Source organism: Macrosteles quadrilineatus, unplaced genomic scaffold (genome assembly GCF_028750875.1).
Source record: "Macrosteles quadrilineatus isolate MER2022 unplaced genomic scaffold, UCM_ALF_1.0 Scaffold_44__1_contigs__length_1017569, whole genome shotgun sequence".
Lineage (NCBI taxonomy): Eukaryota > Metazoa > Arthropoda > Insecta > Hemiptera > Cicadellidae > Macrosteles > Macrosteles quadrilineatus.
Window position 1 is genome coordinate 261,404 of NW_026542637.1, and position 144,179 is coordinate 405,582.

At 34.5% G+C, this 144,179-nt stretch overlaps 6 protein-coding genes across 8 annotated transcripts in view; 4 read left to right on the top strand and 2 right to left on the bottom strand.

Annotated features, from left to right (window-relative positions):
* Nucleotides 1-20,387: 20,387 nt before the first annotated feature.
* Nucleotides 20,388-24,850, bottom strand: LOC129005909 (uncharacterized). The gene is made up of 5 exons (XM_054434949.1): nt 24,836-24,850; nt 24,236-24,296; nt 23,291-23,376; nt 21,450-21,579; nt 20,388-20,741 (listed from the first exon to the last, which is right to left on the bottom strand). Exons 1-5 carry the CDS (start codon nt 24,848-24,850, stop codon nt 20,668-20,670), a joined length of 366 nt encoding a protein of 121 aa, XP_054290924.1. The 3' UTR covers nt 20,388-20,667.
* A 7,044-nt stretch (nt 24,851-31,894) lies between these two features.
* LOC129005910 (uncharacterized) lies at nt 31,895-35,851 on the top strand. The gene is made up of 2 exons (XM_054434950.1): nt 31,895-32,798; nt 33,330-35,851. The coding sequence occupies exons 1-2, from the start codon at nt 31,895-31,897 to the stop codon at nt 35,849-35,851; spliced, it is 3,426 nt and encodes a 1,141-aa protein (XP_054290925.1).
* A 25,886-nt stretch (nt 35,852-61,737) lies between these two features.
* LOC129005918 (DNA-directed RNA polymerase I subunit RPA2-like) lies at nt 61,738-108,183 on the bottom strand. Of its 3 annotated transcripts, none has more exons than XM_054434959.1 (7): nt 108,117-108,183; nt 101,164-101,298; nt 100,200-100,394; nt 65,554-65,614; nt 64,641-64,726; nt 62,800-62,929; nt 61,738-62,091 (listed from the first exon to the last, which is right to left on the bottom strand). In XM_054434959.1, exons 2-7 carry the CDS (start codon nt 101,251-101,253, stop codon nt 62,018-62,020), a joined length of 636 nt encoding a protein of 211 aa, XP_054290934.1. In that variant the 5' UTR covers nt 101,254-101,298; nt 108,117-108,183; the 3' UTR covers nt 61,738-62,017. The 3 variants fall into 3 exon arrangements, with proteins under 3 accessions (XP_054290934.1, XP_054290932.1, XP_054290933.1); XM_054434957.1 differs by lacking the exon at nt 108,117-108,183 and adding an exon at nt 104,646-104,854; XM_054434958.1 differs by lacking the exons at nt 62,800-62,929; nt 108,117-108,183 and adding an exon at nt 104,646-104,854.
* An 18,708-nt stretch (nt 108,184-126,891) lies between these two features.
* Nucleotides 126,892-130,545, top strand: LOC129005923 (mitochondrial 2-oxoglutarate/malate carrier protein-like). The gene is made up of 6 exons (XM_054434963.1): nt 126,892-126,993; nt 127,136-127,372; nt 128,383-128,470; nt 129,219-129,432; nt 129,558-129,657; nt 130,335-130,545. Exons 1-6 carry the CDS (start codon nt 126,929-126,931, stop codon nt 130,543-130,545), a joined length of 915 nt encoding a protein of 304 aa, XP_054290938.1. The 5' UTR covers nt 126,892-126,928.
* A 1,100-nt stretch (nt 130,546-131,645) lies between these two features.
* Nucleotides 131,646-140,768, top strand: LOC129005914 (mitochondrial 2-oxoglutarate/malate carrier protein-like). Its single transcript, XM_054434953.1, has 5 exons — nt 131,646-131,881; nt 132,417-132,504; nt 132,778-132,991; nt 139,902-140,001; nt 140,503-140,768. The coding sequence occupies exons 1-5, from the start codon at nt 131,646-131,648 to the stop codon at nt 140,711-140,713; spliced, it is 849 nt and encodes a 282-aa protein (XP_054290928.1). The 3' UTR covers nt 140,714-140,768.
* A 713-nt stretch (nt 140,769-141,481) lies between these two features.
* The window catches only part of LOC129005911 (mitochondrial 2-oxoglutarate/malate carrier protein-like), a 4,317-nt gene continuing 1,619 nt past the window's right edge, over nt 141,482-144,179 (top strand). The window contains exons 1-4 of the mRNA XM_054434951.1: nt 141,482-141,546; nt 141,975-142,211; nt 143,569-143,653; nt 143,776-143,989. Coding sequence (XP_054290926.1) covers nt 141,482-141,546; nt 141,975-142,211; nt 143,569-143,653; nt 143,776-143,989 — 601 coding nt within the window. The remainder of the gene's footprint in view (nt 141,547-141,974; nt 142,212-143,568; nt 143,654-143,775; nt 143,990-144,179) is intronic.

A 144,179-nucleotide genomic window follows, 5' to 3' on the forward strand; every position in this document is an offset into this window, starting at 1 on the left:
TCTTTGATGCATCTATGATGCATCTTTGATGCATCTATGATGCATCTTTGATTCATCTATGTTGCATCTATGTTCCATCTATGATGCATCTATGCGCCATCTATGATGCATCTTTGATCCATATATGATGCATCTATGTTCCATTTTTGATGCATCTATGCACTATCTATGATGCGATTCGTCTATGATGCATCTATGATGCATCAATGATCCATCTTTGATGCATCTATGATGCATCTATGATTCATCTATGATGCATCAATGATCCATCTTTGATGCATCTATGATGCATCAATGATCCATCCTTTGATGCATCTATGATGCATCTATGATTCATCTATGATGCATTAATGATCCATCTTTGATGCATCTATGATGCATCAATGATCCATCTTTGATTCATCTATGATGCATCAATGATCCATCTTTGATGCATCTATGATGCATCTATGATTCATCTATGATGCATCAATGATCCATCTTTGATGCATCTATGATGCATCAATGATCCATCCTTTGATGCATCTATGATGCATCTATGATGCATCTATGATGCATCTATGATTCATCTATGATGCATCAATGATGCATCAATGATCCATCTTTGATGCATCTATGATGCATCAATGATCCATCTTTGATGCATCTATGATGCATCTATGATTCATCTATGATGCATCAATGATCCATCTATGATGCATCTATGATTCATCTATGATGGATCAATGATCCATCTATGATGCATCTATGTTCCATCTATGATGCATCTATGTTCCATCCATCTATGATGCATCATAGATGCATCATAGATTCATCATAGATACATCATAGATGCTTCATAGATGGAACATAGATGCGTCATAGATGGAATGCATCACAGATGGAACATAGATGCATCATAGATGGAACATAGATGCATCATAGATGGATCATTGATCCATCATAGATGAATCATAGATGCATCATAGATGGATCATTGATGCATCATAGATGAATCATAGATGCATCATAGATGCATCAAAGATGCATCAAAGATGCATCATAGATGCATCAAAGATGCATCATTGATGCATCAAAGATGCATCATTGATGCATCATAGATGCATCAAAGATGGATCATTGATGCATCATAGATGAATCATAGATGCATCATAGATGCATCAAAGATGGATCATTGATGCATCATAGATGAATCATAGATGCATCATAGATGCATCAAAGGATGGATCATTGATGCATCATAGATGCATCAAAGATGGATCATTGATGCATCATAGATGAATCATAGATGCATCATAGATGCATCAAAGATGGATCATTGATGCATCATAGATGCATCATAGACGAATCGCATCATAGATAGTGCATAGATGCATCAAAAATGGAACATAGATGCATCATATATGGATCAAAGATGCATCATAGATGAATCATAGATGCATCATGATGAATCATAGATGCATTATATATGCATCAAAGATGGATCATTGATGCATCATAGATGCATCAAAGATGGATCATTGATGAATCATAGATGAATCATAGATGCATCATAGATGCATCAAAGGATGGATCATAGATGAATCATAGATGCATCAAAGATGGATCATTGATGCATCATAGATGAATCATAGATGCATTATAGATGCATCAAAGATGGATCATTGATGCATCAATGATCCATCTTTGATGCATCTATGATGCATCTATGATCCATCTTTGATGCATCTATGATGCATCAATGATCCATCTATGATGCATCTATGATGCATCTTTGATGCATCTAAGATGCATCTTTGATTCATCTATGTTCCATCTATGATGCATCTTTGATGCATCTATGTTCCATCTATGATGCATCTATGCGCCATCTATGATGCATCTTTGATCCATATATGATGCATCTATGTTCCATTTTTGATGCATCTATGCACTATCTATGATGCGATTCGTCTATGATGCATCTATGATGCATCAATGATCCATCTTTGATGCATCTATGATTCATCTATGATGCATCAATGATCCATCTTTGATGCATCTATGATGCATCAATGATCCATCCTTTGATGCATCTATGATGCATCTATGATTCATCTATGATGCATCAATGATCCATCTTTGATGCATCTATGATGCATCAATGATCCATCTTTGATGCATCTATGATTCATCTATGATGCATCTATGATTCATCTATGATGCATCAATGATCCATCTATGATGCATCAATGATCCATCTATGATGCATCTATGATTCATCTATGATGCATCAATGATCCATCTTTGATGCATCTATGATGCATCTATGATTCATCTATGATGCATCAATGATCCATCTTTGATGCATCTATGATGCATCTATGATTCATCTATGATGCATCAATGATTCATCTATGATGCATCAATGATCCATCCTTTGATGCATCTATGATGCATCTATGATCCATCTTTGATGCATCAATGATCCATCTATGATGCATCTATGATGCATCAATGATCCATCTTTGATGCATCTATGATTACTGCTGTTAAAGTACTACTGTAGAACCAAATAAAGACCAAGGAATCAAACAAAATGGATAGGCTACTATAGGCACAACAAATGTTTCCAGAGAGATTTTGTTATAGAATTAGCATTTTAGAATTTGGAGGATGACATTATCTCTATGTGTTTTATCTAAGTGAATTTGTTTATATTCAAAGAAATTTGTATATATTTAATTAATAGTCATGAAGATTATTATTAAACATGTTCCTTAGTTGTAAAATGATTTAGTTTGTATTATAAACACACCGCATGAACAGTCCTTTGCAATTTTTATTTTAATCAGAGCAGACATCAAAATGCATTGCAGGTATGTATACATATTATAATATACAAAAATGTTCAACGATAATTCAAGGTAGGGTAACCCACGAGACTAATAATTTGTACAAAATAATTACTAGAATATATAGTATATAGGGACTATTGCCCCTACAAGCCACTAGTATATTTCTAAAGATATAAAATATGGCTAGATTTACCTAAATAATGATAATACAAAATAACGGCTTGCAATACTCCTTAGAGTAGGATGCATGCTACCAGACACTAAAAGTATAATATATTATACCTTATTTTTCTTTTTCTTTCTTCACGCTTAAACAGATTTTTCTATAGATTACTAAATATAAATAATGATACTTTATCTAAGTATTACTATCTATTTTTCTATAGATTTCTATAGATGCTACCAGACACTAAAAATGTATTTTATACCTCTTTTTTCTTTTTCTTTCTTCACGCTTAAACAGATTTTTCTATAGATTACTTCTTTGTTTAATAGTGTCCCAATGGCGATAGCAAAAGCCCAGATAAAGATTTTGGCAAGTGTAAAAAATTACTAGAATAAAATCTAAGAAGTAGCTCAGGTTTTAGTTTGTACTAATCTCACAACAGCAGTCTGCTATCCTCAGATAAAGCGAATTATTCCTGTTTTTTTTTTTTTTTAGAAAAAGCTTAGTACTTTGGTAGTTTATATCTGTGTTATCAAAAGCCAAACATTTTCTAAATATTATGAGTCTTCGCAACTTATGACTAGGTTACGTTTGTTGATTATTTACATGTATCTGTCTATATCCTACAGTTGCCTCACATACACAACCCTCCATGTCTCTCCCCCACCAAGGCTCGTTACCCTAATGTCCCCAGTTGCACGAGAGGATGTCCGCTCATGTATCTTGTTAACAACTCTTGATCATAATTACTTAATTAACCTTCTGTGTAGAGGAACCTTAATTTTGTATGCAATGATACTATAAAGTAAGGCAAAATGAGGTGCAACCCACCTGCTTAGGCTTATTCTACATTATTTTACAAAAAATCCTGACATTTGGGCTGTTGTATATTTAATCTTTTTGATCTTGGTGTCATAGATGCATCATAGATGAATCATAGATGCATCATAGATGAATCATAGATGCATCAAAGATGGATCATTGATGCATCATAGATGAATCAAAGATGGATCATTGATGCATCATAGATGCATCAAAGATGGATCATTGATGCATCATAGATGAATCATAGATGCATCATAGATGCATCAAAGGATGGATCATTGATGCATCATAGATGCATCATAGATGGATCATTGATGCATCATAGATGAATCATAGATGCATCATAGATGCATCAAAGATGGATCATTGATGCATCATAGATACATCAAAGATGGATCATTGATGCATCATAGATGCATCAAAGATGGATCATTGATGCATCATAGATGAATCATAGATGCATCATAGATGCATCAAAGGATGGATCATCGATGCATCATAGATGAATCAAAGATGGATCATTGATGAATCATAGATGCATCAAAGATGGATCATTGATGCATCAATGATCCATCTTTGATGCATCTATGATGCATCTATGATCCATCTTTGATGCATCTATGATGCATCAATGATCCATCTTTGATGCATCTATGATGCATCAATGATCCATCTTTGATGCATCTATGATGCATCTTTGATGCATCTATGATGCATCTTTGATTCATCTATGTTCCATCTATGATGCATCTTTGATGCATCTATGTTCCATCTATGATGCATCTATGCGCCATCTATGATGCATCTTTGATCCATATATGATGCATCTATGTTCCATTTTTGATGCATCTATGCACTATCTATGATGCGATTCGTCTATGATGCATCTATGATGCATCAATGATCCATCTTTGATGCATCTATGATGCATCTATGATTCATCTATGATGCATCAATGATCCATCTTTGATGCATCTATGATGCATCAATGATCCATCCTTTGATGCATCTATGATGCATCTATGATTCATCTATGATGCATCAATGATCCATCTTTGATGCATCTATGATGCATCAATGATCCATCTTTGATTCATCTTTGATGCATCAATGATCCATCTTTGATGCATCTATGATGCATCAATGATCCATCTTTGATGCATCTATGATTCATCTATGATGCATCTATGATTCATCTATGATGCATCTTTGATGCATCCATGATGCATCAATGATCCATCTTTGATGCATCTATGATGCATCTTTGATGCATCTATGATGCATCTTTGATTCATCTATGTTGCATCTATGTTCCATCTATGATGCATCTATGCGCCATCTATGATGCATCTTTGATCCATATATGATGCATCTATGTTCCATTTTTGATGCATCTATGCACTATCTATGATGCGATTCGTCTATGATGCATCTATGATGCATCAATGATCCATCTTTGATGCATCTATGATGCATCTATGATTCATCTATGATGCATCAATGATCCATCTTTGATGCATCTATGATGCATCAATGATCCATCCTTTGATGCATCTATGATGCATCTATGATTCATCTATGATGCATTAATGATCCATCTTTGATGCATCTATGATGCATCAATGATCCATCTTTGATTCATCTATGATGCATCAATGATCCATCTTTGATGCATCTATGATGCATCTATGATGCATCTATGATTCATCTATGATGCATCAATGATCCATCTTTGATGCATCTATGATGCATCAATGATCCATCCTTTGATGCATCTATGATGCATCTATGATTCATCTATGATGCATCAATGATCCATCTTTGATGCATCTATGATGCATCAATGATCCATCTTTGATGCATCTATGATGCATCAATGATCCATCTTTGATGCATCTATGATGCATGTATGATTCATCTATGATGCATCAATGATCCATCTATGATGCATCTATGATTCATCTATGATGGATCAATGATCCATCTATGATGCATCTATGTTCCATCTATGATGCATCTATGTTCCATCTGTGATGCATTCCATCTATGACGCATCTATGTTCCATCTATGAAGCATCTATGATGTATCTATGATGAATCTATGATGCATCTATGATGCATCATAGATGGATGGAACATAGATGCATCATAGATGGAACATAGATGCATCATAGATGGATAATTGATCCATCATAGATGAATCATAGATGCATCATAGATGGATCATTGATGCATCATAGATGAATCATAGATGCATCATAGATGAATCATAGATGCATCATAGATGCATCAAAGATGGATCATTGATGCATCATAGATGAATCATAGATGCATCATAGATGCATCAAAGGATGGATCATTGATGCATCATAGATGCATCAAAGATGGATCATTGATGCATCATAGATGAATCATAGATGCATCATAGATGCATCATAGATGCATCAAAGATGGATCATTGATGCATCATAGATGAATCAAAGATGGATCATTGATGCATCATAGATGCATCAAAGATGGATCATTAATGCATCATAGATGAATCATAGATGCATCATAGATGCATCAAAGGATGGATCATTGATGCATCATAGATGCATCAAAGATGGATCATTGATGCATCATAGATGAATCATAGATGCATCATAGATGCATCAAAGATGGATCATTGATGCATCATAGATGCATCATAGACGAATCGCATCATAGATAGTGCATAGATGCATCAAAAATGGAACATAGATGCATCATATATGGATCAAAGATGCATCATAGATGGCGCATAGATGCATCATAGATGGAACATAGATGCATCAAAGATGCATCATAGATGGAACATAGATGAATCAAAGATGCATCATAGATGCATCAAAGATGCATCATAGATGCATCAAAGATGGATCATTGATGCATCATAGATGCATCATAGATGGATCATAGATGCATCATAGATGCATCATAGATTCATCATAGATACATCATAGATGCTTCATAGATGGAACATAGATGCGTCATAGATGGAATGCATCATAGATGGAACATAGATGCATCATAGATGGAACATAGATGCATCATAGATGGATCATTGATCCATCATAGATGAATCATAGATGCATCATAGATGGATCATTGATGCATCATAGATGAATCATAGATGCATCATAGATGCATCAAAGATGGATCATTGATGCATCATAGATGCATCAAAGATGGATCATTGATGCATCATAGATGAATCATAGATGCATCATAGATGCATCAAAGGATGGATCATTGATGAATCATAGATGCATCAAAGATGGATCATTGATGCATCATAGATGAATCATAGATGCATCATAGATGCATCATAGATGCATCATAGATGCATCAAAGATGGATCATTGATGCATCATAGATGAATCAAAGATGGATCATTGATGCATCATAGATGCATCAAAGATGGATCATTAATGCATCATAGATGAATCATAGATGCATCATAGATACATCAAAGGATGGATCATTGATGCATCATAGATGCATCAAAGATGGATCATTGATGCATCATAGATGAATCATAGATGCATCATAGATGCATCAAAGATGGATCATTGATGCATCATAGATGCATCATAGACGAATCGCATCATAGATAGTGCATAGATGCATCAAAAATGGAACATAGATGCATCATATATGGATCAAAGATGCATCATAGATGGCGCATAGATGCATCATAGATGGAACATAGATGCAACATAGATGAATCAAAGATGCATCATAGCTGCATCAAAGATGCATCAAAGATGCATCAAAGATGGATCATTGATGCATCATAGATGAATCATAGATGCATCATAGATGCATCAAAGATGGATCATTGATGCATCATAGATGCATCAAAGATGGATCATTGATGCATCATAGATGAATCATAGATGCATCATAGATGCATCAAAGATGGATCATTGATGCATCATAGATGCATCAAATATGGATCATTGATGCATCATAGATGAATCATAGATGCATCATAGATGAATCATAGATGCATCATAGATGCATCAAAGATGGATCATTGATGCATCATAGATGCATCAAAGATGGATCATTGATGCATCATAGATGAATCATAGATGCATCATGATGAATCATATATGCATTATATATGCATCAAAGATGGATCATTGATGAATCATAGATGAATCATAGATGCATCATAGATGCATCAAAGGATGGATCATTGATGCATCATAGATGCATCAAAGATGGATCATTGATGCATCATAGATGAATCATAGATGCATCAAAGATGGATCATTGATGCATCATAGATGAATCATAGATGCATTATAGATGCATCAAAGATGGATCATTGATGCATCAATGATCCATCTTTGATGCATCTATGATGCATCTATGATCCATCTTTGTTGCATCTATGATGCATCAATGATCCATCTTTGATGCATCTATGATGCATCTTTGATGCATCTATGATGCATCTTTGATTCATCTATGTTCCATCTATGATGCATCTTTGATGCATCTATGTTCCATCTATGATGCATCTATGCGCCATCTATGATGCATCTTTGATCCATATATGATGCATCTATGTTCCATTTTTGATGCATCTATGCACTATCTATGATGCGATTCGTCTATGATGCATCTATGATGCATCAATGATCCATCTTTGATGCATCTATGATGCATCTATGATTCATCTATGATGCATCAATGATCCATCTTTGATGCATCTATGATGCATCAATGATCCATCCTTTGATGCATCTATGATGCATCTATGATTCATCTATGATGCATCAATGATCCATCTTTGATGCATCTATGATGCATCAATGATCCATCTTTGATGCATCTATGATTCATCTATGATTCATCTATGATGCATCAATGATCCATCTATGATGCATCAATGATCCATCTATGATGCATCTATGATTCATCTATGATGCATCAATGATCCATCTTTGATGCATCTATGATGCATCTATGATTCATCTATGATGCATCAATGATCCATCTTTGATGCATCTATGATGCATCTATGATTCATCTATGATGCATCAATGATTCATCTATGATGCATCAATGATCCATCCTTTGATGCATCTATGATGCATCTATGATCCATCTTTGATGCATCAATGATCCATCTATGATGCATCTATGATGCATCAATGATCCATCTTTGATGCATCTATGATTACTGCTGTTAAAGTACTACTGTAGAACCAAATAAAGACCAAGGAATCAAACAAAATGGATAGGCTACTATAGGCACAACAAATGTTTCCAGAGAGATTTTGTTATAGAATTAGCATTTTAGAATTTGGAGGATGACATTATCTCTATGTGTTTTATCTAAGTGAATTTGTTTATATTCAAAGAAATTTGTATATATTTAATTAATAGTCATGAAGATTATTATTAAACATGTTCCTTAGTTGTAAAATGATTTAGTTTGTATTATAAACACACCGCATGAACAGTCCTTTGCAATTTTTATTTTAATCAGAGCAGACATCAAAATGCGATGCAGGTATGTATACATATTATAATATACAAAAATGTTCAACGATAATTCAAGGTAGGGTAACCCACGAGACTAATAATTTGTACAAAATAATTACTAGAATATATAGTATATAGGGACTATTGCCCCTACAAGCCACTAGTATATTTCTAAAGATATAAAATATGGCTAGATTTACCTAAATAATGATAATACAAAATAACGGCTTGCAATACTCCTTAGAGTAGGATGCATGCTACCAGACACTAAAAGTATAATATATTATACCTTATTTTTCTTTTTCTTTCTTCACGCTTAAACAGATTTTTCTATAGATTACTAAATATAAATAATGATACTTTATCTAAGTATTACTATCTATTTTTCTATAGATTTCTATAGATGCTACCAGACACTAAAAATGTATTTTATACCTCTTTTTTCTTTTTCTTTCTTCACGCTTAAACAGATTTTTCTATAGATTACTTCTTTGTTTAATAGTGTCCCAATGGCGATAGCAAAAGCCCAGATAAAGATTTTGGCAAGTGTAAAAAATTACTAGAATAAAATCTAAGAAGTAGCTCAGGTTTTAGTTTGTACTAATCTCACAACAGCAGTCTGCTATCCTCAGATAAAGCGAATTATTCCTGTTTTTTTTTTTTTTAGAAAAAGCTTAGTACTTTGGTAGTTTATATCTGTGTTATCAAAAGCCAAACATTTTCTAAATATTATGAGTCTTCGCAACTTATGACTAGGTTACGTTTGTTGATTATTTACATGTATCTGTCTATATCCTACAGTTGCCTCACATACACAACCCTCCATGTCTCTCCCCCACCAAGGCTCGTTACCCTAATGTCCCCAGTTGCACGAGAGGATGTCCGCTCATGTATCTTGTTAACAACTCTTGATCATAATTACTTAATTAACCTTCTGTGTAGAGGAACCTTAATTTTGTATGCAATGATACTATAAAGTAAGGCAAAATGAGGTGCAACCCACCTGCTTAGGCTTATTCTACATTATTTTACAAAAAATCCTGACATTTGGGCTGTTGTATATTTAATCTTTTTGATCTTGGTGTCGTGTTATAGGAAGTTATAAATGAAAAATAAAAATGTTCTTGGTATTTTTTCATTAAATATGAATTTTTTTAGTAATTTAAAACACAAAAATGTAAATGGCAGCAATTTTTAAATTTTGAATTGGACTAAGATAATCTATTTTCTTACATGGGGTTTTTACTTTAACATGCATACCAAGTTTCATAAATGCCAGTCTAAACAATTCAAAGATAAAATAATGTTAAGTAAAAAATTCAAAATGTCAGATATCTGTTTAAAAATGCGATTTGGAAAAGAAAATATTCTGTATTTTCACAATTGTTCTCCCTACGTAGATTATGACCTGTCTTTTTGTAGCTACAATATTGTTATTTTAACACTATAATAAATATTGTCTATGGCAAAAGCCGCACAAATCTTTCTGCCAAATACAAACTCAGCCCCGATTTACACGTAGCTGCCCAGACCAATGCGATATTTACACTTCCACTGCGCTGGTTAAAGTCAACTCACCTACATTCAACCTTTATATGCTCACCCCTGACGGAAATATAGAAAATACCATTTCACTCAAAGTATCTTCAATTGATAACTCTAAATTAAATAAATAAATGCTGTATTATTTCACAATTGAGTGGGAATTCAGAGTAAATTAAAAACTTGACCAATTGTAGGTGATATAGTACATTTACCACAACTTTTAAAGTGAATCTGACACATACTTTCTCCCATAAGCTTGTCAAATCAATACCGGCATTTTTTCTAAAATCATTTTTTTTGCTATTTTATGTGATTTTTATGGGAAAATAACATAAATTACAATATCTTTGGAACCGTAATTTTTACAGAAACGGGAGTCGTACCAATTTGTTTAGAATTTGAAGGGCTACAACATACTAAATCTTAATCAAAATTTTTCGGACCATTTTGGACAAAATCCGATTTTCCTTTATTTGATGGGTTTTTATGGGAAAATCAACATAAAAAATAAAAATGCCAATTAAATGAAAAACGCCTGGAGATACCATGGATTAGAACTTACACACAAAATTTCATCGAAATTGGACCACAGGTGTAGTCCATAGCTCTGTACACATCCAGTGACATCGCTTCGAAAACCACTTTTTGGGCCCAGGGGTAGGTACCCAAAACGGATATATCCACTCAAACTCGAAAATATAGACAAAAACAATACTTTCTCCATATACTAGGGGGAAAAGATAATAAATATTTAAAGCCACACACACATACATTTCTACAGTATTAAATCTGTTGAACTTTTAAACAATGCTATTACTTAGATCTAAACTTGACTTTGTCTTTAATAATTTCGATGCTAGGTAACTTTAGTAAATATTCTAAATTAAATACATACTTCAAAATTTGCGATATCTAAAATGCAATCTCCATTTTATTCAACCTCGCGATTTAAGTAGAAGGAACACCACGTTTGAATCAAACAGTTGGGAAATGTTACAATATAAGGATTAATAACTACTATCATTGTTTTGTTTTAAATTGATCTCGTATATTACGTTATTTTAGCAAGTTACAAATATAAAAATAAATACCCCCGCCGCAGCAAACCTGCAGACTTAGCGAATTTCCATTTGCCTCATTAGATTTACACTAAAATGTCTCCTTAAATATATCACATTTATTCCCTATTTAAATAGTTTAACGAGTACTTAGGTTTGCTGCAACAGGGAGGGTAAAAAAGTACTTTTTGAATGTAACATGTTAATAGGTACTGTAGTTTAGTAAGAAATCAATGTATTATCCAAGTTTGATCAAAATATGTTCATAAATGGGCAAACTATAACAGTTGACTTATTCTCCATAAGAATAACATGGGAATTTTAAAATTACAATTTTTTTAGCTTTCTCCGTAACCCTTAGGCACATAATAGCGCTTCAATATACTAAATTATTTGTTTCTTTAAGCTCTACATAATGGTTTGGAAAGAAGTTGTGAAATTTTGTGTTTTTTATGGTCAAAAATGGTTAAACCCTATTTTTAACCCCATAAAACTCCCCATTAACCCCCGTTCCCATAGTCCGATCATACTGGTTCGCGAACTCATTCAAGTTTATCCTGCTTTACACCTTTAAACGAAATTTCATCAAAATCGGACAAAAATTATTAAAGGTATCGCGTTCACGGACATATATAAATCTATATATACATATAAAAAATTTTTACGAATGGTGTTTTTGGCCTCTGGGGACATCAAAATGAAAAAGTAAATCGGTCCCGGGTCTAGGTCTTACCATGCCACCTACGGTAAAAGCTTAATAATCAGAAAACTTCACTACTCTTGGTACAAAGTTTTAACCTCACAACCATGCCAATGCGGAGTTTACAATAAACTGTTACACTAAATATTATATAGAACTTATTGAAGGAAAAGGCTAACTTATTTATTCAGTTTTCGTAGCCATATGGTATTTTGTAGCAACTTCGTGCACCTGTTTATAGTTTCAAAATATTTTACTATTAAAATAAAATTTGTACTCAAATCTGCAACCCTTTTAAAAATTACTTGTAATCACATGACACTTGTAAAAATATTAAGCATGACCTTTTTTTATTAGTCAATCGTGTATTCTAAAATTTGATTTATTTTGCTGATATTTAATTTTTGTAGCTCACAGACAGGTATTTTCTAGAACTCCTACAATACATTTTCGTTCATGCACCCTTAGAATTATACTACAACACTACTGTAAACATCCATGTACAGGGAGCGGCAGAAATATCTGACGGTTTTCAAGCGAGTACAGTCCGGCAGCCGAGTGGAGGGGGGTGGTGGGGAGCGGCTCATTCTCAAGGCCAAGTGTGACAATTTTAGTCGCCATGGAGCAGTGGACCAGTATACATCGCGCGTTTGCCGTTGAGGCGTTTTTTAAAAATGGCGATTCTGTTGTTGGTACGCAACGTAAGTTTCGGAGGCATTTTAATGTGGCTCGTGGGGAACCTATCCCATCCCGAAACACCATCAAATTGTGGGTGGATACCTTTAGATCACAGGATCAACTGCAAAACGTAGGCCTACAGGCCGTCCAAGGCCAGAGAGGACGCCTGAGAACGTGGAGCGAGTGCGACAAGCTGTGCTAACGAGCCCGCATCGCCCGGAGCGTAGACAAGCTGCTGCTCTTGGCATGTCTGATCGCTATATTCGACGAATATTGCACTCAGGCCTTAACTTTCACCCGACAGCGATCAGACATGCCAAAACCAGCAGCTTGTCTACGCTCCGGGCGATGCGGGCTCGTTAGCACAGCTTGTCGCACTCGCTCCACGTTCTCAGGCGTCCTCACTGGCCTTGGACGGCCTGTAGGCCTACGTTTTGCAGTTGATCCTGTGATCTAAAGGTATCCACCCACAATTTGATGGTGTTTCGGGATGGGATAGGTTCCCCACGAGCCACATTAAAATGCCTCCGAAACTTACGTTGCGTACCAACAACAGAATCGCCATTTTTAAAAAACGCCTCAACGGCAAACGCGCGATGTATACTGGTCCACTGCTCCATGGCGACTAAAATTGTCACACTTGGCCTTGAGAACGAGCCGCTCCCCACCACCCCCCTCCACTCGGCTGCCGGACTGTACTCGCTTGAAAACCGTCAGATATTTCTGCCGCTCCCTGTATATTGTATTATATTATTTTTAAAGCCAACAAATAAATTTGAAAATGAACCCCAAGTTTAATTTAATTCTTAACAGATATTTGCTGAAACTCCATTGTAAAAGCAAAGTAAGATCATGAAACAGACAGATATTAAGTTTAGACTATTTGTGGTACGGCCTGTTACTAAATTTAAATTTCAAGCAGGCTCTCTAAAGCAGACAGCAGTCATTGTTTTCCTATTATACATAGCAAGCAAGGCAGTAACCACCTTCCCCTTTACATTCAGGCTCACCCTCTCTCGTGTTTTGTCTACTTCGTTTGAGGTTTAAACAGCGTCAACTCATTGTTTGGTAGTTAAACTTCGGCTTTTGTTTTTACCCTCCTAATGTTTTAAGTATTCTACTTCTTCACTTAAGAGTTAAAAACTAAAGGCCGATCGTATTTTGAATTACAATATGCAACAAAATATGAACAGAAACGGTATTGAACATGAAGAAATTATATCACTATCCGAATCTTATTCAAATAACAGTAACAAAAGGCTTAAAACTTTTGATGCTTCCAGTCAAATCGTTAGGGGAGCGAGCTGGCGTAGTGGTTAGAGCGCGGGACTTCAGTCCCTGAGGTCCCGGGTTCGATCCCCGCCAAGTCACCAATGGATTTTAGCTAAGTGGTAATGCCGCAACCCCTAGGTCTAGCCTGAAGTAATGTGAAAAACAATCCCAGGCTCGTGCCTAGCGTTCTTAGGACAAAAAAGTCAAATAGTTATAAAACCATGTTTATTTAGTTTCGTCCCATTATCGTAACTTATGATCCATTGTACAGAAATACTGAAAATACAGGAGACGTTTAATGATAATGAACCTTATTACACATGTATTATCTATGTTTTATGTGCAGTTATAATTTAATCCCAATTACACAAAACGTTTTACAATGGGTGATAACTGTAATGAAACCCAAAGACATGAACTGGGTAGCTGAGTAATAGTTATCACATAACAATCAAAAGGTTGTCGGTTCGATCTTGTGAAAAGACAGTAGATTATATTTTGGATTCAAAACTGTACCCAGCTGTTTCTAATCACCGTGATTTAGATAAATGATCCTAGCTAATGAAGAAGGCCAATCTTAGTCAATAACAAAGCTACACAGATCATCTCACTCCATTCTACACTCAACCTTAAAATATATTTGGGTTAGAATACGCACCTAGGGGGCTTGCCCATATAAATTCAGTATATAAGGTAAGTAAATGAGTACCCTGTAAAATATATATTTATTGGGTTAACATAGCTAACTACGATCTTTTTCAACACTTTTTTATGTGTTATCTTCTGAGGGGACTAGCAGAACAAGAAGAACTAAATTGATCAAATATAAACATTTTAACGGATAGAAACGTATCTATACATTTTTCTACAACTAATGTATAAAAATAAAAAAAGATTAATTTAATTTTGACACATGGTATAACCTACATGTACATACATGTATAACCTAATGCAGGTATCCGTATATAATAGAATACAGTTCTTAGATACAATACAGTAGATTTGTATGGAAATCGCGCCATGTAGAAGCAACTGTATAATACGACGTGATACTCTGAAACAGTCACCTATCTAACACATACACCTGATTTTAAAACATAATTTTATTCTATGAACAAGTTAAGATAATCATAAAAATCAATACAAACTAATACAGACCTAGGTTTATGGGAAATAAGTAATGCTAAACAGTGATATGCGGACTATAAATAGATAGAAAACCTAAACTATAAGCCTATTGAAAAGTGTAAACTAAATTTATGGGACAAAACCGATCAAATATTGTTATCATGCGATTATTAATCTCAAGTTGTAATTTATAGAGTTATATGCAGAAATAGTGTAAAATATTACAATTAAAAGTATTCTGAATTTGTGAAACTAAAGTCTGAACCTATACAGTAAAGTTAGCTAAATTCAGTATTTTGTAAACAGTACAGTTAGTGAGTTGATTTTAGCTGGCTGGTAGTCTTTTTTCAGTTCAATGTCAGATACTATTATTCCTGAATAGTATTTATATTTATTGTTAATATTTTTAAAGCCTTCGTGTTGTATTTCAATACTTCATTATAATGAACTTAATGTATCACGTTTGATTGTTCATAATTGACCTTGTCGTTTTGTTTGCCCTAATGTGTAGTATAAGAGTGATTTTCTTTAAAGTAATATGTATGTATGAGTTTCCTAGGCAGGTACCACGAAATAGATGCGCAGCCTCCTAAAAATATTGGGCAAGTAGATTTATCATAACATTTTGATATCTTAGTTAAATGTCGAGAAACTTTTACACTAACATATATTATAAATATTTATTCCCTAATAAAATTAGTTTAAATTTTTTGCAAAAAATAAAATTTATCCTACAAGGACAAGTTATGAAAAGGCCAAATCTACACTGAGATGGAAACATATTTTCGTGATTTACACCACAATAAGTGAACATTAGATGAAAACGCATATTTAACTCCTAATGCAAACTCCTAAAGTCTTAATGACCAATAAAACAAGTCAGGAGCCTATGCAGTATGCACCTTTAAAGTATAAAAAGAGTTTAATCTCATTTAGTTCTGTTATCATCATAAAAATTATACCTATAAGAATAACCTAGTGGTAAGTTAAAGAGATAATTTCAATCTCTTAACACTTTTTGATTGTGACAATAATTCTTTCCTCACTCGATTCCATGCTTAAAATCTTTCTTTTAAATTACTCCATTTCACGAAAACATATAATACTGTAGGTACAAAACAGTATTTTTTACTAAGATATTAGGTATGATTTAAATTTATAAACAATATAATTTGTAGAATTTACCCAGAAAAGATTTGTTTTAAACTCAGTAAAACTATTTAGCTACGTAAGATTTAGGGAAAAAATAACCTTCATATGTATAGAAAAACATCACTATTGTCCATTTTATCACTTGTTATTATAGCACACATTTTACAACTTTAATTCTCAAGTGCAATAAATTGTGTATCAATTTGGAAAACAAAAATAGTATCACTATTGTTTCCCATTGTATTGTTATTGGAATATTTAATTGTAATCATGCAAAATAGTAACATTAATAAGTTATTCTATTGATTGACATTATGATACATAAAAATCATTATCATAAACATAAAGCAGCCCTAAAGTTAATATCTTCACGATAGTAAATGGTAACTAATAACAACTACTCGTATAACTGCTAAATTCCAACAAAATAATGCCAAAACCGTCATCCTTGTTGCTTTTCTTACAATAAAACTTAAATATAGAGGCAGTTTTAGCTTAACTGGTATTTTTTAGAAATTAATCGTGCATACTTTTGACAGTAAGAAAAAAAAAACACGTGTTTATACCAACTGCAAATAAAAAATAAACTACCCTGGAAGTAAAGTTGTCAAACGTCATCCAATATTTGCTTTCCAAGAAAAATCCCACACCAGACAATCCTGTTTTTTACAACTGAGTACATGTAAAGGGTAAACTGTGAGTTAATTTAGGCACGTTTTTTCGTAAAAAAAAAAACATATTCAATGTCATATAAAAATAAAATTTATTTAGTTTACCGGTGAGGTAAACATTATCACAAAAATTATTATCATTATAATAATCATATTTATTTTATTTAACTGTAAATTCCAATAAGTAATCGTAAACATTGATGTATGGTTTTTTTCATAAAGCTATGGAACTTATGCATTTCCACCATTGAATTTAAACCCGAAATTCTTAAATCTTTTTTAATAATTGAAAACAACGTATTAGTATATAGACCAATCTTTGATTCTGAAGAATATGAAAGTTGTAATTAGCCTAATGCTTTCAAAGATACGCAAAAGAAAAACTACTTCCACTTTTTATTTAGAATATAAAACGATAAAGTTTTCTAGGAATGCCGAGTTTAGTCCCTTTCCGTGTAATATCCAGCATTATAATTTATTTGTTTACATTTATAAAAACACTTATGAAATAGAAATACACCGTTTAGGTCATCATTGCAATATAAATTGCCTAGTTCGTAACTAAATCTTATTTATTTAGCTAGATCAAGCTAATCCCTTTTACTAAAAGTACACGCTTCCTAAGCCGTGGTAAATTGATGGTTAAAGAGTGATGATTATCGTTTTCAGATTTCTTTAGAATTTACCCATCCCTAGTTATTTATTGCCAAAATAAGGGTTAAGTGCTGCAACGCGTCCTTTTTTGTTTATAATTGGGGTAGTTCCTTTCTCCATTCACGGGAGACTTTTTAGTTTTCACATTATGACGTAGACAGGACACTTTACATAAACTTTGTATTATGAATAAACTAAAAAAATATCGTCTTAAATATAAGGTTAAAACATATAGATGGATGACCAATAAATTGTATGCAAGAAAAACATTTTCTGAAATATTATTCATTAGGGAGGTTTATGAATCAAATTGTATTTTAAGCATGTTTCCATTAACTAAAACTATACATTGTTTATACTGTAGAATGAAAAATATTTTATTATTAAGGTATTTTAATGATTATTCATATCAGATTTTCATCTAATCTATAATAGTGTAGGGTTAAAATTTAAGGGAGTTGAAATTCTGGTGAACTCGTATGTTTGACACATAAAGAACATGTTTGATTTGAGTCAACATTTGCGTTTTACCACGCTCAGCAAAATTCAGCAATTACTTCTGTTGCAAGATTCCGTTTTTCATCAAAAAAGGCTTAAATACATTCTGGCATATTTCCAATCAATTTGTCTCTCATGTTTGATTGATTATGCTCAAGAACTATGACTCATTGTTAAAGTAGCTACTTGTTACCGATTTCCTTCCTAATAGAGACTGTTGGGACAGAACTTACAGAAGAGATGTTAGGTTTAAATCAATTTGTAACCAAGAAGATAAAGCTTAAAGTTATTATAATGTAAAAAAAACTTGTAAAAATGATTAGGCTCATAAAGCATCCTGATATTAAAATCCTTAATCGAGTTTTCCATAAATATTCATAACTGAATTCTAAAACCACAAAAAAAACTACCAAACTAAAAAAAGTAATACCCATTGAAACCTCCAAATTATAATTTAGCAAGAGCCTGATTAGACTTTAAATGCAATTAAAATCCATGTTTCTAGCATCTTAGCTGTTGGAGATAATATGAGACAAAATTACTTACGTAGTTCTGGTCCCAGCTCAACGAAACGTGACGACTTAGTACATGTTTCAGTTTCAAAACCCCTTCTTTACATTCAGGTACTTGCAGAATTGGTTAGTTGTTTAGCAAAAATGATTTAAACATAAAAAAAACAGGCATGTTCTGACGTATTTGATCGCAATTGCCATACTTTGTTTACCCTTGAGGATGATCAAGTCTACAAGTAAGTTACCTGAAACAAACGATGATGTTTCAACCCCGAAGCATTACTAAATTGGCATACTTTGTTGAGCTGTGACAAGAATTACGTAAGATATTTAGTCTTACTGTATGTTATTAGTTATCATTTGTTGCATACATCTCAATATCTCTATAACCCAATCTAGCCACACACACACCCCTTCCATAACGCTCCATGTCACTCCCCCACCAAGGCAAAACAATTCTTGAAAATTTGGTTCTCGTTCTAAGTTATGCATTTGAAAATGTATATAGATTTTCATAAAAACACTGTAACATGAAACATAAAATAAAATTAAACTAAATATATAAATCACTACGACTACGATACGAAGAATATTGTTTATATTTCTATATCAACTAATAATATCCAAGAACTTTCTCATTAACATACTAAATTTTCCTTTATCAAAAATAATTATCTAATTAATTAATATATACCTTCATGAATTATATTTCCTCAATTTACATTTTTAAATTACATACAAATCACCTGTACATCCACTACTGAACCGATATGCCCTCCACAGGAGTCGTACCAACTACTGCAAGGCGAATTTCCGTCAAGGAAATTGCAAGGCGTAATTTCTGGCGTACAAGGCTTAATTTGATCATAAATAAAAAAAAAACACACACTTTACTTTATACAAAACAAGCTGCTGTGATAAAAGACTAAACGAATCGATTGTGCATATAACTATAAGTTGATTACTACAGTTATAAGTTTTATCTTTATTATTATTATTATTTCTGAAAATAATTCATACAAAAAAAAATTATAAACATATATATATTAGAAATGTTTCCTAAAAGTGTGTATTAGACACCGAGGGTCTATTCTTATCACCCAAATGTATGAAATTTGTATGTTTGAACTGGGTTATTTTAGTTAACAATAAAACCTTTAACCGATAACAATTGCTGAGGCTTTAATGTGGTTTTCATTTTACATACATCTATAAATGTACAAAAAACGTAATTCCTGGAAGATGAGACATTTTAAACACTTAAAGGTGGAATATTACCACTTAACAAAAACTTTATTAATACTCTGATTCAGTGTAGAAAGGAAAACATTTGATTTATTAGGTCTCAATAAGTTGTGGATTTTATATTGTAGGTCATAATTGTAGAGGATGATCAATATGCAACCAAATATCTCAAAACCATCCATAGTATAGGCCTACAGATAAGGTCACGGTTCAGCTTCGTGTTCTTCCATTTCCTTGTAGAAGCTGTAGACCACGACAACCACATATATACTTGTAACTGAAATCAAATTTGAACAACATTGTTAGCAATACACACAATTCAAAACCTAGAGTATTCTGTTCACATTCAAGGTAAGCTAAGTAAAGGTTTGAAGTATAATTCAATTAGCTAAACAAAAGATGCAATAAGCAATTTAGACACTTCGTTATTTCTAAAGCCTTTAGATTATCAGCCATAATATATATATATGGATTACCATTATTAGGTTAACATTATTAACCTAATTTTAGTTATTTAAAGCTTGGGGAAGTATTCAACAAAATCTTTAAAACTGGTTAGGCTAGCCTTATAGACCGAAAATACTCCAAAGATTTTTTTGTATAAATCCACAAACAAAATTTGAAGGGCAAATCCTTAATCAAAAGGCTTAATATTTCAAAATAAGGGTATTTTAAAAACAATATTGAAGGCAGAGATTATTGGAGAATTAATTACGATTGTTCATGAATCTGTGTCCCGAAAATCTTTATCTTTGAACAAAGCATGATTTTTTATATTCATAAACGTTAACATTTTTTTCTAAATCTTTCACGCAACATCCTAAATCAAACACCTGATACAATTTCAAAACCTTATAACATTTTCCCTTTACATTTTCCTAAATGTTGAGTAGCTTTTAAGATGAAAAATATATGATCGATATGTATGCCTATGATACTATCTATCGATACTGAATGAAAGGGATATTTTTTTATTGATACTCACATATTTCACTACACAAGATAATACGAAAGCTGAAGGATGCGTAGAAGAGCAGAACAATCAACATGATAATTTTACTGGCAATCAATGTTGCATGTAGAAAGACGTAAAAGTGTACGGTTGTTCTGTCGTACTGGAAATATTTCAGATGTATTAAAATAATATTTATGCAAACACTTTAACCCAGGTAAAAAATTTGGTTTGTACTTCATAAATTCGTGTAACTTCATATTTATACTGTAAGTTTTCTTGTTAAATAATTTCATACGTCTAACGGGGTCAAAAATAAATATAAGAACATTTATATGATGCAATGAATGTAACAATAAATACAGGGTGTTCAAAAAAGGTGGGGACATATTTTACGTAGTGATTCCTTGGGTCAAAATAAAGAGAAAATCAAGAACAACAATTTTTTCCAAAATCGCTTTGTTAACCAGATTTCTGCCATTTTATATTTTTTACATAAACATTTTTATTTTGGAATTTTTTCAACCGATCTTTATGAAACTTGGTATTTATGTTAAGGTAGAAGAGACCCTTGTTAGGAATAGAATTTATCTTGATTCGACTTAAAATTTAAAAATGGCCATTTTAATTTTTTAAACTTAAATTACAAAAAATGGCTAAGTTTATGAAAAAATTTCAAGAATACTTTTATAAATTATATTGGAGATATTGGCAATTAATAATGAAATGTATAATTAAATTTACATAAATAAAAAAAAAATTATTTATTGGCCTTGTTGAACTTGTAAATTAAATTATACATTTCATTAAGAATACTTTTATTTAGCATTTTTAATTCACAATCAAACGATCTCAAGTTCAAGAAGATCGAATAAGAAATAGCTGAAATATTAGAATTTTTAGTTGTAAAATGGGGCAAAACTGACTAGCTTAGCCTTTTTCTACCCCATTTTACAACTAAAAATCGTAATATTTTAGCTATTTCTTCTTCGATCTTCTTAAAATTGGTATCGTTTGATAGGGAATTAAATATTCTAAATAAAAGTATCATTGAAACCTTTTTATAACACCAGCCATTTTTCAGTAATTAAAGTTTAAAAAATTTAAATGGCCACCATTTTAAATTTTAAGTCCAATAAAGATGAATTTTTCCTAACCAAACTTGGAGAGTCGTAGATATAACACCCTGTTTCGTCACTACCTACAATTTTGTACAATTAATCAAACAACTATGGATATGCATCGCCCATTTCTCGACGTACTCGCTCAATAATGTTTACGTCCAATAATGTTTACGTCCAATAATGTTTACGTCCAATAATGTTTACGTCCAATAATGTTTACGTCATTGACTGATGTTGAAGGACGTCCACGACTAGGGACATCGTCAATGCTTTCACGGCCTTCACGAAACCGTTTGTGCCACTCATAAACTCGACTTTTCTTCATCGCCTCTTCAACAATAAAGCATGAATTAACAATTCAATAGTTTCACTAGGTGGTTTTTCTTTTAGGTGAAGCACAGAACTTAATGTTCTCACACTGTTAATGAAATGTCATCTTTCAATGCAGGTACAACGTAGACTTGCAGGCACACGAAAAGTGCTTACGGCTCGTCACCTGTACATCCACTACCGAACCGATACGCCCTCCACAGGAGTCGTATCAACTACTGCAAGGCGAATTTCCCGCTGGCGATCGCACTAAATGTCTACAGAAATTTATTCCAAAATTTTGTTTACTGTGATATGTAAAAACGCAAGCAGTGTATTTTTTGAGAGTCCACATTAGGTGGTACTGCAGGTGAGCAGCAGAACTAACGAAAACAGGTATTGAGTAACAAATGACAAATGAGTAACTAAGACATTTCTTACCGTATACACGCCATATAGTAGTCCTATGGCCACAAATACTTTCAAGCACCCAAAGATAATGCTGCACCAGGTATCATCGGCGGTTGCTGAAAATTTAGAATGAGTCAAATGTAATAAATATTTAGTAAAATGACCTATCTAATTGTTAGCTTAGTTATAAACTCAACGTTCTTGTAAATATCATTATTTATTACAAGTTTTGCCTTTATATTGTATAATATGAATAAATAAATAAATAAATAAATAAATAAATAAATAAATAAATAAATAAATAAATAAATAAATAAATAAATAAATAAATAAATAAATAAAACACGTTAAAATTAGCATAAATATAAAGTTATTTACAACCCCAAACGAAGGCTACGAAGGTTCATAACATCAAAACTGTTATAAATGCACTAATTATATGTTTTATTAAATAAGGTGAAATCACTTCAAGAGCGATACAGTTTACGCAAACGGCTGTAACAGAATTTATTAAACTATTTGTCGTCTAACTAAAGAATTTTAACTTCAAAGAAAAATGTACACATGATGTCATCGAATCATGCAGATTATGCTATACGATATCATTGACTATTGGATACAGAAGAAGATATCCCATTCATATGGATCAGCTGTCGCCAATTTTTTACTAAAAAAGAATGTAGTTGTGTGAGCCATTCACAGATTGCGCTAGTGTCTAAAAATCTATTTTGTACCTTATTTTTTGTTACTGACATAGTTGCTGGGTCACAACAGTTGCTATAGCTCATAATAAGTCATTCCATCAGTTTTACTTGGTAAAAACCATCATGTAATCGGCAGAAGTCAGTGTTGTATTAATAGTCAAAGACGATATCAAGAATAGTTCGCACAACACGTAAGTTGAAACGTTATGTGTTATGGTGACAAAAGTTAAGTAGTGGTACATATTTTAAATATATCAATAAAATTACTCACAATCTCTTACACACCCTGGTTCTGCTGTTAACTGATCATTTAGGTTAACAATTGCAATCACCTGAAAACGTTTAAATGTAAGTTTTACGACAATAATGTAATAATGTAATCATGCACAATAGTAACATTAATAAGTTACGTATTCTATTGATTGACATTATAATACATTAAAATCATTATTATAAAATAAGGCAGCCCTAAAGTTAATATCTTCACGATAGTAAATGGTAGCTAATAACAACTACTCGTATAATTGCTAAATTCCAACGAAATAATGCCAAAACCGTTATCCTTGTTGCTTTTCTTGCAATAAAACTTAAATCTTGAGGTAATTGTAACTTAACTAGTATTTTTTTACAAATTGAACGTGCATACTTTTGAGAGTAAAAAAAAACACCTGTTTATACCAACTGCACATAAAATAAACGACCCTGAAAGTAAAGTTGTCAAACGTCATCCTGTATTTGCTTTCCAAGAATAATCCCACACCAGACAATCCTGTTTTTTACAACTGAGGGTAAACTGTGAGTTAATTTAGGCACGTTTTTTCGTAAAGAAACATATTCAATGTCATAAAAAAAAATCATTTATTTACTTTACCAGTGAGGTAAACATTATCACAAAAATTATTGTCATAATAAAAATTATATTTATTTTATTTTACTGTTAATTCCAATAAGTAATTGTAAACATTGATGTATGGTTTTTTTCATTAAGCTATGGAACTTATGCATTTCCACCATTGAATTTAAACCCGAAATTCTTAAATCTTTTTTAATAATTGAAAACAACGTATTAGTATATAGACCAATCTTTGATTCTGAAGAATATGAAAGTTGTAATTAGCCTAATGCTTTCAAAGATACGCAAAAGAAAAACTACTTCCACTTTTTATTTAGAATATAAAACGATAAAGTTTTCTAGGAATGCCGAGTTTGATCCTGTTCCGTGTAATATCCAGCATTATAATTTATTTGTTTACATTTATAAAAACACTTATGAAATAGAAATACACCGTTTAGGTCATCATTGCAATATAAATTGCCTAGTTCGTAACTAAATCTTATTTATTTAGCTAGATCAAGCTAACCCCTTTTACTAAAAGTATACGCTTCCTAAGCCGTGGTAAATTGATGGTTAAAGAGTGATGATTATCGTTTTCAGATTTCTTTAGAATTTACCCATCCCTAGTTATTTATTGCCAAAATAAGGGTTAAGTGCTGCAACGCGTCCTTTTTTTGTTTATACTTGGGGTAGTTCATTTCTCCATTCACCGGAAACTATTTAGTTTTCACATTATGACGTAGACAGGACACTTTACATGAACTTTGTATTATGAATAAACTTTTATTAAAAAATATTTTCTATAAGGTTAAATTTTATAGATCGATTTACCAATAAATTGTAGGCAAGAATAATATTATTTTTGAAATATTACGAGAAAATATTATTCATAAATATTATTTATGAAATAAATTGTAATTTAAGCATGTTTCCATCATCGAAAACTATATAATCGTTTATAAGATATTGTGGACACCCTGTACTCTTAAGTTATTTTAATAATTATTCGTATTAGATTTCCATCTAATCTATAAAATTGTACGGTTAAAATCGAAGGAAGTTGAATTTTTAGCGAATATAATTTTTCTCTCATGTTTGATTGATTATGATCTAGGACTATGACCTATAGGTAAAGTGGCTACTTGTAATACTGGTTTTCTTTTACATAGAGAATGTTGGGACAGAACTTACAGAAGAGATGTTGGGTTTAACACAATATGTAAACAAGAAGATAAAATGTAAAGTTATTATAATGTTTACAAAAATCGTAACAGGTACAAATATAATCCAATAATGTATAATGATAAGGCTCATGAAGCATCCTGACTTTGCTCCTTAATCAAGTTTCCCATAAAATTCATACCTGAATTTTAAAACAACAAAAAAACTACAAAAAAACGAATACCGTTAATTTTTAATATAGAATCATACTTTTTTAAATTAATATATTACGGGTTCGAAGGATCATTTTAAAAATAATAGTTTCATTTTACTACGGTGTCATTTGTAAGAGGCATGCTAACCCAAACACTATTGATTTTCTGTATAAATAATAGAAAATATGCAGTACTACTGTAAACTACACACAAAAACCACATTCTTGATAACCAGCCGTGACGTTGCAATTATAATATTGAATTTATAAATAAGTTTTTAATTGGAACAATATTTGTGGAGTCAATGTTATTTGGGCGAATAGATGATAAGCTTCACTGTACATATCAGGCTTGTTCCACCCATCAGAATTTCCACCAGTATCTTTTAGCTTTGGAGGTTCGAACTATAAAGGATTTCAAGTTTGTTACAAAAAGATTTATGCATAGGGACAAAAAACACTAAAAACTCTTTATTTTCTACAAACAAGATCAATGACTTATAGAGTTTTGAAATATTGTGCAAGGCAAACCTTTGAACACTAACTAGGGAAGGGGCTTCAACATTTAAAATAACTAGACCATGAAAGGCTGTTGGAATAATATAAATTGACGAAAATTTTGATTATCTGTAAAATTAACGGCCCATGCTGTTAACTGTCCATGCGTCTGTTAATGTTTGCTTCGTTTATTTATTCGGTCATATTTCCCCAATGCCAACTCCAGAGGAGGTCATCATTTGGATGCATTGTTCTATTCAGTATTAGAGATGTAGACAGACATAGTTTTGTATTGTCTTAACAAAAGACAAACATTTGTCCTTCTCAGGTCAATAACTAGCAACATGAAAGACGAAAAAACTATTCGAGAATTTTCAATGATCAGCAAATAATTTGTAAAACTGTACTATTTCCTCACAATGTGTACAGAATATATACCTTAATGAACAATAATCATATAATGAAACTCATTCCGTCCGATTTATTCCTCATTAAGTACTGTATTGTATTATTAAGATTATAACCTTTAATTTGTTATATGCAATTTAGTCTGAGTACTATAGTTGGCTCAAAGAATATGACTCTTTAACAGTACTTTATTATACACATTACCAGTAAGCCCGGTCTTGGCATAGTAGCGCCAATGTCAAGTATGTCATCATTACTGAGTCCAATTATATTCTCATTGTGCCTTTTGGCTTCCTACATTGCTAAGGCGTGACTAAAGCTCATATTTAAGCTGTAGAAGTAAATTTGGCTAAAAAAACTCCGGGTGTACAGCAATAAAATTATATTTACGTTGCTGTTTATGTGAAATAAAAAACTTACTAGAATTTATCGACATAGACATTTGCTCCAATACATTTATGATATCAGGACAATTTGATGTGAAGTAAGGTCACACATTTATGTCCAAAACAAAGAAAAAATTATAACTTTGTTTTTCAAAGGAGGACATTTGTTTATGTTGATAATACTACATAAGTACTAGAAATAAATACTAGAAAGTGTGATAAAGTAAACACTTTCTATTGAAACGTATTTTTTAAGTGAATAGGTAAAAAATAAATTGTAAATTAATAAGTAACGTGCATGGACAAGTAAGTGTTTAAAAACGAAAAATTATATTTATGAATGATTTTTTGTGATTAAAAAAGCGTGCTAAATTGCTTGAAAAATGTACAAAGAGTGTGTAGTATAATTTCACATTAAATACATATTACAACGAAATGAAAAGTTCTTGGTTCCAGATTACTCATCCAAGACATTTAAGAAGTTTAAATAGGTGTTATTTCAACATTTAAATAAACTACTGTCTTAGCAAAACGCCTGCATAACTTATTTTACAAATCGCACGGAAAACATCTTATTTGTAGAAACCTAACATACAAAGTGTCTCACTTACAGCAACAATTAACCTTGAAAAACTATTAATAAAAAAACCAAATTAAATATTTCTTTGCAATACTTCCTTTAAAACTGAAATAAAATCATCATAATACAATCCCATTTAATGCAGCCTCTATGGGGTGGTCACGTTCACTGTAGGGGTTGTTTATTACATTGGTTTATTCAGATTAAGCGGGTTGAGATGTAAGCCATGTGGACTGAATGAGAAGTCTACATTTGGTGAGTGACTTTACGATTATTTATCTCCTGTGCAACGGACACTTGGACAGTGGCTAGTGAATCGTCGTGGGACAGCCAGGACCTACGGATCTATTTGTATCGTTGTATATTGTAATATTTTGTGCTTTGTATGTTGTCTGTTATAGGTGTTCCGGTGGCCACCGTCATTATGTACCATTTTGTAGATTTAAGATGGATCCTGTTTGAGGGATTATTATTGATTATTGATTAAGGGTTACTTATTAATTATTGCTGAATATTGATTTTGAATATTGAATTTTTATGATTATGGTAAATTGATTATTATTGATTATTGAGTGCCGATTATTGATTATTGATTTCAGATTAATAATTCGGATTATCTCTGAATATTGATTATTGATTCTTGACTATTGATTACGGATTATTGATTAGAAAATTTAATTATTAAGTACTGTTCTCATATTGCTTTTGAAACTGATGTTGATTTAAATTACATTTGCTCATTTAACTGTATAAACTTCAACTTGATTTGTTATCAGGGCATTCGTATCTTGAGATAAATAGAGCTTATCAGACACATTTGGATTTTTATTTGATAGTCCAGTTAGTTTCTATTTGGGTCTAATTAGTATAGCAAATCTCTATAGCTACTATAGTTCTTAAGTATTTTGGGTAAGTTGGTGACAAATAAAATTTAGGTATTTATCGATTAGGTAAATGGTTAGGGCAACTCAAGTCAATGTAGAGTATGGTCAATTGACATCACAGGTGTTAGGTTTACCCTGCTTACCACAACTATAGGCAACACTACTGGGAGATTGGTTCCTTGTGACAATCGACAGTCAACTTGCCCATATCACAAGGTGGCGCCCTTTCAATTAAATACTATCCATCGTAGTGTAACACCTCACTGGCCTAAGACACATCGCACCCCGCCCATTGAGCTAGTCTGGAGCAAACTTGCTGGCAGTTGGTCAAATTAGTCAAACTGTTACAAAGGAGAATCAGGAAAATCACAAACAAAGAGATCTGCAAAACGGCATACCACGCTCTCTTCTACTCACACATTAGATATGGCATAATTGCATGGGGCTCTGCCAATGAAACCGACCTGAAAAAAATACTAGTACAACAGAAAAAAGCCATCAGAATCCTGGAACAAGTTGATCGGGAAGAACACTGTAAACCTCTCTTTGTCAAAAACCAGATCCTCACCTTAACATCCTTATATCTTTACGAAACCATCCTCTTTATCAAATCAAACCCACCTCAACTCAGAATAAACTGTCACGAACACAACCTCAGAGTAAAATCAAACTTCAATCTAAACCAACACAGACTAACGAAAACCAGCAAAACACCAAATTACATGGGAATAAAACTATACAACATCTTACCCAACAAACTAAAAGACATAAACTTGCTCTCTAACTGCAAAAAACAGCTGAAACAATACCTCTTAAATCGACCTTATTACACAATTACAGAATATCTAGAAGAACATAAATTTCCTACAAAATAACACTCATAATACAAATCACACATTCACCCACACTACAACACTACACACAATCAAGAAGCTAGCAAGAAGAAAGATGAAAAAGAATTGACAATTCCCCGGTCTCCAAGGACTGCGGCGAAGACTTCGATGGTATTTGATTGCGATTTGATCACATATTGATGGATCATTGATGCATCTATGATGCATCTATGATTCATTTATGATGCATCAATGATCCATCTTTGATGCATCTATGATGCATCAATGATCCATCTATGATGCATCTATGATGCATAAATGATCCATCTTTGATGCATCTATGATGCATCTATGATGCATCAAAGATGGATCATTGATGCATCATAGATGCATCAAAGATGGATCATTGATGCATCATAGATGAATCATAGATGCATCATAGATGCATCAAAGATGGATCATTGATGCATCATAGATGAATCATAGATGCATCAAAGATGGATCATTGATGCATCATAGATGAATCAAAGATGGATCATTGATGCATCATAGACGAATCGCATCATAGATAGTGCATAGATGCATCAAAAATGGAACATAGATGCATCATATATGGATCAAAGATGCATCATAGATGGCGCATAGATGCATCATAGATGGAACATAGATGCATCAAAGATGCATCATAGATGGAACATAGATGAATCAAAGATGGATCATTGATGCATCATAGATGAATCATAGATGCATCATAGATGCATCAAAGATGGATCATTGATGCATCATAGATGAATCATAGATGCATCGTAGATGCTTTAAAAGATGGATCATTGATGCATCATAGATGCATCAAAGATGGATCATTGATGCATCATAGATGAATCATAGATGCATCATAGATGCATCAATGAATGATCCATCTTTGATGCATCTATGATGCATCAATGATCCATCTTTGATGCATCTATGATTCATCTATGATGCATCAATGATCCATCTTTGATGCATCAATGATCCATCTTTGATCATTGATGATCCTACTCCCACTCCTGAAGATATTTAAGATGATAAAATTACTTCACTGCAAGAAAAAATTTCTGATTATTTTGTTGAGATTCAGTCAAACTGTAGTTTGTTACTTCCACCAGTTAAACTTGAAGAGTCACGCCTAAATGACTCTACTTCCGAGGTAGGCCCTACTACTCCTACAGTTAATCTGACTGTGAAATTGCCGCAAATCAAACTGCCAACATTCTCTGGCAATCCTGAGCAATGGGTCTCATTTCATGGCCTGTTTGAAAGTACTTTACATAATAATAAAACAATTTCTAATGTTGAGAAATTCTCATATCTCATAAGCTGTCTTTCAGATGAACCTTTGAACTTAGTTAAGTCTATACCACTAAATAGTGCTAATTATGTAATTGCTTGGCAAACCCTGCTTAAGAGGTACCACAATACAAGGCTCTTGATTTCATTACATTCTACTAACATCTTGGACCTACCGCAGCTTACTAAGCCTAATGTTACACAACTTAGGAATTTTATTTCAATTTTTAATGGAAATCAGCAAGCTCTTAAAGCACTTGGCCATAACATAACTGATGACAACCTGATCTTAAGTACACATATTTTGAGAAAGCTTGATTCCGCTATGCGTTCAGATTTTGAACAAAAACGAGATGACTCAAAACAGGTTCCTTCTGTCACAGAAATAATAAACTTTCTGGAAAATGAGTGTTCTTACAGAGAGGCGGCTAACTTAGGCTCGACCTCACATGCTAATTCTTCCCTTCAGTTAAAAAACTATGGAAGTAGTAAGAACATGCCTTATCTAGGTAGGCAAACCGCTAGTCCCAAGCCAAGCAAAGTTGTAATGCTTTCTTCTAATGACAATGAACAAGCTCATACTTGTGCTTACTGCAATGGAGCATCGCATAACATTTTTCGCTGTGATGTTTTTGGTGCCTTATCACCACACGATAGGTTCAACTTCATTAAGAACAATAGCCTATGTGTTAATTGTTTAGGACGACATTTCTTAGGCTCATGTAAGTCATCCAGTTCGTGTCGAGTTTGTTTTAAGCGACACCATACGCTACTGCATTTTTACAAAACGGACCAGCCTATAATGAAAAAATCTGTTAAGCCCTCGAATAAGACTCAGGCCAATTCCACAACACAATTGAAGGCTCCTGTACCGCAAGGATTTGAATCAAATACACTCTCTGCTCATGTAGACACTGGTGCTGCCAGCCACAACTGTACTGTACTTCTTGCCACTGCATTGGTAAAAATTTCTACCTCGAATGGTCATAATATTATTGTCCGAGCTGTGCTTGATAGTGCATCACAAACGAGTATAATATCTGAACACTGTGCCAGTATGATTCACATTCAGCGTTCGTCTGTTGGCGTTCACGAGATAAAGGGCATTGCCTCAGCTCGAATAAAGCCTAAGGGACTTTCCTTTGTAAATATTTCTTCGCTTAACGGGAAAACACTTGCTACGGCACATCCTGTCCTCATACTTGATAGAATTACCAATGATATGCCTAGTGTCAAGATATCTTCTGAAATAAAGGCTCAAATCAAAGAATACGCACTTGCCGATCCCAACTTCGACACTCCTGGACATTTGCTCATCGGTGCGGATCTGTTTGCTCAAACTATTATTGGATCTGCCACCAGTCTTGGTGATCGTATGCCATACACTATAAACACTATTTTTGGATATGTTGTCCTTGGGAACGTGCCTACTTCACAAGACGGCCAAACCTTCAGTGGATTGACGACTTTACTTTCCATCAATGATCTTACACTTCATGAAACACTTCAGCGATTTTGGGCATTGGAAGAACCACCTGCTTGTTCTAAGCTATCCCCAGAGGAAATGGAATGTGAAGATCATTTTTTGAAAACTCACTCTCGTGACGAGACGGGAAGATATGTTTGTTGTTTACCGTTCAAAGAAAATCCAGTAAAACTAGGAAATTCTTCTACAGTTGCTTTACAAACTTTCAAATCGCTTGAACGTAAGTTTCAATCGCAACCTGATTTCAAAGAAAAGTACATTGAATTTATGAATGACTACGAATCCTCTGGTCAAATGAAACCCTCAAACTTATTTGATCTAAATAACCAATATCATTGCTTCTTACCACACCACGGTGTCTTTAAGGATGGAAAGATACGTGTTGTATTTAATGCGTCCTCTCAAACTTCAACTGGTGTAACACTTAACAGTCTACAGCATCAAGGACCCAAGTTACATAATTAAATAACAGACATAATTCTACGTTTTCGTCAAAATAGGATCGCCTTTGCTTGTGATATCAAACAGATGTTCCGTATGATCTCTATTCATGAACAAGACCAACGTTTTCAACTCATCTATTGGAGAGAAGAAATGTCACAGCCGCTTCGAGTTTTTCAGTTGACAACCGTTACTTATGGTATGACTTCTTCGCCATTTTTGGCTAATCGAGTAATACAACAATTAATTCATGATGAAGGAAAGAATCATGAACTTGCTGCTCATGCACTTAAACGACAAATTTACGTAGACGATGCGCTACTAGGCAGCGATACTGTTGAAGAAGCTGCAAAATTACAGCAAGATGTAATAAACCTTTTACGAAAAGGAGGCTTTGAACTTCGCAAATGGGCGTCTAACAATAGCCAAATATTGAAAAATTTACCCCCTCAACACTGCTTATCAACTGACTCACCTTGTGTTAGTATTCTTGGACTGAAGTGGAATCCACACTCAGACACATTCTCATATGCAATTTCTGAAGCTCCATTGATTTTTACCAAAAGAGCAATTTTGTCTTCCATCGCTAAGATTTATGATGTAACAGGCATGCTTACCCCTGTTATTTTTTGGGCTAAGGCTCTCATGCAGCATATATGGTCACTAGGCCTAGATTGGGATAATACTCTTCCTAGTGATATTATCGACAGATGGTCAACTTTTGTCAACGAACTTCCTGAGATTGAAAATTTGGAGATTGGCAGGTACATATCTCTGAGTGATGCGGTTAATATTCAGTTGCATGGATTTTCAGATGCAAGTGAACTCGGTTTTGCTGGATGTGTTTATCTACGAACTGAGAACCCGCAAGGCAGTATATATGTCAACTTATTAATAGCCAAGTCACGTGTGGCACCCCTGAAACGTATCACGATTCCTCGCCTTGAACTGTGCGGAGCACATATTTTAGCCAAACTGTTACACTACTGTGTTGATCAACTCTCAGATCGCTACAAGATAGATTCTGTTACCGCTTGGAGTGACTCCACTGTGGCTCTTTCATGGATTCACACCCCTTCTCATCGTTTGAAGTTATATGTTGCAAATCGTGTTGCACAGATTCAAGAATTGACCCCTTCCTGCATATGGAAACACATTTCTACTCTTGAAAACCCCGCTGATGTTGCCTCTAGAGGATTAACCCCATCTCTTCTTATTCATAACAAGCTCTGGTGGTCTGGACCCACATGGCTTAAGAGTTCATCTGATTCATGGCCTCAACCATCGAGTCATCTTCCCGAAGAGGAACTCCCAGAAATTAAAACCACAACACTAAATCTTCTTACGATAGCTGAAGATCAAGATCTGAAGTTTATCAATAAATTCTCTTCATGGACTAAACTACTTCATGTCATGGGCTACGTTTTACGTTTTATTTCCTGCTTGAAAACTAAGCAAAGGATTACTCATTCTCTCACACTTGAAGAGTTAGAAGTATCGAACAAACGGATTTGTTGGCTTGTTCAAAGAGAGAGTTTCTCTGAGGATATTAATTCCCTGTCAAAGAAGAATGTGTGTTCTTCTCGCATTCAACGCCTTTCACCGTTTATGGATGATGAAGGTTTGTTAAGAGTTGGAGGACGACTGAAACATTCTGAGTTGCCGTACAGCGCCAAGCATCAAATTATCTTACCAAAGGATCATTTTGTTGTAAATTTGATAATTGATTATCATCATCGCATCTTTCTTCACTGTGGACCAACACAACTCCAAGCTGTTCTTCGTGAGAAATATTGGATACTTTCTGCTCGTAGTATCATACGCTCCAGGATTTTTAAACGCCTGAGATGTTTCAGAATGAAACCTAAGCCAAACACACCATTGATGGGAGACTTACCTTCCCCAAGAGTGGTAGCAACCCGACCTTTTAATGTTACTGGAGTCGACTATGCCGGACCATTTACAGTGAAATTGTATGTCCTAAAAAGGCTTCAGCCTATTAAAGTTTATCTTTGTCTATTTGTCTGCTTTGCAACGAAAGCCGTACACTTAGAAGTTGTGTCGGATTTGTCCTCAGAAGCTTATATAGCAGCTCTTACACGTTTTATTTCCAGACGTGGTTCAGTGAAGGAAATTCATAGTGATTGTGGAACCAACTTTGTCGGAGCAGCTGCTGCACTTCACAAATGTTTTAACAACCTCCTTTGCAATCCAGTAACTCACCGTTTTGCTGAAGAAAACAACATTTCTTTCAAATTTCTGCCTCCACACGCGCCTCATCAAGGTGGCTTGTGGGAACGAGCTGTTAGGAGTGCTAAGCATCACCTTCATAGAGTAATCGGTGGCCAAATCCTGACTTATGAAGAATTCATAACTCTCGTGTCACGTGTCGAAGCAATATTAAATTCAAGACCGCTTACCCCTCTCTCTGGAGATCCGAATGACTTAGAGTCTCTAACCCCAGGACACTTTTTAACTGGTGGACCTCTGAAATCCATGGTTGAACCTCAATATGATGAAACTTCTTGTAACCGCTTGAGGAGATGGCAATTAGTTCAGGCATTCTCTCAACACATCTGGACTCGATGGTCCCAAGAGTATCTGCATACTCTACAGCATCACTCTAAGTGGACGAGTAAAACAGAGAACCTCAAGATTGGTGACCTTGTTGTTATTCATGAGCCTAACACTCCTCCCCTACAATGGAAACTTGCAAGAATCACCGCAGTATCTCCAGGAGCAGACGGAATTGTACGAGTGGTCCATCTACGCACCGCTACAGGGAACTTCAGTCGGCCAACCGTCAAAGTTTCCCTTCTTCCTACCAATTAATTCCTAAGCATTCCCTTTCACCCCCTTTCAATTTATTTTCATTTGTCTTTTCCCATTTTTCAGTTTTTTCATTGAACCAGGTTGGTTCAAGGGGGGCGATATGTTGGATATTTTAGGTTTCATGATTTTTAAATCGAGTCCATATTTATATTCTTCCGTTTCAAACAAAACCTAGCCCAAGTAATTTTCCGCTATTCAGCCGCTAACGAAGGTATGCGGCCTTTGCCCTCAACACTGATATCTTTCCAAACGACGCAGTCCACTGTCGTCCGCCGCTGAACTATCACCATATTTACTATCGTATATCCGCATCATCTTTTCAACATCCCGCAATTTTTACCTTTTTTTTCTTTAAATTAATCAGTCTGTACAGTGCTAATAGAAGTGACAATAGTTTTGTTTTTATCCCAAGAAGAAATTATTTTTTGTTTATTTAACGGACAATTGTAATAGTGCAAGTAGGTCAACGTGTACATGGACAGTCCTCGTCGACGCCGCCATTGCCCAGTGCTTCAAGTCAGGTGGGGTACCCCAAACCAAACATCTCTTCAGCTTCACTAAGGTCTGTGACAGCAATTCAACATTGTTTAGCACTTTAAAAATTAGCCTAATTAAGACTGATTAATTTCATTCTATGTACATATTTTTCTTATTATACCAAACAATGATTGTCATGCAAATCACCTGTTTAAGAGTTTTGCTGGTATTGCTAACATAAGAGACACGGCGTCGATTGCACAATAAATTCCGTTTGCAACGATTATATAATTGTTTTAAGATAACCCTCCGGAAATTGCCAGATTTTTAGAATTGATTAAACGCTATTTTACCAAAAATTACAAAATAGTTAATCAGCTCTTCGTTTTGAAGTGCACTTTTGATGACGGTAATTTATGTTAATTGTGTAAGTATCTTTTGCGGATATTTTTCATCACGAATAGTAAAAACCCAAATTTTTGGAGGAAGATCTTTGCAAAGATTACGTAAATAACATAATTTAGCCGGTTTGAAATAATGGATATTAATTAATTGTAAAGCTGACCAGTACAAAAATATTTATTATAAAGTGTTAAGCAATATTTCAAATAAGAGGAACTATAAAACTCGGGTGTAAAGTATTAACAATTCAATGTAACAAAACATAATCACGTAGTAGGCTAGTATGCAAAAATAACCTGAATTGTTTTGTGGTTTTTGCGATTTTTAAGGTAAATTAACTTAAATATAAAAGCTAACATTGTTTGAAATTAACAGTAATACAATAGAACAACTATAACACATAATAATTGTTCAGAAATCAAGAATATCTTTTTACAAAATGCAGGGTTACATAACTGGAAAACGTCAGTACAACTACAACTAAAATATTGTTGTTGTTTGTTGTGTTGTAAATATTGTCGGAACAAATGTATCTATCTGAAAACAAACTGAAAATTGAAGCTAATAGAATATGTTGTACATTTTCCACTCACGTGCTCAAAACAACGCCCGTGGAAAACGGTAGATTCTGGGGGAAAACTGACTTGAGACTTGGGGCGGGGACAATAGCAATCCCTCAATCAATTTGGTCCTCTCAACGGCAACTGTTGACTTAAGCTAAGGGACTGAGCATTTCATACATTACCTCCCCCAAAAAGCGCCCCTAACCGCTCCCCACAGGAGTATAGGGAGTCCCTCGGCACTAGATTTACAAGTCAAATCGTCAACTCGCAAAGAAACCGCAGGTGACGTTTAAATCGCTTCGTAACGTTTCGAGAGTTATTTCGAATCGTACCTTTCAGTATGTAAATGGCATTGTAGGAATTCAAGAAATTGTCGGAAGGGAGCGTATTTAAAAAGGAGACGACGAGGTGGTTTAAATCTTTGCAAAAGCATTGACAACAAAGTTTTACCGTCGGAATTAATTTGCCATAAAGCAGGATTCACATAAAAATCCAATCAAAATCAAAATCAAAATGTCCGCAATAAACCTTTGAACAACATTAACTCACCATCACCAACAATGAACTTCAAACAAAGAAAAATCCAATATTGCTATCTACCAAATATTTTATTATTAACATTTCCATTACTAAGATCAGAGGATTATTAAGTTGAGAAGTTACAAAAATGTGATGACAAAAAGCAAAAGTAACTAACAAGTATGAAATATAATTATAGCTGTAAAAATGTTTTTTGTATACTGTTTTTGCTTGATAGAACGGGAATATTTTTGTATATAAGCGCGTGGAAAATAAAAAAAACATAGTTTAAACTATGACAAATGTGACGTTTTTTAACAATATTTTTCATTGAAAGAAAACCATAAAAAAATTACAACTTGATAAGAAAATGTCCAAAACAAAGTGTCTTATCAATATTTAATAGTAACAGTTTTATGTTACTACAGTTTTATAAAACTTTGAGTGAATATGACATAAACATGACCCAAAGAGTAAATCACGAAATTTATTTCTTATTTTTATATCTTATTGTAACCTATGTATGTGAATTGGCAGTATAATTTTAAAACAACAGCAAAGTTACCAACGGTTTTTGGAAGGTTTGGGTTTGGGGGTTGTAAGGGTTTTTGCCTCCACATATCACCTGACCACAGGTGTTCGGGTAACCAAGCTGTTAGGCTAATTGCTTGAATGATGTAAAAACACCCTTCCTGCAGCTGATTAAATAGCCTCTCATCGTGTAGACGTCTGAGAAAGTAATTTGTGGTTGGGTTGACAACCTAAAAGCATTCATTAATTAATTTTGGTTACAGGAATTGATGGAAGTTGTTGATACGTTTTTTAAATGAATATTGATTAGGTTTTCAGGTTGAGAGATCTTCATTTATTAGTCTTTACAGGATCTTTGAAACATGTGGTCATTGATGAAAAAAATGTATTACATTTTCTACAATATATTTAAGAAGGTACAGAAGCTAAACAATCATTTCTTAAAATTGAAAATATTCAATGTTCAACCCAAAACAATCAGAAACAATAATAGCAAAATGGCTGAAAGACCATCAAAGAGTAGTAGATATGGTCGAAGGTTCTCTTCAATACACATATGAATAAAAAAATGTTACTAGGTTAATATTTCTAAGAACAGTAGAACAATTTACATCTAAGTTTGGATCAAAGTCTAATAATTTAAATGAATGTAAACTACGTCATGATGGTCCCTTGGTTAAAATGTAAGAAAAACTTACTTTTAGTAAGTTATCTAATAAACTATTTTTTTGTTCTGTAGAGAGTGTCTTGCAAGTTTAACTACGAACCAAAAAGATAAAAAATGATGATCGAATGTTTATAAGTTACCACCAACTCATGTCCCAAGTGAGCTAGCAGCTCTATTGGCATCGTTAGACGAGTAGACGATCTTTAGCAGCACAATACCAGCTTCAATTCGCTGCTTTTGATTGACAATTGTAACTTCCGCAGGGAGTTCAACAATGCCTATCGCCGGCGGCAACTTGAGTAGGTACTCCACACAATAAGACCAATACCAATACACCCGCGGGATACCACGCCCTTATTTTCTACGTTTACAAACCAATGCAGGCCTTTAGGAGAGTACAAGAGTAGGAAAAGCAGCTCTTGCGGCCACCAATCAGAGAGCAGCATTTCATCCCCACCCTTCCCCCTAGGCCATGCCCCCTTTTGTCCCACGTGGTCGCCCTCTGGTGTCCCACGTGGTCTAACCTCACTTTTGTTTTCGCGCCAAACATCTAACCTCACTTTACGTATTGCATACGTAGGTTCCCGCCAAACGAAAAAAACTTCACCTTCCCGCCAAGAAACATAACCTCACTTTCGTGCTAAACGAAAAAACTTCTCCTTCCCGCCAAGTAACATAACCTCACATTTATTTTCGCGCCAGACGAAAAAATCACCTTCCTGCCAAGTAATATAACCTCACTTTCGCGCCAAACGAAAAAATCACCTTCCCGCCAAGTGACTTTCGCGCTAAACGAAAAAAACCTTACTTCTTCTCCGCCGATTCCCGCCAAACAACGTATTGCGTAGGTTCCCGCCAAGTTACATAACCTCACTTTTATTTTCCCGCCAAACAAAAAAAACCTCACCTTCTCGCCAAACGAAAAAAACTTCATGTCCCTAGCAAATAGTATATAGAAAACTTGTTGTGCACCCTTTAGGACAGGGTTTGGGACTGTCCGAGTGTCTGAAGGACACCCCCAGGTTCAGGTATTATATCGTATTGTACTTGTATCCAGAGGAACTGGCTTAGTATTATACCATATAATACCCCCCTCCCTTATTTTGAGGGTGCACTTGGAATTGAAAACGCAGTTATAATGTTACAAATATTTATTCTACAAGCAAGACACATTACTAATTTATAAAGAATTGAGTGAAGTGTTAAAAACTACTGAGCACTACTACTACTGATCAACATGCTAAAAACTAATGTTTATAAATAAGCACATTTGGGGAATTCCCCACCATCCCCGTACATTTAACACTATACAATTTAGAGTTTGTGAAACATTCTAGATCTTCGTCTGTGAGGAGGCTGGTGAACCTCGAGGGTAAAAATGTCACCCTCTCCTCGCCGGCAGATGTGGTGACGTGTAGTACGATCACCATGGTTCCGAATCTCGTGTTGATTCGTCTAGCAGATTGAATTTTCGCCGGCTCGGTCAGATCTTTGATGGGGACTTTCAAAGGGGAAGAGAGCACCTCGCAAGACGACAGCTTTGTAGAAAGATCCATCTAAAACCATATAATATTGTCGTAATAATATTGTATGGATAGTCGAGTGGTTATAGTGTTTGCTTTTAAATCTGGAGGTTGCTGGTTTGATCCCCGGTTGATCCCTAAAAACTATGGGAACTATGATAGTAAAGAGGACCTATGCTGTTATTTTTACATTACAGGATCATTGATGCATCATAGATGCATCAAAGATGGATCATTGATGCATCAAAGATGGATCATTGATGCATCTATGATTCATCTATGATGCATCAATGATCCATCTTTGATGCATCTATGATGCATCTATGATTCATCTATGATGCATCAATGATCCATCTTTGATGCATCTTTGATCCATCTTTGATGCATCTATGATGCATCAATGATCCATCTTTGATGCATCTATGATGCATCTATGATTTACTATGATGCATCAATGATCCATCCTTTGATGCATCTATGATGCATCTATGATTCATCTATGATGCATCAATGATCCATCTTTGATGTATCTATGATGCATCAATGATCCATCTTTGATGCATCTATGATGCATCAATGATCCATCTTTGATGCATCAATGATCCATCTTTGATGCATCTATGATGCATCTATGATTTACTATGATGCAACAATGATCCATCCTTTGATGCATCTATGATGCATCTATGATTCATCTATGATGCATCAATGATCCATCTTTGATGGATCATTGATGCATCATAGATGAATCATAGATGCATTATAGATGCATCAAAGATGGATCATTGATGCATCAATGATCCATCTTTGATGCATCTATGATGCATCTATGATGCATCAATGATCCATCTATGATGCATCTATGATCCATCTATGATGCATCTATGATGCATCTTTGATGCATCTATGATGCATCTTTGATTCATCTATGTTCCATCTATGATGCATCTTTGATGCATCTATGTTCCATCTATGATGCATCTATGCGCCATCTATGATGCATCTTTGATCCATATATGATGCATCTATGTTCCATTTTTGATGCATCTATGCACTATCTATGATGCGATTCGTCTATGATGCATCTATGATGCATCAATGATCCATCTTTGATGCATCTATGATGCATCTATGATTCATCTATGATGCACCAATGATCCATCTTTGATGCATCTATGATGCATCAATGATCCATCCTTTGATGCATCTATGATGCATCTATGATTCATCTATGATGCATCAATGATCCATCTTTGATGCATCTATGATGCATCAATGATCCATCTTTGATTCATCTATGATGCATCAATGATCCATCTTTGATGCATCTATGATGCATCAATGATCCATCTTTGATGCATCTATGATTCATCTATGATGCATCTATGATTCATCTATGATGCATCAATGATCCATCTATGATGCATCAATGATCCATCTATGATGCATCTATGATTCATCTATGATGCATCAATGATCCATCTTTGATGCATCTATGATGCATCTATGATTCATCTATGATGCATCAATGATCCATCTTTGATGCATCTATGATGCATCTATGATTCATCTATGATGCATCAATGATTCATCTATGATGCATCAATGATCCATCCTTTGATGCATCTATGATGCATCTATGATCCATCTTTGATGCATCAATGATCCATCTATGATGCATCTATGATGCATCAATGATCCATCTTTGATGCATCTATGATTACTGCTGTTAAAGTACTACTGTAGAACCAAATAAAGACCAAGGAATCAAACAAAATGGATAGGCTACTATAGGCACAACAAATGTTTCCAGAGAGATTTTGTTATAGAATTAGCATTTTAGAATTTGGAGGATGACATTATCTCTATGTGTTTTATCTAAGTGAATTTGTTTATATTCAAAGAAATTTGTATATATTTAATTAATAGTCATGAAGATTATTATTAAACATGTTCCTTAGTTGTAAAATGATTTAGTTTGTATTATAAACACACCGCATGAACAGTCCTTTGCAATTTTTATTTTAATCAGAGCAGACATCAAAATGCGATGCAGGTATGTATACATATTATAATATACAAAAATGTTCAACGATAATTCAAGGTAGGGTAACCCACGAGACTAATAATTTGTACAAAATAATTACTAGAATATATAGTATATAGGGACTATTGCCCCTACAAGCCACTAGTATATTTCTAAAGATATAAAATATGGCTAGATTTACCTAAATAATGATAATACAAAATAACGGCTTGCAATACTCCTTAGAGTAGGATGCATGCTACCAGACACTAAAAGTATAATATATTATACCTTATTTTTCTTTTTCTTTCTTCACGCTTAAACAGATTTTTCTATAGATTACTAAATATAAATAATGATACTTTATCTAAGTATTACTATCTATTTTTCTATAGATTTCTATAGATGCTACCAGACACTAAAAATGTATTTTATACCTCTTTTTTCTTTTTCTTTCTTCACGCTTAAACAGATTTTTCTATAGATTACTTCTTTGTTTAATAGTGTCCCAATGGCGATAGCAAAAGCCCAGATAAAGATTTTGGCAAGTGTAAAAAATTACTAGAATAAAATCTAAGAAGTAGCTCAGGTTTTAGTTTGTACTAATCTCACAACAGCAGTCTGCTATCCTCAGATAAAGCGAATTATTCCTGTTTTTTTTTTTTTTTTTAGAAAAAGCTTAGTACTTTGGTAGTTTATATCTGTGTTATCAAAAGCCAAACATTTTCTAAATATTATGAGTCTTCGCAACTTATGACTAGGTTACGTTTGTTGATTATTTACATGTATCTGTCTATATCCTACAGTTGCCTCACATACACAACCCTCCATGTCTCTCCCCCACCAAGGCTCGTTACCCTAATGTCCCCAGTTGCACGAGAGGATGTCCGCTCATGTATCTTGTTAACAACTCTTGATCATAATTACTTAATTAACCTTCTGTGTAGAGGAACCTTAATTTTGTATGCAATGATACTATAAAGTAAGGCAAAATGAGGTGCAACCCACCTGCTTAGGCTTATTCTACATTATTTTACAAAAAATCCTGACATTTGGGCTGTTGTATATTTAATCTTTTTGATCTTGGTGTCATAGATGCATCATAGATGAATCATAGATGCATCATAGATGAATCATAGATGCATCAAAGATGGATCATTGATGCATCATAGATGAATCAAAGATGGATCATTGATGCATCATAGATGCATCAAAGATGGATCATTGATGCATCATAGATGAATCATAGATGCATCATAGATGCATCAAAGGATGGATCATTGATGCATCATAGATGCATCATAGATGGATCATTGATGCATCATAGATGAATCATAGATGCATCATAGATGCATCAAAGATGGATCATTGATGCATCATAGATACATCAAAGATGGATCATTGATGCATCATAGATGCATCAAAGATGGATCATTGATGCATCATAGATGAATCATAGATGCATCATAGATGCATCAAAGGATGGATCATCGATGCATCATAGATGAATCAAAGATGGATCATTGATGAATCATAGATGCATCAAAGATGGATCATTGATGCATCAATGATCCATCTTTGATGCATCTATGATGCATCTATGATCCATCTTTGATGCATCTATGATGCATCAATGATCCATCTTTGATGCATCTATGATGCATCTTTGATGCATCTATGATGCATCTTTGATTCATCTATGTTCCATCTATGATGCATCTTTGATGCATCTATGTTCCATCTATGATGCATCTATGCGCCATCTATGATGCATCTTTGATCCATATATGATGCATCTATGTTCCATTTTTGATGCATCTATGCACTATCTATGATGCGATTCGTCTATGATGCATCTATGATGCATCAATGATCCATCTTTGATGCATCTATGATGCATCTATGATTCATCTATGATGCATCAATGATCCATCTTTGATGCATCTATGATGCATCAATGATCCATCCTTTGATGCATCTATGATGCATCTATGATTCATCTATGATGCATCAATGATCCATCTTTGATGCATCTATGATGCATCAATGATCCATCTTTGATGCATCTATGATGCATCAATGATCCATCTTTGATGCATCTATGATGCATCAATGATCCATCTTTGATTCATCTTTGATGCATCAATGATCCATCTTTGATGCATCTATGATGCATCAATGATCCATCTTTGATGCATCTATGATGCATCAATGATCCATCTTTGATTCATCTTTGATGCATCAATGATCCATCTTTGATGCATCTATGATGCATCAATGATCCATCTTTGATGCATCTATGATTCATCTATGATGCATCTATGATTCATCTATGATGCATCTTTGAGGCATCTATGATGCATCAATGATCCATCTTTGATGCATCTATGATGCATCTTTGATGCATCTATGATGCATCTTTGATTCATCTATGTTGCATCTATGTTCCATCTATGATGCATCTATGCGCCATCTATGATGCATCTTTGATCCATATATGATGCATCTATGTTCCATTTTTGATGCATCTATGCACTATCTATGATGCGATTCGTCTATGATGCATCTATGATGCATCAATGATCCATCTTTGATGCATCTATGATGCATCTATGATTCATCTATGATGCATCAATGATCCATCTTTGATGCATCTATGATGCATCAATGATCCATCCTTTGATGCATCTATGATGCATCTATGATTCATCTATGATGCATTAATGATCCATCTTTGATGCATCTATGATGCATCAATGATCCATCTTTGATTCATCTATGATGCATCAATGATCCATCTTTGATGCATCTATGATGCATCTATGATGCATCTATGATGCATCTATGATTCATCTATGATGCATCAATGATCCATCTTTGATGCATCTATGATGCATCAATGATCCATCCTTTGATGCATCTATGATGCATCTATGATTCATCTATGATGCATCAATGATCCATCTTTGATGCATCTATGATGCATCAATGATCCATCTTTGATGCATCTATGATGCATCAATGATCCATCTTTGATGCATCTATGATTCATCTATGATGCATCAATGATCCATCTATGATGCATCTATGATTCATCTATGATGGATCAATGATCCATCTATGATGCATCTATGTTCCATCTATGATGCATCTATGTTCCATCCATCTATGATGCATCATAGATGCATCATAGATTCATCATAGATACATCATAGATACATCATAGATGCTTCATAGATGGAACATAGATGCGTCATAGATGGAATGCATCACAGATGGAACATAGATGCATCATAGATGGAACATAGATGCATCATAGATGGATCATTGATCCATCATAGATGAATCATAGATGCATCATAGATGGATCATTGATGCATCATAGATGAATCATAGATGCATCATAGATGCATCAAAGATGGATCATTGATGCATCATAGATGCATCAAAGATGGATCATTGATGCATCATAGATGCATCAAAGATGGATCATTGATGCATCATAGATGAATCATAGATGCATCATAGATGCATCAAAGGATGGATCATTAATGCATCATAGATGAATCATAGATGCATCATAGATGCATCAAAGGATGGATCATTGATGCATCATAGATGCATCAAAGATGGATCATTGATGCATCATAGATGAATCATAGATGCATCATAGATGCATCAAAGATGGATCATTGATGCATCATAGATGCATCATAGACGAATCGCATCATAGATAGTGCATAGATGCATCAAAAATGGAACATAGATGCATCATATATGGATCAAAGATGCATCATAGATGAATCATAGATGCATCATGATGAATCATAGATGCATTATATATGCATCAAAGATGGATCATTGATGCATCATAGATGCATCAAAGATGGATCATTGATGAATCATAGATGAATCATAGATGCATCATAGATGCATCAAAGGATGGATCATTGATGCATCATAGATGCATCAAAGATGGATCATTGATGCATCATAGATGAATCATAGATGCATCAAAGATGGATCATTGATGCATCATAGATGAATCATAGATGCATTATAGATGCATCAAAGATGGATCATTGATGCATCATAGATGAATCATAGATGCATCATAGATGCATCAAAGGATGGATCATTGATGCATCATAGATGCATCATAGATGGATCATTGATGCATCATAGATGAATCATAGATGCATCATAGATGCATCAAAGATGGATCATTGATGCATCATAGATACATCAAAGATGGATCATTGATGCATCATAGATGCATCAAAGATGGATCATTGATGCATCATAGATGAATCATAGATGCATCATAGATGCATCAAAGGATGGATCATCGATGCATCATAGATGAATCAAAGATGGATCATTGATGAATCATAGATGCATCAAAGATGGATCATTGATGCATCAATGATCCATCTTTGATGCATCTATGATGCATCTATGATCCATCTTTGATGCATCTATGATGCATCAATGATCCATCTTTGATGCATCTATGATGCATCTTTGATGCATCTATGATGCATCTTTGATTCATCTATGTTCCATCTATGATGCATCTTTGATGCATCTATGTTCCATCTATGATGCATCTATGCGCCATCTATGATGCATCTTTGATCCATATATGATGCATCTATGTTCCATTTTTGATGCATCTATGCACTATCTATGATGCGATTCGTCTATGATGCATCTATGATGCATCAATGATCCATCTTTGATGCATCTATGATGCATCTATGATTCATCTATGATGCATCAATGATCCATCTTTGATGCATCTATGATGCATCAATGATCCATCCTTTGATGCATCTATGATGCATCTATGATTCATCTATGATGCATCAATGATCCATCTTTGATGCATCTATGATGCATCAATGATCCATCTTTGATGCATCTATGATGCATCAATGATCCATCTTTGATGCATCTATGATGCATCAATGATCCATCTTTGATTCATCTTTGATGCATCAATGATCCATCTTTGATGCATCTATGATGCATCAATGATCCATCTTTGATGCATCTATGATGCATCAATGATCCATCTTTGATTCATCTTTGATGCATCAATGATCCATCTTTGATGCATCTATGATGCATCAATGATCCATCTTTGATGCATCTATGATTCATCTATGATGCATCTATGATTCATCTATGATGCATCTTTGAGGCATCTATGATGCATCAATGATCCATCTTTGATGCATCTATGATGCATCTTTGATGCATCTATGATGCATCTTTGATTCATCTATGTTGCATCTATGTTCCATCTATGATGCATCTATGCGCCATCTATGATGCATCTTTGATCCATATATGATGCATCTATGTTCCATTTTTGATGCATCTATGCACTATCTATGATGCGATTCGTCTATGATGCATCTATGATGCATCAATGATCCATCTTTGATGCATCTATGATGCATCTATGATTCATCTATGATGCATCAATGATCCATCTTTGATGCATCTATGATGCATCAATGATCCATCCTTTGATGCATCTATGATGCATCTATGATTCATCTATGATGCATTAATGATCCATCTTTGATGCATCTATGATGCATCAATGATCCATCTTTGATTCATCTATGATGCATCAATGATCCATCTTTGATGCATCTATGATGCATCTATGATGCATCTATGATGCATCTATGATTCATCTATGATGCATCAATGATCCATCTTTGATGCATCTATGATGCATCAATGATCCATCCTTTGATGCATCTATGATGCATCTATGATTCATCTATGATGCATCAATGATCCATCTTTGATGCATCTATGATGCATCAATGATCCATCTTTGATGCATCTATGATGCATCAATGATCCATCTTTGATGCATCTATGATTCATCTATGATGCATCAATGATCCATCTATGATGCATCTATGATTCATCTATGATGGATCAATGATCCATCTATGATGCATCTATGTTCCATCTATGATGCATCTATGTTCCATCCATCTATGATGCATCATAGATGCATCATAGATTCATCATAGATACATCATAGATACATCATAGATGCTTCATAGATGGAACATAGATGCGTCATAGATGGAATGCATCACAGATGGAACATAGATGCATCATAGATGGAACATAGATGCATCATAGATGGATCATTGATCCATCATAGATGAATCATAGATGCATCATAGATGGATCATTGATGCATCATAGATGAATCATAGATGCATCATAGATGCATCAAAGATGGATCATTGATGCATCATAGATGCATCAAAGATGGATCATTGATGCATCATAGATGCATCAAAGATGGATCATTGATGCATCATAGATGAATCATAGATGCATCATAGATGCATCAAAGGATGGATCATTAATGCATCATAGATGAATCATAGATGCATCATAGATGCATCAAAGGATGGATCATTGATGCATCATAGATGCATCAAAGATGGATCATTGATGCATCATAGATGAATCATAGATGCATCATAGATGCATCAAAGATGGATCATTGATGCATCATAGATGCATCATAGACGAATCGCATCATAGATAGTGCATAGATGCATCAAAAATGGAACATAGATGCATCATATATGGATCAAAGATGCATCATAGATGAATCATAGATGCATCATGATGAATCATAGATGCATTATATATGCATCAAAGATGGATCATTGATGCATCATAGATGCATCAAAGATGGATCATTGATGAATCATAGATGAATCATAGATGCATCATAGATGCATCAAAGGATGGATCATTGATGCATCATAGATGCATCAAAGATGGATCATTGATGCATCATAGATGAATCATAGATGCATCAAAGATGGATCATTGATGCATCATAGATGAATCATAGATGCATTATAGATGCATCAAAGATGGATCATTGATGCATCAATGATCCATCTTTGATGCATCTATGATGCATCTATGATCCATCTTTGATGCATCTATGATGCATCAATGATCCATCTATGATGCATCTATGATGCATCTTTGATTCATCTATGTTCCATCTATGATGCATCTTTGATGCATCTATGTTCCATCTATGATGCATCTATGCGCCATCTATGATGCATCTTTGATCCATATATGATGCATCTATGTTCCATTTTTGATGCATCTATGCACTATCTATGATGCGATTCGTCTATGATGCATCTATGATGCATCAATGATCCATCTTTGATGCATCTATGATGCATCTATGATTCATCTATGATGCATCAATGATCCATCTTTGATGCATCTATGATGCATCAATGATCCATCCTTTGATGCATCTATGATGCATCTATGATTCATCTATGATGCATCAATGATCCATCTTTGATGCATCTATGATGCATCAATGATCCATCTTTGATTCATCTATGATGCATCAATGATCCATCTTTGATGCATCTATGATGCATCAATGATCCATCTTTGATGCATCTATGATTCATCTATGATGCATCAATGATCCATCTATGATGCATCAATGATCCATCTATGATGCATCTATGATTCATCTATGATGCATCAATGATCCATCTTTGATGCATCTATGATGCATCTATGATTCATCTATGATGCATCAATGATCCATCTTTGATGCATCTATGATGCATCTATGATTCATCTATGATGCATCAATGATTCATCTATGATGCATCAATGATCCATCCTTTGATGCATCTATGATGCATCTATGATCCATCTTTGATGCATCAATGATCCATCTATGATGCATCTATGATGCATCAATGATCCATCTTTGATGCATCTATGATTACTGCTGTTAAAGTACTACTGTAGAACCAAATAAAGACCAAGGAATCAAACAAAATGGATAGGCTACTATAGGCACAACAAATGTTTCCAGAGAGATTTTGTTATAGAATTAGCATTTTAGAATTTGGAGGATGACATTATCTCTATGTGTTTTATCTAAGTGAATTTGTTTATATTCAAAGAAATTTGTATATATTTAATTAATAGTCATGAAGATTATTATTAAACATGTTCCTTAGTTGTAAAATGATTTAGTTTGTATTATAAACACACCGCATGAACAGTCCTTTGCAATTTTTATTTTAATCAGAGCAGACATCAAAATGCATTGCAGGTATGTATACATATTATAATATACAAAAATGTTCAACGATAATTCAAGGTAGGGTAACCCACGAGACTAATAATTTGTACAAAATAATTACTAGAATATATAGTATATAGGGACTATTGCCCCTACAAGCCACTAGTATATTTCTAAAGATATAAAATATGGCTAGATTTACCTAAATAATGATAATACAAAATAACGGCTTGCAATACTCCTTAGAGTAGGATGCATGCTACCAGACACTAAAAGTATAATATATTATACCTTATTTTTCTTTTTCTTTCTTCACGCTTAAACAGATTTTTCTATAGATTACTAAATATAAATAATGATACTTTATCTAAGTATTACTATCTATTTTTCTATAGATTTCTATAGATGCTACCAGACACTAAAAATGTATTTTATACCTCTTTTTTCTTTTTCTTTCTTCACGCTTAAACAGATTTTTCTATAGATTACTTCTTTGTTTAATAGTGTCCCAATGGCGATAGCAAAAGCCCAGATAAAGATTTTGGCAAGTGTAAAAAATTACTAGAATAAAATCTAAGAAGTAGCTCAGGTTTTAGTTTGTACTAATCTCACAACAGCAGTCTGCTATCCTCAGATAAAGCGAATTATTCCTGTTTTTTTTTTTTTTTTAGAAAAAGCTTAGTACTTTGGTAGTTTATATCTGTGTTATCAAAAGCCAAACATTTTCTAAATATTATGAGTCTTCGCAACTTATGACTAGGTTACGTTTGTTGATTATTTACATGTATCTGTCTATATCCTACAGTTGCCTCACATACACAACCCTCCATGTCTCTCCCCCACCAAGGCTCGTTACCCTAATGTCCCCAGTTGCACGAGAGGATGTCCGCTCATGTATCTTGTTAACAACTCTTGATCATAATTACTTAATTAACCTTCTGTGTAGAGGAACCTTAATTTTGTATGCAATGATACTATAAAGTAAGGCAAAATGAGGTGCAACCCACCTGCTTAGGCTTATTCTACATTATTTTACAAAAAATCCTGACATTTGGGCTGTTGTATATTTAATCTTTTTGATCTTGGTGTCGTGTTATAGGAAGTTATAAATGAAAAATAAAAATGTTCTTGGTATTTTTTCATTAAATATGAATTTTTTTAGTAATTTAAAACACAAAAATGTAAATGGCAGCAATTTTTAAATTTTGAATTGGACTAAGATAATCTATTTTCTTACATGGGGTTTTTACTTTAACATGCATACCAAGTTTCATAAATGCCAGTCTAAACAATTCAAAGATAAAATAATGTTAAGTAAAAAATTCAAAATGTCAGATATCTGTTTAAAAATGCGATTTGGAAAAGAAAATATTCTGTATTTTCACAATTGTTCTCCCTACGTAGATTATGACCTGTCTTTTTGTAGCTACAATATTGTTATTTTAACACTATAATAAATATTGTCTATGGCAAAAGCCGCACAAATCTTTCTGCCAAATACAAACTCAGCCCCGATTTACACGTAGCTGCCCAGACCAATGCGATATTTACACTTCCACTGCGCTGGTTAAAGTCAACTCACCTACATTCAACCTTTATATGCTCACCCCTGACGGAAATATAGAAAATACCATTTCACTCAAAGTATCTTCAATTGATAACTCTAAATTAAATAAATAAATGCTGTATTATTTCACAATTGAGTGGGAATTCAGAGTAAATTAAAAACTTGACCAATTGTAGGTGATATAGTACATTTACCACAACTTTTAAAGTGAATCTGACACATACTTTCTCCCATAAGCTTGTCAAATCAATACCGGCATTTTTTCTAAAATCATTTTTTTTGCTATTTTATGTGATTTTTATGGGAAAATAACATAAATTACAATATCTTTGGAACCGTAATTTTTACAGAAACGGGAGTCGTACCAATTTGTTTAGAATTTGAAGGGCTACAACATACTAAATCTTAATCAAAATTTTTCGGACCATTTTGGACAAAATCCGATTTTCCTTTATTTGATGGGTTTTTATGGGAAAATCAACATAAAAAATAAAAATGCCAATTAAATGAAAAACGCCTGGAGATACCATGGATTAGAACTTACACACAAAATTTCATCGAAATTGGACCACAGGTGTAGTCCATAGCTCTGTACACATCCAGTGACATCGCTTCGAAAACCACTTTTTGGGCCCAGGGGTAGGTACCCAAAACGGATATATCCACTCAAACTCGAAAATATAGACAAAAACAATACTTTCTCCATATACTAGGGGGAAAAGATAATAAATATTTAAAGCCACACACACATACATTTCTACAGTATTAAATCTGTTGAACTTTTAAACAATGCTATTACTTAGATCTAAACTTGACTTTGTCTTTAATAATTTCGATGCTAGGTAACTTTAGTAAATATTCTAAATTAAATACATACTTCAAAATTTGCGATATCTAAAATGCAATCTCCATTTTATTCAACCTCGCGATTTAAGTAGAAGGAACACCACGTTTGAATCAAACAGTTGGGAAATGTTACAATATAAGGATTAATAACTACTATCATTGTTTTGTTTTAAATTGATCTCGTATATTACGTTATTTTAGCAAGTTACAAATATAAAAATAAATACCCCCGCCGCAGCAAACCTGCAGACTTAGCGAATTTCCATTTGCCTCATTAGATTTACACTAAAATGTCTCCTTAAATATATCACATTTATTCCCTATTTAAATAGTTTAACGAGTACTTAGGTTTGCTGCAACAGGGAGGGTAAAAAAGTACTTTTTGAATGTAACATGTTAATAGGTACTGTAGTTTAGTAAGAAATCAATGTATTATCCAAGTTTGATCAAAATATGTTCATAAATGGGCAAACTATAACAGTTGACTTATTCTCCATAAGAATAACATGGGAATTTTAAAATTACAATTTTTTTAGCTTTCTCCGTAACCCTTAGGCACATAATAGCGCTTCAATATACTAAATTATTTGTTTCTTTAAGCTCTACATAATGGTTTGGAAAGAAGTTGTGAAATTTTGTGTTTTTTATGGTCAAAAATGGTTAAACCCTATTTTTAACCCCATAAGACTCCCCATTAACCCCCGTTCCCATAGTCCGATCATACTGGTTCGCGAACTCATTCAAGTTTATCCTGCTTTACACCTTTAAACGAAATTTCATCAAAATCGGACAAAAATTATTAAAGGTATCGCGTTCACGGACATATATAAATCTATATATACATATAAAAAATTTTTACGAATGGTGTTTTTGGCCTCTGGGGACATCAAAATGAAAAAGTAAATCGGTCCCGGGTCTAGGTCTTACCATGCCACCTACGGTAAAAGCTTAATAATCAGAAAACTTCACTACTCTTGGTACAAAGTTTTAACCTCACAACCATGCCAATGCGGAGTTTACAATAAACTGTTACACTAAATATTATATAGAACTTATTGAAGGAAAAGGCTAACTTATTTATTCAGTTTTCGTAGCCATATGGTATTTTGTAGCAACTTCGTGCACCTGTTTATAGTTTCAAAATATTTTACTATTAAAATAAAATTTGTACTCAAATCTGCAACCCTTTTAAAAATTACTTGTAATCACATGACACTTGTAAAAATATTAAGCATGACCTTTTTTTATTAGTCAATCGTGTATTCTAAAATTTGATTTATTTTGCTGATATTTAATTTTTGTAGCTCACAGACAGGTATTTTCTAGAACTCCTACAATACATTTTCGTTCATGCACCCTTAGAATTATACTACAACACTACTGTAAACATCCATGTACAGGGAGCGGCAGAAATATCTGACGGTTTTCAAGCGAGTACAGTCCGGCAGCCGAGTGGAGGGGGGTGGTGGGGAGCGGCTCATTCTCAAGGCCAAGTGTGACAATTTTAGTCGCCATGGAGCAGTGGACCAGTATACATCGCGCGTTTGCCGTTGAGGCGTTTTTTAAAAATGGCGATTCTGTTGTTGGTACGCAACGTAAGTTTCGGAGGCATTTTAATGTGGCTCGTGGGGAACCTATCCCATCCCGAAACACCATCAAATTGTGGGTGGATACCTTTAGATCACAGGATCAACTGCAAAACGTAGGCCTACAGGCCGTCCAAGGCCAGAGAGGACGCCTGAGAACGTGGAGCGAGTGCGACAAGCTGTGCTAACGAGCCCGCATCGCCCGGAGCGTAGACAAGCTGCTGCTCTTGGCATGTCTGATCGCTATATTCGACGAATATTGCACTCAGGCCTTAACTTTCACCCGACAGCGATCAGACATGCCAAAACCAGCAGCTTGTCTACGCTCCGGGCGATGCGGGCTCGTTAGCACAGCTTGTCGCACTCGCTCCACGTTCTCAGGCGTCCTCACTGGCCTTGGACGGCCTGTAGGCCTACGTTTTGCAGTTGATCCTGTGATCTAAAGGTATCCACCCACAATTTGATGGTGTTTCGGGATGGGATAGGTTCCCCACGAGCCACATTAAAATGCCTCCGAAACTTACGTTGCGTACCAACAACAGAATCGCCATTTTTAAAAAACGCCTCAACGGCAAACGCGCGATGTATACTGGTCCACTGCTCCATGGCGACTAAAATTGTCACACTTGGCCTTGAGAACGAGCCGCTCCCCACCACCCCCCTCCACTCGGCTGCCGGACTGTACTCGCTTGAAAACCGTCAGATATTTCTGCCGCTCCCTGTATATTGTATTATATTATTTTTAAAGCCAACAAATAAATTTGAAAATGAACCCCAAGTTTAATTTAATTCTTAACAGATATTTGCTGAAACTCCATTGTAAAAGCAAAGTAAGATCATGAAACAGACAGATATTAAGTTTAGACTATTTGTGGTACGGCCTGTTACTAAATTTAAATTTCAAGCAGGCTCTCTAAAGCAGACAGCAGTCATTGTTTTCCTATTATACATAGCAAGCAAGGCAGTAACCACCTTCCCCTTTACATTCAGGCTCACCCTCTCTCGTGTTTTGTCTACTTCGTTTGAGGTTTAAACAGCGTCAACTCATTGTTTGGTAGTTAAACTTCGGCTTTTGTTTTTACCCTCCTAATGTTTTAAGTATTCTACTTCTTCACTTAAGAGTTAAAAACTAAAGGCCGATCGTATTTTGAATTACAATATGCAACAAAATATGAACAGAAACGGTATTGAACATGAAGAAATTATATCACTATCCGAATCTTATTCAAATAACAGTAACAAAAGGCTTAAAACTTTTGATGCTTCCAGTCAAATCGTTAGGGGAGCGAGCTGGCGTAGTGGTTAGAGCGCGGGACTTCAGTCCCTGAGGTCCCGGGTTCGATCCCCGCCAAGTCACCAATGGATTTTAGCTAAGTGGTAATGCCGCAACCCCTAGGTCTAGCCTGAAGTAATGTGAAAAACAATCCCAGGCTCGTGCCTAGCGTTCTTAGGACAAAAAAGTCAAATAGTTATAAAACCATGTTTATTTAGTTTCGTCCCATTATCGTAACTTATGATCCATTGTACAGAAATACTGAAAATACAGGAGACGTTTAATGATAATGAACCTTATTACACATGTATTATCTATGTTTTATGTGCAGTTATAATTTAATCCCAATTACACAAAACGTTTTACAATGGGTGATAACTGTAATGAAACCCAAAGACATGAACTGGGTAGCTGAGTAATAGTTATCACATAACAATCAAAAGGTTGTCGGTTCGATCTTGTGAAAAGACAGTAGATTATATTTTGGATTCAAAACTGTACCCAGCTGTTTCTAATCACCGTGATTTAGATAAATGATCCTAGCTAATGAAGAAGGCCAATCTTAGTCAATAACAAAGCTACACAGATCATCTCACTCCATTCTACACTCAACCTTAAAATATATTTGGGTTAGAATACGCACCTAGGGGGCTTGCCCATATAAATTCAGTATATAAGGTAAGTAAATGAGTACCCTGTAAAATATATATTTATTGGGTTAACATAGCTAACTACGATCTTTTTCAACACTTTTTTATGTGTTATCTTCTGAGGGGACTAGCAGAACAAGAAGAACTAAATTGATCAAATATAAACATTTTAACGGATAGAAACGTATCTATACATTTTTCTACAACTAATGTATAAAAATAAAAAAAGATTAATTTAATTTTGACACATGGTATAACCTACATGTACATACATGTATAACCTAATGCAGGTATCCGTATATAATAGAATACAGTTCTTAGATACAATACAGTAGATTTGTATGGAAATCGCGCCATGTAGAAGCAACTGTATAATACGACGTGATACTCTGAAACAGTCACCTATCTAACACATACACCTGATTTTAAAACATAATTTTATTCTATGAACAAGTTAAGATAATCATAAAAATCAATACAAACTAATACAGACCTAGGTTTATGGGAAATAAGTAATGCTAAACAGTGATATGCGGACTATAAATAGATAGAAAACCTAAACTATAAGCCTATTGAAAAGTGTAAACTAAATTTATGGGACAAAACCGATCAAATATTGTTATCATGCGATTATTAATCTCAAGTTGTAATTTATAGAGTTATATGCAGAAATAGTGTAAAATATTACAATTAAAAGTATTCTGAATTTGTGAAACTAAAGTCTGAACCTATACAGTATAGTTAGCTAAATTCAGTATTTTGTAAACAGTACAGTTAGTGAGTTGATTTTAGCTGGCTGGTAGTCTTTTTTCAGTTCAATGTCAGATACTATTATTCCTGAATAGTATTTATATTTATTGTTAATATTTTTAAAGCCTTCGTGTTGTATTTCAATACTTCATTATAATGAACTTAATGTATCACGTTTGATTGTTCATAATTGACCTTGTCGTTTTGTTTGCCCTAATGTGTAGTATAAGAGTGATTTTCTTTAAAGTAATATGTATGTATGAGTTTCCTAGGCAGGTACCACGAAATAGATGCGCAGCCTCCTAAAAATATTGGGCAAGTAGATTTATCATAACATTTTGATATCTTAGTTAAATGTCGAGAAACTTTTACACTAACATATATTATAAATATTTATTCCCTAATAAAATTAGTTTAAATTTTTTGCAAAAAATAAAATTTATCCTACAAGGACAAGTTATGAAAAGGCCAAATCTACACTGAGATGGAAACATATTTTCGTGATTTACACCACAATAAGTGAACATTAGATGAAAACGCATATTTAACTCCTAATGCAAACTCCTAAAGTCTTAATGACCAATAAAACAAGTCAGGAGCCTATGCAGTATGCACCTTTAAAGTATAAAAAGAGTTTAATCTCATTTAGTTCTGTTATCATCATAAAAATTATACCTATAAGAATAACCTAGTGGTAAGTTAAAGAGATAATTTCAATCTCTTAACACTTTTTGATTGTGACAATAATTCTTTCCTCACTCGATTCCATGCTTAAAATCTTTCTTTTAAATTACTCCATTTCACGAAAACATATAATACTGTAGGTACAAAACAGTATTTTTTACTAAGATATTAGGTATGATTTAAATTTATAAACAATATAATTTGTAGAATTTACCCAGAAAAGATTTGTTTTAAACTCAGTAAAACTATTTAGCTACGTAAGATTTAGGGAAAAAATAACCTTCATATGTATAGAAAAACATCACTATTGTCCATTTTATCACTTGTTATTATAGCACACATTTTACAACTTTAATTCTCAAGTGCAATAAATTGTGTATCAATTTGGAAAACAAAAATAGTATCACTATTGTTTCCCATTGTATTGTTATTGGAATATTTAATTGTAATCATGCAAAATAGTAACATTAATAAGTTATTCTATTGATTGACATTATGATACATAAAAATCATTATCATAAACATAAAGCAGCCCTAAAGTTAATATCTTCACGATAGTAAATGGTAACTAATAACAACTACTCGTATAACTGCTAAATTCCAACAAAATAATGCCAAAACCGTCATCCTTGTTGCTTTTCTTACAATAAAACTTAAATATAGAGGCAGTTTTAGCTTAACTGGTATTTTTTAGAAATTAATCGTGCATACTTTTGACAGTAAGAAAAAAAAAACACGTGTTTATACCAACTGCAAATAAAAAATAAACTACCCTGGAAGTAAAGTTGTCAAACGTCATCCAATATTTGCTTTCCAAGAAAAATCCCACACCAGACAATCCTGTTTTTTACAACTGAGTACATGTAAAGGGTAAACTGTGAGTTAATTTAGGCACGTTTTTTCGTAAAAAAAAAAACATATTCAATGTCATATAAAAATAAAATTTATTTAGTTTACCGGTGAGGTAAACATTATCACAAAAATTATTATCATTATAATAATCATATTTATTTTATTTAACTGTAAATTCCAATAAGTAATCGTAAACATTGATGTATGGTTTTTTTCATAAAGCTATGGAACTTATGCATTTCCACCATTGAATTTAAACCCGAAATTCTTAAATCTTTTTTAATAATTGAAAACAACGTATTAGTATATAGACCAATCTTTGATTCTGAAGAATATGAAAGTTGTAATTAGCCTAATGCTTTCAAAGATACGCAAAAGAAAAACTACTTCCACTTTTTATTTAGAATATAAAACGATAAAGTTTTCTAGGAATGCCGAGTTTAGTCCCTTTCCGTGTAATATCCAGCATTATAATTTATTTGTTTACATTTATAAAAACACTTATGAAATAGAAATACACCGTTTAGGTCATCATTGCAATATAAATTGCCTAGTTCGTAACTAAATCTTATTTATTTAGCTAGATCAAGCTAATCCCTTTTACTAAAAGTACACGCTTCCTAAGCCGTGGTAAATTGATGGTTAAAGAGTGATGATTATCGTTTTCAGATTTCTTTAGAATTTACCCATCCCTAGTTATTTATTGCCAAAATAAGGGTTAAGTGCTGCAACGCGTCCTTTTTTGTTTATAATTGGGGTAGTTCCTTTCTCCATTCACGGGAGACTTTTTAGTTTTCACATTATGACGTAGACAGGACACTTTACATAAACTTTGTATTATGAATAAACTAAAAAAATATCGTCTTAAATATAAGGTTAAAACATATAGATGGATGACCAATAAATTGTATGCAAGAAAAACATTTTCTGAAATATTATTCATTAGGGAGGTTTATGAATCAAATTGTATTTTAAGCATGTTTCCATTAACTAAAACTATACATTGTTTATACTGTAGAATGAAAAATATTTTATTATTAAGGTATTTTAATGATTATTCATATCAGATTTTCATCTAATCTATAATAGTGTAGGGTTAAAATTTAAGGGAGTTGAAATTCTGGTGAACTCGTATGTTTGACACATAAAGAACATGTTTGATTTGAGTCAACATTTGCGTTTTACCACGCTCAGCAAAATTCAGCAATTACTTCTGTTGCAAGATTCCGTTTTTCATCAAAAAAGGCTTAAATACATTCTGGCATATTTCCAATCAATTTGTCTCTCATGTTTGATTGATTATGCTCAAGAACTATGACTCATTGTTAAAGTAGCTACTTGTTACCGATTTCCTTCCTAATAGAGACTGTTGGGACAGAACTTACAGAAGAGATGTTAGGTTTAAATCAATTTGTAACCAAGAAGATAAAGCTTAAAGTTATTATAATGTAAAAAAAACTTGTAAAAATGATTAGGCTCATAAAGCATCCTGATATTAAAATCCTTAATCGAGTTTTCCATAAATATTCATAACTGAATTCTAAAACCACAAAAAAAACTACCAAACTAAAAAAAGTAATACCCATTGAAACCTCCAAATTATAATTTAGCAAGAGCCTGATTAGACTTTAAATGCAATTAAAATCCATGTTTCTAGCATCTTAGCTGTTGGAGATAATATGAGACAAAATTACTTACGTAGTTCTGGTCCCAGCTCAACGAAACGTGACGACTTAGTACATGTTTCAGTTTCAAAACCCCTTCTTTACATTCAGGTACTTGCAGAATTGGTTAGTTGTTTAGCAAAAATGATTTAAACATAAAAAAAAACAGGCATGTTCTGACGTATTTGATCGCAATTGCCATACTTTGTTTACCCTTGAGGATGATCAAGTCTACAAGTAAGTTACCTGAAACAAACGATGATGTTTCAACCCCGAAGCATTACTAAATTGGCATACTTTGTTGAGCTGTGACAAGAATTACGTAAGATATTTAGTCTTACTGTATGTTATTAGTTATCATTTGTTGCATACATCTCAATATCTCTATAACCCAATCTAGCCACACACACACCCCTTCCATAACGCTCCATGTCACTCCCCCACCAAGGCAAAACAATTCTTGAAAATTTGGTTCTCGTTCTAAGTTATGCATTTGAAAATGTATATAGATTTTCATAAAAACACTGTAACATGAAACATAAAATAAAATTAAACTAAATATATAAATCACTACGACTACGATGCGAAGAATATTGTTTATATTTCTATATCAACTAATAATATCCAAGAACTTTCTCATTAACATACTAAATTTTCCTTTATCAAAAATAATTATCTAATTAATTAATATATACCTTCATGAATTATATTTCCTCAATTTACATTTTTAAATTACATACAAATCACCTGTACATCCACTACTGAACCGATATGCCCTCCACAGGAGTCGTACCAACTACTGCAAGGCGAATTTCCGTCAAGGAAATTGCAAGGCGTAATTTCTGGCGTACAAGGCTTAATTTGATCATAAATAAAAAAAAAACACACACTTTACTTTATACAAAACAAGCTGCTGTGATAAAAGACTAAACGAATCGATTGTGCATATAACTATAAGTTGATTACTACAGTTATAAGTTTTATCTTTATTATTATTATTATTTCTGAAAATAATTCATACAAAAAAAAATTATAAACATATATATATTAGAAATGTTTCCTAAAAGTGTGTATTAGACACCGAGGGTCTATTCTTATCACCCAAATGTATGAAATTTGTATGTTTGAACTGGGTTATTTTAGTTAACAATAAAACCTTTAACCGATAACAATTGCTGAGGCTTTAATGTGGTTTTCATTTTACATACATCTATAAATGTACAAAAAACGTAATTCCTGGAAGATGAGACATTTTAAACACTTAAAGGTGGAATATTACCACTTAACAAAAACTTTATTAATACTCTGATTCAGTGTAGAAAGGAAAACATTTGATTTATTAGGTCTCAATAAGTTGTGGATTTTATATTGTAGGTCATAATTGTAGAGGATGATCAATATGCAACCAAATATCTCAAAACCATCCATAGTATAGGCCTACAGATAAGGTCACGGTTCAGCTTCGTGTTCTTCCATTTCCTTGTAGAAGCTGTAGACCACGACAACCACATATATACTTGTAACTGAAATCAAATTTGAACAACATTGTTAGCAATACACACAATTCAAAACCTAGAGTATTCTGTTCACATTCAAGGTAAGCTAAGTAAAGGTTTGAAGTATAATTCAATTAGCTAAACAAAAGATGCAATAAGCAATTTAGACACTTCGTTATTTCTAAAGCCTTTAGATTATCAGCCATAATATATATATATGGATTACCATTATTAGGTTAACATTATTAACCTAATTTTAGTTATTTAAAGCTTGGGGAAGTATTCAACAAAATCTTTAAAACTGGTTAGGCTAGCCTTATAGACCGAAAATACTCCAAAGATTTTTTTGTATAAATCCACAAACAAAATTTGAAGGGCAAATCCTTAATCAAAAGGCTTAATATTTCAAAATAAGGGTATTTTAAAAACAATATTGAAGGCAGAGATTATTGGAGAATTAATTACGATTGTTCATGAATCTGTGTCCCGAAAATCTTTATCTTTGAACAAAGCATGATTTTTTATATTCATAAACGTTAACATTTTTTTCTAAATCTTTCACGCAACATCCTAAATCAAACACCTGATACAATTTCAAAACCTTATAACATTTTCCCTTTACATTTTCCTAAATGTTGAGTAGCTTTTAAGATGAAAAATATATGATCGATATGTATGCCTATGATACTATCTATCGATACTGAATGAAAGGGATATTTTTTTATTGATACTCACATATTTCACTACACAAGATAATACGAAAGCTGAAGGATGCGTAGAAGAGCAGAACAATCAACATGATAATTTTACTGGCAATCAATGTTGCATGTAGAAAGACGTAAAAGTGTACGGTTGTTCTGTCGTACTGGAAATATTTCAGATGTATTAAAATAATATTTATGCAAACACTTTAACCCAGGTAAAAAATTTGGTTTGTACTTCATAAATTCGTGTAACTTCATATTTATACTGTAAGTTTTCTTGTTAAATAATTTCATACGTCTAACGGGGTCAAAAATAAATATAAGAACATTTATATGATGCAATGAATGTAACAATAAATACAGGGTGTTCAAAAAAGGTGGGGACATATTTTACGTAGTGATTCCTTGGGTCAAAATAAAGAGAAAATCAAGAACAACAATTTTTTCCAAAATCGCTTTGTTAACCAGATTTCTGCCATTTTATATTTTTTACATAAACATTTTTATTTTGGAATTTTTTCAACCGATCTTTATGAAACTTGGTATTTATGTTAAGGTAGAAGAGACCCTTGTTAGGAATAGAATTTATCTTGATTCGACTTAAAATTTAAAAATGGCCATTTTAATTTTTTAAACTTAAATTACAAAAAATGGCTAAGTTTATGAAAAAATTTCAAGAATACTTTTATAAATTATATTGGAGATATTGGCAATTAATAATGAAATGTATAATTAAATTTACATAAATAAAAAAAAAATTATTTATTGGCCTTGTTGAACTTGTAAATTAAATTATACATTTCATTAAGAATACTTTTATTTAGCATTTTTAATTCACAATCAAACGATCTCAAGTTCAAGAAGATCGAATAAGAAATAGCTGAAATATTAGAATTTTTAGTTGTAAAATGGGGCAAAACTGACTAGCTTAGCCTTTTTCTACCCCATTTTACAACTAAAAATCGTAATATTTTAGCTATTTCTTCTTCGATCTTCTTAAAATTGGTATCGTTTGATAGGGAATTAAATATTCTAAATAAAAGTATCATTGAAACCTTTTTATAACACCAGCCATTTTTCAGTAATTAAAGTTTAAAAAATTTAAATGGCCACCATTTTAAATTTTAAGTCCAATAAAGATGAATTTTTCCTAACCAAACTTGGAGAGTCGTAGATATAACACCCTGTTTCGTCACTACCTACAATTTTGTACAATTAATCAAACAACTATGGATATGCATCGCCCATTTCTCGACGTACTCGCTCAATAATGTTTACGTCCAATAATGTTTACGTCCAATAATGTTTACGTCCAATAATGTTTACGTCCAATAATGTTTACGTCATTGACTGATGTTGAAGGACGTCCACGACTAGGGACATCGTCAATGCTTTCACGGCCTTCACGAAACCGTTTGTGCCACTCATAAACTCGACTTTTCTTCATCGCCTCTTCAACAATAAAGCATGAATTAACAATTCAATAGTTTCACTAGGTGGTTTTTCTTTTAGGTGAAGCACAGAACTTAATGTTCTCACACTGTTAATGAAATGTCATCTTTCAATGCAGGTACAACGTAGACTTGCAGGCACACGAAAAGTGCTTACGGCTCGTCACCTGTACATCCACTACCGAACCGATACGCCCTCCACAGGAGTCGTATCAACTACTGCAAGGCGAATTTCCCGCTGGCGATCGCACTAAATGTCTACAGAAATTTATTCCAAAATTTTGTTTACTGTGATATGTAAAAACGCAAGCAGTGTATTTTTTGAGAGTCCACATTAGGTGGTACTGCAGGTGAGCAGCAGAACTAACGAAAACAGGTATTGAGTAACAAATGACAAATGAGTAACTAAGACATTTCTTACCGTATACACGCCATATAGTAGTCCTATGGCCACAAATACTTTCAAGCACCCAAAGATAATGCTGCACCAGGTATCATCGGCGGTTGCTGAAAATTTAGAATGAGTCAAATGTAATAAATATTTAGTAAAATGACCTATCTAATTGTTAGCTTAGTTATAAACTCAACGTTCTTGTAAATATCATTATTTATTACAAGTTTTGCCTTTATATTGTATAATATGAATAAATAAATAAATAAATAAATAAATAAATAAATAAATAAATAAATAAATAAATAAAACACGTTAAAATTAGCATAAATATAAAGTTATTTACAACCCCAAACGAAGGCTACGAAGGTTCATAACATCAAAACTGTTATAAATGCACTAATTATATGTTTTATTAAATAAGGTGAAATCACTTCAAGAGCGATACAGTTTACGCAAACGGCTGTAACAGAATTTATTAAACTATTTGTCGTCTAACTAAAGAATTTTAACTTCAAAGAAAAATGTACACATGATGTCATCGAATCATGCAGATTATGCTATACGATATCATTGACTATTGGATACAGAAGAAGATATCCCATTCATATGGATCAGCTGTCGCCAATTTTTTACTAAAAAAGAATGTAGTTGTGTGAGCCATTCACAGATTGCGCTAGTGTCTAAAAATCTATTTTGTACCTTATTTTTTGTTACTGACATAGTTGCTGGGTCACAACAGTTGCTATAGCTCATAATAAGTCATTCCATCAGTTTTACTTGGTAAAAACCATCATGTAATCGGCAGAAGTCAGTGTTGTATTAATAGTCAAAGACGATATCAAGAATAGTTCGCACAACACGTAAGTTGAAACGTTATGTGTTATGGTGACAAAAGTTAAGTAGTGGTACATATTTTAAATATATCAATAAAATTACTCACAATCTCTTACACACCCTGGTTCTGCTGTTAACTGATCATTTAGGTTAACAATTGCAATCACCTGAAAACGTTTAAATGTAAGTTTTACGACAATAATGTAATAATGTAATCATGCACAATAGTAACATTAATAAGTTACGTATTCTATTGATTGACATTATAATACATTAAAATCATTATTATAAAATAAGGCAGCCCTAAAGTTAATATCTTCACGATAGTAAATGGTAGCTAATAACAACTACTCGTATAATTGCTAAATTCCAACGAAATAATGCCAAAACCGTTATCCTTGTTGCTTTTCTTGCAATAAAACTTAAATCTTGAGGTAATTGTAACTTAACTAGTATTTTTTTACAAATTGAACGTGCATACTTTTGAGAGTAAAAAAAAACACCTGTTTATACCAACTGCACATAAAATAAACGACCCTGAAAGTAAAGTTGTCAAACGTCATCCTGTATTTGCTTTCCAAGAATAATCCCACACCAGACAATCCTGTTTTTTACAACTGAGGGTAAACTGTGAGTTAATTTAGGCACGTTTTTTCGTAAAGAAACATATTCAATGTCATAAAAAAAAATCATTTATTTACTTTACCAGTGAGGTAAACATTATCACAAAAATTATTGTCATAATAAAAATTATATTTATTTTATTTTACTGTTAATTCCAATAAGTAATTGTAAACATTGATGTATGGTTTTTTTCATTAAGCTATGGAACTTATGCATTTCCACCATTGAATTTAAACCCGAAATTCTTAAATCTTTTTTAATAATTGAAAACAACGTATTAGTATATAGACCAATCTTTGATTCTGAAGAATATGAAAGTTGTAATTAGCCTAATGCTTTCAAAGATACGCAAAAGAAAAACTACTTCCACTTTTTATTTAGAATATAAAACGATAAAGTTTTCTAGGAATGCCGAGTTTGATCCTGTTCCGTGTAATATCCAGCATTATAATTTATTTGTTTACATTTATAAAAACACTTATGAAATAGAAATACACCGTTTAGGTCATCATTGCAATATAAATTGCCTAGTTCGTAACTAAATCTTATTTATTTAGCTAGATCAAGCTAACCCCTTTTACTAAAAGTATACGCTTCCTAAGCCGTGGTAAATTGATGGTTAAAGAGTGATGATTATCGTTTTCAGATTTCTTTAGAATTTACCCATCCCTAGTTATTTATTGCCAAAATAAGGGTTAAGTGCTGCAACGCGTCCTTTTTTTGTTTATACTTGGGGTAGTTCATTTCTCCATTCACCGGAAACTATTTAGTTTTCACATTATGACGTAGACAGGACACTTTACATGAACTTTGTATTATGAATAAACTTTTATTAAAAAATATTTTCTATAAGGTTAAATTTTATAGATCGATTTACCAATAAATTGTAGGCAAGAATAATATTATTTTTGAAATATTACGAGAAAATATTATTCATAAATATTATTTATGAAATAAATTGTAATTTAAGCATGTTTCCATCATCGAAAACTATATAATCGTTTATAAGATATTGTGGACACCCTGTACTCTTAAGTTATTTTAATAATTATTCGTATTAGATTTCCATCTAATCTATAAAATTGTACGGTTAAAATCGAAGGAAGTTGAATTTTTAGCGAATATAATTTTTCTCTCATGTTTGATTGATTATGATCTAGGACTATGACCTATAGGTAAAGTGGCTACTTGTAATACTGGTTTTCTTTTACATAGAGAATGTTGGGACAGAACTTACAGAAGAGATGTTGGGTTTAACACAATATGTAAACAAGAAGATAAAATGTAAAGTTATTATAATGTTTACAAAAATCGTAACAGGTACAAATATAATCCAATAATGTATAATGATAAGGCTCATGAAGCATCCTGACTTTGCTCCTTAATCAAGTTTCCCATAAAATTCATACCTGAATTTTAAAACAACAAAAAAACTACAAAAAAACGAATACCGTTAATTTTTAATATAGAATCATACTTTTTTAAATTAATATATTACGGGTTCGAAGGATCATTTTAAAAATAATAGTTTCATTTTACTACGGTGTCATTTGTAAGAGGCATGCTAACCCAAACACTATTGATTTTCTGTATAAATAATAGAAAATATGCAGTACTACTGTAAACTACACACAAAAACCACATTCTTGATAACCAGCCGTGACGTTGCAATTATAATATTGAATTTATAAATAAGTTTTTAATTGGAACAATATTTGTGGAGTCAATGTTATTTGGGCGAATAGATGATAAGCTTCACTGTACATATCAGGCTTGTTCCACCCATCAGAATTTCCACCAGTATCTTTTAGCTTTGGAGGTTCGAACTATAAAGGATTTCAAGTTTGTTACAAAAAGATTTATGCATAGGGACAAAAAACACTAAAAACTCTTTATTTTCTACAAACAAGATCAATGACTTATAGAGTTTTGAAATATTGTGCAAGGCAAACCTTTGAACACTAACTAGGGAAGGGGCTTCAACATTTAAAATAACTAGACCATGAAAGGCTGTTGGAATAATATAAATTGACGAAAATTTTGATTATCTGTAAAATTAACGGCCCATGCTGTTAACTGTCCATGCGTCTGTTAATGTTTGCTTCGTTTATTTATTCGGTCATATTTCCCCAATGCCAACTCCAGAGGAGGTCATCATTTGGATGCATTGTTCTATTCAGTATTAGAGATGTAGACAGACATAGTTTTGTATTGTCTTAACAAAAGACAAACATTTGTCCTTCTCAGGTCAATAACTAGCAACATGAAAGACGAAAAAACTATTCGAGAATTTTCAATGATCAGCAAATAATTTGTAAAACTGTACTATTTCCTCACAATGTGTACAGAATATATACCTTAATGAACAATAATCATATAATGAAACTCATTCCGTCCGATTTATTCCTCATTAAGTACTGTATTGTATTATTAAGATTATAACCTTTAATTTGTTATATGCAATTTAGTCTGAGTACTATAGTTGGCTCAAAGAATATGACTCTTTAACAGTACTTTATTATACACATTACCAGTAAGCCCGGTCTTGGCATAGTAGCGCCAATGTCAAGTATGTCATCATTACTGAGTCCAATTATATTCTCATTGTGCCTTTTGGCTTCCTACATTGCTAAGGCGTGACTAAAGCTCATATTTAAGCTGTAGAAGTAAATTTGGCTAAAAAAACTCCGGGTGTACAGCAATAAAATTATATTTACGTTGCTGTTTATGTGAAATAAAAAACTTACTAGAATTTATCGACATAGACATTTGCTCCAATACATTTATGATATCAGGACAATTTGATGTGAAGTAAGGTCACACATTTATGTCCAAAACAAAGAAAAAATTATAACTTTGTTTTTCAAAGGAGGACATTTGTTTATGTTGATAATACTACATAAGTACTAGAAATAAATACTAGAAAGTGTGATAAAGTAAACACTTTCTATTGAAACGTATTTTTTAAGTGAATAGGTAAAAAATAAATTGTAAATTAATAAGTAACGTGCATGGACAAGTAAGTGTTTAAAAACGAAAAATTATATTTATGAATGATTTTTTGTGATTAAAAAAGCGTGCTAAATTGCTTGAAAAATGTACAAAGAGTGTGTAGTATAATTTCACATTAAATACATATTACAACGAAATGAAAAGTTCTTGGTTCCAGATTACTCATCCAAGACATTTAAGAAGTTTAAATAGGTGTTATTTCCAATTAAAATAGCGTTAAATAGTAATAAACTACTGTCTTAGCAAAACGCCTGCATAACTTATTTTACAAATCGCACGGAAAACATCTTATTTGTAGAAACCTAACATACAAAGTGTCTCACTTACAGCAACAATTAACCTTGAAAAACTATTAATAAAAAAACCAAATTAAATATTTCTTTGCAATACTTCCTTTAAAACTGAAATAAAATCATCATAATACAATCCCATTTAATGCAGCCTCTATGGGGTGGTCACGTTCACTGTAGGGGTTGTTTATTACATTGGTTTATTCAGATTAAGCGGGTTGAGATGTAAGCCATGTGGACTGAATGAGAAGTCTACATTTGGTGAGTGACTTTACGATTATTTATCTCCTGTGCAACGGACACTTGGACAGTGGCTAGTGAATCGTCGTGGGACAGCCAGGACCTACGGATCTATTTGTATCGTTGTATATTGTAATATTTTGTGCTTTGTATGTTGTCTGTTATAGGTGTTCCGGTGGCCACCGTCATTATGTACCATTTTGTAGATTTAAGATGGATCCTGTTTGAGGGATTATTATTGATTATTGATTAAGGGTTACTTATTAATTATTGCTGAATATTGATTTTGAATATTGAATTTTTATGATTATGGTAAATTGATTATTATTGATTATTGAGTGCCGATTATTGATTATTGATTTCAGATTAATAATTCGGATTATCTCTGAATATTGATTATTGATTCTTGACTATTGATTACGGATTATTGATTAGAAAATTTAATTATTAAGTACTGTTCTCATATTGCTTTTGAAACTGATGTTGATTTAAATTACATTTGCTCATTTAACTGTATAAACTTCAACTTGATTTGTTATCAGGGCATTCGTATCTTGAGATAAATAGAGCTTATCAGACACATTTGGATTTTTATTTGATAGTCCAGTTAGTTTCTATTTGGGTCTAATTAGTATAGCAAATCTCTATAGCTACTATAGTTCTTAAGTATTTTGGGTAAGTTGGTGACAAATAAAATTTAGGTATTTATCGATTAGGTAAATGGTTAGGGCAACTCAAGTCAATGTAGAGTATGGTCAATTGACATCACAGGTGTTAGGTTTACCCTGCTTACCACAACTATAGGCAACACTACTGGGAGATTGGTTCCTTGTGACAATCGACAGTCAACTTGCCCATATCACAAGGTGGCGCCCTTTCAATTAAATACTATCCATCGTAGTGTAACACCTCACTGGCCTAAGACACATCGCACCCCGCCCATTGAGCTAGTCTGGAGCAAACTTGCTGGCAGTTGGTCAAATTAGTCAAACTGTTACAAAGGAGAATCAGGAAAATCACAAACAAAGAGATCTGCAAAACGGCATACCACGCTCTCTTCTACTCACACATTAGATATGGCATAATTGCATGGGGCTCTGCCAATGAAACCGACCTGAAAAAAATACTAGTACAACAGAAAAAAGCCATCAGAATCCTGGAACAAGTTGATCGGGAAGAACACTGTAAACCTCTCTTTGTCAAAAACCAGATCCTCACCTTAACATCCTTATATCTTTACGAAACCATCCTCTTTATCAAATCAAACCCACCTCAACTCAGAATAAACTGTCACGAACACAACCTCAGAGTAAAATCAAACTTCAATCTAAACCAACACAGACTAACGAAAACCAGCAAAACACCAAATTACATGGGAATAAAACTATACAACATCTTACCCAACAAACTAAAAGACATAAACTTGCTCTCTAACTGCAAAAAACAGCTGAAACAATACCTCTTAAATCGACCTTATTACACAATTACAGAATATCTAGAAGAACATAAATTTCCTACAAAATAACACTCATAATACAAATCACACATTCACCCACACTACAACACTACACACAATCAAGAAGCTAGCAAGAAGAAAGATGAAAAAGAATTGACAATTCCCCGGTCTCCAAGGACTGCGGCGAAGACTTCGATGGTATTTGATTGCGATTTGATCACATATTGATGGATCATTGATGCATCTATGATGCATCTATGATTCATTTATGATGCATCAATGATCCATCTTTGATGCATCTATGATGCATCAATGATCCATCTATGATGCATCTATGATGCATAAATGATCCATCTTTGATGCATCTATGATGCATCTATGATGCATCAAAGATGGATCATTGATGCATCATAGATGCATCAAAGATGGATCATTGATGCATCATAGATGAATCATAGATGCATCATAGATGCATCAAAGATGGATCATTGATGCATCATAGATGAATCATAGATGCATCAAAGATGGATCATTGATGCATCATAGATGAATCAAAGATGGATCATTGATGCATCATAGACGAATCGCATCATAGATAGTGCATAGATGCATCAAAAATGGAACATAGATGCATCATATATGGATCAAAGATGCATCATAGATGGCGCATAGATGCATCATAGATGGAACATAGATGCATCAAAGATGCATCATAGATGGAACATAGATGAATCAAAGATGGATCATTGATGCATCATAGATGAATCATAGATGCATCATAGATGCATCAAAGATGGATCATTGATGCATCATAGATGAATCATAGATGCATCGTAGATGCTTTAAAAGATGGATCATTGATGCATCATAGATGCATCAAAGATGGATCATTGATGCATCATAGATGAATCATAGATGCATCATAGATGCATCAATGAATGATCCATCTTTGATGCATCTATGATGCATCAATGATCCATCTTTGATGCATCTATGATTCATCTATGATGCATCAATGATCCATCTTTGATGCATCAATGATCCATCTTTGATCATTGATGATCCTACTCCCACTCCTGAAGATATTTAAGATGATAAAATTACTTCACTGCAAGAAAAAATTTCTGATTATTTTGTTGAGATTCAGTCAAACTGTAGTTTGTTACTTCCACCAGTTAAACTTGAAGAGTCACGCCTAAATGACTCTACTTCCGAGGTAGGCCCTACTACTCCTACAGTTAATCTGACTGTGAAATTGCCGCAAATCAAACTGCCAACATTCTCTGGCAATCCTGAGCAATGGGTCTCATTTCATGGCCTGTTTGAAAGTACTTTACATAATAATAAAACAATTTCTAATGTTGAGAAATTCTCATATCTCATAAGCTGTCTTTCAGATGAACCTTTGAACTTAGTTAAGTCTATACCACTAAATAGTGCTAATTATGTAATTGCTTGGCAAACCCTGCTTAAGAGGTACCACAATACAAGGCTCTTGATTTCATTACATTCTACTAACATCTTGGACCTACCGCAGCTTACTAAGCCTAATGTTACACAACTTAGGAATTTTATTTCAATTTTTAATGGAAATCAGCAAGCTCTTAAAGCACTTGGCCATAACATAACTGATGACAACCTGATCTTAAGTACACATATTTTGAGAAAGCTTGATTCCGCTATGCGTTCAGATTTTGAACAAAAACGAGATGACTCAAAACAGGTTCCTTCTGTCACAGAAATAATAAACTTTCTGGAAAATGAGTGTTCTTACAGAGAGGCGGCTAACTTAGGCTCGACCTCACATGCTAATTCTTCCCTTCAGTTAAAAAACTATGGAAGTAGTAAGAACATGCCTTATCTAGGTAGGCAAACCGCTAGTCCCAAGCCAAGCAAAGTTGTAATGCTTTCTTCTAATGACAATGAACAAGCTCATACTTGTGCTTACTGCAATGGAGCATCGCATAACATTTTTCGCTGTGATGTTTTTGGTGCCTTATCACCACACGATAGGTTCAACTTCATTAAGAACAATAGCCTATGTGTTAATTGTTTAGGACGACATTTCTTAGGCTCATGTAAGTCATCCAGTTCGTGTCGAGTTTGTTTTAAGCGACACCATACGCTACTGCATTTTTACAAAACGGACCAGCCTATAATGAAAAAATCTGTTAAGCCCTCGAATAAGACTCAGGCCAATTCCACAACACAATTGAAGGCTCCTGTACCGCAAGGATTTGAATCAAATACACTCTCTGCTCATGTAGACACTGGTGCTGCCAGCCACAACTGTACTGTACTTCTTGCCACTGCATTGGTAAAAATTTCTACCTCGAATGGTCATAATATTATTGTCCGAGCTGTGCTTGATAGTGCATCACAAACGAGTATAATATCTGAACACTGTGCCAGTATGATTCACATTCAGCGTTCGTCTGTTGGCGTTCACGAGATAAAGGGCATTGCCTCAGCTCGAATAAAGCCTAAGGGACTTTCCTTTGTAAATATTTCTTCGCTTAACGGGAAAACACTTGCTACGGCACATCCTGTCCTCATACTTGATAGAATTACCAATGATATGCCTAGTGTCAAGATATCTTCTGAAATAAAGGCTCAAATCAAAGAATACGCACTTGCCGATCCCAACTTCGACACTCCTGGACATTTGCTCATCGGTGCGGATCTGTTTGCTCAAACTATTATTGGATCTGCCACCAGTCTTGGTGATCGTATGCCATACACTATAAACACTATTTTTGGATATGTTGTCCTTGGGAACGTGCCTACTTCACAAGACGGCCAAACCTTCAGTGGATTGACGACTTTACTTTCCATCAATGATCTTACACTTCATGAAACACTTCAGCGATTTTGGGCATTGGAAGAACCACCTGCTTGTTCTAAGCTATCCCCAGAGGAAATGGAATGTGAAGATCATTTTTTGAAAACTCACTCTCGTGACGAGACGGGAAGATATGTTTGTTGTTTACCGTTCAAAGAAAATCCAGTAAAACTAGGAAATTCTTCTACAGTTGCTTTACAAACTTTCAAATCGCTTGAACGTAAGTTTCAATCGCAACCTGATTTCAAAGAAAAGTACATTGAATTTATGAATGACTACGAATCCTCTGGTCAAATGAAACCCTCAAACTTATTTGATCTAAATAACCAATATCATTGCTTCTTACCACACCACGGTGTCTTTAAGGATGGAAAGATACGTGTTGTATTTAATGCGTCCTCTCAAACTTCAACTGGTGTAACACTTAACAGTCTACAGCATCAAGGACCCAAGTTACATAATTAAATAACAGACATAATTCTACGTTTTCGTCAAAATAGGATCGCCTTTGCTTGTGATATCAAACAGATGTTCCGTATGATCTCTATTCATGAACAAGACCAACGTTTTCAACTCATCTATTGGAGAGAAGAAATGTCACAGCCGCTTCGAGTTTTTCAGTTGACAACCGTTACTTATGGTATGACTTCTTCGCCATTTTTGGCTAATCGAGTAATACAACAATTAATTCATGATGAAGGAAAGAATCATGAACTTGCTGCTCATGCACTTAAACGACAAATTTACGTAGACGATGCGCTACTAGGCAGCGATACTGTTGAAGAAGCTGCAAAATTACAGCAAGATGTAATAAACCTTTTACGAAAAGGAGGCTTTGAACTTCGCAAATGGGCGTCTAACAATAGCCAAATATTGAAAAATTTACCCCCTCAACACTGCTTATCAACTGACTCACCTTGTGTTAGTATTCTTGGACTGAAGTGGAATCCACACTCAGACACATTCTCATATGCAATTTCTGAAGCTCCATTGATTTTTACCAAAAGAGCAATTTTGTCTTCCATCGCTAAGATTTATGATGTAACAGGCATGCTTACCCCTGTTATTTTTTGGGCTAAGGCTCTCATGCAGCATATATGGTCACTAGGCCTAGATTGGGATAATACTCTTCCTAGTGATATTATCGACAGATGGTCAACTTTTGTCAACGAACTTCCTGAGATTGAAAATTTGGAGATTGGCAGGTACATATCTCTGAGTGATGCGGTTAATATTCAGTTGCATGGATTTTCAGATGCAAGTGAACTCGGTTTTGCTGGATGTGTTTATCTACGAACTGAGAACCCGCAAGGCAGTATATATGTCAACTTATTAATAGCCAAGTCACGTGTGGCACCCCTGAAACGTATCACGATTCCTCGCCTTGAACTGTGCGGAGCACATATTTTAGCCAAACTGTTACACTACTGTGTTGATCAACTCTCAGATCGCTACAAGATAGATTCTGTTACCGCTTGGAGTGACTCCACTGTGGCTCTTTCATGGATTCACACCCCTTCTCATCGTTTGAAGTTATATGTTGCAAATCGTGTTGCACAGATTCAAGAATTGACCCCTTCCTGCATATGGAAACACATTTCTACTCTTGAAAACCCCGCTGATGTTGCCTCTAGAGGATTAACCCCATCTCTTCTTATTCATAACAAGCTCTGGTGGTCTGGACCCACATGGCTTAAGAGTTCATCTGATTCATGGCCTCAACCATCGAGTCATCTTCCCGAAGAGGAACTCCCAGAAATTAAAACCACAACACTAAATCTTCTTACGATAGCTGAAGATCAAGATCTGAAGTTTATCAATAAATTCTCTTCATGGACTAAACTACTTCATGTCATGGGCTACGTTTTACGTTTTATTTCCTGCTTGAAAACTAAGCAAAGGATTACTCATTCTCTCACACTTGAAGAGTTAGAAGTATCGAACAAACGGATTTGTTGGCTTGTTCAAAGAGAGAGTTTCTCTGAGGATATTAATTCCCTGTCAAAGAAGAATGTGTGTTCTTCTCGCATTCAACGCCTTTCACCGTTTATGGATGATGAAGGTTTGTTAAGAGTTGGAGGACGACTGAAACATTCTGAGTTGCCGTACAGCGCCAAGCATCAAATTATCTTACCAAAGGATCATTTTGTTGTAAATTTGATAATTGATTATCATCATCGCATCTTTCTTCACTGTGGACCAACACAACTCCAAGCTGTTCTTCGTGAGAAATATTGGATACTTTCTGCTCGTAGTATCATACGCTCCAGGATTTTTAAACGCCTGAGATGTTTCAGAATGAAACCTAAGCCAAACACACCATTGATGGGAGACTTACCTTCCCCAAGAGTGGTAGCAACCCGACCTTTTAATGTTACTGGAGTCGACTATGCCGGACCATTTACAGTGAAATTGTATGTCCTAAAAAGGCTTCAGCCTATTAAAGTTTATCTTTGTCTATTTGTCTGCTTTGCAACGAAAGCCGTACACTTAGAAGTTGTGTCGGATTTGTCCTCAGAAGCTTATATAGCAGCTCTTACACGTTTTATTTCCAGACGTGGTTCAGTGAAGGAAATTCATAGTGATTGTGGAACCAACTTTGTCGGAGCAGCTGCTGCACTTCACAAATGTTTTAACAACCTCCTTTGCAATCCAGTAACTCACCGTTTTGCTGAAGAAAACAACATTTCTTTCAAATTTCTGCCTCCACACGCGCCTCATCAAGGTGGCTTGTGGGAACGAGCTGTTAGGAGTGCTAAGCATCACCTTCATAGAGTAATCGGTGGCCAAATCCTGACTTATGAAGAATTCATAACTCTCGTGTCACGTGTCGAAGCAATATTAAATTCAAGACCGCTTACCCCTCTCTCTGGAGATCCGAATGACTTAGAGTCTCTAACCCCAGGACACTTTTTAACTGGTGGACCTCTGAAATCCATGGTTGAACCTCAATATGATGAAACTTCTTGTAACCGCTTGAGGAGATGGCAATTAGTTCAGGCATTCTCTCAACACATCTGGACTCGATGGTCCCAAGAGTATCTGCATACTCTACAGCATCACTCTAAGTGGACGAGTAAAACAGAGAACCTCAAGATTGGTGACCTTGTTGTTATTCATGAGCCTAACACTCCTCCCCTACAATGGAAACTTGCAAGAATCACCGCAGTATCTCCAGGAGCAGACGGAATTGTACGAGTGGTCCATCTACGCACCGCTACAGGGAACTTCAGTCGGCCAACCGTCAAAGTTTCCCTTCTTCCTACCAATTAATTCCTAAGCATTCCCTTTCACCCCCTTTCAATTTATTTTCATTTGTCTTTTCCCATTTTTCAGTTTTTTCATTGAACCAGGTTGGTTCAAGGGGGGCGATATGTTGGATATTTTAGGTTTCATGATTTTTAAATCGAGTCCATATTTATATTCTTCCGTTTCAAACAAAACCTAGCCCAAGTAATTTTCCGCTATTCAGCCGCTAACGAAGGTATGCGGCCTTTGCCCTCAACACTGATATCTTTCCAAACGACGCAGTCCACTGTCGTCCGCCGCTGAACTATCACCATATTTACTATCGTATATCCGCATCATCTTTTCAACATCCCGCAATTTTTACCTTTTTTTTCTTTAAATTAATCAGTCTGTACAGTGCTAATAGAAGTGACAATAGTTTTGTTTTTATCCCAAGAAGAAATTATTTTTTGTTTATTTAACGGACAATTGTAATAGTGCAAGTAGGTCAACGTGTACATGGACAGTCCTCGTCGACGCCGCCATTGCCCAGTGCTTCAAGTCAGGTGGGGTACCCCAAACCAAACATCTCTTCAGCTTCACTAAGGTCTGTGACAGCAATTCAACATTGTTTAGCACTTTAAAAATTAGCCTAATTAAGACTGATTAATTTCATTCTATGTACATATTTTTCTTATTATACCAAACAATGATTGTCATGCAAATCACCTGTTTAAGAGTTTTGCTGGTATTGCTAACATAAGAGACACGGCGTCGATTGCACAATAAATTCCGTTTGCAACGATTATATAATTGTTTTAAGATAACCCTCCGGAAATTGCCAGATTTTTAGAATTGATTAAACGCTATTTTACCAAAAATTACAAAATAGTTAATCAGCTCTTCGTTTTGAAGTGCACTTTTGATGACGGTAATTTATGTTAATTGTGTAAGTATCTTTTGCGGATATTTTTCATCACGAATAGTAAAAACCCAAATTTTTGGAGGAAGATCTTTGCAAAGATTACGTAAATAACATAATTTAGCCGGTTTGAAATAATGGATATTAATTAATTGTAAAGCTGACCAGTACAAAAATATTTATTATAAAGTGTTAAGCAATATTTCAAATAAGAGGAACTATAAAACTCGGGTGTAAAGTATTAACAATTCAATGTAACAAAACATAATCACGTAGTAGGCTAGTATGCAAAAATAACCTGAATTGTTTTGTGGTTTTTGCGATTTTTAAGGTAAATTAACTTAAATATAAAAGCTAACATTGTTTGAAATTAACAGTAATACAATAGAACAACTATAACACATAATAATTGTTCAGAAATCAAGAATATCTTTTTACAAAATGCAGGGTTACATAACTGGAAAACGTCAGTACAACTACAACTAAAATATTGTTGTTGTTTGTTGTGTTGTAAATATTGTCGGAACAAATGTATCTATCTGAAAACAAACTGAAAATTGAAGCTAATAGAATATGTTGTACATTTTCCACTCACGTGCTCAAAACAACGCCCGTGGAAAACGGTAGATTCTGGGGGAAAACTGACTTGAGACTTGGGGCGGGGACAATAGCAATCCCTCAATCAATTTGGTCCTCTCAACGGCAACTGTTGACTTAAGCTAAGGGACTGAGCATTTCATACATTACCTCCCCCAAAAAGCGCCCCTAACCGCTCCCCACAGGAGTATAGGGAGTCCCTCGGCACTAGATTTACAAGTCAAATCGTCAACTCGCAAAGAAACCGCAGGTGACGTTTAAATCGCTTCGTAACGTTTCGAGAGTTATTTCGAATCGTACCTTTCAGTATGTAAATGGCATTGTAGGAATTCAAGAAATTGTCGGAAGGGAGCGTATTTAAAAAGGAGACGACGAGGTGGTTTAAATCTTTGCAAAAGCATTGACAACAAAGTTTTACCGTCGGAATTAATTTGCCATAAAGCAGGATTCACATAAAAATCCAATCAAAATCAAAATCAAAATGTCCGCAATAAACCTTTGAACAACATTAACTCACCATCACCAACAATGAACTTCAAACAAAGAAAAATCCAATATTGCTATCTACCAAATATTTTATTATTAACATTTCCATTACTAAGATCAGAGGATTATTAAGTTGAGAAGTTACAAAAATGTGATGACAAAAAGCAAAAGTAACTAACAAGTATGAAATATAATTATAGCTGTAAAAATGTTTTTTGTATACTGTTTTTGCTTGATAGAACGGGAATATTTTTGTATATAAGCGCGTGGAAAATAAAAAAAACATAGTTTAAACTATGACAAATGTGACGTTTTTTAACAATATTTTTCATTGAAAGAAAACCATAAAAAAATTACAACTTGATAAGAAAATGTCCAAAACAAAGTGTCTTATCAATATTTAATAGTAACAGTTTTATGTTACTACAGTTTTATAAAACTTTGAGTGAATATGACATAAACATGACCCAAAGAGTAAATCACGAAATTTATTTCTTATTTTTATATCTTATTGTAACCTATGTATGTGAATTGGCAGTATAATTTTAAAACAACAGCAAAGTTACCAACGGTTTTTGGAAGGTTTGGGTTTGGGGGTTGTAAGGGTTTTTGCCTCCACATATCACCTGACCACAGGTGTTCGGGTAACCAAGCTGTTAGGCTAATTGCTTGAATGATGTAAAAACACCCTTCCTGCAGCTGATTAAATAGCCTCTCATCGTGTAGACGTCTGAGAAAGTAATTTGTGGTTGGGTTGACAACCTAAAAGCATTCATTAATTAATTTTGGTTACAGGAATTGATGGAAGTTGTTGATACGTTTTTTAAATGAATATTGATTAGGTTTTCAGGTTGAGAGATCTTCATTTATTAGTCTTTACAGGATCTTTGAAACATGTGGTCATTGATGAAAAAAATGTATTACATTTTCTACAATATATTTAAGAAGGTACAGAAGCTAAACAATCATTTCTTAAAATTGAAAATATTCAATGTTCAACCCAAAACAATCAGAAACAATAATAGCAAAATGGCTGAAAGACCATCAAAGAGTAGTAGATATGGTCGAAGGTTCTCTTCAATACACATATGAATAAAAAAATGTTACTAGGTTAATATTTCTAAGAACAGTAGAACAATTTACATCTAAGTTTGGATCAAAGTCTAATAATTTAAATGAATGTAAACTACGTCATGATGGTCCCTTGGTTAAAATGTAAGAAAAACTTACTTTTAGTAAGTTATCTAATAAACTATTTTTTTGTTCTGTAGAGAGTGTCTTGCAAGTTTAACTACGAACCAAAAAGATAAAAAATGATGATCGAATGTTTATAAGTTACCACCAACTCATGTCCCAAGTGAGCTAGCAGCTCTATTGGCATCGTTAGACGAGTAGACGATCTTTAGCAGCACAATACCAGCTTCAATTCGCTGCTTTTGATTGACAATTGTAACTTCCGCAGGGAGTTCAACAATGCCTATCGCCGGCGGCAACTTGAGTAGGTACTCCACACAATAAGACCAATACCAATACACCCGCGGGATACCACGCCCTTATTTTCTACGTTTACAAACCAATGCAGGCCTTTAGGAGAGTACAAGAGTAGGAAAAGCAGCTCTTGCGGCCACCAATCAGAGAGCAGCATTTCATCCCCACCCTTCCCCCTAGGCCATGCCCCCTTTTGTCCCACGTGGTCGCCCTCTGGTGTCCCACGTGGTCTAACCTCACTTTTGTTTTCGCGCCAAACATCTAACCTCACTTTACGTATTGCATACGTAGGTTCCCGCCAAACGAAAAAAACTTCACCTTCCCGCCAAGAAACATAACCTCACTTTCGTGCTAAACGAAAAAACTTCTCCTTCCCGCCAAGTAACATAACCTCACATTTATTTTCGCGCCAGACGAAAAAATCACCTTCCTGCCAAGTAATATAACCTCACTTTCGCGCCAAACGAAAAAATCACCTTCCCGCCAAGTGACTTTCGCGCTAAACGAAAAAAACCTTACTTCTTCTCCGCCGATTCCCGCCAAACAACGTATTGCGTAGGTTCCCGCCAAGTTACATAACCTCACTTTTATTTTCCCGCCAAACAAAAAAAACCTCACCTTCTCGCCAAACGAAAAAAACTTCATGTCCCTAGCAAATAGTATATAGAAAACTTGTTGTGCACCCTTTAGGACAGGGTTTGGGACTGTCCGAGTGTCTGAAGGACACCCCCAGGTTCAGGTATTATATCGTATTGTACTTGTATCCAGAGGAACTGGCTTAGTATTATACCATATAATACCCCCCTCCCTTATTTTGAGGGTGCACTTGGAATTGAAAACGCAGTTATAATGTTACAAATATTTATTCTACAAGCAAGACACATTACTAATTTATAAAGAATTGAGTGAAGTGTTAAAAACTACTGAGCACTACTACTACTGATCAACATGCTAAAAACTAATGTTTATAAATAAGCACATTTGGGGAATTCCCCACCATCCCCGTACATTTAACACTATACAATTTAGAGTTTGTGAAACATTCTAGATCTTCGTCTGTGAGGAGGCTGGTGAACCTCGAGGGTAAAAATGTCACCCTCTCCTCGCCGGCAGATGTGGTGACGTGTAGTACGATCACCATGGTTCCGAATCTCGTGTTGATTCGTCTAGCAGATTGAATTTTCGCCGGCTCGGTCAGATCTTTGATGGGGACTTTCAAAGGGGAAGAGAGCACCTCGCAAGACGACAGCTTTGTAGAAAGATCCATCTAAAACCATATAATATTGTCGTAATAATATTGTATGGATAGTCGAGTGGTTATAGTGTTTGCTTTTAAATCTGGAGGTTGCTGGTTTGATCCCCGGTTGATCCCTAAAAACTATGGGAACTATGATAGTAAAGAGGACCTATGCTGTTATTTTTACATTACAGGATCATTGATGCATCATAGATGCATCAAAGATGGATCATTGATGCATCAAAGATGGATCATTGATGCATCATAGATGAATCATAGATGCATCATAGATGCATCAAAGGATGGATCATTGATGCATCATAGATGCATCAAAGATGGATCATTGATGCATCATAAATGAATCATAGATGCATCATAGATGAATCATAGATGCATCATAGATGCATCAAAGGATGGATCTTTGATGCATCATAGATGCATCAAAGATGGATCATTGATGCATCATAGATGAATCATAGATGCATCATAGATGCATCAAAGGATGGATCATTGATGCATCATAGATGCATCAAAGATGGATCATTGATGCATCATAGATGAATCATAGATGCATCATAGATGCATCAAAGAAGGATCTATGATGCATCAATGATCCATCCTTTGATGCATCTATGATGCATCTATGAATGATCCATCTTTGATGCATCTATGATGCATCAATGATCCATCTTTGATGTATCTATGATGCATCAATGATCCATCTTTGATGCATCTATGATCCATCTTTGATGCATCTATGATTCATCTATGATGCATCAATGATCCATCTTTGATGCATCTATGATGCATCTATGATTCATCTATGATGCATCAATGATCCATCTTTGATGCATCTATGATGCATCTATGATTCATCTATGATGCATCAATGATCCATCTTTGATGCATCTATGATGCATCTATGATTCATCTATGATGCATCAATGATCCATCTTTGATGCATCAATGATGCATCAATGATCCATCCTTTGATGCATCTATGATGCATCTATGATTCATCTATGATGCATCAATGATCCATCTTTGATGCATCTATGATGCATCAATGATCCATCTTTGATGCATCTATGATTCATCAATGATCCATCTTTGATGCATCTATGATGCATCAATGATCCATCCTTTGATGCATCTATGATGCATCTATGATTCATCTATGATGCATCAATGATCCATCTTTGATGCATCTTTGATCCATCTTTGATGCATCTATGATGCATCAATGATCCATCTTTGATGCATCTATGATGCATCTATGATTTACTATGATGCATCAATGATCCATCCTTTGATGCATCTATGATGCATCTATGATTCATCTATGATGCATCAATGATCCATCTTTGATGTATCTATGATGCATCAATGATCCATCTTTGATGCATCTATGATGCATCAATGATCCATCTTTGATGCATCAATGATCCATCTTTGATGCATCAATGATCCATCTTTGATGCATCTATGATGCATCTATGATTTACTATGATGCATCAATGATCCATCCTTTGATGCATCTATGATGCATCTATGATTCATCTATGATGCATCAATGATCCATCTTTGATGTATCTATGATGCATCAATGATCCATCTTTGATGCATCTATGATGCATCAATGATCCATCTTTGATGCATCAATGATCCATCTTTGATGCATCTATGATGCATCTATGATTCATCTATGATGCATCAATGATCCATCTTTGATGCATCTATGATGCATCTATGATTCATCTATGATGCATCAATGATCCATCTTTGATGCATCTATGATGCATCAATGATCCATCTTTGATGCATCTATGATGCATCAATGATTCATCTTTGATGCATCTATGATGCATCAATGATTCATCTATGATGCATCTATGATGCATCTATGATTCATCTATGATGCATCAATGATCCATCTTTGATGCATCTATGATGCATCAATGATCCATCTATGATGCATCAATGATCCATCTTTGATGCATCTATGATGCATCAATGATCCATCCTTTGATGCATCTATGATGCATCTATGATTCATCTATGATGCATCAATGATCCATCTTTGATGCATCTATGATGCATCTTTGATTTATCTATGTTCCATCTATGATGCATCTTTGATGCATCTATGTTCCATCTATGATGCATCTATGCGCCATCTATGATGCATCTTTGATCCATATATGATGCATCTATGTTCCATTTTTGATGCATCTATGCACTATCTATGATGCGATTCGTCTATGATGCATCAATGATCCATCTTTGATGCATCTATGATGCATCTATGATTCATCTATGATGCATCAATGATCCATCTTTGATGCATCTATGATGCATCAATGATCCATCTTTGATGCATCTATGATGCATCAATGATCCATCCTTTGATGCATCTATGATGCATCTATGATTCATCTATGATGCATCAATGATCCATCTTTGATGCATCTATGATGCATCTATGATCCATCTTTGATGCATCTTTGATGCATCAATGATCCATCTTTGATGCATCTTTGATGCATCAATGATCCATCTTTGATGCATCTATGATGCATCTATGATTCATCTATGATGCATCAATGATCCATCTTTGATGCATCTATGATGCATCAATGATTCATCTATGATGCATCAATGATCCATCTTTGATGCATCTATGATGCATCTATGATTCATCTCTGATGCATCAATGATCCATCTTTGATGCATCTATGATGCATCAATGATCCATCCTTTTTTTGAATCATAGATGCATCAAAGATGGATCATTGATGCATCATAGATGCATCAAAGATGGATCATTGATGCATCATAGATGAATCATAGATGCATCATAGATGCATCAAAGATGGATCATTGATGCATCATAGATGCATCATAGATGCATCATAGATGCATCAAAGATGGATCATTGATGCATCATAGATGCATCAAAGATGGATCATTCATAGATGCATCATAGATGCATCAAAGGATGGATCATTGATGCATCATAGATCCATCTTTGATGCATCTATGATGCATCAATGATCCATCTTTGATGCATCTATGATGCATCTATGATTCATTTATGATGCATTAATGATCCATCTTTGATGCATCTATGATGCATCAATGATCCATCCTTTGATGCATCTATGATGCATCTATGATTCATCTATGATGCATCAATGATCCATCTTTGATGCATCTATGATGCATCAATGATCCTGTAATGTAAAAATAACAGCATAGGTCCTCTTTACTATCATAGTTCCCATAGTTTTTAGGGATCAACCGGGGATCAAACCAGCAACCTCCAGATTTAAAAGCAAACACTATAACCACTCGACTATCCATACAATATTATTACGACAATATTATATGGTTTTAGATGGATCTTTCTACAAAGCTGTCGTCTTGCGAGGTGCTCTCTTCCCCTTTGAAAGTCCCCATCAAAGATCTGACTGAGCCGGCGAAAATTCAATCTGCTAGACGAATCAACACGAGATTCGGAACCATGGTGATTGTACTACACGTCACCACATCTGCCGGCGAGGAGAGAGTGACATTTTTACCCTCGAGGTTCACCAGCCTCCTCACAGACGAAGATCTAGAATGTTTCACAAACTCTAAATTGTATAGTGTTAAATGTACGGGGATGGTGGGGAATTCCCCAAATGTGCTTATTGATCATTGATGCATCATAGATGAATCATAGATGCATCATAGATGCATCAAAGATGGATCATTGATGCATCATAGATGCATCAAAGATGGATCATTGATGCATCATAGATGCATCAAAGATGGATCATTGATGCATCATAGATGAATCATAGATGCATCAAAGATGCATCAAAGGATGGATCATTGATGCATCATAGATGCATCAAAGATGGATCATTGATGCATCATAGATGCATCAAAGATGGATCATTGATGCATCATAGATGAATCATAGATGCATCAAAGGATGGATCATTGATGCATCATAGATGCATCAAAGATGGATCATTGATGCATCATAGATGCATCAAAGATGGATCATTGATGCATCATAGATGCATCAAAGATGGATCATTGATGCATCATAGACGAATCGCATCATAGATAGTGCATAGATGCATCAAAAATGGAACATAGATGCATCATATATGGATCAAAGATGCATCATAGATGGCGCATAGATGCATCATAGATGGAACATAGATGCATCAAAGATGCATCATAGATGGAACATAGATGAATCAAAGATGCATCATAGATGCATCATAGATGCATCAAAGATGGATCATTGATGCATCATAGATGCATCAAAGATGGATCATTGATGCATCATAGATGAATCATAGATGCATCATAGATGCATCAAAGGATGGATCATTGATGCATCATAGTAAATCATAGATGCATCATAGATGCATCAAAGATGGATCATTGATGCATCATAGATGAATCATAGATGCATCAAAGATGGATCATTGATGCATCAAAGATGGATCATTGATGCATCAAAGATGGATCATTGATGCATCATAGATGAATCATAGATGCATCATAGATGCATCAAAGATGGATCATTGATGCATCATAGATGCATCAAAGATGGATCATTGATGCATCATAGATGAATCATAGATGCATCATAGATGCATCAAATGATGGATCATTGATGCATCATAGATGCATCAAAGATGGATCATTGATGCATCATAGATGAATCATAGATGCATCATAGATGCATCAAAGGATGGATCATTGATGCATCATAGATGCATCAAAGATGGATCATTGATGAATCATAGATGCATCATAGATGCATCAAAGATGGATCATTGATGCATCATAGATGAATCATAGATGCATCATAGATGCATCAAAGGATGGATCATCGATGCATCATAGATGCATCAAAGATGGATCATTGATGCATCATAGATGAATCATAGATGCATCATAGATGCATCAAAGATGGATCATTGATGCATCATAGATGCATCAAAGATGGATCATAGATGAATCATAGATGCATCAAAGATGGATCATTGATGCATCATAGATGCATCAAAGATGGATCATTGATGCATCAAAGATGGATCATTGATGCATCATAGATGAATCATAGATGCATCATAGATGCATCAAAGATGGATCATTGATGCATCATAGATGAATCATAGATGCATCATACATGCATCAAAGGATGGATCATTGATGCATCATAGATGCATCAAAGATGGATCATTGATGCATCATAGATGCATCATAGATGCATCAAAGGATGGATCATTGATGCATCATAGATGCATCAAAGATGGATCATTGATGAATCATAGATGCATCATAGATGCATCAAAGATGGATCATTGATGCATCATAGATGCATCAAAGATGGATCATTGATGCATCATAGATGAATCATAGATGCATCATAGATGCATCAAAGGATGGATCATCGATGCATCATAGATGCATCAAAGATGGATCATTGATGCATCATAGATGAATCATAGATGCATCATAGATGCATCAAAGATGGATCATTGATGCATCATAGATGCATCAAAGATGGATCATTGATGCATCATAGATGCATCAAAGATGGATCATTGATGCATCATAGATGCATCAAAGATGGATCATTCATAGATGCATCATAGATGCATCAAAGGATGGATCATTGATGCATCATAGATCCTTCTTTGATGCATCTATGATGCATCTATGATTCATCTATGATGCATCTATGATTCATTTATGATGCATCAATGATCCATCTTTGATGCATCTATGATGCATCAATGATCCATCCTTTGATGCATCTATGATGCATCTATTATTCATCTATGATGCATCAATGATCCATCTTTGATGCATCAATGATCCATCTTTGATGCATCTATGATGCATCAATGATCCTGTAATGTAAAAATAACAGCATAGGTCCTCTTTACTATCATAGTTCCCATAGTTTTTAGGGATCAACCGGGGATCAAACCAGCAACCTCCAGATTTAAAAGCAAACACTATAACCACTCGACTATCCATACAATATTATTACGACAATATTATATGGTTTTAGATGGATCTTTCTACAAAGCTGTCGTCTTGCGAGGTGCTCTCTTCCCCTTTGAAAGTCCCCATCAAAGATCTGACCGAGCCGGCGAAAATTCAATCTGCTAGACGAATCAACACGAGATTCGGAACCATGGTGATCGTACTACACGTCACCACATCTGCCGGCGAGGAGAGGGTGACATTTTTACCCTCGAGGTTCACCAGCCTCCTCACAGACGAAGATCTAGAATGTTTCACAAACTCTAAATTGTATAGTGTTAAATGTACGGGGATGGTGGGGAATTCCCCAAATGTGCTTATTTATAAACATTAGTTTTTAGCATGTTGTTCAGTAGTAGTAGTGCTCAGTAGTTTTTAACACTTCACTCAATTCTTTATAAATTAGTAATGTGTCTTGCTTGTAGAATAAATATTTGTAACATTATAACTGCGTTTTCAATTCCAAGTGCACCCTCAAAATAAGGGAGGGGGGTATTATATGGTATAATACTAAGCCAGTTCCTCTGGATACAAGTACAATACGATATAATACCTGAACCTGGGGGTGTCCTTCAGACACTCGGACAGTCCCAAACCCTGTCCTAAAGGGTGCACAACAAGTTTTCTATATACTATTTGCTAGGGACATGAAGTTTTTTTCGTTTGGCGAGAAGGTGAGGTTTTTTTTGTTTGGCGGGAAAATAAAAGTGAGGTTATGTAACTTGGCGGGAACCTACGCAATACGTTGTTTGGCGGGAATCGGCGGAGAAGAAGTAAGGTTTTTTTCGTTTAGCGCGAAAGTCACTTGGCGGGAAGGTGATTTTTTCGTTTGGCGCGAAAGTGAGGTTATATTACTTGGCAGGAAGGTGATTTTTTCGTCTGGCGCGAAAATAAATGTGAGGTTATGTTACTTGGCGGGAAGGAGAAGTTTTTTCGTTTAGCACGAAAGTGAGGTTATGTTTCTTGGCGGGAAGGTGAAGTTTTTTTCGTTTGGCGGGAACCTACGTATGCAATACGTAAAGTGAGGTTAGATGTTTGGCGCGAAAACAAAAGTGAGGTTAGACCACGTGGGACACCAGAGGGCGACCACGTGGGACAAAAGGGGGCATAGCCTAGGGGGAAGGGTGGGGATGAAATGCTGCTCTCTGATTGGTGGCCGCAAGAGCTGCTTTTCCTACTCTTGTACTCTCCTAAAGGCCTGCATTGGTTTGTAAACGTAGAAAATAAGGGCGTGGTATCCCGCGGGTGTATTGGTATTGGTCTTATTGTGTGGAGTACCTACTCAAGTTGCCGCCGGCGATAGGCATTGTTGAACTCCCTGCGGAAGTTACAATTGTCAATCAAAAGCAGCGAATTGAAGCTGGTATTGTGCTGCTAAAGATCGTCTACTCGTCTAACGATGCCAATAGAGCTGCTAGCTCACTTGGGACATGAGTTGGTGGTAACTTATAAACATTCGATCATCATTTTTTATCTTTTTGGTTCGTAGTTAAACTTGCAAGACACTCTCTACAGAACAAAAAAATAGTTTATTAGATAACTTACTAAAAGTAAGTTTTTCTTACATTTTAACCAAGGGACCATCATGACGTAGTTTACATTCATTTAAATTATTAGACTTTGATCCAAACTTAGATGTAAATTGTTCTACTGTTCTTAGAAATATTAACCTAGTAACATTTTTTTATTCATATGTGTATTGAAGAGAACCTTCGACCATATCTACTACTCTTTGATGGTCTTTCAGCCATTTTGCTATTATTGTTTCTGATTGTTTTGGGTTGAACATTGAATATTTTCAATTTTAAGAAATGATTGTTTAGCTTCTGTACCTTCTTAAATATATTGTAGAAAATGTAATACATTTTTTTCATCAATGACCACATGTTTCAAAGATCCTGTAAAGACTAATAAATGAAGATCTCTCAACCTGAAAACCTAATCAATATTCATTTAAAAAACGTATCAACAACTTCCATCAATTCCTGTAACCAAAATTAATTAATGAATGCTTTTAGGTTGTCAACCCAACCACAAATTACTTTCTCAGACGTCTACACGATGAGAGGCTATTTAATCAGCTGCAGGAAGGGTGTTTTTACATCATTCAAGCAATTAGCCTAACAGCTTGGTTACCCGAACACCTGTGGTCAGGTGATATGTGGAGGCAAAAACCCTTACAACCCCCAAACCCAAACCTTCCAAAAACCGTTGGTAACTTTGCTGTTGTTTTAAAATTATACTGCCAATTCACATACATAGGTTACAATAAGATATAAAAATAAGAAATAAATTTCGTGATTTACTCTTTGGGTCATGTTTATGTCATATTCACTCAAAGTTTTATAAAACTGTAGTAACATAAAACTGTTACTATTAAATATTGATAAGACACTTTGTTTTGGACATTTTCTTATCAAGTTGTAATTTTTTTATGGTTTTCTTTCAATGAAAAATATTGTTAAAAAACGTCACATTTGTCATAGTTTAAACTATGTTTTTTTTATTTTCCACGCGCTTATATACAAAAATATTCCCGTTCTATCAAGCAAAAACAGTATACAAAAAACATTTTTACAGCTATAATTATACAGGGTGATTGATATAAGTGTGCCAGCCGTTTTATTCGAAAACTATAAGAGATATCAAAAAAAGTTAAATAGTAAGTGCCTTGGATTTTTTATTAAAAAAATTATAGTCAAGCCAAAAAAATTATTTTAGCCGCCATTTTTCCAATATGGCCACCAACTTTGATTTTTCTTATGGGACACCCTGTATTTTATGATGTATTCTGGTAGAAAAAGTAATTTTAAGACGATTTTATTCTTGTGGTTTTTTTCATAAACCTAACCGTTGCAAAGATAATAATGGTTTAAGTTGTGGAATTTTGAATGGTTTTCGAGCAAAACAGCTGCCATGCTTGCTTAGGCCTTTATCGAAACTCTTTCTCATGCAGAAATTTCAAGAACTTTAACCATTATTATCTTTGAAACGGTTAGGTTTACGAAAAAAATTACAAGAATAAAATCGTCTCAAAATTACTTTTTCTACCAGAATACATCATAAAATACAGGGTGTTCCGTAAGAAAAATCAAAGTTGGCGGCCATATTGGAAAAATGGCGGCTAAAATTTTTTTTTTGTTTTTTTAATAAAAAATCCAAGGCACTTACCATTTAACTTTTTTTTATATCTCTTATAGTTTTCGAATAAAACGGCTGGCACACTTATATCAATCACCCTGTATTTCATACTTGTTAGTTACTTTTGCTTTTTGTCATCACATTTTTGTAACTTCTCAACTTAATAATCCTCTGATCTTAGTAATGGAAATGTTAATAATAAAATATTTGGTAGATAGCAATATTGGATTTTTCTTTGTTTGAAGTTCATTGTTGGTGATGGTGAGTTAATGTTGTTCAAAGGTTTATTGCGGACATTTTGATTTTGATTTTGATTGGATTTTTATGTGAATCCTGCTTTATGGCAAATTAATTCCGACGGTAAAACTTTGTTGTCAATGCTTTTGCAAAGATTTAAACCACCTCGTCGTCTCCTTTTTAAATACGCTCCCTTCCGACAATTTCTTGAATTCCTACAATGCCATTTACATACTGAAAGGTACGATTCGAAATAACTCTCGAAACGTTACGAAGCGATTTAAACGTCACCTGCGGTTTCTTTGCGAGTTGACGATTTGACTTGTAAATCTAGTGCCGAGGGACTCCCTATACTCCTGTGGGGAGCGGTTAGGGGCGCTTTTTGGGGGAGGTAATGTATGAAATGCTCAGTCCCTTAGCTTAAGTCAACAGTTGCCGTTGAGAGGACCAAATTGATTGAGGGATTGCTATTGTCCCCGCCCCAAGTCTCAAGTCAGTTTTCCCCCAGAATCTACCGTTTTCCACGGGCGTTGTTTTGAGCACGTGAGTGGAAAATGTACAACATATTCTATTAGCTTCAATTTTCAGTTTGTTTTCAGATAGATACATTTGTTCCGACAATATTTACAACACAACAAACAACAACAATATTTTAGTTGTAGTTGTACTGACGTTTTCCAGTTATGTAACCCTGCATTTTGTAAAAAGATATTCTTGATTTCTGAACAATTATTATGTGTTATAGTTGTTCTATTGTATTACTGTTAATTTCAAACAATGTTAGCTTTTATATTTAAGTTAATTTACCTTAAAAATCGCAAAAACCACAAAACAATTCAGGTTATTTTTGCATACTAGCCTACTACGTGATTATGTTTTGTTACATTGAATTGTTAATACTTTACACCCGAGTTTTATAGTTCCTCTTATTTGAAATATTGCTTAACACTTTATAATAAATATTTTTGTACTGGTCAGCTTTACAATTAATTAATATCCATTATTTCAAACCGGCTAAATTATGTTATTTACGTAATCTTTGCAAAGATCTTCCTCCAAAAATTTGGGTTTTTACTATTCGTGATGAAAAATATCCGCAAAAGATACTTACACAATTAACATAAATTACCGTCATCAAAAGTGCACTTCAAAACGAAGAGCTGATTAACTATTTTGTAATTTTTGGTAAAATAGCGTTTAATCAATTCTAAAAATCTGGCAATTTCCGGAGGGTTATCTTAAAACAATTATATAATCGTTGCAAACGGAATTTATTGTGCAATCGACGCCGTGTCTCTTATGTTAGCAATACCAGCAAAACTCTTAAACAGGTGATTTGCATGACAATCATTGTTTGGTATAATAAGAAAAATATGTACATAGAATGAAATTAATCAGTCTTAATTAGGCTAATTTTTAAAGTGCTAAACAATGTTGAATTGCTGTCACAGACCTTAGTGAAGCTGAAGAGATGTTTGGTTTGGGGTACCCCACCTGACTTGAAGCACTGGGCAATGGCGGCGTCGACGAGGACTGTCCATGTACACGTTGACCTACTTGCACTATTACAATTGTCCGTTAAATAAACAAAAAATAATTTCTTCTTGGGATAAAAACAAAACTATTGTCACTTCTATTAGCACTGTACAGACTGATTAATTTAAAGAAAAAAAAGGTAAAAATTGCGGGATGTTGAAAAGATGATGCGGATATACGATAGTAAATATGGTGATAGTTCAGCGGCGGACGACAGTGGACTGCGTCGTTTGGAAAGATATCAGTGTTGAGGGCAAAGGCCGCATACCTTCGTTAGCGGCTGAATAGCGGAAAATTACTTGGGCTAGGTTTTGTTTGAAACGGAAGAATATAAATATGGACTCGATTTAAAAATCATGAAACCTAAAATATCCAACATATCGCCCCCCTTGAACCAACCTGGTTCAATGAAAAAACTGAAAAATGGGAAAAGACAAATGAAAATAAATTGAAAGGGGGTGAAAGGGAATGCTTAGGAATTAATTGGTAGGAAGAAGGGAAACTTTGACGGTTGGCCGACTGAAGTTCCCTGTAGCGGTGCGTAGATGGACCACTCGTACAATTCCGTCTGCTCCTGGAGATACTGCGGTGATTCTTGCAAGTTTCCATTGTAGGGGAGGAGTGTTAGGCTCATGAATAACAACAAGGTCACCAATCTTGAGGTTCTCTGTTTTACTCGTCCACTTAGAGTGATGCTGTAGAGTATGCAGATACTCTTGGGACCATCGAGTCCAGATGTGTTGAGAGAATGCCTGAACTAATTGCCATCTCCTCAAGCGGTTACAAGAAGTTTCATCATATTGAGGTTCAACCATGGATTTCAGAGGTCCACCAGTTAAAAAGTGTCCTGGGGTTAGAGACTCTAAGTCATTCGGATCTCCAGAGAGAGGGGTAAGCGGTCTTGAATTTAATATTGCTTCGACACGTGACACGAGAGTTATGAATTCTTCATAAGTCAGGATTTGGCCACCGATTACTCTATGAAGGTGATGCTTAGCACTCCTAACAGCTCGTTCCCACAAGCCACCTTGATGAGGCGCGTGTGGAGGCAGAAATTTGAAAGAAATGTTGTTTTCTTCAGCAAAACGGTGAGTTACTGGATTGCAAAGGAGGTTGTTAAAACATTTGTGAAGTGCAGCAGCTGCTCCGACAAAGTTGGTTCCACAATCACTATGAATTTCCTTCACTGAACCACGTCTGGAAATAAAACGTGTAAGAGCTGCTATATAAGCTTCTGAGGACAAATCCGACACAACTTCTAAGTGTACGGCTTTCGTTGCAAAGCAGACAAATAGACAAAGATAAACTTTAATAGGCTGAAGCCTTTTTAGGACATACAATTTCACTGTAAATGGTCCGGCATAGTCGACTCCAGTAACATTAAAAGGTCGGGTTGCTACCACTCTTGGGGAAGGTAAGTCTCCCATCAATGGTGTGTTTGGCTTAGGTTTCATTCTGAAACATCTCAGGCGTTTAAAAATCCTGGAGCGTATGATACTACGAGCAGAAAGTATCCAATATTTCTCACGAAGAACAGCTTGGAGTTGTGTTGGTCCACAGTGAAGAAAGATGCGATGATGATAATCAATTATCAAATTTACAACAAAATGATCCTTTGGTAAGATAATTTGATGCTTGGCGCTGTACGGCAACTCAGAATGTTTCAGTCGTCCTCCAACTCTTAACAAACCTTCATCATCCATAAACGGTGAAAGGCGTTGAATGCGAGAAGAACACACATTCTTCTTTGACAGGGAATTAATATCCTCAGAGAAACTCTCTCTTTGAACAAGCCAACAAATCCGTTTGTTCGATACTTCTAACTCTTCAAGTGTGAGAGAATGAGTAATCCTTTGCTTAGTTTTCAAGCAGGAAATAAAACGTAAAACGTAGCCCATGACATGAAGTAGTTTAGTCCATGAAGAGAATTTATTGATAAACTTCAGATCTTGATCTTCAGCTATCGTAAGAAGATTTAGTGTTGTGGTTTTAATTTCTGGGAGTTCCTCTTCGGGAAGATGACTCGATGGTTGAGGCCATGAATCAGATGAACTCTTAAGCCATGTGGGTCCAGACCACCAGAGCTTGTTATGAATAAGAAGAGATGGGGTTAATCCTCTAGAGGCAACATCAGCGGGGTTTTCAAGAGTAGAAATGTGTTTCCATATGCAGGAAGGGGTCAATTCTTGAATCTGTGCAACACGATTTGCAACATATAACTTCAAACGATGAGAAGGGGTGTGAATCCATGAAAGAGCCACAGTGGAGTCACTCCAAGCGGTAACAGAATCTATCTTGTAGCGATCTGAGAGTTGATCAACACAGTAGTGTAACAGTTTGGCTAAAATATGTGCTCCGCACAGTTCAAGGCGAGGAATCGTGATACGTTTCAGGGGTGCCACACGTGACTTGGCTATTAATAAGTTGACATATATACTGCCTTGCGGGTTCTCAGTTCGTAGATAAACACATCCAGCAAAACCGAGTTCACTTGCATCTGAAAATCCATGCAACTGAATATTAACCGCATCACTCAGAGATATGTACCTGCCAATCTCCAAATTTTCAATCTCAGGAAGTTCGTTGACAAAAGTTGACCATCTGTCGATAATATCACTAGGAAGAGTATTATCCCAATCTAGGCCTAGTGACCATATATGCTGCATGAGAGCCTTAGCCCAAAAAATAACAGGGGTAAGCATGCCTGTTACATCATAAATCTTAGCGATGGAAGACAAAATTGCTCTTTTGGTAAAAATCAATGGAGCTTCAGAAATTGCATATGAGAATGTGTCTGAGTGTGGATTCCACTTCAGTCCAAGAATACTAACACAAGGTGAGTCAGTTGATAAGCAGTGTTGAGGGGGTAAATTTTCCAATATTTGGCTATTGTTAGACGCCCATTTGCGAAGTTCAAAGCCTCCTTTTCGTAAAAGGTTTATTACATCTTGCTGTAATTTTGCAGCTTCTTCAACAGTATCGCTGCCTAGTAGCGCATCGTCTACGTAAATTTGTCGTTTAAGTGCATGAGCAGCAAGTTCATGATTCTTTCCTTCATCATGAATTAATTGTTGTATTACTCGATTAGCCAAAAATGGCGAAGAAGTCATACCATAAGTAACGGTTGTCAACTGAAAAACTCGAAGCGGCTGTGACATTTCTTCTCTCCAATAGATGAGTTGAAAACGTTGGTCTTGTTCATGAATAGAGATCATACGGAACATCTGTTTGATATCACAAGCAAAGGCGATCCTATTTTGACGAAAACGTAGAATTATGTCTGTTATTTAATTATGTAACTTGGGTCCTTGATGCTGTAGACTGTTAAGTGTTACACCAGTTGAAGTTTGAGAGGACGCATTAAATACAACACGTATCTTTCCATCCTTAAAGACACCGTGGTGTGGTAAGAAGCAATGATATTGGTTATTTAGATCAAATAAGTTTGAGGGTTTCATTTGACCAGAGGATTCGTAGTCATTCATAAATTCAATGTACTTTTCTTTGAAATCAGGTTGCGATTGAAACTTACGTTCAAGCGATTTGAAGTTTGTAAAGCAACTGTAGAAGAATTTCCTAGTTTTACTGGATTTTCTTTGAACGGTAAACAACAAACATATCTTCCCGTCTCGTCACGAGAGTGAGTTTTCAAAAAATGATCTTCACATTCCATTTCCTCTGGGGATAGCTTAGAACAAGCAGGTGGTTCTTCCAATGCCCAAAATCGCTGAAGTGTTTCATGAAGTGTAAGATCATTGATGGAAAGTAAAGTCGTCAATCCACTGAAGGTTTGGCCGTCTTGTGAAGTAGGCACGTTCCCAAGGACAACATATCCAAAAATAGTGTTTATAGTGTATGGCATACGATCACCAAGACTGGTGGCAGATCCAATAATAGTTTGAGCAAACAGATCCGCACCGATGAGCAAATGTCCAGGAGTGTCGAAGTTGGGATCGGCAAGTGCGTATTCTTTGATTTGAGCCTTTATTTCAGAAGATATCTTGACACTAGGCATATCATTGGTAATTCTATCAAGTATGAGGACAGGATGTGCCGTAGCAAGTGTTTTCCCGTTAAGCGAAGAAATATTTACAAAGGAAAGTCCCTTAGGCTTTATTCGAGCTGAGGCAATGCCCTTTATCTCGTGAACGCCAACAGACGAACGCTGAATGTGAATCATACTGGCACAGTGTTCAGATATTATACTCGTTTGTGATGCACTATCAAGCACAGCTCGGACAATAATATTATGACCATTCGAGGTAGAAATTTTTACCAATGCAGTGGCAAGAAGTACAGTACAGTTGTGGCTGGCAGCACCAGTGTCTACATGAGTGTATTTGATTCAAATCCTTGCGGTACAGGAGCCTTCAATTGTGTTGTGGAATTGGCCTGAGTCTTATTCGAGGGCTTAACAGATTTTTTCATTATAGGCTGGTCCGTTTTGTAAAAATGCAGTAGCGTATGGTGTCGCTTAAAACAAACTCAACACGAACTGGATGACTTACATGAGCCTAAGAAATGTCGTCCTAAACAATTAACACATAGGCTATTGTTCTTAATGAAGTTGAACCTATCGTGTGGTGATAAGGCACCAAAAACATCACAGCGAAAAATGTTATGCGATGCTCCATTGCAGTAAGCACAAGTATGAGCTTGTTCATTGTCATTAGAAGAAAGCATTACAACTTTGCTTGGCTTGGGACTAGCGGTTTGCCTACCTAGATAAGGCATGTTCTTACTACTTCCATAGTTTTTTAACTGAAGGGAAGAATTAGCATGTGAGGTCGAGCCTAAGTTAGCCGCCTCTCTGTAAGAACACTCATTTTCCAGAAAGTTTATTATTTCTGTGACAGAAGGAACCTGTTTTGAGTCATCTCGTTTTTGTTCAAAATCTGAACGCATAGCGGAATCAAGCTTTCTCAAAATATGTGTACTTAAGATCAGGTTGTCATCAGTTATGTTATGGCCAAGTGCTTTAAGAGCTTGCTGATTTCCATTAAAAATTGAAATAAAATTCCTAAGTTGTGTAACATTAGGCTTAGTAAGCTGCGGTAGGTCCAAGATGTTAGTAGAATGTAATGAAATCAAGAGCCTTGTATTGTGGTACCTCTTAAGCAGGGTTTGCCAAGCAATTACATAATTAGCACTATTTAGTGGTATAGACTTAACTAAGTTCAAAGGTTCATCTGAAAGACAGCTTATGAGATATGAGAATTTCTCAACATTAGAAATTGTTTTATTATTATGTACAGTACTTTCAAACAGGCCATGAAATGAGACCCATTGCTCAGGATTGCCAGAGAATGTTGGCAGTTTGATTTGCGGCAATTTCACAGTCAGATTAACTGTAGGAGTAGTAGGGCCTACCTCGGAAGTAGAGTCATTTAGGCGTGACTCTTCAAGTTTAACTGGTGGAAGTAACAAACTACAGTTTGACTGAATCTCAACAAAATAATCAGAAATTTTTTCTTGCAGTGAAGTAATTTTATCATCTTGAATATCTTCAGGAGTGGGAGTAGTTTGAAAAAGTTTATTTACTATTCTCTCAAATTCTGAGTGCTTGGTTATTGCACTTTGAGACAAGAGTTTAAGTTTAGCAATCTGTTGCTCGCTTAAAGTAGTCACAACCTGAGTTTCTTTCAATGCATTGACTTGTTTATTTATTGACTCAAGCCTAGCTTGAATAAGTTCACTCTGTTTGGTGAAGGAAGAAAACCTCATGTTGAAAGAAAATTAAACATAGGAAATATTCAGCACAAAACAAATCTGCAGTAATAACAAATCCCCCACCCAATTATTGTTTTGGGAAAATCTGTTTCTTTATCAAATGAAATGGAAAGGTCACGTCATCGCTTGCGCTAACATTCGTCTGCTCCGTTTTACATCTTTTGTCTGCTGTCGCTGGGCGCGCTATGTTGCAACTGAGAACTGAACTGATTTCATTTACTGAGTACTGATGACAACGTAATGTTTAGTAAGCTGTGATTGGGCGATATGGGATAACTATGGTGAATTGTAAAATTTTTGGATGAAGAGAAACCTAAGAACGAATATAAAAACAAACCCAAAGAGAAAGAATAGCAACATCGTTATCTTAACATTCCATTTACGACTGTTTTTATTATCCTTAATTTGGCTATGATTTACACTTTTATAATGACTTATCTAATAATTTATTGTTTTCAATACGGTTTCAACTAGCAACACCAATGCTATAGTTAATGATTATTATTGACATTCCTCTGTTGTGATAAATCAGTACTGTACTGTAAGTAGCCTACCGGCCTATCGCGAGCAGTAGCTTACAAAACTTTCTACTGTTTTGTTTTGTTCTTTACATGGTTTATGACTACGCAATACAGTTTTTGTCTAGGTTTTAGGAGGGTTAGAACAAGCTGTGATTTTAAACTTAGGCTACAATTTTTAACCTGTTTTCTGTGCCTGTACTAAGGTCAATGCCATTGTCATGATTGCGCAATATTCAAGATCCCTCCCCTTTATTATGCCATGGCGGATAATTTAGGTTCTACTGTACAATGTAAACACTGTACTGTAAAGTATTGTAGCCTATGCTACTTTAATTGTATTTTAATGAGGTCAAATCCCGACCTATATATTGACCGACGCTGGTTCAGAACCTCGACTTAGCGAAATTCCTGCAAACCTAACCTCTATATAACGAACCTCGTTTTAACAAAATCCTTGATATAACGAATATTCAGTTCGGTCCCTTCAGATTCGTTATACTGAGGTTGGACTGTATTAAGATTACAGTTGTCAGGATAAAAATGAATTCATGTCATAAGGACAAAGTGCAATCAGTTTTTCTGAAAGTTGCTTTTTAAAATTATAAGGCTCAAAGACTGGTCTGTGAAATAAAAAGACAATTTGTTGTAGACTTGTATGCATTGATAATAGGGTCCATTGTGAAACAAAGCTAATCTGCGGCTTGGAATTTCAAAAAGTTGTTCGTGTCTAGTTTCATAACTATGAGTTTTTTTACAGTTTTCAAATAAATAAAGGTTTTTTTTTAATGAAAAGTGCCAAGTGTAAAATATAAAGAGCAGGAAGGGTCAAAAGTTTGATTTTTTTTTAAACTGGATCTACATGATTTTCTTGAGCTGATGCCAGCAATGACTCTGAAAAACATTAGAACATTGAAACATTTTATGCCTCCTGAAGAAGAGGCATTTTAGGAGTGAAATATCAAGTCATTTGAGTTGTAAATTTTTTGTGGCGTACTGTTAACTGCTTGGAGGTTAGTTGTAGAAGCCTATCCATTCCCTCTTCCCCAAGCGTTAATTATTCAAACTACATTAGGTTATGTTAACAAGTAAAATAGTTTTTTACCTTGACCATAATAGGCACTTGACCCACTGCATAGTCCTGGGTGGGCTGTGGCCTCCCGTCTATGAACCAATCCACCAGCACATGTAGTGATCCTGTGTAGCTACTGCCTCGCTGCCTACACTCCGTCGGGTAGATTAAATGAGACCTCACCCCGGCCGTTCCAGCTGGGACTGCAGGAGGGAGAATGTACGCTGTCTAAACACAAACTACCTTTCAAATTCTTTGTTCAAAGTATGTGGTGGTACAGTAGAACTCCAACTATCCAAATAAATTGGGACCATAAATTACTTGGATTATAAGAAATTTGGATGGTTGGATTTTTACAAAAAATCTGAGAAAGATGCCAAATTTAACCTAAGTACTACTGTGATCACAGAACGCAGCTGTGAATATTTTGCGATCAAAAAATACGAGCTTTCGCCGCATTTGTGGATTATGATTTTCTGTTACTGCCCACGAAGATGATGTCTACATAACCGCGGAAGATGTACAAGATTTGACCGCAATCATGGAAGACAATGATGTTTCTGTGACAGCAGATGGTGTGCAAGATTTTGCCGCAATCTAGAAAAAGATTAGGTACCGGACATTGCTTTTGTGACAGCAGGAAATTATGATGATGTCTACAAGACCAAGAAAAAAGATTTTGCCGCGAATGTAGGCATTTTTATTCAGGAATTTTTATCTCTTGTAGGTCCAAGGATGTTGTTCCGTGCAGAGCTCATTTAAGCGGCAAAATCCAGTCTGACTGTTTGCCATAAGCATTTAGCTTCTAACTAATTATTATGTTTTTTAATAATTAACTTGAATAAAAATAGGTCAAGTAAAATTAAATCTTGAAAACACAAGTAGAAAATCCTAAGTCTTTAAACTTCTGGTTTAAGTTAGTAGTAAGGTGACTTAATATTATTCAGTCAGGCCTACTCTCTGTAGCCTCAAAAAACCATTATAAGCTCTAGTTTACCTTGATTAAGATTTTTACTTGCTTCTCCCCAATTTTAAACTGTGCTGGAGTCAAGTTGTCAATGGCCTGTTGAAGCCCCTGGGCCAGCATGTAGTTGAATGATGATACATGGGGCTCACCAAGGGATTGTAGGAACTGTAAAGTAAGTTTGACTTGATTAAAAATTAGGAATTCCTACGCGTGACCAATTATAGTGACGGATAAATTTACATTGATAAGAAACGTAACAGCAAGGCTAAAGTAATATTTGATATGCCAGTATAATATTGTCAGTAGTGAGCTACTGACAAAGGTAACTTAAAACCATTTATTAATATTTGAACCTTCTAAACTATTGCTCACAGCTATTTCGCCTCATTAGGTTCATTGTCCTAAGCAATATGCACTTCTTGAGTGAGTTTTCTCAAGCCATAAACAGAAACAAATGCATGGCTGTAAACTTTTAAGGGTAGGCCTACAGGGTTCTGCGCAGTACATTTACAGTAGATCTAACCTCGTTAATTCTTATTTCAGAGGAAAGACAATATACTTCGAATTATGATGTATACAATTATGAATCGAATTATGATGTATATATTATGATGTATGAGTTTTAAATTTAGAGAGTTTGATTTAGGTCTATAGAGGTCAGAATAAATCAAATTCTAAAGGAGGTCCCAGTTTTAAGTGTAGAGTGTTTGAGAGAACAGAGACTAATGGACTCATCGTAGGAACATCAATAAGAGCGTCAGTAGTTCATGTTTTAACAGGCATATATTTTTTCCTCAATTCAAATTACAGAGACTTACAGTAACACAGTTCGAATTGTAGAGGTTGACTTTGAATTTCGGAGTAAGCAGTTTAAATTACGGTGAACAAAATTTGAATTTTAGAGACTCCAGTACACGTGCAAATTAAAATTGTAGAGGCTGTATAAAGCGTAAAAATCACTTTGAATTATCGGTATTATTATTTTTCAAATTTTTAAGGTTTTCTGAGGGGAACAAACATTTTTAATTATAGAGGTTTTGGAATTAACGAGGTTCTACTGTATTTATTAATTTATTTCCCATTGGTTTACACCAGTTTACACACTGGATAGCCTGCAATATTAACAAGATGGCTAACTTTCCTGTTCAATATTGTATAAAAGTGGTAGGTATCAGAAAGAACATTACCTACAAAAAATAACAAGTAGGCCCCTAGGCCTAACGGTAATTAATAATTAGTACTTTATCAATACAAACAATGACAAGACAAGATGGTCATGTATTGGCAGACAGCAGTGAACAAAACAACGATACATTACAATATCGGATTAAATATCGATATAAATTGATTTTGATTTGATTCTAGGTCTATATTAAAATATTGCATAGTAGGTATTTCATTTTACTAACTTAAGTTAGTGATAATATAAGTTATAGGGCTAAGTTAAATAAAAACAATAACAAAACTTTAAAGATGTTGCTTTAATTGATCCTATTTCTCGTCTAAAAATGGCTTAAAGACGCCAAACATCTGACAATCTCACTAATCACTTATTTGAAAAGTATTTACCTTAATTACCTTAATTACCTCCTTCGTCACCAAGACCAGCGATTGCCGGATAGGTTGTGTCAATACTATTTACATATTACTAAAAACAAAACTTTTCTCTTTAGATAAACTTTTATGTCATGGCGGTGGATACACCCATACTTTCAAAAAAATCTTTCAGGCTATAATATGGCCTATCTTTTAGCCATGTCTTCAGGGCAGTGCCAAACTTAGGAGCTTCCAGCCTATTTAACTCTACTGTAACTTAGTGAAGTAACTTTAAGGTATAAAGTCCACATCCCTCTCTCCATTTATTAAAGACAATTAGCCTACCATTTAAGTTAATATTCCCTGAATGTAGGTTTTTTTAGTAGGTACCGTATGTTTCCAAGTTGTGTAATTTGTCTATAGGCCTAATATAGGCCTATTGCTGTTTTAGTTAACTTATTGCTTGTTTTGCCAACGTTCATAAAATACAGTTTATTTTGTTTTGGTATAAGTTAGGCCCTACGGTATTGTTTAGTTGGAAGCCTAGTTTAATTGATTAATCTTCAATAAAAATGTAACAGATCATACACATCATCAATTAAGTTATGTATTTAAAAAATCTAAGTTAGTGCAAACCCTAAAATGCACGTTAACTCTTACACATTTAATCCAAAATTTTTTTGCAGGTTCTTTGAGTAACTGTTGTAGACCTGCCCCATAAAGGAAATCAATTTTATATTATTCTTGGTGTGTAATGACATATGTTATTGACGGTTAACCCTTTACTCTCTTTATGTATTTCATCTGCTCTGTTTTGTTCAGAAATCTCTAGAGACCTTTTCAGTATTAAGTTAGTGCCGATTTTCACTCTTACAATACTAGGCATAAAGATTGTTTACGAGTTCAACAATACAAGTAACTTATAGTAGTTCTCAAAAAATTGGTTTTATTGTTCTATTAAATTGTACAATTCATTGCCAATAGTGTTGAAATCACTGCCACATTCTAAGTTTAAAGACAAAATAAAAAATGTAGGCCTACTCATTGATATGTCTTTATAAAGTTGATGATTTGTTCAATATATGTTGGGAACGTTACTGTTAGTTTTTAGTGTTGGAACATAGATTTTTATAGGCTAGTAATATTTTTCTAGTGATTTTTACATTTTTTACAGATGCTTGTTACTACTGTGTATGCTTTTACCATATTTTGTTACCCCTACATAGATTTTTAATAATGTGTTTCTAATAATTTTTTACATTTTGTACAGATGCTTATTACTATGGTGTAAGTTTATGCTTTTACCATAATATTTATTTTGTCTACATAGTAATATTTTTCTACTCATTTTTACCTTTTTTACAGATGCTTGTAGGCTATGCTTTTACCACATTTAACTTACTTTGTTGCATTATGATATTTTTTGTATCATTGAACGTAGCCTACTTTATCTAGGCCTAGATATAATTTATGTACTGTATTATAATATTGACGCTTGTCCATGCACTGTTTTGTGTTTATGACAATAAAAATCTTGGGTACACTTCCGTATCTGTTGGCACAAACAACCAAATGACAATATCGATTGATATATCGATTATTCGATATAGCCTATCGTTTGGTTGGTTAGGTAAGGTTAACCTAACTTAACTAACCAAACGATATATCGAACTAAACAATCGAATAATCAATATTACTCATTCGGTTGTTTGTGCCAACAGATATGGAAGTATAGGTAACCAAAATCTTGAATCTTTGAAGTGAGGGCGACGAGCAATTAACCCAAAGTAGGGGCCTAGGCCTATATGACTTTTATTTATGACTTGAAAATCATAGCCTATCACAGTGTCCTGCCACGCTGGTGCTTTTAAGTTCTTCTACTAAGTTAAGTGAAGGTAAACTTAATACATACTAACTAGTTTTATTGTGAGAAAAGCGATATCTTACTAAAATAAACAAATGAGGGCTAGGTTTACCTCATTTTGATTTGGTGAGGGTTTTCCATACGTAGTGGAGGTTAAATTTTTCAAAGAAGGTTTTTCAATCATGGTTAAAATATCACATTACAAATTGTATAAATATGAAGATACGTTATAATTTAAATTTGTAGCAATTAAGTTAGTTGACTTAACACTTCAGAATAAAGTCACATGTAGCATGACTTTATAGGGAAACATAACCTACAACAACAAGAACCTGAACAACACATCAATGAAAAATGAACAAAACAAACAGTAGTTAGTTCACAGTCCGAGTCCGTTCATTCCTATCCACTGAAAAAAAAGGCAGAGAGAGGCTATTCGCACGTCAGACGTGCGCCGCTACCGGCGCTACCACGCACGTCTGTTCCAAAAGCTATGTTGGCTCGTTGGCTGAAACAAGCGTCTACAGCCTGACTGATCACTTATTGCAAACGAAAAAAACTGGCCAGTAGCCACTGAAGAAGAAGAAACAATTTTTGTCTGCTTGATTTTATGACGTGACGTATCGTTCTGGCTGTCGGCTGTGTTTTGTTTGGTTTAGCTGTTTGTTTGTTTCCATTACATCAAAAGTGTAGTATTTTGATTTTGTCTATTTCATTGCAATTATTCATTTTGTTTCCATCTCCATGTAATGATTAAAAAGAAGTTCTTTTTCTTGTGATATTTATTTATGATCGCTGGACATGTAGAAGTTGTGATATTTACGTTTTGTTATCCTATTGTGTAGTCTTTTGTAAAATATTAATCTTGTGGGTAGTGTTATACATTTTTACTGCATAGATTAAAATCCATTTCTGTGAATAAATAGCATGTTTACTAAACTTTATAAAAATGTACTTTTATCCTTTTGTAATTTTGCCCCTTTAATGTTTTTTAGTGTATGCCTATGCCTACTCAATTTTTACATTTTATTCTTAATGATAATTAAAAATAAGACATTTAGGCCTATGTCTATCATGGTTAACCTCCCGGCCAAGCCTATGAATTCTTGCTCCTTAGCATTCTTTTACACTCCATAGCAAAGATCTAAACATTTAAAATGGCCTTTGAGTCTTTCACCATAGGCAATGCTAAGTATTTAACTTACATGAATGCAGGCTACATAAGTTACAATGAAAGTGCAATGGGGTACACTTCCATATCTGTTGGCACAAACAACCGAATGAGTAATTTTGATTATTCGATTGTTTAATTCGATATATCGTTTGGTTAGTGAGGTTAGGTTAACCTTACCTAACTAACCAAAAGATATATCGAATAATCGATATAGCCTATCGATCGTTATTTTCATTCGGTTGTTTGTGCCAACAGATATGGAAGTGTACCCCCGAATGAAAATATCGATTATTCGATTGTTTCATTCGATATATCGTTTGGTTAACTTAGTTAGTTTAGGTTAACCTTACCTAACTAACCAAACGATATATCAAATAATGGATATAGGGTATCGATCGATATTTTTATTCGGTTGTTTGTGCCAACAGATACGCGATTTTTTTTCTATCCGATATATTGATTATAACAAATTGAAGGCTGCACTTTGCTTTAGGTCCTACACTCATTCGAATGAAAATATCGATCGATATATTGATTAATCGATTTTTTCATTCGATATATCGAATGAAACAATAGAATAATTGATATTTTCATTCGAATGACTGTAGGACCTAAAGTAAAGTGCAGCCCAAAAAATATTGTAATTTATTTATTTATTTATTTATTCGTACATACGGCAATCGCCACTTTACAAAATATGTTTAATTAAGTATACAGAATATTATGATACATTTTTCTTTCAAAGCCGCTTAAGTTACATGTAATAATAACTACTAGATTCAATAATTTAAGTTGATTCAGTTGCAAGTACAATTAATATGACACACAAATAACACAAAAATAGAGCATCAAAGACAAAATAGAACAAAGTAAATTTAAGCGCAGTAATAATATAGTTCATGCTACATGCTATAAAAATCATTAAATACTACATGCCAAAGTGCATTTTACTGTAATGAAATAAAACTCTTTTAAACTAACCTAACAAACCAAACTTGCTGTAACATTTCAACTTTCCGTTAGCCCCGTTTGATAGCCTATTCCCCATATGCATTTTCTGTTATCAAACGGAATTTTGAAATGCTAACTTAGCCTACAGCAAGTTTGGTTAGTATGGGCTATTATTTTTGCCTAAACAAGGTTAGTTCTTAATTTGTAATTTAAATGCGTTTGAAGATATTAAAACAGAAGGAATACGGATCGTAAAGTAAAACAAAAATATCGATAAATCGAAAAGAAATCATCGATAATAATTAATGTTCCCTTTAACAGGAAAGTACCCGAACAAACTTTGTGGTCTGGTGAAGACCCAGTGTTATACAATTTGCCCACTCCTGTTAAAAATCTGACCTTTGCCAAGTTAGAGCAGTATTTGGTGGAAGGAAATTTGTCTTTGGAAAAGTTGTTCCTGTATCCTTGGATTCAAATGTAATGAAGGATATACTTGTAAACTGTTTGTTATGACCTAATCACTCTAATAGTGGCCGTGGCCGCCATACACAAAAATTGCAGTTGGAATGAATTTCTAAATTTTTATCTTCTTTTTTGACACTGTTCTCTGTATACCAGAGGCATTTTGTAGGAGAGCTACCTAATCACAAAAACATTCAAGGTAAAGCGGTCCAAGCCCATCAAATGTTGTGGATGATGTGTCAGAAATCGAACCTATCATTCTTGCTCTGAAGTCGAAGACACTAACCACTAAGTAGGCTAGCAACACACCACCTTGTATTTCCTTTCAAAAATAAAAAAGGTTAAATTTAAATACTTGAAATGTAAGTATGGAAGTATAAACAATAAAATAATAATAATAACAACAATAATTACAAACCCCAATTCCAGTCAAGTGAATACAAGAGGCAATGTTTTCCAATCTACTTCAAAAATTTGTAATTTCATTCAAGGGTACAGTTTCTTAACTGGGCTACGCAAACATTGATTGAAACTATCGAATTGAAAATATTGATTAATAATCAATATTTTAAAATATATCTATTATAAAATTAAACTATCATAACCTAACCTAACCAACCAAACTTGCTGATGGTGAAAAAATCGCATGAAAGGTTTACTAATCGAGTCGATAGTTTCAATCAATATTAGCGTAGCCCAGTTAAGAAACTGTACCCAAATTCGATTCAACACATTAGGACTAGTGTTATAGATTTGCCATTGGTTTCATCTAATCAGAATTAAATTTGGTTTGTTAACATAAAATTATACTATCCAGGTAGGTTTAAACTAGGTTAGTCCTCTAACCCTCATATCCGAGAAAGTATGAACTGTCTTGTTTGTTTAGAACCTAACTTACTAATTTGGAAATCGAAGTAACAAATGGTGTAGCAATAATTTAAAAAACAATAAGATAAATGATAACGTCAACATTAAAAATAGCTTATATTTATATACCTTAGTAGGATTCAAGGTGAAATAATATACTACAAAATATTAGTTGGTTTTGAGGGTTGAGGTTATGTTTTATATCTGGGAGTCTGTTTGTTGACTTTGTTTATGCTGCTAAGTAACAGACGACAGACCGCAGTCATCAACAAGATGGTTCTTCTTCTTCAGTGGCTACTGGCCAGTTTTTTTCGTTTGCAATAAGTGATCAGTCAGGCTGTAGACGCTTGTTTGGCTGAACAACGTTGGCTGAACACTTTTTTGTAGTTTTGGAATGTAAATCTCGTCAAAATATTCGAGTATAGCACCACACCATGGGCCCTATTTTTGAAATGGTTGACAGTTGAGTCAATCGTCAGCACTCAACTCAACCAACAACATGATTTGGTATTTTTGAAACCCAACAGTTGGGAAGCGAGTTGGGAATCACTAGTTGAGAGACTCGTGGTGGAAATGTAGAGCATACGACCGTCAAAAATTCAGATGACGTCATTTTGAACCAATCACAATGCAGAGTTCTTGCGGACTTCGATTTAACCTCTTCTTACTCTAAAATCTGGCAGCTAATCTCAATTTCTCAATCTGCCATATTTCGAGACACTGAGGTAAACTGTCAACTCCGTTCTTGAGAGATTGAGATTGAGGTTATGTCTTGCTTAATCTTAGTGATTGCAAAGTACCTTAACTTAGGTCATAAACTAAAGTAAACTAAATAAAGTAATAAACTTAAGTATAAAAATAAAATTTACTATGGATGTTTGTTTTAGGGTGTAGCTAATTATAAGTTTAGGCATAGGCTGCACTTTACTTTAGGTCCTACACTCATCCTAAATACATTATTATTTGCTTTCTTCCTCTCTATTTCGGAACACATCACCTTATTTTAGTTTCCTTCATCGGTTTGTTTTATGTTATTTTTAATTGTTTTTTATTTAGGTTAAAGCTGCTATTTGCCATCGCACTGAAAGCATATCGTAACTTAAATTAATTTGATCCCTTTATTAGGTGAATGGTATTGAAACAAACTATGATATTGTTTCTCTCTACCACAATCTTTAATACCTTAAATCATAGGTCTAATAACAATAATTATCTTATAATAAGTTCAATTAGTATGCCTAGTCTATTTCAAACATTCCAACAAGAATAAAACCCTTGATTAAATAGTCTAGTATTGACACAGTAAATAAAATTAAAATGCGATTATTCTACAGAAAACAATCGCATAATTGGGTGCTAAATGCTAATACATTGACAACAAATACATAACCTCTAAATCGCAATTAGTAAATTAAAGCAATAACAAAACAATATGGCGTCGTCTCAAAAAGAGTAATTTTTTGCCGAAAGAGAGGAAGAAGAAAGTGCAGTCAACCTCCACTCAACAGCTCGATAGGTGTTGAGTAGTTTTGGTTGTATAAGTCCACCGTCAACCGTTTCAAAAATACGAAACGATTGGAAATAGAATGACTCGACACTCAACTCAACAGTCAACCATTTCAAAAATAGGGCCCCATGTTACGTTTCCTAATCCAGTTTCCCAATCGAATTCTTCTTGACGCTATGAAACGTTGGCTGAACACTTTTGTAGTTTTGGAATGTAAATCTCGTCAAAATATACGAGTATAAATCTTATGAGATGTCGAAGTTAAATATGTGCCAATGAAATTAATTATATCCATCCCAGTTAAAAACTTTACTGCATTAATCAGGTTTTGATGTTTCAAGGCGCCCCCACGTCAACCCGCCACCAAGTCAACCCGCCATCAAAAAGAAGAAGAAGTTTGAGGTGGTGGGTTGACGTGGTGGCTCGTTGTCGGGGTGGCACGTTGACTCTAGCGTGCACGACAACCCGCCACCTCGGAAAAATGTGTGGTGGTGGGTTGTCGTGGTGGCACGTTGTCCTGATGGTGCTTAGACATGTTCATACACGTCAACCAGCCACCTCTTTAGTGTGGTGGTGGGTTGACGTGGTGGCTGGTTGACGTCTACGTGCGAGGTGGCGGGTTGACGACACCGAACATTGAGCGTACACGACAACCCGCCACCTCATAAAATAGTGATGGCGGGTTGACGTGGTGGCACGTTGTCGCTTACATGCGAGGTGGCGGGTTGACGAGAGTTAACATGGGGCGTACACGACAACCCGCCATCTTTGTTGGCAAAAGCCGCTGTTGTCTGTGTATTATAAATTGCATCACTACTTTTTGTAGTTTACCTGGACTTGTGTTATCTAGTTTACTGTTAAGTTAACTAGACATTAGTTATTGTGAATTCATTAATTTTCGAATCGTTTTCCTAAAAAGATCTGCCATAGAAATAAAGTATCCTACACGCGCATCCTCGCAAGACAATTTTTCCTTTTAATCAACGGTTATTGTTTAAAGAAAATTTTTGTAAGATAAACTCACTACAAATTAACGACTTAGGGTCATTCTAGAATTAAAATAACATTATTTGTTATGTTTTCGCATATTTTTACTAAAGACAAAAACATGAAACTTTAATAAGTTTGAAAATAAGTTATTAGTTTCTTAGGATTTTTTGTAGGTGTTTACCTGGTATAATACCCATACTTATTTTCTTTTTCAGCATTATGACAATGAATTGCAAAATAAGTTACCTAACAACTTCATCAATTAATTGTAATTCACGTGTGTATGGCCTAAACAAAAATTATGAAAATGTATTGTTTGGTTATAATTTCTCTTAAAACCGTATTGTGGTGAAAATAATAATACATTCAACCAAAAACATAAAACAAAATATACATCGTTGATACAGAGTACAACAGACTAAAATGTACGGTGGGGCACACGGGAGGGACTAAGGCTAATATATCTTGTAGGTGCTTGTAGTGTCAGCGTTCGCCGCTAGAACTGCTAAGTTGAAATATTTTAAATATTTTTTTTTTATTTTTTAGTTATAAAATTAACTTTTTAATTATAATATTGTTTTAAAATTATAAAATAAATTTTTAATTTTTAAAATTAAACTGTCATAACATAACCTAACCAACCAGACTTGCTGATAATATAAAAACTATATAAGATAAAAATCTAATTAATAATTAATTATAATTTTTAATTAATTGTAAAATTAATTTTAAAATTTAGTATTATAAAATTAAACTGTCATAACCTAACCTAACCAACCAAACTTGCTGATATGAAAAATTTGTTGACAAAAAGTTAGTGCTGCCAGCGGGATTCGAACCCGGGACTACCTGAACACCAACCCGAAACGCTACCAACTATGCCACGAACGCCGCTGAAATCACATCGTTTCGTTACGGTAATCATGTCGCCTCAAGAGAAGACATTAGCCACTAGAGATATGACGTCACTACACCTTTAGCCTTAGTCCCTTCCGTGTGCCCATTCCCTAAAATGTACTTTGTGTGGACTAGCGCGCACCTGTTTTTCTATTTAGAAGAATTTGAGAAAGGATACAGAACTAGACTCGACCCAACCGGTAACGTACTTTGACCTCTTGAGTCAAGGGTATTGCCTTAAAGGAGATACCTTAAACCAAGATTTCTATTGAATTTATCATGCTCTGCTTGAAGTTCCATTCCATGCTTCAGGAAATACCGTACCGTTACTTTGGTATTATTCGGAGGCCACTTGTTTTCTAGAGGGATTTTTTTACCGAAGACAAAAAAAAACACATAATTAGAAAGAACATACTTTAATTAACTTACTGTCCAAATATGAAATGATTGCAATTGCAATTAGCGGTTTTTGAGTTCTGCCTCCCAGAAGGCAAGATTGAGTTGAATGTGTCACCGCCCCTAGCTGCCACACGAACTCCGCCGAGTAGATACTGAGTAAATACTGCGCGCTGTAGAGGTTATGTTAGGTTGGGTTTCCTCGTTTCATTATGAATCTAACAATACAACATGAGTGACGATACCTGAGATACAGGCGGTGACAGGTGATGCGCGCGCTCGGGCCATTGGTCAAAGACCTGACCTTGGCCTACTTGGAGGGGATTTGGCGATGGTATGACTCATCTGGTATCATTCCATCCATAACGAAACTAAGAAAGTTCTACAAATATATTTATGATAACCCAACCTAACATAACCGCCGCAGCACGCTGTATAAGGGTGGCCTCCGGATAATATCAAAGTACCGTACTTTTACTCTTGGCACAATGGGTTCGGGGCATTCCACTAATGTACTGTTGAAAATTGTATGAAATAATGTAGGTATTCATATTTAAAAGTATCTTTACTAACTAAACTAAATCTGTGTACAACTTGTAAACAAATTAAATATGAACAATAACAATAATCACATAATAATGACATCTATCTATCCATCTATCATCTACTAAATCTATCTATACTATTATAAAGAAGAGGTGGTGTTGTGTGTTTGTATGAGATAAACTATAAGCTACTGAACCGATTGGACTCAAATTGGACAAAAATCAAGCTACCGCTCCGAGGATTAGAACTAACCCTGACCTTCGATATTGAACTAGTATCTGCTCCACGGGCTTTCAAAACTCTGAGGTGAGGGATTTTTAACTTATTTAATACGCAAGCAGGGTTTTCTGTGACATTTACTCCTCCGAAACTACTAAACTGGTTAGCATGTTTTTGGTGTCATTTGGAAAGAGCGTAACGTGAAGTTGTGCAGGAAACTTTCTTTTTAGGGAAATAATTAGGGTGAGGCCATGGGGCCCTTTACAGGTTCATATTTCTCCATAAGATTCATGGGAAACAGACATTGTTATGTAACTCCAGCTGTTGTCAGAAATTAAAAATGAGAAGAAGAACATATGTTAATTGTAAACATTATGTAATTTACACAACTATGTGGTAGGTTTATTTATGCAATTGATTATTGAAATGAAGAAAAATTCTATAACCATAAGTTATAAAAAATATGTTATTAATATATTTTAATGTAAACAGTAGGGTAATTACAGTACAATGAAGGGCATACTTTTTTGTAAAAATTTGATTGCTATTTGTTTAAAAATTCAATCTACTTAACAAGTGTTTGGATTAGGCAAGTATGGACTTTTGGTACATCTTCCCGTTGCAAATCAGGGGCACAGCAACTAGTTTCGTTTATTCACTAATTGAAAATAAATAATAACGTAAAGATATAATTGGCAGTTGGTGGGAAGATTATTACACTAAACAGGTCGCCAATTGTTTTCAGCTAACGTATTATCTCGTCACATTATGGTATTTGGTAATTGACGTTTTAGTACAATTTTAAAGAAACGTGTCCAATATCATTCAAAACAGTGATTTGGATTGTTTTGTCTAAAAATCTTTCAAAAAGTATAATCCTTATAACATATCCTTATAAATTAAATCATTATAACATTTTTTGTAACTACTTAATGTAAAATGGTATTTGCCGTTGGTGTTTAATAAATAAATAAATAAAATCCGACGACTAAATAAAGTAAATTAATACAAAGAAATAGAATAGTTTTATCAACAGCAGAATATTAGTTTGGTTCTCTTTTGTGATTACTACAATACTACGTGAAATGAAAACAGTATTTAGGTTGGAAATTAAAGGACAATCGCGATCTCGCAACTACGGGAAAGTGAACTGACCTGAGTGATCCGACACTTCAATAACTGGAATAGCCTGTTGATGTGAAAGAAAAATCTAAGAAATGCCAGATTAAGTCCATTCGTAGAAACGTGCGAGGGGATTAACGGGACACCCCTGTATTCTGTTCCCAAATTTTTCTTTTAAAGTTCCCAGTACTGACTGTTATGGGTTTGTTTATATTAAACAATCGGCCAAATACTTTGCACCAGGTGTCCACGTCTACATTTTACAACATGCATTTCGTTCACCTTTCCCAGTAATAATCCGTGGTTCGTTCCTGATTTTTTAATAATGAGGCATATTGTGCTATTTTTCTAAATACATACGAGAGATATTCAAGAAGGCAAAAAGAAAGAAAAACTGTTTGAGGTAATAACAAGCCTATATTTTAATCAGGAAAGTGTTATCATCATGCCAAATTTCAGCCTAATTCCGATGTGCCCAATGAATTGTTATTGAGTGATTGAACCCCAAACAAACACACAAACATTCATTTGTAATATTAGTATAGCAAAGTAGCACTGTACTTCAACGTATGAATCAGGCCGTAACTTGAAATAAACGCTTAGGCCAGTTACAACATCCAAATGTAATATTATTTCGCCAAACAGCGTTGATCAGTTATTAAACGGAGGCAAATGGTACCAAAAGTCATTATGTTGCAAAAAAAACAAACATTTTTTTTTTCAGACGAAAATCAGGTTAACAAAAATAAAGGACTTTAGCTTTGACTTTTTTCAGGTTATAATCCTAAGTCAAATTTGTATCTAATCGTATAATGAAACTGCTTGATGCATAATTAAGGTTCAAATGAATCAGTAATGTTATTTTAACCTAAGATACGATATACTGCACATTGTGAAAATTATTTAGTCGAGGATACATTTACACATAAACATCATCATTATTTAAATATTTAATTGGCCAACACAAATGTTGTGATTATTGTTTTAAAACTGCTACACATCCTATCATCAAGTTTAAGGTGTCGTTGGATAGGTCGTGACATGTAAATTTGCCATAAAACAAAACACATTTGAAATTTTATCAGGGCTCTGCCCCAGTGGCCTTCAGCCAACTGAAAGCGTCAATATACGTGATTCAATTTATTTCATATCACGGACGATTACTTAATATCAAACATTAGAAATGACCAAATAAATGTAAAAATAAACGGTATCAGCATTCTGATACATACTTTCTCCCATAAGCTTGTTAACATCCAATATCATGGGAAAGCGGTGATAGTATACAGTTCAAAATCACAAAAGCTGAAATAACTTTTGGACCATAATTGTTACAGCAATGGGGTGTTGTACTATTTTTTTAAAACATCTTTTGTTTATGTTTATAATCCATACCGGGTCTCTTCTAGTATTCGTGGTCTAATCACAGAATACCGATAATTTCACCCGAATTACCTTTTGAATTCAAGTGAATACAATTTTCTATGCGTCTTGCTTTCGCAATCACCATTATAAAATGACACAAGACTATCCCTGACTATCGCGGTTTGGTATACGTTTATATCATCATCTCATATTAATACGACTGTGTTTTGTGAACACTACTCCTCCCTTATTTGTGGACAAATTTCAACGTTTAAGGTGTTGATGTTAAAGGATTCGGACCAATTCGTAGTTTTGCATTAAGGTTTTAGAATTTAAAAGTTCCTACCCTTAAGGGCGTGAGACCCTTTCAAATGTCGGGTTTTCACCATGTTAATAATTGTATTACCTATCAATCTTTCTTCCTAAAATAAACTAAAATGTCCAGAAATGCTATTTAAAAGTTAGGTACATTAACTCTCTCTAAATTAACTGAATCAAAGTACAATATATTTAATGCTACAGAATATAAATCCAACCGATTTATTTATTGATAAATCCAACCGCGAGGTGGTGGGTTGTCGAGGTGGCACGTTGTCGCCTATGAGCGAGGTGGCGCGTTGACCGCACCGAACACTGAGCGTACACGTCAACCCGCCACCTCGTAAAAGAGTGATGGCGGGTTGACGGGGTGGCACGTTGTCGCCTACGTACGAGGTGGCGGGTTGCCGACATCGAACATGGAGCTTCACGACAACCCGCCACCTCTGATAAAAACTGGTGTTGGCGGGTTGTCGTGGTGGCATGTTGTCGTGGTGGCTCATTGACTTGAGTGTGTACGACAACCCGCCACCTCGGAAAATTGTGTGGTGGTGGGTTGTCGTGGTGGCCTGTTGTCGAGGTGGTGGGTTGACCTGTACGTACACGTCAACCCACCACCTTGGTTTTTTCGTGGTGGCGGGTTGACGCCTCTCACCAAAACACTGAGGTGGCGGTTTGACGTGGTGGCGCATTGACAGCGACCCGATAAAACATTCTCTGTTGATTAGTCTATGCTATCGCTCAATAACGGCAGAACAAATCTTGTTTCGACAAATGTTTAGAAGGTTTGAGATGCAAAAATTTCAATTTTTGATAATGCCTTAATTTAAAAGTAAAGTAACTCATAGTTTTAGCGAATTTCCCATATAGGGAATAAGCTATTACCGTAGTACTCATGGTAAGACCTGGACGCGGGACCGATTTTTTTTTCGTTTTGAGGTCCCTAGTGGCCAAAAACACCATCCGTTCAAATTCATATATATATATAGTCGTTGTTAAATAAAATGAATTAAAAAAAGGGTACTTAGTTTTAATAATGCATTTACATATCAAAATAGTAGCCCTAATCACTACAGTTTTCCTAATTAATATATATATTTATATATATAGGTATGTGTACGTCAGCACGATAACTCGAGCAAAAATGATCCGATTTTGATGAAATTTGGTACAAACATGTAAAAGTACGTTTATTCGAACGAGTTCGCGATCCAGCATGATCGGACCATGGGAACGGGGGTTTACGGGGGGTTTTATGGGGGTAAAAATAGGTTTTTCCCATTTTTGACCCAAAAAACATAAAATTTTGCAATTTCTTTCCAAACCATTTTGTAGAGCTTAAAAAAACAAATAATTTAGTATATTGAAGCGTTATTATGCGCCTAATGGTTACGGAGAAAATTCCAAAAAATTGTAAATTTAGAATTCCCATGTTATTCTTATGGAGAATAAGTAAATTGTTGTAGTTTGCTTGTTTGTGAACATATTTTGCGAGCGTTTCAGGGCAGGAATTGGACTAGCCTACTGCGCATGCGCCAGAAAGAACCAATTCAGTTGTATTTGGTCTTCAACGAGTCGACTCAGGAGTCATAACTTACTAGTTCAGTTCAGTTTTAGTGTTTCAGTTCTGCTGTTCGCTACCTCCGTGACGATTGACGACTTGAGTCAGTCATCTCTGTCACCCCCATCATCCGTTGCATTTTAAGTACCTATTCGGTACTTTACTAACTATGGGAATTGACTAAAAATTGAGTTTTCCCATTTTTTACCCTAAAAACATTGTTTTTTGTATTTTTCAAGTTATTTTGTGATACTTGACAAAATTAATAATTTAAACTTAATATGTTCAGAATATACCATGAATATTCCAGAGGACTTGGAATATTCATGGTATATGAGATGGTATATGGGATGTTGAGAATGATCTCAAACATTTTAGAAAAATTCCAGGAAATCCTATTATTTTTCATGTTGTATTTAAATGTTATTTGGTATATACAAGTGAGTTAACAAATTTTTAGATTTTCTCGAATTTGATGTTGGCAGATATTGATTGCAGTCCATGCCCTGGAATTTGAGTGGAGCAGAATCATTGCAACTATAAAATAAATTGAAATACCATCCAGAGAAAATATAGGAAATAAGGTCAACGATATTTGGTATCAAATTAAACTTACCAAATTCAAAATAAGAGTTTTTGGAATTTTTTACATACTTCAACCTGCTTTGTTTGAATAATTTTTATGTTAGTCTGGAATTTTCAGATTTTATTTTAGTTCCTTTATACATTTAAACAGACCAATGCATCTGCAACTACGCATGCAACTTAACGATTGCAATACAAAAACACCAATAAACGGTATCAGCATTCTGACACATACTTTCTCCCATAAGTTTGTCAACAACCTTTATCATGTATAAGTAGTGAGAGTAAATATAAGCAAACGGGATTTGTACAGTTTCGTTCAGAATTTAAAAGACTATAACATGCTAAATTTTTATAAAAATCGTTCGGGCTATTTTTGGGAAATCAGATTGTTCTGTTATTTTATGGGGGTTTTATGGGAAAATGACATAATTTACAATAACTTTTGAACCATAATTTTTACAGAAATGGGGTTTGTACCATTTTGTTCAGAATATAAAGGACTATAACATACTAAAGTTTTATCAAAATCGTTCGGGCCATTTTTGAAAAAATCATATTTTTCCGTTATTTTATGGGGTTTCATGGGAAAATCCCCATTAAAAATAAAAATTTCTAAAAAAATAAAAAAACACTATCAAAACTGTAACGACTATAACATACTATGTTAAATCAAAACAGGATTGTTTTCTAAAATCCTATTTTTAGTTGTTTTATGGGGTTTTTATGGGAAAATAACATATTTGACCATAGCTTTTGAACCGTAATTTTTACAGATATGGGGTTTGTACCATTTTATTCAGAATTTAAAGGGCTACAACATACTAAATTTTTATCAAAATCGTTCGGGCCATTTTTGAGAAAATCCGATTTTTCCGGTTTTTTATGGGGTTTTATGGGGAAATCCCCATTAAAAATCAAAATTTCAAAAAAATGAAAAAAAACGCCTGGAGATACCATGGATTAGAACCTACATACCAAATTTCATCGAAATCGGACCACAGGTGTAGTCCCTAGCTCTGTACACATCCAGACACACAGACACACAGACACACACACACACACACACACACACACACACAGACATCACTTCGAAAACCACTTTTTTGGGTCCAGGGGGACCCAAAACGAATATATCCACTCAAAACCCAAACTCGAAAATTTTGACGAAAACAATACTTTCTCCATATACTATGGTATAGGGGGAGAAAGTAATAAATAATAACAATGGTATATAAAAAGCTGTTGTGTTTACTATTTTATATTTTTGAAAGTGCATATTATGCAAATATTTACTACATCAGAACTTATGTTTAGAAACAAAGTAAAAAATAATTAAAAGAAGTATAAAAAAAATTATTACAGCTGGAAATAGTGGAATTGTAAATGATCATTCAATTTTAATAGTTGATGTAGAACATTTATTTTAAAACATATAAAGTAAATCATAAACAGTGGTAATTTATCACAACAGTCCGTACTATCACACCTCACACTAATAACAAAACATTTTTAAGTCTTCAATCAGTTCACCAGCACCTCAATCAATGACTCTGTAACAAAAAAACTCTGTTTTAGGTTAATTTAATAAACATGCAACACATTCAATGTGAAGCCTACAGCGTAGTTCACACTAGTAAAAATATTGAAATGTGGTACTATGGGGTTATTGCATGAAGTTTTGGCTGTTATTTTTTTATTCGTGTCACTATAAAATAGTAAAATGTACAGTACAATAGACTCCCTCTTATCCAGACTCTCGGGACCGAGGTCAGTCCGGATAATGGGTTTTCTCGTTAAACTGACATCCCACAAACTCATTAAAACTGACCGTTTAAATGCATACTGTATATACAGTATTTGACTAAAATGTAGTAGAGCATAATCACTGTTCTCATATCCTTAACACAAGAACAGTCGTTTCAGTAACGCTTACCTCCCACTTCCTGCCGACCTAGTCCGGTTAAACCGATGTGCTGATAAAAATTGCCTGGTTAAAGGCCTATTTTGCTTGGAGCGATTGCAGCGATAGTCGCGTGGTGATAATCGCTCCGCGATAGTAGCCGGGCACTGCTCTGACGGAGTTTGCATTGTCCTGTTTTGCAAGAGTCGCTAGCTACAGTCGCGGACCACTGCCCCGGGGACCAGTCTGAGTGATAATCGCGCCGCGACTGATGCGCAGAACCTCAAAACAGTGCAGTTCACTCAGTAGGTACATAATAGGGGTTAAATTAACCATAATTTACTTTTTTGTTCACATTAATTTTTCTATTCATGTGCTGTTACGATTCTACTGTTTTGGTTATATTTCATTACACATTAATTTCATTTTCTAAATTAAATTTTAGTAGAAACAGGCGACTTGTTTAAATTTGTTAAGGTAATTTACGTCTATTCAAATTTATTAAATATAAAATGCTTGACTGTTCCAAGTTGTTACAGTATGTGTTATTTACGTAGTGTGGGTGTTAATACTGTGTCAGTTTTTGTATGAATATTTTTTTTTAAATTTAGACTCCAGGTTTTATTTTCCGACATTCATGTACTCTTATTGATATCACTATTTTTTTATTTATATAAATATATTTTATCATTGATATCACTACAGTTTTCTATTTATGTCCTATCTAGTGACCTCTAGTGAAACGTATCCGTCCCTAATCCTATGTATCACTATGTATTTTCAATCGATCGTCCATTGATACTTCCACTAGGGTCAAGTGGAGCCTCGTCTCCTAAATCCTCACCGAGGAGACGCTTTAATGACTTACAATTCGCACTCATGACTTCACCATTGTGAGTGTTGATATTTAACCAACTATGAAAAATCACTGTGCGACCGAAAATCAATCGCTCTAAGCAAAACGGCCGCCTTGTCAGCTATAGTAGCTGAGCGATAATCGCTGTGCGACTATCGCTACAGTCGCTCCAAGCAAAATAGGCCTTAAGAGATGTAATTTCCACCGAGTGTTGTCTGGTTTAACCGATGTCAGGTTAAAGGGTGTCCGAATAAGAGGGAGTCTACAGTACCTTATCATGGCTATTAAACATAGTAATAATGTTCCCTAATATGCAGCAAGGAAAATCAATTTTACTTAGCCTAAATACAAAGCGAAGAAGACTGATTCTGAAAATTACATTGCACTGCAACAACAACGTTATGGGGTAAAGTTCTGCAGAGAAACTTTAATGTATTATACTATCCTATCAAATTTTCAGTTTCTATAAATTAATAGGCCTACTGACAATAGCTTCAAATTTATATAAAATACTAGCTTCTGTACCCGTGCTTCGCAACGGGAAGATGTACTATACCACCTAATCCAAACACTTGTTAAAGTAGTTCGAATTTATAAACAAAAGCCACCAAATTTATACAAAAAATTATGACCTACATTGAATTGTCTTACTCTTAACATTAAAATGTATCAATAACATAATTGTCATAACTTACGGTTATAGAATCTTTCTTTAATTTCATAATCAATGACATAGTTTTATAAATAACTAGCTGTACCCGCGGGCTTTGCCCCGTTTAACTTCACAAGTGAGCTCGTTCGCATGGCTCAATCACGTCGTGGTTGAAGTTTGTTTGCTACGCTCACTCGCCTTTAGGTTGGAGCTCGTTCACTACGCTCACTCACCTTTTGGTTGCAAATTGGCTGTAGTCATAAATTTAAAAAAATAATAGTGCTGCACCCTGTTGGTAATCCTTGCAACTTTAATGCTATTGAAAATCATAGAACAGAACCAACTTGTTTAATTGAAACAGCTGTTAAGATTCATTAATTCTATTTAAATATGAAAAATCATAAGGTTAACATGGGAAACTCTAGAGCCACTGGGGCGGAGCCCGAAAGTCCGATCATAATTAAAACTACTTAGTTTTCCTATTTAATGCCCAAAGAATCGGTGTACCGAATTTCAGCCTCCTAGGTAAATGGGAAGTGGGAGAATTAGTGATGAGTGAGTGAGTGAGTCAGTCAGTGAGGGCTTTGCCTTTTATATATTTAGATATTGATTAAGAAATAGGCCTGCTTATTAATCTGTTAGCCTATGGGTCTTTTTTAAAAGAGGACCACCCGCCAATCTTTTACAGACCATTGCGGCGTTTAGGTTATGTTAGCTTATAGGCCTACCACATAGAAAAAACCACGCACCTGTATGAGTCGTGCATGCAGGACAGCAGGAGAGTCAGAGTGGTGGGGAAAGACACCTCGCCCCAACGACTTATCCCCACCACTGCTCCAGGCCCTTCCCCACCATCACCCTTCACCCTTACATGCGCGAGACAGCCATGGTTCTGCGCAGGTTCTTTTGAAAGTGGTAGGCCTATAGTTTATAAACAAACAAGGTATCATTAACAAAACGTTTAGCTTTTTTCTATAAGCTAAGTTACTCATGAAAAGACACGACTAGGTATAATTTGGCGCTTTTGAAAATCAGTTTTGATAGAAAACTGTACAACACTAACCCAACCCAATGATGATGCTATTGGAACAATTTGTATTTAAGTTTATTTAGGTGTTACCTGGTTTTTATTAACATAAGCTAAACCAAACTGAACTAACCTTGTTTAACCACCACAGCACAGTGTGAAAGTCTATTTGAAAAGAATCTATGGCTTTAAATATTCATATCACGATACAGTACCTTAAATACTCAAAACAAAAATCGGAATTTATATCGCAGGGAATAATATAAAGTAGCCTACCTACTATTTGTATAACAAACTGATATTTCACCCAATATATTAAAGGTATTGAAGGTAGGCCTACTGATATTGCAGGTTCTCTAAAGGACTTTACTGCAGTTCTTAATAGCCTACATTGTTTATAGTAAAACATTCTAGCATAAAATGAAGACTGAAAATGTAACTTATTGTTATTTGTTTCATCAAAATTACCCCAACTAAAGAATAAATTGTAGGCCTAGTTATTTTGATCTTTATAATAATATGACCATAACAACCTGTATAATGATTTTTACATCACTAAGTAGAGGACAGATTGTTTATTCCGAAAAGTAGGTAACGGGACAACAGTTTTTGGCCGCTACAAATAACTAGCCTACAATTTAATCGTTTATAAAACTTAACGTATATTTTCCTGTCGTTGGAGTTTCAAATAGCATGTTTCTCATGGCCATGTTGCTCTCTAAATAATTTCAAACAAACCGCTATTTAAATTAATAAACGATGTTTTAATATTCTGACTATTACAACAGCGCGAGGAAATGCCTCTTTCAAAAGGTTACAGCATTCTTATTAAGTTAGAGACTATATATGTGTATGAGTAGCAAGTATAATCATAGTCAAAAAGAATTATATATAGACTGCCAGCCGTGCTGCGGTTGCCATGGTTACCATATGTTCCGGCGCACACCGCTGTAGTTTACGTAGCGCGTACGCCGTAACTACCGTGGTGCTCCAAGCGGTGTGCGCCAGAACCTATGGTAGCCGCAGCACAGCTGACGGTCTATATTTAATTCTTTTTGTCTATAGTATAATGTAAAGAATGGGTACTTTCCTGTTAAAGGGAACATTTATTATAGATACCGGTAATTTCTTTTCGAATATCAAAATTTAATTTTTCTTTCCGTTAAACAGCCATTCCCCATTCCTTTTCTGTTACTAAACGAAATTTTGAAACGGCAACATAGCCTATACAGCAAGTTTGGTTAGCTATGTTATAAATAAGGTTAGATTAGCTTAGTTTGATTCAATTTACCGCTTGGTAACTTATTTTGTAAGTGCCTTTTACCACACAGCCTAGACAGTTCTTATATAATTATAAGATTCGTCCTTTTGCAATGTTTATGGGAAATGTCGATAGGCCTAGTCCTAACCATTTCCTAACTGTGTGACCCTACAGGGGTACAACAGTTTCTTAACTGGGCTACGCTAATATCGATTGGAACTATCGAATTGAAATATTGATTAATAATCGATATTTTAAAATATAATGTCTATTATAAATTAATCTATCATAACCTAACCTAACTAACCAAACTTGTTGATGGTGAAAAAATCGCAGTTTACTAATCGAATCGATAGTTTCAATTGATATTAGTGTAGTCCAGTTAAGAAACTGTATCCTTGTTTTATTTGGACAACACTTGGAACAAAACACAATAAACACTTTTAAAGACTAGGCCTACAGTATAAAAACTAGGCCTAACTTTAACTTACAAGGGTGCACGGGGATGGCACAGAGGGAGTATGTTTTATCTATGGTAGAACGCATAAAACAACAATCCTCTATTCAATTCATCTCTCTTTTAGACAGATGACAGAACAGTAAACAACTCTTTTGCTTCAATTGTGTGAGAGTCGTTCATTTGAGATCAGCTCAATTTTACGGTTTGCGCATGCGCAGTAGGCTAGTCCAATTCCTGCCCTGAAACGCTCGCCATATTTTGAGCAAATTTGGAAAATGTTTTTATTTCTTACTAACTATTTACACATTTTACAAAAAAAAAGTTTTACCCTCCCTGATGCAGCAAACCTAAGTACTTGTTAAACTAATTCTATTTAAACTAGGGTTGCTTTCAGAGAGGTGAAAGCCAGTTGAGCGGAACAAACGTGATTTGATATTTGTATAAGTAATTAAATGTAAAAAGGTCAATAGATGTACTAATGCTGGTTTTATTGATTAAAATTATAATAATTCAAATTTGTTTTTACTACATCTTGTTATTCAGATACCTCTTCCAGAAGTGCATTATGGTAGTTTTGAACATTAAAATATTACAGTAGTTGGAATCTGATATTAACATCCAAAAAGTAAAGTATAAAAAAGAGAAAGGTAATTTAACATTCAAATGCAACTGTAGCCTACAACAAAAAACATTGGGCTACATTTTTCACCCTTACAATCGGTTAAAGTATTTAAGTATAAAAAAAACAGTAACTATAAAAAAACGAGTATTAAAGTATAACAACAGGAGGGGAAATTTGACATTTAAATTCAACCGTGCAAAATAAGATGGCTGAAATGTGGGCCTAAACATAACTAATAAGTTAACATCGCATTAAGCTGATTTAAGTGAAAACAGAATAATAATAAGAAGGGAAGACATGCCTTAAATATACAATGTAGATAATATAATTAGAAATTAGTAGCCTACTTCTGGACAAGCCTTGACAATTATCCATACCGTGGTTAAAAGTGGACTTCTATTAAGCCTAGGTAATTAATTTATTTACTTATTATTATGGTTGTAACTGGACGTATGTATAGCCCGTGGCTTGGCAATCAAATAACAGTATTTATACAGGATAGGCTACTGTTATCAACATTTGAAATTACTGAATTGTTACCAAATTACTGTTTCACATAATGCAGATTCCATTTTCAGCCGAGCCATTAAAATGAGGATTTGCCGAACAATTATTAATATTACAGAATAGTATTTAATGATATACAACTTTTCACATTTCATAAATTACATGTTAGTTTTGCTATGGTCAAAGGTCCAAATCCAAATGTTCTTTTCATTTGGTTTTTATGTAGTAATTTTCTAGAATCATTGACTTTATATCAAGACAATGCTAGAATACCGTAGATGGCTTGTTAATACCATAATGCAAGCATTTTTGTAATCGTTTCCCCGTTTAACCAACTATTCCAAAAGATAAAAATTGTATGGTGCAACACAAATAAACAACCCGATCACCTACCTATAACCTACACTTTACCTTCCTAATCTAACCTTACTTCAAAACACTAATACTCATAAACCACGAATACTCATAAACCCCGACCTACCTTCCCCACATGCCGAAATTAGATCAGTGTTCAATCTACGTTTTATTAATAAGTGTAATAACTTACTGCACCGTCGATGTAATTCAACATAATATAACCTGTGAGGTATTATCGGATTAAATATCGATTTCGATGCGGTTCGATATATCGCTTATTAGATTCTGATTTCTAACATTGGCTTGTTCTAAATTCTAATCAGCTGGCAACACAAATAGGTTCCCAAGAAAGTAGTCACCGCGGTCCGTATCCCTCCGCTCCTTGTTTATGCTCCGCGCATTGAGAAAGTAGTTCCGTATATTTTCTCAATTTTCAGTGAATTCCGAGCCTTGAAAAAATGTTTTAACGGCATTTTCTTGTTTATTAAAATCATAGGAATGGTTTAAAAACGTTTAAAAGAAAAGTCTAGAAAGTTAAGAAATACCTTATGATTCTCTTGTTTACATTTTTCTTGTAAACAAAAAACTGTCATATGGCTACTTTAGTCCCATAAGCCTAATGTTAAAAATTGGAAATTTTAAGTTCGTTTTAAATTGCATTAGTATTATCTAATTGAAATTTGCTTGTTTAAAAACCATCTCACTATTAGTCTAAGTAATTTTGTTAAGTTTGGCTGAAATGCGTTCAGCCGTTATTGAGTGATGTTTCTCTATTTGTTGCATTGAAGTTGATCCCAAAGAGCTACGCTCGCTTCGCTCGCTCCGCTCAATCAAGAATAAATGTTATATTTTTAAGTAGACATTTCAGTGTAAATCCAATCAGTCAAATGGAAATTCGCTTAGTCTGCAGGTTTGCTGCGGCGGGGGTATTTTTTAATTTTAACATTAGCATGGGTTGTCATGATGGTTACAAAAATAACAATGTAAATGCAAACTAACGATTATTAAACCATTGACCAACACCAAGGGTATGTTTAATCCATGATTAAACATAATCCAAATCTTACTAATATTATAAATCTGAAAGTTTGTGAGTTTGTGTGTGTGTGTGTGTGTTGCTCAATCACGCATAAACTACTGGACGGATTGGGCTTAAATTTGGTATGATGATAGCTCACATTCCCGCTTAACATTAAAGTATATTCTTATCTCAAAAATCCTTTCGGGCTCCGCCCCAGTGGCTCTGTAGTTCCCCATGTTAACCTTATGATTTTTCATATTTAAAAGGAATTAATGAATCTTAACAGCTGTTTCAATTAAACACGTTGGTTCTGTTCTATGATGTTCGATAGCATAAAAGTTACTGTTATTTTTTTAATTTATGACAGCAGCTAATTTCTAACCACAAGGTGAGTGAGCGTAGCGAACGAACTTCAACCAGGACTTGAATGAGCCATTCGAATACTTATGAAGTTAAACGGGGCAAAGCCCGCGGGTACAGCTAGTATTAAATAATTTTATATTGTCATCAAATAGTTTAATCTACATCTAAAAAATATGATAGGATAAACATACTGTTTTGGATATTAATTAAATGTTACTAAACTGTATATAACTTAGTTACCACGCGTAAACTATAAGGACAAATCAAATATAATCAGATGATAAAGCCGAAGGTAAACACATTGTTTGTTTGGATAGTTATTGTTTGTGATTATTTTTTTACACAAATCTAAATTAGGGACGACTTAAAGTCAATTGGCAAATCTCTAAAGAAAAATTACAATGAAATGAACGACACAGCAAATGCTGAAGTGCCGGGTTATGTTCGATTCGGCATAGCTGGTTTAAGCGGGTAAGTATCCCATAAATGATCATTTGGCTATAATTTATTTGTACGTAGTGTTGTAAATGATAAATCACTAACTCCCAACATAAACGTGCCTATCGTAGCAATATTTCGTAATGTTGTAGCAATAAAAACTCTTTTCTGTCAGGATGGGAGCCACCTGTATTGTGCAGCCGTTAGACTTGTTAAAAACTCGCATGCAGTTGAGTGGTGAGGGAGGGAATGAACGAGTGTACAAAACATCTTTACACGCTCTGAGAACTATCGTTAGACAAGAATGTGTGCTCGGACTGTACTCTGGGTTGACGGCCAATCTGTTCCGACAGGCGACTTGCACATCATGCCGCATAGGGATATATCAAGTAATGGTAGATCATATGAAACAGTAAGTTCGAAGTCTACACGCTATACACACACCTTACAATAACTTTATCGTAGGAATTAATTTAGATCGTGGGCAACCAACTAGTTAAGTAGACTTCCCATCCGTATGGACCAGCTACATTTTTTACTCATAGTTTAATGAGCCGCTATAAGAGTATGTGATACAGTCTAAAAATATATATTCTCTAATCCCCGTTAGTACTGGTTACTGTGATGATTGAGGTGACATAAAAAATATGTTAAATCTTACAAAAAAACCCCTTTCAGTTTGGCTGGGTTATTTATTTATTTATTGAGTTACATGTCATTACATTATAATAACAGGACATATTGTCAATGGTTAAATAAAGACTTAAAACTAATAATAGATAAAACTAATACATCTGTATTTACATAAAACAACTGAATCTTCCCAAAATACAACATTGTTACATGACAAAAAAATTGAGCCAGCAGGAGTGTGAAGGTTTACTTATACCTAATTCCATCAGTCCTTAAAATAATCTGCCAATGAAAAAAAAGATTTAGTCTTGAGCCATTCTTTTAAATAAAGTCTAAACTTATAGGGATTTTCTAGAGTAATTAAACTTGTTGGTAAGTTATTTAAGATTTTTGGACCAATGTATTGTGGTGATCACTCGTGGTTAATATGTTGCCGTATTCAATATGAATACGGCACTATAACGATGATATGTTGGTTATTGTCTGTTTGAATTTACATACTGTAGTTCACTCTGTCGATAGCTTAAATAGACTAGCCTAAGTTAATTTAAATCTAAAACTGGTTAAAGTTTTAACATAGAGATAGTAGAATGTCTAAACCAATCAAAGGTAATGCAGATAAAAGTTTGTATCGAAACTATCCAATACCTCAGTGCTTGCATTTAAAAATTGAATTTATTTAGTATACACAGTATAGAAAAGCAGTGTTAGTATTTTGCAAATAAAACTTGATTAGCCCAATCCATGTATGCATTTTCAAATTTATTAAATTTAGTATTTACCATCTAGGTCCGGCTACCAAGAGAACTTACTTAGTGAGATAAAAGCGGGGATCATCGGTGGCTTCTTGGCAGCCTTTATAGGGACACCGTCAGATGTAAGACTCTCACGCATGTAAGGCATTATGTAAGGCTTATGTATGATTACTACTATATTCTAACTTAAGTAATAAAAAGTGCAATCATATTATTTTGTAGTCAGCTTCACACGAGGCAATGCATGAACAAAACAATCTTCGGTGCGGGGATACCACCCCAAAAGGCAGGCACTTCAGCACTAAAAATAAAAAAAAAATAATTGGTATTTTAGAAAAGGTTTGTGTAAAGAATTCTTGAATCTAGCAAATGAGTAGTGCTTAGGTAATATAACTCTTAATTCAATAGTAGGCTACATTGATTCTTGAATCACTGTGCTACTATCTTTGTCCATAGTCTATTACTATATTGACTTTTACAAGCCGAAGTAAGCATCACCCATATAGATTGCCAATATTTTTAATATATATAAAGAAAATTGAATGTAGTTTGCTTCAGTCTAACATTCTGTATTTTTCTCCCTTAGATTTTGTAAAGTTGATGTGCCATAAAAGATGATCTAGCTTACAAGTCTTTCCTTCAGTTTATTGGCTTCGTTAAAGAGGGTTTGCTTACCCTACTCAACAGAAATCAGTTTTGACTTCAGACGCCGGTGGCTCAATTACACTAAGTCCAATTTACAGCTCGAAGCAGCTTTATTATTTAAATGGGATTTTTACTTCTATCAATAATCCAAATGTTCTATATTTTACTGTACTTGCTCCCGTAAACGCCAAAATAATAGAGTCTTAGCAAAATGGGTGCTTGCAGGTCGCCCTAGTGCGAATGGCAGCAGACGGACGTCTACCCCCATCCAAGCGACGAAACTACAAGAACATATTTGATGCTTTGAGACGGATTGCTGCAGAAGAGGGTGGTCATGGAGTATTTTCTGGATTCATACCAGCTACACTCCGAACAATGATAACAAATACTGCTCAATTGGTCAGCTACAGTGAGGCCAAGAAATTTCTTCAGAGTAATGGTAAAAAGTGAATAGTGCGTCATCCATAACAATTTAAATTCAACCTTAACAAATTATTTTTGTTATTTTTATAACATAATTGGGTGACAATTTTGTAGAGAGTAAAATTTGTTTAATTTTCACAGGATACATGAAGGACGACATTAAGTGCCAACTAGTGAGCAGTCTTTTCTCTGGTTTTGTGTATACTATCGCAGTTTGTCCTCTGGATGTTGCAAGGACCAGGTGAGTTTTTGTCTGTCATAGTGTAGACAGTAAAGATTTTATTTTTCAACTCATTCATGACTAGTTTTGAACTATTAATAAAGTTATATTATCGTTATGTTCTGGGTAAAATCAATTCATATTACGGGTAAATGTTGGCGTTGCATATGGCCATTGCAGGGTAGCAGCTGAGCTCTAACCACTGCTGGCGTTTGCTTCCGCTCTCGGAGCCAACGACAGTAGAAATGCTACTACTAAACCAAATCTGTAACATTAGCCTAATTCACCATGTAACCTGATTGGATTTGGTCTCAAAACCACGACATTGCAGTTAAGTTTGGCAAGGATAACGTTACCTTTAATAGTATTATGGCAGTTAATCTTAATCACAGATTAATAGTCCAGTGCAATTACAGTTATACAGAGAGTCTGAAAATACATTATTGTTATTCTTATCAACTTGGGCTCAGTTCCGTTTCTTCTCTCCTTTCTTAACATACGTTTTGGATCAGGAGAAATGTTACAGTTCGGAAAGGAAGAAGTCGCTGGTCTTTTTTTAACACAAAGCTTCCGAACTCTCATGATAACATTACAATATTGTTGTTATGATTAAGGCAGTTGGCAAATGGTTCAATATTCTTATAAGTTTTTCTTATTGATTGATTTCGAGTGGTGAAACTATGATTTATTATTTTTAGGATGCAGTACAAGAGTACTGAAACAGAAAATCTGATGTATAACCACATTGGAGACGCCTTGGCAAAAACAGTCCAGAAGGAGGGCGTGACCGCCCTGTGGAAGGGATTTGTTCCTCTCTACACACGCTGCGCTCCGCACACACTACTCCTATTTTTACTCTCAGAACAGCTTACCTTCTCATATTCAAATTATATGTTTTTTAATTTGTAGTTGGTTTTCTTTGTGACATTGAAACTATCTAACCGATTCTTCAAGTTGACAGTTACCTTACTTATACCCGTTATCGTAGGATACACTGTTGAGTTAAGTTTTTCTAAAGCTTACCAAAATATGGAATAATGGAGGTTTTGTAAAAATCTAAATTTAAATGTTGTGTGCAAAATTTTAATTAACGACCTTTCAAGGGGGGTTTTAAGCCACCCTTTGAGTATTATCCAATGAGTATTATTTAATACCAATAATACGGGCAATCAAGATAGCTTACTTTACCTTGTATGACTAAAGAATAAACTGATGTAGAACCACTAAAAAATCACATGAGCTCTGAAAAGAATACCCTATACCTAGAGGCCACATCCTTTGGAAATGGATAAAAATAAACACTCAAATCTTCAAATGGACGTTTGTTACCAGGGGCCATTGATACCATGATTGATACAGTGCGCTCATATAAATTACTAAGGACAACGGACAACTTATTGTAAACCACTGTATAGCATCTTGTATACAGATCAATTATCTCAGTAGCAAAAATTAAGGGGGAAATATACTTTTGGTCTATAGAACTGCTCATCGACTATAAACAAATGAAAATATTAGCTGATTTGGGCTTAATTGTTTACATTGGTATGTCGACAACAGTATCCAAAAGTCAATTAATGATCATGGGGATGTTTCGGCAGCTCCTATTTTAGTTTGTGTCATTAAACAGCTGGTGATTGAGTTATAAACTAGGACAATGTATTTAAAATGTTTGTTTACTCTATACGATTGAATACAAGTTTAAAATTTAAAAAATTGTAATTTTGGTGAATTTTTGAGAAAACTATTCGATCAAATGAGTGAAAAAAAGGAATGTGCCAAGCTACGTTCGATTTGGAATTGCTGGTTTAAGTGGGTGAGTTACACGGGTTAGTATTTATTTATATACTGTAGTATAACCTAGAAGTTAGTTATTCTGTATATAGGCTATGTTCTTAGAATATAAATGACAAATTTATAAAAATTTATCACCTTCAGTTTTAATAGAGTAACTATATTTCATTCCAACAATAATCCCAACTACTTTTGAATTTTATATAATTTTTAGGATGGGAGCAACTTTGTTTGTGCAGCCGTTAGACTTGTTGAAAACTCGCATGCAGTTGAGTGGCGAGGGAGGAAATCAACGAGACCACAAGTCTTCTTTGCACGCTCTGAGAACCATCGTTAGACAAGAAGGTGTGCTCGGACTATACTCTGGGTTGACGGCCAATCTGTTCAGGCAGGCGACCTACACAACCTGCCGAATGGGGATATATCAAGTCACATTGGATAGCTTGAAAAAGTAAGAAAGATTGGAAGAGCATATTTTGCTGTAAAGTATCGTAAAACAACGGTTTAATATTCTCACAAAGTTTTAGATTTGATTTATTATTATTGGATAAAATGAATTTGTATTAATTTAATTTCCTTTCGTTAACGAACAGTATTTTTTGCATTCGATAGATACATTTTAATATTATATACTTACAAATATATGCAGACAGGGTTCTGTCTGCAGTTTTAAGGAGCGTCTCTATGGGGTTTGGTTTGGTATTCATGGTTGGTTCCTAAAATGAATTTGGTTTGGTTTTGAAATTAGTTGTCATGTGGCGCTGGAAAGTGATTGGGTCTAAGGAACGATTTCACGTTAATGTCTTTGAGCCCAAATATAATTAGGGATACCATGATTGACGGATCGTGTTAATAATCGGTTGCATTCAGAATGGAGCAAATAAAAGAATAATCGCCTTTGTTGTCATTTAACACTTCCAACAAGTTATAAATTAGGCCTAATTTAATCACTCTGCAAATTAATCACCGTGAAATGTATGCTTTAGGTATGGTTACCAAGAAAATCTGCCTACTCAGATAGTAGCTGGGCTCGTCGGTGGCTTTGCAGCTGCCTTTGTAGCCACACCATCAGATGTAAGCCATTTCAGCAAGTAAGATTTGTTTTCATTAAATAATATACACTACTAGTCTTTTTGTAAAATTTTATAGATTTAAGCATATCTACTTTATATGTATACTCAGCTATAATTTAAACTTCAAACAGGTGGAGGCAGTGGTGAATCTTTCGGATGCGTTGCAGCAATCCATCTCTCGAAGCACAAGATTCGATTTTACGCTAAAAGGAAAAGCATACATTAAACGCTTGGATTTGATAGATTAAACAGTAACTCAGAGGTTGTGTTTAAGGTGGCTCTAGTACGAATGACAGCCGATGGGCGCCTACCCGCATATGAACGGCGGAATTACAAGAATATATTCGATGCTTTGAGACGAATTGCCCTAGAGGAGGGTAGGAAGGGTGTGTTTGCTGGACTTCAACCTACAATTCTTCGGGCAATGGTGGCAAACACGGCACAACTAGTTAGTTACAGTCAGGCAAAACAGATTCTCCTAAGTAATGGTAAGGCTTGACTCTAGTGATTTGTGAAGTGGTGTGGTATGGTAAGTGTGTTTACGGGAATGTTGCTGAAAGTCAACAGTCCCGGAAGATCAAATAATTTATACCTGTGCCGCTAGGTCAAAAACTACAATGTTTGCAGTGTCTGTAGATCAAAAGTCCCAGTAAGTCAAATAGTACAGTCCGAGCTAAAAACGTGGTCTATGTTAAAGCAATTGACTTATTGGGAATTTGACCTAATGCAACAGCAGTTTTAATATAACGAAATACGGTAAAATACAAGTTCAGTTTCGCTGAGTCAACAGTGCCGGAAGATCAAAAGCAATAAAAGTGAACGTCGATTCAGTGTAAAGTAGACCTCCTGCAACGCTTACTACACCAACAAAACTCGCTTTTAGTTACTTCGTGTTTTGTCATAATTAGAATAGAGCTAAAATTATCATATTTGGTACATAGCTTATCTATTAATGCTTCTTGCCAACTGTTTGGTCAACACTGTAAATAGGGATAGTTTATGTAAAAAGCCTTTCGTCAAAATTTGTGGCATGAAATACACGCAAGGACGATCTGAAAATTTCTGGTTATTATATACGTTTGTAAAAGAAGATCCATTTAATTTTAGAAATATTTTATGAGTTATTATGTAGTCTAAACATAAACTGTGTAAATGTATTACGCCTCGGAAGGTTTGAAACCTGTCCAAACTATCATATATATTATTAAAACTAAATGGGGTTTTTTCACATTCTGAATCAAACCAGTCGACGGACTTTCATTATTTTTGTGTTGAAAGAAAGATAATTTTGAGAACTAGGGAATGTCAAAGCCATAATTATAATTAAGGGTCCCAGTTTTTTTAGGAATTAAGTTTTAATTTTTAAAAAGTCTAGCAGCCGACGCTAACCTTCTAAGCCAGCTTTTAGTACAATATAATTTGCTTAAAATAACAGCTGTAAACATTCAGCATTTGTGACACAAATTCAGCATTTGGAAACAAATTTAAAGACATATTTAGAGTTGACTTATTTATACTATGTGTAATGCTGACCATTGATGCATTCAATTCTTAGGTATGAGGATGGCAGATTAATTAAATTTGCATAGTAAAATAGTAGGATGTTCAAATTATTTTTTAAAGTAATCTTTGTAACCATCGATTTGTTTTAGTCCCATATAATTTGTTTTAACTAACAGCTGGTTGAATGTAATATTGTTCCATATAACTATTAGGTTTTTGGCGAATTTCCCATATAGGGAATAAGCTATTACCGTAGTACTTATGGTAACACCTGGACCCGGGACAGATTTAATTTTTCGTTTTGAGGTCCCAAGAGGCCAAAAACACCATCCGTTCTAATTCATATATACAAGGTGATCAACTCAAGGAGGCCCACCATTGGGAAATTGGAAACGGTAAGAATTAGAGAAACCATTAAATGCCCCACATTCCTTTATTTTTTATGGCAGTTAAAAATATGATTTTAGTTTTTTTATCATGTTATCGGATAGAATATGCAATTTAACAACTTTTTTAGCCTTGACACTTTTTCGATAAACCCACTCGTTTAGGAGTACAGCCTATGGAAAAATTACTTCCGGTGTACATTTTACATCATGTAGCTCCTAAACGAGTAAGTTTAGAGCAAAATTGCAAAAAGTAAATTAGTCATAGAATTGCATCTACATTCCATAAAGACTATAAAATAAACAGTTTCCACTTTTCAAGTTTGCCGCCATTTTTTAATTAATATAATTCATATTTTTAATGAATTTTATGGTCTTTTTGGAATGTGGATGCAATTGTAAGACTTTTTTACTCTTCACATTTTGCTATAAACTTACTTGTTTAGGAGCTACATGATGTAATATGTACACCGGAAGTCATTTTTCCATAGGCTGTAACTCCTAAACGAGTGGGTTTATCGAAAAAGTGTCAAGGATAAAAAAGTTTTAAAATTGCCTATTATGTCCGAAAATATGATAAAATATAGGGTGTTCGATAAGAAATTTCAAATTTGGCCACCATTTTGGAAAATGGCGGCTGAATTTCAAAAAACTAAAAGCATTTTTTTAACTGCCACAAAAAGTAAAGGTATGTCTTCCATTTTAAGTTTTCTCTAATTCTTACCGTTTCCGATATCCCAATGGTGGCCTCCTTGAGTTGATCACCCTGTATAGCCTATATTTATTTATTTATATATTTTTCCCGGGGGGAACCCCAGGACCCCGCTCCTTTTTGGGGGGTATTCCATACCCCCCAGGCCCCCGGTGACCCCCCCAAAATATATGTCTAGGACCGCCCTTGTCTTCTTTACCTATAAAACACATGGGATACAGCCTTTCTTCACTGATCACGTAATGCGTGATTTTCTATAAAGTCTTGGAAAAATAAAAGGTAAAATACATAGAATAAAGGTGTACTGTATGTGGTTTACACACAAATATTCATCAAACTGTGTGATATTTTGTTATTGCAATGAACAATTTGGGAGTATCGTATTGTTTAAGTCGATGGAAAATCTCTGTTGATTCTGTTTTACAAGCAAACCAAAAAGATACAGTAGTCACCACTCTATGCGACATATTCTAACCAGAAAATTGTAATTGTATGATTATATAAGCATTGGTAGGATTGCAAAGTACTACACAAACATTATTTCAAGGGTAATAACAGTCACAATTTCCGCCGACTTAAAGAGTCAACTAAAATATTATACTAATGGACACAACTAAATGGAACAACTAATGGAACAACTCACGATGTACATATAACAGTTCGATATAAGCATTGAGTATACACGTCAGTGGATACGTGTATACCCAATGATATAAGCAACGGTTCTTGCAATTTATTGCTTATTGTTTTTTAGAGTTGTTTTCGGACTTACTCACACTCGTATAAGGTTGTCCACGTTTGTCATTGATAATGTAGCCATGTTACATGGTTACACCCGTTGTCAAGAATATGTTTACAAATTTTTCGTCTGTTTTTGAATAGCGATACATTTTTTCACATACTTAAGAACCACCTGATTTCGTGCATTACATGTTCGTCTCATTGTTTGGTAAAATGGATTAAATTATCCAGCAAACCCAAATTGAAATAGTAAATATAGTATTTCAAACAAATCAGTAACATGTTAATAATGTAACCTACATTATTTCCTTGAACTGCATAACAGCAATTAATTGGGCTGATCATAATATAAAAAAATCAATATGTTCTTCATAGGCATAACATGGGTTCATAACATGAGCCGCTGGGGCTGAGCCCAAGGGATTTAAAAATGTAAGGTTGGTTTGCTAATGTACGTGACACGCTCTTTCTTTGAGACATGAATGGTCAAAATCGCCTAAGAAATGCGGAGGAGTTCAACGGAAAAATTTCGTGTTGGCGTTATACAGTATAGTTGAAAAGTCCTGGATTTGCTATATTTTTTTAACAATAGATAAAGTAGTGAGACTTGGTATATCAATAATAGCCATAAACATCTACTGTCTTGAGCTATTATCACTTTTTTATCCCTTAAGGGGGATGGACCACAAAGGCTAAGACAAAATTCTTATATAATTTTAATACTATTTTACCTGTTTTTGAAATGGCGACCATACAAATGTATGCATTTTAAGCCAAGTATGAATGGAGTTGAGTGTGTGATGAATGGAGCGATCTTGTTGTCCTGTTAGTGACTAAGGCCGACGTAATCCTTAGACACAGCTTTTAATTAATAGTCCATACAGTCAATTAATAACAGCAGAGGTCAAGTTTGGTAGGTATCAAATTAAAGGTTTTATTTATAAAAATACACGAGCTGTTGGCCCGTCCTACGTACGGAAAACGAGTAGTAAATTAAAACTGAATATGATTCAGAACAGCTAGTTTACAACTTGGTGGCCGATTCACACACACTGGCTTTGAGTATAGTAGCTACATACCACCTTCCACTGCATAGGCCTACTATCACTTACCGTACCTTATTTTACCACCTTGGCCACTGAAACCTCTAAAATGATCCTGGCCTCCAGTTCTCTTTAATCCCCTGCCATTTCTGGATGACAGGAAGATACCAGTCTGAAGATATCTTTCATTACTTGGTCTTCCAAGTGGTCGTCTACCTTGTAGTACTCCTTGGAATGCACTTTTAAAAGTTGAAGTATCTTCTCTCCGCCACGCAAAGCCTGCCCAGCCCATCCGAGATCCGAGAGCCTTTTGGTCTACTTTTGGAATGTACCCCTTTATCAAGTTTCAGAATCATACAGTACTACTGGGATAGTTATGATATGGTATGAATCGATTTTGGTTTCTACTGACACCCTGCAGCTTACTGGTCGGTTTTCTGGAGACCTACTACAACGGTTGATATTTTCATTACGAATAAAATGTGTACTGTATGCAGTCATACTTATATACAAACATCTAGAAAAAAATGTATCAACACGTAAACCACTTATATCCTAAAGGATTAAGCACTTATACTTAGACGGATTGCATTATTTATGACAAAACTTGATTATACGTTTAAAATGTTTAGTTCAAAATTACACAATCTCCTGATAACATAGATCTTTTACGGTAGAAAATAAACTGCATTTTAAAGTAAAATAGTGTGTAGGCAAACTCTGACGATCAATATTTTTGTATACAAACAACTTGTAACATAAGCATTTCAATGACAGTTAGAAACCAGCTGTTAGTTAAACCACCACTAAATTAAACGACTTTAACTCGTCCGTCGGCTGCTAGACTTTTTGAAAATTAAAACTTAATTTCTAAAAAACTGAAACCCTAAACTAAAATTATGGCTTCGACATTCCCTAGTTCTCAAAATGATCTTTCTTTCAACACAAAAATCATAAAAATCCGTCAAGTGGTTGATTCAGAATCGTGAAATAAAAAAACCCTGTTTCGTTTTAATATATAAGGATTGCCGCAAACCCAAACTCAAACGATGATGATGATAATAATGTTAATGATCTAGCTAAAACGTATCGTTTGAAATTTAACAGCTGAAAATAAGTGAAATAGAAAAGGTTTTGGTTAAATCCATCAAATTTTAATTTGACACTAGTAATTACTAGTGCACTTGTTGCTATCTCCCCCCTTCGGTTTCATATATTCCACTCAATTAGTTCAAACTTAGGAGGAATAAACATTAATGTTAATTAGTGTTAAATCCTCCTAGGTTCAAACTTGAAACACCTAGATCGAAACTCGCCTGTCGTTATTTTAACATCGCCTTATTTTTTGTACTATATTTTTCTAAAAAGAAAGATTATATTGATTTACTTTGGATTTTAAAAATGTGAACGTCTTATTTTATTAAAGATTTATGGTGATACGTAAATATTGTGGTGTAGTAAACTATATTATATTGTAGTTAAGTGTTAAATTTTGAAATTTTAGAGTGAATCGTTTGAGATGAATCTTTTTTTATAACATGGGTCTCTCACCTTAACATACATACCAAGTTTCATAAACATCGGTTGGAAAAGTGTAAAGATAGGCTAAATATTTGTATGTAAAAAATACAAAATGGCGGATATCTGGTTAACGAAACGATTTTGGAAAATGTTATCCTTCATTTTCTGTTTATTTTGACCCAAGGAATTACTAGGTTAAGTATCTCTCCGCTTATTTTTAACACCCTGTTTATGATGTATTCTTATTAATATAAGTGAAAAATGTAAGCTGGTAATACAGAAAGATGTTTTATAAATAATATGAATGTACTGGTGATCTGTATATTCATCTTTTTCTTGTTCTTAGAACTGTAAATTAAAAGTCCACTCAGCAGTCGCATCGTACGATGTAGTTCTTTCCATGTGTTGCGAAATGTTAAATTTGCCGTCCTCTTCAACCCAAGTTATCTATTGAACCACTGATTGTAAAAAATTCAAAAAAATATATTTTACGCATCACACTTTTAGCTACAACTTTGCCACAGACAAAACCTCCTTAACCCAAAAACAAAAAATAAATCTCGCATGCTAACTTTTTCATGCTAGAAATCACGATTTAAAAATATTTCACCATACATATTAATTTTTATTAATTAGATCGGTAAATAGTTTAAAGTTCCAACAAAATAGTCATCGAGTAGGACTAACCAAGAAGCTCTGTGCCAATTTTCAAAATTTTAGCACAACTTTAAGTACACCAAAACACGAAATTATTGAAGTCATGCGTCGAGAGGACTATCGCTGTTTTTAACAGATTATACTTTTGACCTTCCGGCACTGTTGACTCAGCGAAACTGAACTTATATTTTATCTTATTTCGTTATATTAAAACTGCTGTTGCATTAGGTCAAATTCCCAATAAGTCAATTGCTTTAACATAAACCACGTTTTTAGTTCGGACTGTACTATTTGACTTACTGGGATTTTTGATCTACAGACACTGCAAACATTGTAGTTTTTGACCTAGCGGCACAGGTATAAATTATTTGACCTTCCGGGACTGTTGACTTTCTGCAACGCGTCCGTGTTTACTTGTTAGAACACAGACTATTCTATACTTAGAAAAGTTGTATGCTGATAGCCTTGCGTTTCACTCATATTTAATTGGCAATATTTACAGATTCGTGGACACTGTGCTAATCTTCAGTCATCTTTTTGGATTTGGAAGGGCTCAAAGCAGTGAAGCAGTTATGCCTAGCTAGAACGATATAAGAATTGTGATATCACTCTATTTCGTTCCATGATTTTGTGGGGTGTTGAATTGGGAGATTGTGTTTATTGATAAAACCACATAGGCCTAATAACAAAACCCCAGATACAGTCGTATTTATCATAAATTAGTCCAAAAATAATTTCCTAAGATAGACAAGTAAAGATTCTTACTTTTTAAATTTGTTTATTAATTAAAACATTTGAACTCTTATGTAGCATTACTGACTGAATTCGTTCTCAGGGTACTTCGGAGACAATATCAAGTGCCATTTTGTGAGCAGCCTTTTTTCGGGCCTTGTATATGCAACCACAACATGTCCTTTGGACGTCGCAAAGACCAGGTGAGCATGCAGCAACTAAGCATCTGTCTTTGATACCAAAACATCATAATAATTACTGTACTAGGTACAGAAAGCTGTCAATGCAGCAAAGCTTCTCTTGTTCGTCAACAAAGGTTCTGGGGGACATGTGTATTTTATATTCCATTCAAATTATATTTGCAGACAATAAGAAGAACGAAAAAAGTATTTGCTTCATTTTAACGGGGGAGGTCTCCACAATGGACTAAATATTACAACTACAAGTATTTCCATGTTCCATCGCATGACTTTCATCTGGAAGTATCTATAGCACCTTCGGCCCCGCAATATTTCACCATACATTCTACAAGTTAAGTTGAGTTCGTGGATAGGCTTTGACCATCACGTAGGTTCTGACAAACACTGTAGTAGTCATCCAAATACCATACAATCACATGTCCGTTGAATGATGTAAATCTGTGGCAAAATAAGGTTTTTTCATAACATAATGATAAATTTCTGTCTGCTTTTCCATGTTCTCAGGATGCAGTATATGCAGACAACGACGGGAGATGTGATGTATAACAACATAGGAGACGCATTGGCTAAAACAGTCCAGAAAGAGGGTGTGACCGCCCTGTGGAAGGGGTTCGGTCCTCTCTACACACGCTGCGCACCCCACACTGTCCTGCTCTTGATATTCTCCGAACAGCTTACCTCTTTATACTCTCACCACATTGTTGACAATAATTAAAACTATCTGTATCAGTGTACTGTACTCCTAACTCCTGCTTTCCAAAACTTATGTAATGTGCACATTATGTCCAAATTATTTATGGAGTGCAAATGAATTAAAAATACATAAATAGAAACCAACAAGGACGGTATATTTTGTATTTATTTTGGTAATAGGGAAAACAAAATATATTGCAGTATTTAAAATACCAGTAATCTAAGAGAGATTTTAATTCGGTTTGTATTCTTTTAATCCAACAAAATGTCAAAGATTACATGTTGCACAATTTTAATGAAGACGATAAAACACATAAACTAAAGACATCCGTTTGTGCATTACTGTTAAGTCGGTATGAGCTCAAAAACTACGGATCGCGAATTTTCTACAGAAATTTAACATTGTTGTTTTTAGTTGTAATGGCTTTGAAGTTGAATTAGTAAAAAATAAGTACCGGTAAGTAAAAGCATGTAAAAGTCTACAACAAAAACACCCCCTTAATAAACCAGACAGAAGCATACGGAAGCATACCTTACGAATATCTTCAGATTATCTATAGTCAATTAATTTAAATCCATAAAGGTTGGATTTTCTTGTTCTTTTATCTAAAGTGTAGTCTACATAATTTAACAACTGTTCGTCGTGTTTGTTTTGATTTTAATTTTACAAAAACAAATAACTAATAATAATTTTGTTTGTTTGGATTTCTATTTAAGTTTAAATTTAATACTTTTAATTTCTTAAGTTATGTAATGACCCTAAAATGGAATGTATTGAGAGTAATTAAATATGTCAAGTAAGAGAAAGAAGCTGGTGCCGGGTTATGTGAGATTTCCCATAGCAGGTATTAGTGGGTGAGTTAGCTTTGAGTAAATTACTAATTCCCCTCAATATAAAACCAATAATGGCACTGTAGATATGAATATGATATTTAAGGAAAGGGATACCCCACATTGAATTATGGTTAAGCTGCATAAAAGTGTTCAGTGATGACTGGCTGATAATTTGCATCATTGCATTATTCACTGGTAATTCGTTCAAACAAATGACTAACCAAAGATTGTTCAAGCAATATACCATGTACTAGTGTGAAACTAGTTATATATGTACAGTAAAAAAATATTTGAATGATGCAAAAGTAAATAAACAACAGATGAACACTAAGATAACAAAACATATTTAAAATTAATTGTTCAAATGTGTAATTGAATTGGTTAATAATATGACTAATTGCATTAAACCGCAAAACTTGATGGATGCTTATTATACTTTCTATTGTAAGGATGGGAGCTACACTGTTCGTGCATCCTCTAGACCTTGTAAGATTTCGAATGCAGCTGAGCGGAGAAGGAGGGCTCGCTAAAGACCACAGAACATGGCTTCACGCGTTTACATCTGTGATAAAAAACGAAGGAACTTTTCGGCTGTATGCCGGAATTTCTGCTAACATCCTTCACCAAGCTGTCTATACTACAATTCGCATGGGGTCCTTCCAGGCAATACTAGATCAGCTTAGAAAGTAAGTGTCGCTTGAGTAACATCATGTTCATTTAGTTTTCTTTAGCATGGAGGTCAAGTTTTTTTCACTTGATTTTACAGACCAACCTTAAAGTCATGAAGCCTCAAGAGGCCAAGTTGTTTTGACGTTAAGACAGTGTTTATTGATTGTAGTGACACTGTTAAAAGTATATATACCTAATTTCCTTATCTTAGGGTAAAATTTAACTGGAAAATAGGTCATATGCAGAGAGCATAGAGATAATAGCTATAGGCATTTCAAACTGGTATCGACAGTATAGTACCACAGTTAATAGAGACCGGTCCTTTGTAATTTTTAAGTTCTGTATATTTGATATTTTTAAGGCTGTTTAGAAAATCAAAACGGACGAAACACGAATTGTTACATACAATTAATCAGTTAGTTAGAGGACTAAAGACATGCACATGCAATATACAAATGCAATACTAAATAGCTAAACTTTCTCATTTAAGTTTAATTATTTGCCCATTTACCTTACCTTACCTAGCTGGCCACTCAAACCTAAGCAGGTTTTTGGCCTCTCCAACAGCTTTGCGCCATCTTTCTCGGTCCTTCATCATCTCCTCTGTAACGGACATCCTTCTCATATCCCTCCGGACTTGGTCCCACCATCGCAGCCTTGGGCGTCCTAAAGGTCTTCTTCCTACAGGTACAGCATCCGTCACTGTTCTCAAGACTGACTCTTCAGGTCTCCTGTAGACATGTCCTGCCCATCGAAATCTTTGGCTTTTAATTAATGCAGTAATATCCGGATCTTTGTAGACCTCACGTAATTCTTTATTTGTTCTAATCCTCCAAATTCCTTCTTCTTCAATTGGGCCATATACACGTCTGAGAATTTTGTTTTCGAAAATTATTAGCTTCTTTTCATCTTGTTTGGTTAGTACCCACGTTTCAGATCCGTAGGTAACTATAGGCAGTATAATAGTCTTATAGACTTTTAATTTGGTTTTTCTGGATAAAAGTTTACTTTTCAATAGGTTTTGCAAGGACCAGTAACATCTGTTACCACTGAGCAGTCGTGATCTAATTTCAGTTTCTTCTGTGTTATATTGGTCAATAATTATTCCTAGATACTTAAATTCTGTACATCTTTGGAAGGAGTAGGATTCTACTGTCAGAGGAAGATGTGTTTGTGGTGGATTTCGTCCTACTATTAGATACTTGGTTTTATTTTCATTTATTGTTAAGCCTATTTCTTTTGCTTTCCTTATAAGTGTTCCTGCTAAAACTTTTAAATCACTTTCATTTTCCGCCATGAGAGCAATGTCATCAGCATACATATTTGCATAAATATATAAATATTTGCCCATTTAAATAATTAAAATCTTAACAGGTCCGGACATGATAGTCTTCCATACCAAGTACCAGCTGCGATGGCCGGAGGATTCTTTGCAGGCTTTCTGGCGACTCCAGCCGAAGTAAGGAGATCACACATGTAAGATTCTCTAGTTCTATAAACAATATAAACAAATGAATTTGTAATTAAGCCTAAAGTAAATAACTGTTGCATTTCTTAACACGGACCTTTGTTATTTTACAGGTAGCTCTTGTAAGAATGACTGGGGACGGGAGATTGCCAACTTCGGAGAGAAGGGGTTATAAACACGTCTTTGACGCTCTTCGACGCATTTCCAACGAGGAGGGAACTAAAGGTCTTTACACGGGTTTGAGACCAACGGTACTAAGAGCGATGATAGCTAATGTTGCGCAGCTTGTTAGCTACACTCAGGCAAAAGAGTTCCTGATAAATAAAGGTAACTTGCCAAAACAGTAATTCATACGCCCATTTAATCTATTGGATTCATAAATAATATTGTTAGATGATCTAGGAAAATAGTGCACTAATTTGGGCCATCACTTACTACTACCATTGACTATTGGATATTCAAAGCTACAATTTTATTGAAATAAAGCTATTTACTTCAAGATTAGTTAAGTGTAAAA

What these genes read in the sequence shown, in the direction of transcription:
- LOC129005909 (XM_054434949.1), bottom strand. An exon ending in ACCAGGGTGTGTAAGAGATT is followed by an intron (nt 23,377 to 24,235) that starts GTGAGTAATTTT and finishes CTAAATTTTCAG; the next exon opens with CAACCGCCGATGATACCTGG. An exon ending in TATCTTGTGTAGTGAAATAT is followed by an intron (nt 20,742 to 21,449) that starts GTGAGTATCAAT and finishes ATTTGATTTCAG; the next exon opens with TTACAAGTATATATGTGGTT.
- LOC129005910 (XM_054434950.1), top strand. Translation starts at nt 31,895, where the DNA reads ATGAAAAAATCTGTTAAGCCCTCGAATAAGACTCAGGCCAATTCCACA. An exon ending in AACTTTCAAATCGCTTGAAC is followed by an intron (nt 32,799 to 33,329) that starts GTAAGTTTCAAT and finishes AAATTTACGTAG; the next exon opens with ACGATGCGCTACTAGGCAGC.
- LOC129005918 (XM_054434957.1), bottom strand. Translation starts at nt 104,717, where the DNA reads ATGATTGAAAAACCTTCTTTGAAAAATTTAACCTCCACTACGTATGGA. An exon ending in CCTCACCAAATCAAAATGAG is followed by an intron (nt 101,299 to 104,645) that starts GTAAACCTAGCC and finishes CTTACTTTACAG; the next exon opens with TTCCTACAATCCCTTGGTGA. An exon ending in AAGTAAAAATCTTAATCAAG is followed by an intron (nt 100,395 to 101,163) that starts GTAAACTAGAGC and finishes GTTTGTGTTTAG; the next exon opens with ACAGCGTACATTCTCCCTCC.
- LOC129005923 (XM_054434963.1), top strand. Translation starts at nt 126,929, where the DNA reads ATGAACGACACAGCAAATGCTGAAGTGCCGGGTTATGTTCGATTCGGC. An exon ending in TTATAGGGACACCGTCAGAT is followed by an intron (nt 128,471 to 129,218) that starts GTAAGACTCTCA and finishes GGGTGCTTGCAG; the next exon opens with GTCGCCCTAGTGCGAATGGC. An exon ending in CTGGATGTTGCAAGGACCAG is followed by an intron (nt 129,658 to 130,334) that starts GTGAGTTTTTGT and finishes TATTATTTTTAG; the next exon opens with GATGCAGTACAAGAGTACTG.
- LOC129005914 (XM_054434953.1), top strand. Translation starts at nt 131,646, where the DNA reads ATGGGAGCAACTTTGTTTGTGCAGCCGTTAGACTTGTTGAAAACTCGC. An exon ending in TTGTAGCCACACCATCAGAT is followed by an intron (nt 132,505 to 132,777) that starts GTAAGCCATTTC and finishes GTTGTGTTTAAG; the next exon opens with GTGGCTCTAGTACGAATGAC. An exon ending in ACAGATTCTCCTAAGTAATG is followed by an intron (nt 132,992 to 139,901) that starts GTAAGGCTTGAC and finishes ATTCGTTCTCAG; the next exon opens with GGTACTTCGGAGACAATATC.